This window comes from Cervus elaphus, chromosome 11, assembly GCF_910594005.1.
Source record: "Cervus elaphus chromosome 11, mCerEla1.1, whole genome shotgun sequence".
NCBI lineage: Eukaryota > Metazoa > Chordata > Mammalia > Artiodactyla > Cervidae > Cervus > Cervus elaphus.
The window spans coordinates 9,381,605-9,523,508 of NC_057825.1; the positions used below are offsets into that span (position 1 = coordinate 9,381,605).

Genomic DNA, 141,904 nt, shown 5'->3' on the forward strand with positions numbered 1-141,904 from the left:
TGACAAGATATAGCCTTGATGTACTCCTTTCCCAATTTGGAACCAGTCCATTTTTCCATGTCTGGTTCTAACTGCTTTCTTCTTGACCTGCATACAGATTTGTCAGGAGGCAGGTAAGGTGGTCTGGTATTCCCATCTCTTGAGGAATTTTCCACAGCTTGTTGTGGTCCAGATAGTCAAAGGATTTAGCATAGTCAATGAAGCAAAAGTATATGTTTTTCTGGAATTCTCTTGCTTTTTCTATGATCCAGTGGATGTTGGCAATTTGATCTCTGGTTCCTCTGCCTTTTCTGGATTTAGTTCAGGTTGAACATCTGAAAGTTCTTGGTTCACATACTATTGAAGGCTAGCTTGGAGAATTTTGAGCATTACTTTGCTAGAATATGAGATGAGTGCAGTTGTGTGGTAGTTTGAACATTCTTTGGCATTACCTTTCTTTGGGATTGCAATGAAAACTGACCTTTTTCTGTCCTGTGGCCACTGCTGAGTTTTCTAAATTTGCTGGCATATTCAGTGCAGCACTTTCACAGTATCATCTTTTAGGTTTTGAAATAGCTTAGCTGGAATTCCATCACCTCCACTAGCTTTGTTCGTAGTGATACTTCCTAAGGCCCATTTGACTTCGCACTACAGGGTATCTGGCTGTAGGTGAATGATCATACTATTGTGGTTATCTGGGTCATGAAGATCTTTTTTGTATAGCTCTTCTGTGTATTCTTGCCACCTCTTCTTAATATCTTCTGTTTCTGTTAGTTCCTTGCTGTTTCTGTCCTGTATTGTGCCCATCTTTACACGAAATGTTCCCTTGGTATCTCTCATTTTCTTGAAGAGACCTCTAGTCTTTCCCATTCTATTGTTTTCCTCTATTTCTTTGCATTGATCACTTGGAAGGCTTTCTTATCTCTCCTTGATATTCTTTGGAACTCTGCATTCAGATGGATATATTAAAGACCATCTATTCCATAATCAAAGAGCTTCTATTCCATAAGCTAGAAGAAGTTATTTGTAGCACATATAACTAGCAAACAATTTGTATCTAGAATAGAGTTTTTACAAACAACCTTAGAAATAAATACACCAAAGACAAACAACCCAAAAGAAAATTGAGCGAAAGACATAAACAGGTATATCCCCAAAAAAATACACAGATGTAGAATGCACACATGAAAAGATGCTCAACCTTGCTAATAGCAGATCCTTTGGGGCAGATCAAAATGGGTAAGTACTGTCAAGGATGTGGAGCAATAAGAACTCTTCTTAATTTCTGTTGGAAGTGTAAATAGTAAAATCACTGTGGAAAACACTGTCTGACAAAGCTGACCCCATGCATATCCTGGCAGCCCAGCAACTCCCCACCAGGTTATGCTCTTGAAAGACTCTAGTATGTGTGCATTAGGACTCATGTAGATGGACACTCATTGTAGCTCTGTTTATTTTAATGAAAGATTGGAAAAACCCAAATATCTGCAATAGGAGAATTAATAAGTGGAATATTGTATAGCAATGAATAATGGCCACATGCAGTAATATGGATGAATGTTGGCAGCAATATTGTATAAAAAATGGAACTAGTAGAAGACTGTGCATAGTATACTACTAGTATAAAACTCAAAAACATAGAAAACTGAAAAAAAAAACAATTTTATGGGATCAGGAATTAGTTTTTTTTTAAGCAAGGCAATGATAAACACAAAATACAAGATAGTGGTTTTCTTTGGGATGAGGTATGGAGAAAGTTGGCTGGAATACACAGGAAGGCTCAGTGGTTTTGGGTATGTCCCAGTTCCTGTGTTTGGTAATGCCCTAGTTGGGTTCATAGGTATTTATCTTATTACACTTCACAACTTATATCAGTTATAAGTTTTGTGTGTATATAAAATATAACAAAAAGAAAAATGAAATCCAATTATATATTTTAAAAAAATAAGGAATAACAATGACAAAAAAAACCCCACCAAATATTGTAAAATAAAGGGCTGGACAGAGACAAAGATATTAATAGAATGGGAAAGACTAGAGATCTCTTCAAGAAAATTAGAGATACCAAGGGAATATTTCATGCAAAGATGGGCTCAATAAAGGACAAAAATATCATGGACCTAACAGAAGCAGAAGATATTAAGAAGAGGTGGCAAGAATACACAGAAGAACTGTACAAAAAAGATCCTCACGACCCAGATAATCATGATGGTGTGATCACTCACACTCACCTAGAGCCAGACATCCTAGAATGTGAAGTCAAGTGGACCTTAGGAAACATCACTACAAACAAAGCTAGTGGAGGTGATAGAATTCCAGGTGAGCTATTTCAAATCCGAAAAGGTGATGCTGTGAAAGTGCTGCACTCAATATGCCAGCAAATTTGGAAAACTCAGCAGTGGCCACAGGACTGGAAAAGGTCAGTTTTCACTGCAATCCCATAGAAAGGCAATGCCAAAGAATGCTCAAATTACTGCACGATTGCACTCACCTCACATGCTAGTAAAGTAATACTGAAAGTTCTCCAAGCCAGGCTTCAGCAATACATGAACTGTGAACTTCCAGATGTTCAAGCTGGTTTTAGAAAAGGCAGAGGAAACAGAGATCAAATTGCCAACATCTGCTGGATCATTGAAAAAGCAAGAGAGTTCCAGAAAAACATCTATTTCTGCTTTATTGACTATGCCAAAGCCTTTGACTGGGTGGATCACAATAAACTATGGAAAATTCTGAAGGAGATGGGAATACCAGACCATGTGACCTGCCTCTTGAGAAACCTGTATGCAGGTCAGGAAGCAACGGTTAGAACTGGACATGGAGCAGCAGACTGGTTCCAAATAGGAAAAGGAGTACGTCAAGGCTGTCTATTGTCACCCTGCTTATGTAACTTATATACAGAGTACATCACGAGAAAGGCTGGGCTGGAGGAAGCACAAGCTGGAATCAAGACTGCTGGGAGAAATATCAATAACCTCAGATGTGCAGATGACACCACCCTTATGGCAGAAAGTGAAGAACTAAAGAGCCTCTTGATGAAAGTGAAAGAGGAGAGTGAAAAAGTTGGCTTAAAGCTCAACATTCAGAAAACTAAGATCATGGCATCTAGTCCCATCACTTCATGGCAAATAGATGGGAAAACAGTGGAAACAGTGGCTGACTTTATATTCTTGGGCTCAAAAATCACTGCATGTGGTGACTACAGCCATGAAATTAAAAGACTCTTACTCCTTGGAAGGAAAGTTATGACCAACCTAGACAGCATATTAAAAAGTAGAGACATTACTTTGTCAACAAAGGGCCGTCTAGTCAAGGCTATGGTTTTTCCAGTGGTCATGTATGGATGTGAGAGTTGGACTATAAAGAAAGCTGAGCGCCAAAGAATTGATACTTTTGAACTATGGTGTTGGAGAAGACTCTTGAGAGTCACTTGGACTGCAAGGAGATCCAACCAGTCCATCCTAAAGGAGATCAGTCCTGGGTGTTCATTGGAAGGACTGATGTTGAAGCTGAAACTTCAATACTTTGGCCGCCTGATGCGAAGCGCTGACTCATTTGAGAAGACCCTGAAGCTGGGAAAGATTGAGGGCAGGAGGAGTGGGGGACAAGAGAGGATGAGATGGTTGGATGGCATCACCGACTCAATGGACATGGGTTTGAGTAGACTCCAGCAGTTGGTGATGGACAGTGAGGCCTAGCGTGCTGCGGTTCATGTGGTCACAAAGAGTCGGACACGACTGAGTGACTGAACTGAAAGTACACACACACACACACACACACGTGTAGAATGTAGGGGTACCAACATTATAATCAATGCAGAATTCAAGACCAAAAGCATTAAACAGAACAAAGAGGAAATTAACTAATGAAGAAAGCTACATTTCCTGAGAAAGATAATCATAAACTTTATTGTATCAAGCAACACAGCAGCCAACTAATATAAAGTAAAAACTGCACGGGAAAAACCTCCGTAGTTTGTCTTAATGGTCTTCCTGCTCAGTGGGAGGAGAGTTCGCTCTGCCATGGTGCTGGCGGCCAGGCCCACTCCTGAGCAGGTGGCTCTGAGGAGTCACCACAGGTGCCCACCTTTCCGAGGGATTAGGAAAGGGTTCAGTGAGTATGGCCAGGCTCCCAGGGATCCTGGTCCAGCCTCCAGCTCAGCTCCTGTATCTGCTTCTCTATTGGCCTCCCCCATGGATGACCCCTACTTCTCCCTGCTTCTTCTCCTGACCTGCCTGATGTTCATCAAATTTCTAGGCCTCTAATCTAGACTGGCCGTGTGAATTTAGGAAGTGGCTGCACCACTCTGAGCTCTGCTGTTCCCTTCTGGATAGCACGAGGCAATGATGCACGAGACAGAGGTCCTGCCTGTGATAGACCGGCCAGCCATGAGAGGGACGGTGGCTTTCTGGCTGGCACTCTCCCTTTCTCCCTGCTTCTCTTGTCCTGGCCTGTCTCAGCCAACCTGCTGGCCAGCACCTGGGAGGCAGCTTAGGATGGGCCATACCTCACGGCCCTGCTGTTGAGTCCTCACTCCTGTTGTCCTGGGACACAGCCTCCACCTCTGTCTCTCTGGCCATTCCAAGGCACTCCTTGGCTTGGAGCCTGGTCTGGTGAAGTCCGCCCCACCCCCTCAGACGGGCAGAGTTGCATAATCTTTGAGCTTTTCCTGTCTGTCCTGGACTTCCTTGTAGGCAGAGTTGCTTGTTTACACTGCTGAGTTGCTCTCAGGATCTGCCGCTCACCAGCTCTGTGAAGTTGAACAGGCTCCACCTGTCAGAGTCTCAGCATGTTCATCTGTTGAATGGGGATGATAATACTTTGAGTGAAAATGCAATGAGATCATATCTAGAGGCACTGGCCTGTGATAAGTACTCAGGACTCAGCGGTTATCATTATTGTTCTGGTTATCATCACTGTTAGCATCATGACTTATTGTTGGCAGAGTATTTTTATAAGCAAAAAAGACCTGTTGCAGTTAAGTTGCTTTCTTCCAGAGTTGCAGCTTCACTTTGCTTTGCAGAGCAGGTTTCTGCTCATGTCACAGTCACTCTGTTTGTGGACATTTTTCTGATGGGTATAACTTGATTATTTGCTCATTAGTAACTCGGCACCAGTAATTCACTTTTTCAGTTGAACGCTGTTGCTTATGAAGTACCCCCACTGCCTGGCCCTGCGGCACAGCCTCCCGGTTCCAGCTGTGGGTAACCCGGAGAGGATTCCCTTCCGTGTGTGTGGGACCAGAGGGGACCAGGCAGGCACTCGTGGCCAAGAGCTCAGATGGCATAGCTACCAACATCCCTGTAATTTGTGCCTTGAGGCTCAGGCCTGGCTGACTGGCAGGGACAAGCTCCCACTGACTGTGCCCCAATGCCTCCTCTGGCATGGCCCTGGAGGCCATGGGAGGCCCAGGTGTCTGTCAGTCTCAGAGCATGGGGAAAGGAAAGCTGGTGTCACAGGAAGCCCAGCTCCTGGAAGCTTCCCTGTCATGCCAGGCCCCATGCGAGAGCTTTACACTGTAGCTTTAATGGGTAGATGGAGCCTTGCCATTGTCAGTGCCAAAGACTACCCCACATCCACCTCTTTCAAGGGCTTCCCTGGTGGTTCAGATGGTAAAGAATTTGCCTGCAATGTGGGAGATCTAAGTTCAGTCTCTGGGTTGGGAAGATCCCCTGGAGAAGGGAATGGCAACCCACTCCAGTATTCTGGCCTGGAGAATTCCATGGACAGAGGAGCCTGGTGGACTACACAGTCCATGGGGTCACAAAAAGTTGGGCTCAACTGAGCGACAAACACTTTGACTTTTCAAGGCCCTCAGGCCCCTCTTGGTTCCGAGTGTTCTGGGCTGAGTTAGCTTCTGGGCTAGGCAGAGGGAGGGGTATCCATGAATAGTCAGCCCCACTGTTTGAGCTTCTAGGGTGGGCTGAACACTGTGCCTGGTTCACTTGCTCATGTGACCCTCACGATGGTTTGTGTTCATCCCTCGGTTCACAAAGAAACCAAGGCTGGGGGGTGGTTAAGTGACTTGCCCAAGGTCACATGGCCAGCAAGTGGCAGAGCTGGGACTGGAACTTGACAACATTGCACTCACTTCCCATTCTCTGAAGCTGGACAGGGTGGGGTCCCCTCAAACACCAGAGCCCCAGGCACCCACCAGAACAGTTGCCCCTCATTGGTAGACGGCAGGGACTGAAATGATCAGAATGAAATACTGACCCTCACATCCGGGGCTCCCAACTGTGACTTGCATCCTATGTTCTGGAAGCATTCACAAGAGTCACTGCACACTGAGGGTGGAGCTGGATCTTGCCCTGGTGAGGGGGTCCCCTTCGAGTGCCTGTAAACGAGGCTTTCCTGGGTCCTGAAGGAGGGGTGCAGGGGGAGGGGCCCAGCAGGGCGGTGAGGTGCTTGGCAGTCCTCCCCTCACCCCTGTGCTCCTCCCTCTGGGCTCAGGGAGGGCTGATTCCCCAGGAGCCAGGGCACTGAGGATGCACAGCTCGCTGAGCCTCCGTTTCCTTATCAATAAAATGGGGGTAGTGCCAGTAGGTGCCTCGCAGGTGAGTGTGAGGAGTCAGACAAACAAGGCTGGGAATCTCTGAAGCAAGAAGATGCTGCTCTTTCCCCCTCCCTTTCCCCTCATTTTCCTCCTCCTTTGTCTTTGTCACTGCCCCAGCTCTGGTTCAAATCCCAGTTCTGCCATTTCCGAGTTGTGCTGGCCTCAGGAGTGTTCCTTAACATCTCTGAGCCTACTTTCTTGTTCTATAAAATTGGAATGCTTAAGAATGTGTGGTATCGTCCATGTAAAGCTCTCAAATGGGGCTTGGCATGCAGAGACGTCCCAGAAGGAGAGCTTCTTTCCTCCTGCCTTCTCTGGCCACGATCTGAAGCCTGCATCTTCTCTGGAGCCTAACCCATGTTTCAGCTCTCACCTGCCTGACTCCCGGCCGCCACCTCGTGGCCTGATGGATGACTGCAGGTTCAGAAGAAAAATTCAACTGAGCTTCCAGTATGTTTTGGGGATTTAGTATTCAATAGCAAAGTGCCCCCAAGGGACTTAAGGAATGAAAGCAGGGTGCTGCCCATAGAAAGGCGCCTGGATATGCTGTGCGGACAGGAGATCTGCATGAGGGACTCCTGCCCTTTCTTGCTGTTAATAGAATCTGTGCTAGGAACTTCCTGAGCTTCATTCCATGGTTGATTTGGCTTCGACTGGGATAAGAGTTTTTCAAATGAAGCAATAGGGGTTTCTGGAACAATGGTGGGGCACATCATGGTCTCCAAGGAATTGAAAGTTATATCTTCTTTATCGAAGGAATGGGTCCAGAGGTTTTTCGTTGTTATGATTCCTCTTTAGGCCACAAATAGGCTACTCCAGTGGCTCAGTGGAAAAGAATCTGCCTGCAATGCAGGAGACATGGGTTCGATACCTGAGTGAGGAAGATCCCCTGGAGGAGGGCATGGCAACCCACTCCAGTAGTCTTACCTGGAAAATCCCACGGAGAGAGGAGCCTGGCGGGCTACAGTCCATGGGATCGCAAAAGAGTCAGACACGACTGAAGTGACTGAGCATGCATGCCAGATACAGGTACTCCCCATATACCCTCTCCATTATTCAAGTTTGCTCACTTTATTCTCAGCTAAATCAAGAGCGTGGGATGTGTCAGGCATCCTCCCACTGCCAAGGGCCTGACTGCCCCTGGCATGCCCAGAGAGGGCATCTCACCTCCTGCCATCTCTGGCCTTAGGACCCTGGGTGTGCCCCGTCTCACTGGTCCCTCTGCGGTTCCCACCTCTGAGCACTTGTTCTGCTGTTCCCTCCTCCAGGAGGCTCCCCCTGATTTCCCAGGCACAGCTGATGAGCCCCCCTCCCCCAGTTTTGAGGCCTTGGTGCTTCTCTCCGAGCTCCTCCTTATCTTCTTCCCAGACGGGCATGGGTCCTGGGAGGGTCTGCCATGCAAAGGGTGAAGACCAAAAGGGGTGAGCAGTCTGGGGGCTGTCTCCAAGCCCCAGGGGCTGCCCTGCAGTCAAAGCCATACATAGAGCCCCCTGTCCATCCATCAGTGCCCAGGGTCAAGGTCTGCCTGGCATGGGGTCTGGGACACTCAGAGGCCAAAGAGGGCATCTGAGGAGAGCAGCGTTGGCCCGGCAGGGTGAGAGGAACTGCGGAGAGCAGAGACTTCACTGTCAAGTGGACACGGCGATTGTTCCCGCCCCACAGGGCTTCGAGGAGAACGTGGAACAAGACGAGTGAGGCTCAACACAGTGTGGGGTGCACGGCGAACACCCCCAAAGGCTGCACCCAGAGCTTTGAGTGGAGCCCCTCGGTCACCTAATTCTCTGCTTCAGTGCCCGTCCAACCTTTTAACAGGTCAGCCACGGGCAGGCAGGCCAACTGCATTGCCCGAGCCCAGGGGGCGCCCCTCTCATCCTGGTGGGGTGCTGCGGCCGCTCTCCTTCAGACCATCCTCCTAATGCCTGTTGGACCACGCGTCTCACCACCCACCTGTCCTGGTGGATTTGCATTCTACCAAGCTGTTGCCCAGACCTCACCCACTCCAGTCCAGGCCTCACACCCAAAGTTTTCTCAGGGAAAGTGGCAGTGGTGAGCTCCAGAGACAGGACCCGGACGGGCCTCACACCCTTGAGGACCAGCTTTGTAAGGTGTGTTCAGAATCACATTCCTCTCCTGGGACCACCCCTCTCCTCGATTCTAGACCCTCTCCAACCCCAGGTTCCTGGGAAGAATCACCCTGGAGCAAGTTACTGCGCTCCAAGCCTCAGTTTTCTCATCTGTACAATGGGATAAGAGCTGTTCTGGATTGTGAGGGTCGGTGGGCTGAAGTCTATGACTGGCAGTGGCACAGACTTGGCTAGTATTGGTCCTTTGGAAAGAGGGGCCAGGAGAGAGACCTTGTCTCACACCCTCTCTTGTCTCCAGACCAGGCCTACATTTCCTCCTTCTCCCCTGACTTCACGTTCTGGGCTGGGGGGAGAAGACAGGCAGGTGGTGGATTAGCACAGCCCCCTGTCCACCCCCCACCCAAACATTTTTTAGTGACAGGATTTTAAACGATTGCTGTCGGCAAGAGAGCTGTCAGCTCACTGCTGGGGGGTGGGATGGGGGAGGGGGGCTGGGAGGCGCCTCTCACAGAAGCCCAGGCCTGGGACTTGGATGGAAGACCCAAGTTAGTCCTGCCTCCATGCTGTCGCAGTCTAGACCAAGTGACTCGATTTCTCTGAGCCTCAGTGAGGCCATTCAGAAGGGAAGAGTTTCCTGGGTCCCTGGGCCTGACCTTGGAGGACCAGGTTGCAGGGCAAGAGTGTGGGCCTGGGGAGGCAGTCGGAGTGGTGTCCAGGCCATGGGTTTGCAGCCGAACCTGGTTTTGAGCCATTTCCGCTGCCCCTCGTTTGCTTTGTCGTACTGAGCTAGCTGGTCATCTCCTCCTTCTGAGCCTTGGGTTTCCCTTCTGAAAATAGGACCTTGGAGGAGGCAATGAACAAGCCCATAAGCCCATGGGGCTGCGGGTCGCCCGAGGCTGCAGGAGAAGGGGGGGTGCGGCCGTCCCCGGGGGCGCTGGTGCCCGTGGGCAGAGAGAGAGACGCTCCAGGTGCTCCTGGCTGCGGGAACGGGGAGGGGGCTGAGAAGGAGCAGCCAGATGGTGGGGGAAGGAGGAAAACATCAGGACTTCAGGTCTGCGGACTCGGGGCCTCCTGGATGCACAACCAGGCAGAGATGTACAATGATATACCCAGGAGTGGATGCGCAAATGTCTTCACCTCTGCACAGACACAGGTCTGAGACTCCTGACCCTGTAGGTAGATCTAGACAGCCAGTTGCACACCAGACACTGATCGTCTGCAGGTACCCGGCTTCCTGCACAACCTACCCAGGGAAACCGACCCGCGGAGCCAGCATCGGCACGTGCTTGCGCATGCGCACACGCTGGTCTTCCCCAAGGTACTCTAGGGAACCTCGAGTCCTCAAGGAATATAGTTTGAGAACCAAATTCCTTCAGTCTCTGCCATCTCCACACCCCACCCGACCCCACCCTAACCACCATCTCCCCTGGATCCCAGGGCCATGTGCAGCCCTCGTGATTCCTCAGGATTTGGCCTCAGCTTCATTCTCCCTGTCGCAGTCCCCTGAGCGATCTCACCCACCTTGTGCCTCAGTGACCATCTACCTGGTTGTTGAACACCCGGATGCTCAGGTCTGGCCCCTTTGAAGCTCGTGGATGCCCCAGAGACCCTCAGCTCCCCGTGCTCCAGATCAGAGTGCCCCAGGGACCCCTGTTCCAGCAATCCAGTAACCTCGATGTTGCCTTCACTCCCCTCTCTCACAGAATCTCCAGGATCTGCTTAGTTCTTTCTCCCGTTACCACCCTAGTCAGAACCGTCATCATCTGTCGCCTAGGTAACCCATTGACTCCCATCTTTGTCCAGTCCACCTGACCTACTTGGATCCATTCTCCACTTAGCAGCAAGACCCTGGATGGTCTGGCTTTGCCTCTGGCCTCATTTCTTCTCTCCAGGCTCCAAACTTAGCTATTCTTGCAGTTTAGGAGAGTCACAAGATTCTGCCGGCAGCTGAGGTGTTTGCATAAGCTTGAAGAACTTGCAGACACTCCTCCTCCTCCTCACCCAGTCCCCCTACACCAGCTAACTTCCCATCTCAGCTTAATATGCAGTTTCTTCCAGGAAGCCTTCCAAGATGCAACGCCCTTCCAGATGAGGTTGGGTACCCTGTAACAAGGCTGAGCTCATGTCACATCTTCTACCTCCGTGAGGCAGGGACTAATCCCCAGTTCTCAGCCTAGTGGCTGGCACTTAAGGGGCCCCTGTAGTGGTTGGTTGAGTGTCTTGGGGAAAGGGATGATTGAGACGGGAGAGAGGCATTTGTTTCAAGGATGGAGATGGGTCAGGGTTGGGACAGGACAAGGATGGGGAGGTGACGATTATAGGATGGAACAAGGGAATGTGTTGGGCAAGACCAGGTACCCCAGGCTCTCCCTGCCTGACCTGCTGACCCTGGCGCCCACTGAGAAATCTGCTGATGTCTCAGGCAGGACTGGCTCAGGCCCCACACAGCCCCTCCCCCCAAGGAGAGGCACCACAGGCGTGTACAGGTTGGTTTATTTACAAATATACTGATGTCTCATCTTTTTCTGTTGTTTCCATTTTCTGCTTTCGTGGGAAGAGGCAGAAGGTGAGAGTGGAGGGCAGGGTGGGGGTGGTGATGTGGTAAACGCTAATAAATAATTTAACAATGACAAGTTATTAAATAAAATGTGTCTGGGGATGGCGGGTGGACAGTGAGAGTCTGTACAAGGAGAACAGGAATGGCCGGCGGCCCGGTCCCCACACTTGGCTGGGCTGGGCTCCCGTGGGACGCCGGTGGGGCGGCCGCAGCAGAGAGGCCCACTGGCAGTGGCGCCGTCCAAGGGCCAAAGGTTCGAGGGTCCCTCCTGCTTCCCCAGCCCCCAGGCGGCGTGTCTGTGAATGTGGGTCTGTGAGCCTTCGTGTGTGTCTGGCTGTGTGTGTGTGTGTGTGCACGCATCTGTGAGTGTGGACCTCCCCCTTCCCCAAAGGGCAGAGTGAGCCCCAGAGCTGTAGGTTCTCCCAGACGGGAGGTGAGAGTCCCATCCCAGGTGGTGCCCAGAGCTCAGGATGGGGGCCTGGCAGAGCTCAGCCAATTCTCCTTTCCCCGAGCCTCACTGCTAGGGCCTGCTCATCTGGACATGGTGGACTCCCCACGTCACTGTCTCCAGGAAGCCTCCCGAGATGCCCAGCCCACCAGCACTGGCTCCTTCGCTATAGGCTCTGCTGGACCCGTGGTCTGACCCTTAGAACCAGTGTCCCTCTGTGCGGCCTCCCTGGTGGAGGTGGTAACACTCCTCGTGTTACCAGGGGCAGATTCCTTCCTCCCTTTGAGCCTCAGCTTCCCCACAGGGAAGCAGAATTCCGCTTTCCTCTGACACACCCCCCCACCCATCACTTTCTCCCTCTTCCTCCAGAGAACAGTCTGTCACATCCCCCTTCCCTTGGGCTTCCCACCCAGGCACCACGTGATGGTGGTCCCACATCACGGCAGGGGTGGGGGTGGTCAAGGCCACTCACCTCCCCCGCCCCAGGTCAAGGCTGTGCTTTCCTACACGAAGTGGACAGAACCCAGTCATCTCAACTCGCCCCAACCCCAGCAAGCCTGACTGGTCCCGTGTGCTTCTGCTGGGTAGCCTTCTCTGAGCCTCAGGTTCCTCATCTGAGAAATGGGTCCCCAACAGTGTCTGGAAAAGCTTGGGACAGAATGTGTATGTCTCTCCTCCCAGGAGAGAAGTCCTCAAAAGGGGCCCTACATCTTGCTCATCTGTGTCCCGACACCGAGTCGGGCAGAGTGGTCGTCAGAGCCTGGGGGCAGTAAGCTGCAGTAGAGCGAAGGAGTTAACCTAAACCAGCTGGTGGGGTGTCTCTGGCACAGGGAGCTGAGGGCCCTCTGGCTTTGACAACCCGCTGGTCATCAGCACGTGTCCTGTACCAGCTCCTGGCAGGGGGCAGTGTCATGGCAGAGGCAGAGCCCAGGCTGGACTTGGGGTTTCTGCGGACCCAGTGGGGGGCAAGTCTCCAAAGAGGAGTCACGTCCCCCAACCCGGAGGCCATTCACCAGGCACAGAGCATGAGCAGATGGTGTGGTGTCCCTATTCTCTGCTCCAGCTCTCCTTCTGACTAGCCGAAAGGCCTGTCCCTGCCCCTCTCCTGGCCCCATTTTCCAGCTGCAGGATAACGGGCAGACTAGTTGATCCATTCCTGAAGTTCCTTTCAACATAAAGAATCTGGGAGAGAAGGGCCAGGTCTACTGGGCAGGGAGCATCTACCCCAGACCTGTTCCAAGTGCCCCCAGCATGACTTGACTATATGGGCCCAAGAGGAGAAAGGGGACCAACCCTCAAAAGGACAGAGTGGCTGCCTACGGGACCAGTGGAGACCCAGGACCAAGGACGGCCCAGAACCTGGGCCGGCTGAGGCTGCAGAAGAACACGGGACGTCGGCTGAGACCCTGTGGAAGTTTGTGGAACAAGAAGAGCCCAGAGGGCCAGGCTGGCTGATGATAGTGGGGAGACTGGGTTATGTCTGTTCTACATGTTTAGAGGGAAAGCTGAGCCAGGCTGGGGGGTGGGGAGTAGGGGTGGGGGCTGGGGAGGTACAATTTTAAAAGGAAGAGCTGGAAAAGGAAGGGCTTTTAAAAGGAAGCCTGGCTTCGAGAAGTGAGGACAAAGGCTGAAAAGGGACAGAGGTGAGATCAGCCGAAAAGGCAGCTGAACTTGGGGCCCGATGAAGTAGTGAGCGCCTTGTCACTGGAGGTGTGCAAGGAGAGGCAGGAGCAGTTTGAGTGAGAGCCTAGCATCAGATGGAGTGCCAAGGGGGTGGCTTCTGAGACGCCTTCCCACCTGGAGGCTCTGCCAGGTGGCCTGATTCCGCCTGGTCCTGGGCCTCTGACCGCCCAGGCAGTCCCCATCTGGGCGGAGGCGAAGATATATCTGCATCCATGTGCTCTGAGCTCACCTCCTCTGCCCTTCCTCCCACCCCTCCTATTGCTGTCAGAGGGGCTCCCTGACCCCCCGCTGGCCTCCTTCCCCTTCCTGACGTGGGAGGGCTGACCCACAGAGGCCTCTCCGTCTCTCAGCATGTCTAGTTACCCGTGTGCACATCCGCATGGGTGTGCCTTGAAGCGTGTGCATCTGCATGTATGTCTCCATCCCTTTGAGTCGGCCTGGGCTCAACCTTCCCGCCCCCAGTGCTCCCGTGACTCCCCCTTCCCCAGGGGAGAGCCGTGGTGGGCTTGGCCCACCTGCCAGGCCCATCCCCACTCCTGCCCCAGGCTCCAGGTAGAAGGGGTGATCCTAGGCTGGTGGGCCTGCCCCCAGAGGTGGGGGGAGGTGGGCACAGTGCAGGGCACAGGATACATGGGCTTCTCACGCCATCATCTGGGGCATGCACGGGGCGGGGGGCTGCCTTGACCTAGGCCTGCGCCATGGAGGTGGCCTGGACACAGAGGGAACATTTAAAAAAATAGAGAGAATTTAAGCTTCCCATAAAAGAGATGGGGAGGGGGAGGGAGGCGATGGAGGCCAAGGTGCGGCTGGGAGGCGAGTGGCTGTCCGAGAGTTCTGGGTCCCTGGGGGTGACACGGTCTCTGGGGGCAGGACATAGTCCCTGCCCAGGTTGTGCCCATCTGCCTGTCTGGCTGCGCCCGGTGGGCACGTTAGCCAAGCCCGGTTGGCCGAGGGGAGGGCACCGTATGGCTGTCTGCAGAGTCTGTGCGGGCGGTGGGGCTGGGGGTGGTGAGGCAGCGTCTGCGGCCAGCGGTCCCCCCCTCCAGGACCCTTGCCCAAGCGTCCATGCCGCCCGGCTGGCTCTCAGGAGGCGAAGTAGGAACTCTGCATGGAGTAGAGCCTGTCGATGGGGTTCCCCACACGGGCCTGCAGGGAGCCCACGTCCGAGGAGCCGAGGAAGCAGTCGCTGAGGCTGGTTAAGGAGGTATCGCTGTCGATGTCGTGGAAGATGGAGTCGTTGCCTGGGGATGGGGTGGGGGTAGGCAGAGGGGGTGGGCGTCAGCACCGGGGGGTCCAGGCGGGGGACTCCTGGGGGCCCCACTGGCCCTACAGGCCATGTGGCTGGCGGTGAGGAAGGGACAGGATGACTGCCAGCCGGCGGGGGTTGTTCCGGGGCTGTGGGTGGGGGTCTCCAGGGTGCCCCCTTCCCGACAGGAGGAGGCAAGTGGGCTGTGTTGGAAGGGCCTGCCAGGTCAGGCTGTGGGGGCAGGGGCGGTGCTGGGCCGTGAGGGGTGGGGCAGCTTACCATAGGGGTTCATGTGGTCACCTGGCATTTGGGGCGGCGTGAGGCCCTGCTGGAAGGGGTCGCTGCTGCCATAGGGGCTCTGCTCCATGGCCACGATCTGCTGCTGCGGCGGGGCCAGCGGCGTGTAGGAGGCCATCATGCCCTCCATGCGACTGGACAGGACCTCTGGGGAGAGACCACGCCCTCACTGACCGCCCGGGTTGTCCTGGCCTAGAGGGCACCTCACAGATGTACCCCAGGAGTCCCCCATGGCTTCCTATCCCACACCACCCCCACCCCACTACCCAGTCCAGGCTGCCCACTGCCGTCCCTCTGACCACCTCCTTCCCAGCCCCTCCCCCTGCTGAGGTTGCCCATGACCGTCCAGGGTCACTGAGCCTCGATATCTGACCTGCCCCCACCAACCTTCCCCAGACACACACACACTCCAGCGCCTCTAGCAGAACTAGTTTATCCAAAGTCAGAAGATTCCGGTAACAGCCAGTAATGACTCATTACACGTGGGTGCACTGAGTGCCCTGCACCTGCCGCATCAAGGTGGAGCCTGCACCTTGGCCAACAAGGCTCAGGGAAGGAGGGCTTCCTGGAGGAAGGGGCCTTCCACCTCCATGTAACTTCAAGAACCAGCAGAGGGTTTGACCAGCCTAGCCAGGAGCAGGATGCCAGGCTGAATGGCACCAAAGGCAGAGAAGGGAGAAACTGCCCGGTGGGAGCAGGGAGCCCAGTCCACGGGGCTGGACATGAGGACAAGAGAAGGTCATGCCTGGGGAGAGAGATGGTTCCCTGGGGACCTGAGCTGAGTGGGGGGGCAGGGTGTCCCCCGAGGCTGTAGGAAGCCAGTGGAGGGTCTTGGCTGTGCAGGGACTGTGGAGAAAGGCTGGGAGGGTGGAGGACAGAGGCAGGGCCCATCAAGAGGAGACAGGTGGGGCGAGGGGCTTGGGTCCCTATTAAGGTAGATGCAGGAAAGTCTGAGAGGTACATGAGGGACCTGGGAGAAGAAATCACCACCCAACTGGGTGACTGAGCAGATGCAGTGCTCGCGTGACAGGACAGGTCAGCGGCGACTCCCGGGTTTCTGGTGTGGGTACTGGGTGGGTGGGTGGGGCATGGGTGGGGAGCGGCAGGGGGTGTTGTGTGCACGTGGCCTGGGAGCAAGGGCATGAAGTGCTGTGCGGGCTGTGATGAGCTCGAGGGGACCTGGAATGTTCTTGGGGAGGCTGCATCCAGGGGGCAGCTGGGACCCCTGGAGAGCGAGACACAGTGTAGGAGCAGGCTGAGACACCCGCGGCCATGGCGGCAGCCCCCGAAGGCTGGGCTGTCTCAGGAGAGGGGGCAGAGAGAAGACAGGGAGAGCTGGGCTCTGAGGACACCCGCGGCCCTGAAGCCCTGGGTCCAGCCTGGGACACTGGTCTGGCCTCAGAGTCTTGAGCTGCCCATCAGTGCCTTGGCATCTGCCTCAGGGCACTTGTCTCCCGTGAGAGCAGACAGCAGCGGCCCCCACCCCAGTCCAGCAGTCTCAGGGAACACCTGGGCCCCCCTCCAAGGCCTAGAAGGCTCCACCGGGGTCCCGCTGGGGTCCGGGAGGCCAGCCCCAGTCCAAGATGTGGAAACAGCATTTGGGCAAAGCTCAGTCTACCCTGGACTCCTCAACACCCTGCAGACTTTCTCTGGAGATTTCTCTGAAGGCTTCCGCTGAATTCTACGTGGGCAGGAGGGTGTGTGGTCATGTTAAAAGAACGGATTTAGGCGCCCAAAAGGAACTTCCCTGGTGGTCCAGTGGTGAAGAACCTGCCTGCCAATGCAGGAGACATAAGAGACTCAGGTTCGATCCCTGGGTTGGAAAGATGCCCTGGAGGAAGGCATGGCAACCCACTCCAGTATTCTTGCCTGGAGAATCCCATGGACAGAGGAGTCTGGAGGGCTACAGTCCATGCGGTTGAGCAACTGAGCATGCACGCAGGAGCCCTACACTCAGGGCCAAAGCCTAGCTTTGCCCCTTACTAGCTGAGTCCCTTAGTCTCCTGAACCTCAGTCTGCTCATCTGAGAGATGGGCGGTAACAATGCCCCTCCTCTCCAGGATCTGTGAGTTAAGTGAGACGGAAGCTGTTGAATGGTGAGGACCGTGCCTGGCACAGAGAGAGGGTGAGTATGGAAATTCTGTCCCCGCTCCGGGCCGCCTCGCCCGCATTTCTCCTCCTCCTGCGTCCCGCGGTCCCCACTGCCTGTCCGCTGACCTCAGCAGGTTCCCAGGCACTGGCTTCCTGAGATCTGACCCCCGGGGTGAGAGAAATTTCCTGGGAGTCTCGTGACAGACTGAGCCCCGCGCTGGGCCCTTGGCTCACCTTGGCCCAGCCGCTGGGAGTTCTGCTGCTCCTGCTGCTGCTGATGCCGCCGTGCCAACTTCTTCATCTGCAGGAGACACGGTGCGTGCCAGCCCCACCTTGGCCCCCATGCACTCCCGCCCCACCCCACCCTCATCAGGCCCCCAGTCTTCTGCCTGCGTGCCCCCTCCCTTGCCCAGCAGGGTGGCCGGTGGCCGGTCCTCACCTTTGCTCTTTGGTTCTGAAACCAGACCTGGACCACGCGCACGCTGAGGCCCGTCTCCGCCGCCAGCGTCTCTCGGACCTGCCCAGAGAGAGGGAGATGGGTCAGGCCCGGGGGGTGGGCAGGCGCCAGGAGCTGGCAGGTCAGGGGCGTTGGGCGGGGAGGTGCAGGGACCCCAGGTCACCACAGGAGTCTGGAAAGGCAGCGGGTGTGGGGGTGTCAGCCCCCGCCCCACCCCGGCCGCCCCTCACCTTCCGGCAGGGCTTGGAGGAGACCTCGAAGGAGGCCTTGAAGGCTCTTCGCTGCTGTGTCGTGAGGATGGTCCGGGGCCGCTTGGGCCTCCGCGGGTCCTTCCCGTCGTCCCCGCTGCCCTTGCTCTGGCTGCCCTGTCCCTTGGCCGGCTTCATGTCCCCGTCTTCATCCTCACTCTTCACTGTGGGGACACGATGCAGCAAGTCAGCCCGTCTCCTCGGGAACCCACGACCTGCTGGGGTCCCGTCACCTCCTGCCAACACCCTGCCCGGCTGGACCCGCCCCGCCCGGGCCCTCAGGGTAAAGACCGCCCCCTCCCCCTGGCCCACAGGCCGCGCCTCGTCTTATCTCTCATCCCTGCCCACCCACTGCCCTACCCGGCCCGACGTGTTCCCTGCCTCAGCAAACGGTCCTCGGTCCTTATCTCAGCCCCCTGGGGAGACCTGAACCAAAGCCACCACACCTGCCCTGCTGACCAGACAGGCAGAGGAAGGCACCCTGGTGAGCAGGCGTGCACACACGCTGCACACTCAGATGCACACGCATTCAGAAGGGCAGAGAGACAGGCCCACATGGAGACAGGTTCGGGCACTGCAGAAACACGCAGGTGCACACGTGTGGCTGGCACACGGAAGGGAGCACAGCTACGGTGACGCTCACAGGCGGCCGACCTGCCATCAGGCCCATGGCCCTCCTGATGAGGGATGCTGGCAGCTGTGCTCAGTCTGGCCCCGGGCTTCCCCTGACCCGACCTGCCTGGGCCCTGCCTCAGCCTGTGGCCTCTGATCCCTGGGGGACCCCAGCCCAGTATGCCGGCCTTCGGGAAAACCAGTTCCCACGGTACTAGACCAGCACCGGCTGGGCCTCGGGACTCAGAGAGGAGGCTCCAAGAAGCTTCCAAGGACTAAGGATTGATGAGCAAAGACACACACACTCCGGACGTTCTCACTCGGGCGTGCACACGTGCACGCAAGTGCACGCTCGCAGGCAGGGACATACAGGCATGCACACGTCTGGACACACACATACACCTGCATGCAGAAGCATGCGTCTTCACCCAGTGACACCCACTTGAATGCCCGAGTCATGGGTCTCAGAGATGCTGGCCCCAGGCAGACAGCAGAGCCTCCCCCACCCCAAGTCTCCTGCTGCCCCCAGCCCATCTTCCTCTGAGCATGAGTCCCTGTGGAGGGGGGCCTCCCTCCGAGAACCCCTTCCTAGGCCTGGCAGGAATGTGCCAATGGCACCTGGCTGGCCCCCATTCTCCCTCAGGAGCCCAGGCAGCCTAGCCATCACAGTGCCCTGCCCAGGGGCGGGCAGAGGGACAGAGGCATGGGCAGCTCTTGCCCCCCTCCAAGGGCTCTGGCAGGGACATGGCTCCTTTGTGCAGGCAGGTCCTCTGACCATGGGCTCCAGGTTCCGCACAAGGGCCTGGCAGACCAGGGCACCTCCTCCCCACGCCCCCTGCTCCAGTCTGTCTTTGCCACCCCCAGGAATGACCAGGTGCCAGCCTGCTTCCTGACTTTTTCCTCCTTATTAACTTGTCCCTGGTTGGCCCTGCCCTTCCTTTCAGGAGAGCTCCAGACTGGCAGTCTTTGGGGGGCTGGAGCAGGGTGGAGAGGGGCCTTCACCCCAGGAAATGGAGGCTTTCCCTCCACCACCAAGGACCCCAGTCCCCCCACTGCTGAAGACTTGGGGGGGTGTGATGGAGACAGGATGCAGCAGAGCAGATGCCTGCAGACTCAGTGCTGGGAGAGACCCCTGTGAGGTGGGGTCACAGCAAGGGAAAGAAGGGGGGTGCTGGGCCAGAGAGCAGGGGGCATGCGTTCACGTGTGTGCAAACCACAGTACATGTGAGCACATGGGTAAATGTGTAGCCAGATGCTTACTGCACGAGTGTGCTAGGGCATGTGTACACATGTATGTTTATATGGGTGTGGGCTTTGGCATGCTTGGGCATGCAAGCACATGTCTGCATGTGGACACGCGTCTGTGTTTTTACATTCCTGGGCGTGGGTATCCACACACACGTTTTATGTGCTTGTGTGTGTGCCTGTATGATCACATGCATCTATACCTGTGCGTGATCATGTCCAGGTGCGTTTGTGGGTCTGTGGGGCCGTGCACACGTGTCTGTGTGTACCCCACATGTGAACACCTCCACGCATGTATGCACTGCAGTGTCTGTCTGGGGTATGGGTCCCAGGGTCAGGAGCGGGTTTCTCCTGTGGGGCAACCCTCCGCGGCGTGCTTGCCAAGCCCCCCACCCACCACCAGCCGCCGCTCACCGGAGTCGGACTCGTCGGGGCTCACGGAGCTGAGCAGATCCTTCTCCTTCTCGTAGTCACCCTTGCACAGCAGCTGGCCCTCCTTGAGCACAAACTCATCACCCTTGCGTAGCTGCCGCTCACACACGCAGCAGCAGAAGCAGCCCAGGTGGTACACGCACTCTAGCGCCCGCATCACGAACTCGGTGGGGGCGATCTTCTCCATGCAGCCGCTGCACTTGGCCGCGAAGAGCCTGTGGGTGCACAGAGGAGGGGCATGTTGGCTGGGCTCAGGAGGCCCTCCCAGAGGCACTGCCCACAGAGCACCTCTTCCTCCTGCCACCCCGACCCCCCTGGCCCAAGCGGGAGAGGCCCTCTCTGGGCACAGAGCCAGACAGTGGGAGCCCTACCCCTTGGCTGGCAGGGCGCCCGACGACCCCAAGATGGGCACTGGGCATCCTGCCCAGAGATATCAGCTCAAGAGCCTGCCCGCTCGGAGACACAGCGGCCACTAGAGGGCAGAGTGCAGGGCCGGCCTTCACCTTCCCTGAGAGCCGGGTAGGCCCTGCCCTGAGCAGGAGGACCGGCAGCCCACAGGTCCCATCTGCCCTTTGTCCAGCACCTGTGTGTCTCCTCCCTGGCCCTGCCTCTCCCCCACATCCAAGTGATCCCCAGCCTTGCCCAAACCATCACCCAGCCTGGCTCCCTCCCCTCCTGCCTGAGGGGCTGCCCCAGTGTCCTCCCTGGTTCACAGCCTCTCCAACCCTTCGACTCACCCTCCAGGATGAGAACCAGAGGGGTCTGTCCAAAGCACATATGTGATCACACTGCCTCCCTGCCCCAGACTCATCCCTGGCTCCCTTGTACCCTCAGGAGAAACTCCAAATTCCTGAGTTTGGCCCTCAGGCCCTTCACAGTCCCGCCTCCCCTCTTAACCCCTGTACTCCCAGAAGCCGCAGCCCCACGGAACAGCCTGAAGCCCTCCAGGACACCATCACTGTGGCCCTCTGGCATGCTCTTCCTCTGGCCCTTGCCTCGGCCACACCTGCTTATTTCTCATTTCAGCCTAGGAATCTCCCCCATGAACAGATAGTCACAGAACATATGTGCAGTATCAGCCGCTCTTCTAAGCGCTCTGTGTACAGAAATGCATTTCATCCTTGCAACAACCCTACGAGGCTGGAAATATTAATCCCATTTTAGAGATAAGAAAACTGAGGTGCTGGGAGGCAGGCATGTGTTCAGGATCACGTGAGTAGTAAATGATGGAGCCGGCTCTGTGTCCAGGTCCTGATCTGGTCCCTCCGTGACAAAGAGGATCCATCTTTCATCTCGGGAGACAATGCTAGGGGTGGGGGTGGGGGTCTTTGCAACTCTGGCATTGCAGGTCTGAGCATGGCCCCGCCCCAGCCTGCACCTACTGACCACTCCTCCTGGCTCCCCATCCCTGTCACGTGCCCTGCTCTGTGGGAACTCAGCCTCAACAACACTTTGATGGAAAAATTTATGAAGAATCAAATTATTGCTGCTGGGAGGGAATTAAAACCATTTTTCATTCCCCGCGTCCCCGGGCCACGTCTACGGGCGCCACCTTGGGAGCACTGCGCGCATCCCATCCCTCTTTATGGCCCGCCATCACAGGCACAGATTACAGCTGCAATTCTCTACTAATCGGTTCTGGAACAGAAACGGCCATAAATGCGAGGCTCTCGGCCTGCCTCCCTTCCCGGGGCTGCCATCCACACCACCCACGGTGAGCGGGTGGGACACAGTGGGCAGGGCCAATCCCACCTCTGCCTGCTGCCCTGGCACCGGCCAGGGCACTCAAACTGCGGACGCCCCAGCAACCCCTGCCAGCCACCTCTAGTCTACCCAGCAGGCTCCTACTCATCCTGCAATGCCCAACTCCAACACCACCTCCTCTGGGAAGCCTTCTTTGATGCCCCAGTCTGGGGGAGGTGGCCTCCTCTGTGCTCACCTCCGGCCTCAGTTCCCTCTGCTGTGAAACAGGGATGTCAACAGGACTTTCCTCAAAGGCTGTTGTCAGGACTCAATGGGACTGAGCATGTAATTCAATGAATGAGTCCCGCATCAGAGTGATGGCACGTGGCCCTGTCAGCTCCCAGTTCCACAGAGGTCCACCTGATGCACCAGGAGGCCTCAGTGTCTGCAAAGCCTATAAGTGAAGGCTTGGCTCAGGCAGGCAGGACCCCCTTGGCCCACACAGCACATGGCTTCACCAGGGGAATATGAGCCAAAGTCAGCTCCAGTTTGGCCCTCTGGCTAGAGACCTTTGTTCAGGGTGCAACCCACCCAACTGTCCATGGCGCCCTAAGCAGAGGCCCCTAGGAACTGGGTTGGCCCTCCAGCTCTGCCAAGGGGCTAGGGAAGAAGCCAGGTTCGCAGAACCTGCTGCTCTGACATGGGGAACACTTCTGCCTTGCCCCTGTCACTGCCTGTCTCTTCCCCTCCCCATGCTCTACCTCCTGACCTAGGGGCCCAACAAGGGCTGCAGCCTGGCCTCTGTGGCCCACAGGCGGATAAGTGCGGGGGCATCTCTGGGTCCACCTGGGGCCCCAGGCCAGGTTGGCACGCCTTGGGTGGTTCCCAGAGAAGAAGCCCTCTGAGTCTGGGGGAGGGGGTGGCGGCAGCGGTGGGGGGGTGACCTGCATTTGCAGACGCTGCCACCACGCAGGCTTCGTTCAGAACAGCCGCGCTAATGCCTTGGCAGCAGGGGGTCGATTGCTACTTTCTCCAAACTCATCAACACAATCTATTATTAATACTTCTCCAAAGGCTCGGTGCCGCCATTACGGAGGCAGCGCCAGCCACTCGGGGCATCATCTGTTATCTAGATTGCAAAAACTCGGGAAATAAAACAAACCGTGCACACTTTATAAACGGAATGGGCCATCCGTTTGGTCTCCAAGCATCTCTCCACCCAATAAAACATCGGGGGGGATGCATGAAATACTTGCTCCCAATTATGGGGCTGCCTTTGTCTACCATGCCAGGGTGAGAGCTACAAACAGCATGTGTGGGAGGGGCTGGGGCGCCAGCGGGAGCCCCTCCTTTCTGTGAGCCCATACTCCCTCCCTGAATCCCTCCCACCACACAGGATCCGTGGAACCAGCCATTGAGAAGCAGCCCCAACCAGAGGCGGGTGGCAATGGAATCAGATGGACTCAGGTTCAATGCCTGTTTCTGCTGCTTGCTGGCTTGTGAGTAATTTCCTCCCTCTAAGCTCGCTTATCTGTATAATGGACTCAACAATGCTGCTGGTTTCTCAGTGTGAAAATGCAGAGTTGTCAGGTTAAAGCTGTGAGCACAAAGGGAATGATGGGGGACTGGGGAAGCCGCTCTGTGAACACTGCCTGGAAGCTGCAAATATTGACCGGAGACGCAGAATGGCTAGGGCTGAAAAGCTCCGCGCCTCCCCCCTCCCTTCCCCTCCTGCCCCAGAGGCTGGCATGAGGGGCCCCAAAAGCAACAAGGGCCGTGGGTTTGGAGCCCTGGATCTGCTCTTCCTCCCTCCCAGCTCTGGGACCCTGGGCAAGTCTGAATCTCACTCACGTCCCTCCTCGGTAGGAGCAGGGCTGGGGGCCCCAGATGGGTGCTTCTGCTTCCCGCACTGGCGCTGCAAAGCCTGGATACAGCAGGCTCTGGGGTCACAGATGGTGGGCGCTGTGGGGCGGCTCCAAAGCTCTGGCCACGGTAGAGTTACCTGTGACTTCCCCTCTAGCAGTCATGCCCTCTCGGTGCCAATCTGCCTGCCCTGGCCCCTCCCCCAATCCAGAAGCTCCAAAGCTAAACAAAGACTCGTGAAAGACTCGGGGCCACATCACTTGCTGCCAACCCACACAACCTCTTCCCCATTTTCCACGTAAACCACCTATGCTTTCCACACGCTCTCCCCACAACCTAGGCCATTCCCCCCACTCCCAACCTTTGGCTGGCAAACACCTGCTAATTTGGAAGGATTTAGCTTGGGCATCCCTTCCTCCCAAAGCCCCCTCCTCCTTTCTAGTCGCAGACACACTTCATGTATTTCCAGGTGCACCTTCCCCAGGGCCACCTCTGTGAGCCCAAGTCCCCGCACCCACTAAAGGTGAGCAGTGTATGTTTGCTGAATGACTGCTGAACCAGCCAATAGAGTGCTGTTTAGCCTGTGAGGCAGGGCAAGCTGGTCTGTGGGAGCCCCACCCACCTGTCCTGGGGAGACAGGGCCCCCTGGGAGGGGAGCTGGGTGGGGAGGTGGGGGTGCTGAACAGGGAACTTGGTGTTCCCTCCTGTCTCCATAACTTTTCCCTGTGTGACTTTAGGCAAAACATTTTAACCTCTCTGAGCTGCAGTTTACTCATCTGGAAAATGGGAATGATGGTACCCACCCATGGGGCTGCTGGGAGGGCCAAACCCATGTAAAGTTCTCAGCCCTCTGTTGGCACTAAAAGGCATTCCATAACAGCTGGTGTCTGCCTTTCTCCTATTCTGTGTGAGTCCAACGTGCTTTCCTGAATTACCCTCGCCAGGATCTCCTAGGAGTCCCTGGGAGCAGGCTGCCTGACACAGTTCCTAACCATGCTCCCTCTCATCTCCATCCTGGATTCTGGATCCATCCTTCTAGCTTCTGTCTGGAGGCTGGACAGAGCACTCCTGGCTCAATCCTCTGGCTGTCTCATTAGTATCATTGATCTCAATTAACATCTAGCTGCACCACCCCATTAAGTCCTTACAGGACCCTAGAAGGAAATCACTGTTTCCATCTCTGTTTCACAGATGAGCACGGGAAGGTGCAGAAGGCAGGCTCAAGGTCCCGTGGCAGCATCACTATACACTCCCTCTTCGCTCTGTGCATCCAAACGTTTCCGTTCATCAAGTACCCTGGCCCTTTGCCATGCCCACGTCTGTCTGCCCTCAAGGCTCTGAACACTCCAAGTTTTTACCACTTGACATAAGCCCAGCACCTAGTAGGTGTGGCTGGGTGTGTGTATGTGTGCATGCTAAGTCCCTTCAGTTCTGTCTGCCCTGCGCTACCATACAGACTGCAGCTCTCCAGGCTCCTCTGTCCATGGGATTCTCCAGGCAAGGTGGCTGGCTGGGTTTCCCTTAAACCAAATTGAATATCTCCCCCTGCAGCAAACATATCCCCTTCCCCCAGGATCATCTGTAATTGCAGAGTAAGAAATTGTAATTGTAAGAGTAAGGACACCCTTTTCAGGATGTCCTTCCCTTAAAGTGTCTCAGGCTAGGACAACACATCTCCACATCCTTTGAGTTTTCATAGGCTTATTTGTTTAATGCTCAATGTATTAAGGTCATAAAGCTAATGAACAAAACTCAAAAAAACATTTTTTTTTTTTTTTCGGGAGCATGTGAACACAGATTACAAATCTGATTGATTAATTTCTCTTAAATCCTTGATGGACTTTCCTGATGGCTCAGATGGCAAAGAATCTGCCTGCAATGCAGGAGACTGGGGTCTGATCCCTGGGTCAGGAAGATCCCCTGAAGAAGGGAATGGCAGCCCACTTCGATATTCTTGCCTAGAGAATCTCATGGACAGAGGAGCCTGGCGAGCTATGGTCCCTAGAGTCACAAAGAGTCGGACACGACTGAGTGACTAACACTTTCAAACCATTGATACCTGCAGAGATGCATGCAACACAGGTGATTGTTTTTACCTCTGATAAAACTGGTTTCCTAATGTCCCAGGGTCCCTCCGGGCTCTCCTCCTGGGTCTTCAACCCCAGATCTTGGAGGCCACACAGCATGCACTAGGCTTGGAATCCTGCTTCTGTCATTTCCTCGCACTGGAATCCCACACAAGTCCCTTCTCCTCTCTGAGCCTCAGTGACCCCATCTGTCCAGTGGGGTCACAGCTGGGCACACGAGAAAGGCTTGATAAGTGCAGATCATGATCACTGTCATCATCTATCCAAAGCTTTCCAGCACCAGCTCTCTCCTTGCTGAGGAGAAGGTCCTCTGCCTCCTCACTGTACTGCTATTCCCGGACTCCCGTCACTGAACTTTACAGTTTATGTAGCCCCTAGCTGGGTTCTCAGTCCAAAAGCTCCCAACAGTTTTAGAAGAAGCCCAAAGATCTAATCATGGCATTCAAGGCCCCACTCTACCCTGCCACACCTGGCCTTCGGTGTTCTGCCCTAGCTGCCACGCTTCTCGTTGTTCCCTGAACACAAGTCCCTTCTGGCCTCCTTAGCACCTAAAATTCCATCTGACTCTACTACCTGTTTTCTCAAACCCTTCCCTTTTTTTCTTGTTGAACTCATCTTCAGACTTCAAGACACAACTCAAAGCACCACCTCCTCTCTGAAGCCTTCCCTGATGCCTCCAGATCCAGATATTTGTGTGTCTGAACTCCCCACTGTTTTAGAAAGAGGGAACTAATCAATCCTCTACCCTTTGCTCTGGCATTGAGCTGGTGGTTAGTGACTATTTGTCGAGTGAATGAATAACTCTGGGAAAAATGAAATGGGCAGTCATTTCAAGGGAATAAGAGAAGGACAAGAGAATATTGGACACTCTGTGCTTTTGGGGGACTCTGAGAACACTACCAGGAAACAAGAGAAGTTAAACTTGCCCTCATGTGCCCCCTTCACAACCACACAACCTGGAGTCCAGTGTCCCAATTTTTTATTAACAAAGTCCCCTACATGCCTCCTGTTAGGCTGGGAGTCTTGCAGTAACACCTCCTACCCCTGCATGGCACCTTCATCCATGGTATGCAGGAAAAGCCCTATTGGTATAAAATGACTTCTCTGACCTTAAGTGATTGGGCCAAGCCTGGACATCTGACTCAAGGTGGGCCAATTGGACCCTCTGTCCCGTGTCTCATCCTTCTCCTGCTCATTCAAGGGCCCTTTTAATGTCCCCTCCCCTCAATCCTCAGCCTTGTCCTCAGAAGTGTGGCTTTCCATGACTCCAACACCAGTTATGTGGCTTTGAGTCATTTACGTTCCTTCTTTGAGCCTCAGTTTCCTCTTCTGTAAAATGGGGGTGTTAATCCCTCTGTCACCTGGTGATGTGAAAGGGCTGAGCCCAGAAGGCATCTCAGGAGGTGTGTGCCCTGTCTCTCTCCCCAGTCTACATCTCACGTGGTGCCCAAGGCAGCTCTGGAACGTTCTCTTCTGCCCTTCAACTTCAGTCTGAAGCCCCCATCACATAGTTGGGTCTGAGTTCTCCCTGAGGTATGTGCTTCTATGAGACCCTCACCCAGGTCACACTGGGGACCAGGCAGCATTTGAACCTGGTTTCCCTTAGAGCAGAGGTCCCCAACCTCCGGGATCTAATCTAATGCCTGATGATCTCAGGTGGAGCTGATGTAGCAATACTACAAATAAAGGGCACAATACACGTAAAGCACTTGAATCATCCTGAAACCTCCCCCCACATCCCGCCAACCCCTGCCTCGATCTGCAGAAAAATTGTCTTCCATGAAACCGGTTCTGGTGCCGAAAAGGTCGGGGACCACTGCCTTAAGGGCCTCTTCAGGCCCAAGTCCTACAGTCCCTGGAAGCAGTCCCTCCACAGGGACCAGGAGGCCTGGGCACTTGGAAATGAAGCCCCTCTGTCCCCCCTTCACGGAGTCACCCAGCACACACCCAAGCAGGCTGACTGTGCCAGGCTTGTGCAAGACGCTCTCCACCAGTGGGAGCTGGCAGAATGCGACATGTGCTTTGATGGGGTACACTCAGCAGGCAGGGGGCGGGACATAGAAAGGCATGCTACCCAATCTGGAGGAGAGCTGGGGGCTTCCTGGAAAAGGTGATATGACAGTTAAAAGTACCTGGTCCTAGAGGCAGAAGGAACGGTCTGAAGAGTCTCAGTCCTAGCTCTGCCTGACCTTGGGGCTCGCCACCTTTCCTGTCTGAAAACTGGGATCACAGCCCCCGCCTCACAGGTGATCATGACCCAGTGTTGACCCCTCTGTGCCACACCTCCACAGGCTGGGGTAGGACCCCAGGTGGACCCGCCACAAGGCGCCAGGACCCCAGATGCTGAGTGCTCAGTAGGTGACTCCTGTCAGAATGGCTCCTGGGACTGTGGCGTCCGTCTGGGGTGAGCTGGTGTTCACAGGAGCGGAAGGGACAAGACCCTGGACACTCTCGGGCTGGGCTGAGGATGCTGGAGGCTGCCTGGCCCTCGGAGGAGCTGATGGGGTGGGAGCAGGCAGGAGGAGTTGCCTGGCCGCCTCCCTCCCCGACTTGTTGACATCTCCCCCACGTGCCTGCCGCGTCCTTATCATTCCGGGCGTAGCTGTTTTTTATTTTGAGACAAAAAGGGGCCTGTTGATGGGGATCCAACTCAAACCAGCTGCAAACATCTGCTTTGATGCGGCGGCGGCGGCGGGCCAGGCGGGCGGCGGCGGGAGCCGCAGGCGGGGGCCCCGGTGCGCGCGTCAATCACGCGGCTGGAATGCTTGGCGGGGCCGGGAGCTGAGACCCGCGGTGGCGACGGCGGCGGCGGAGCGCGGGCCTCTCCGCAGCCTCGCCGCGCCAGGGCCGGGCCTGCCGCGAGGGCTGCCCCGGCGCTTCCTGCGGGCGCACAGACCCAGCTGTGCGGGGCCGCCGGCTCCACGGCCCTTTGATCCCGGCCCAGGGCGCTGTCGGGAGCCCGCAGCCCGGGGCTGGAGGTCAGGGGCCAGGGGCAGGGAGGGACAGGTCCAGCTGGGAGCGCAGGGTACCATCCGGGGGCCAACCCGAACGGGCCTGCACACATTCGGTGACTCCACACACATTTATTTGGCACCTACTACATGCCAGGCACTGTCTGGAGGCTGGGGTAGTGCAGTGAGTCAAAGGGACGGTCTCCCCCAACCATCCACCCTCCCCCACCCCGCCCCCAGCTTCCAATTTGAAGAGTGAGGGGACAGACAGGCGATACATCTCTAGCAGAGTATAACAAATAGTGACAATGATGAATCACAATGAAGCAAAGAAAAGTGAAGGTGGTGGCCAGGGGGGTTCTCAAGAACATTCTCAGGCCTTACTAACATATCTGGGGGAAAGAGTTCCCAGCAGAGGGAATAGCAAGTGCAAAGGTCCTGAGGCCTGAGTGTACCTGAGGTGCTGGAAAGAAGGCAAGGAGATGATGTGTCTGGACAGGTGAGCAAAAGGGCAAGGGCTAGGAGGTGCAGAAGCATTGGCCCGGGGCGGGGGAAGGGCAAGTCATCTGGTGTTTTGGAGAGAGGGTCTTGAGCAGAGAGGGGTTGTGATCTGATTTGCATTTTAACCAGGTTCCTCAGACAGCTGTGTGGGGGCCCAGAGATGCTTTGGGAGTTCATCGCAATAATCCAGGCAAAAGGTGGTGTTGGCTGAGACCAGGGAAGGTGCTGAGAAGTCACCCTTGCTGGGGTGCATTTTGAAGGGAGACAGGGACATGAGGGGACGTGAGAGAAAGGATAGAGGTGTGGGTGAGTCTGAGATCCGGAGGCCTGAGCAACCAGAAGGATGGAGTTGCCACTAAATGAAATGGAGACCGAGGCAGAGTCGGGGAGGGCAGCCTCAGGAGTGAGGTTCTGGACCTGTTACCCCGAGCTGCCTTCTGATGGCCACGTGGCCGTGTCCAGAGGGCAGAGGCCTGTGTGATTCTGGAGTTCAGACAGAGATCCGGGCTGGAGATGCCATGTGGAGCTGCCAGGATAGACACACACACACACTCAGCACCTGATAACTAGTCTCTCACCTCTGGGGCTCTGACCCCTGGGGGACTAGGGGCAAGCCCCAGGATTTTTTTTCCATTTGGGGACACTGGGGCTTTTCTGGGGACCAGATCTGTCTTGGTGACATCCGAGAGAGACAGTCAATGGTGCAGGGCAGGTGGAAGGTGAAGCGTCCTGTCCTTCTGACCATGCCCCCCCCATCCCCACCCCCACACACTTGCCCTCCAGCCAGCACCTAGTGCATCAGGGGTCGGTGTCCTCCAGGCCAGGCCCTTGGATTGATGATCTTTCCTCTCTTGTCTGCCCTTCACTGGCAAATCCCATTCATTTGATGGCTCATTTATTTAGTCATCCACCTAACATTCACTGAGCACCTACTACGAGCCAGGCCCGATGCCTTATTCTGCACCTGCTCATCAAAACCCTCTGAGCTGATCCCATGTTGCTTTCCCCCATTCTCACTGAGTCACCAGCTCCTGGCTGCCAAATCCAGCAGCCATTATTATTGTTATTATTCCTTGCTAAGATTTATTAAGTGTTTTCCTACATCCCAGGCCCTGTGCCTCATTTGCACACAGACTCCTCCCCCATAAGACCCCTGACGCACAGGCTCTGCCACTCTTTTCACAAGACAAGAAAGTGGTGCTTGGAGAGGGTGCCACCATCGCTCAAAACTGGCAGAACTGGGTTTGAAGCTGGGATGACGGGCTCTCTGCTTAATGCCTGGACCTCCCTGAACCTTCCTGTGCGTGAGGCCCTCTCTTGCCTCAGCCTCATCTTCCCTGCCTGCCACTGCACTTGCTCCATCAGCTCAGAGCTGTGAGCCCGTGACCTGGGCTGGGCCTGGGGGAGCCGAAGGTCCAGAGGTGAGGGGCTCACAATACAGGTGCAAGATGAGAAACCCCACCCCACGGGATGGAGAGGCCTTTTGGATTTCTCTCCAGGGTCCCATGTGGCCAGAACAGGCCGGGCCCAAGGCTGTGTGCCTGGGAAGGGCTGAATGATCCAGGACAGGGCCTGAGGAGGTATAAGGTCAGCAGGGTCGGGGGCAGGACTGGGGTGGGGCTGTCTTCCTGGAGAAGGGGGTTACAAAGAGTGCAAAAGGCTGAACGGGGCAAGTGCAGGCTGGGATGGCAACAGGACCGTGCCTGATTCCAGAGTCTGGGCTCTCTGTAGGCAGCGGCAGAGGAGCAGAGAGGCCATTCTGAGAGGGAGCGGCTGAATAAAAGCAAAGGCAAGAAGAAAACGGAGGCCATTTTCAGGGTTAGGGAGACAGTGGGTCAGAAAGGTTGAAGCGTAGGTGAGAAAGGAGAAGGGTCAAACCAGAGGCCTTAAATGTTGGGCTGAAGAAGAGAGAGAGGTCAGGTTTCTTTTGTTTCCATCTACTCGTCTTTCCATCTAGCCATCCACCCACCACTCACATAGCCTCTCAGCTAGTTATCCATCTATCCACCCATCCCCCACCCATCCACCCTCTCAACCATCCATCCCTCTGTCCACCCACACACATCCGTGCACCCATGCATACATGCACCCATCCATCCACCTGCTGGGCTATCTGCCCATTTCCCATCCATCCAACCATACAACATATACTCAGGCATTCACTCTGTGCCAAATCCTGTGTCATGATTCCTCCTCTTGAAAGCAGAAAGTGCCTTTTAAGGCTTTACTGTAAGGCTTGTTGATTCTGTAGTGAAAGTTGCTCAATCCTGTCTGACTCTCTGCAACCCCATGTACTATACAGCCCATGGAATTCTTCAGGCCAGAATACTGGAGTGGGCAGCCTTTCCCTTCTCCAGGGGATCTTCCCAACCCAGGGATCGAACCCAGGTCTCCCACATTGCAGGTGGATTCTTTACCAGCTGAGCCACAAGGGAGGCCAGTTGATTCTGTAAGCGTTTACCAAATACCCACTACGATGAAGCACCATGCTAGGGGATGAGAAATCCATGGGGATTTCACTTCCTCTCAGTGAGCTCCTGGTGTCATGGGGAACAAGGTTTTCCAGGGGAAAGGAGGCCTCGGAAGGAGAAATCCCGGGTACCACTGGAGAGCCTCACAGCTGGCCACGCTGACGGTCTGGCCCCATCGTTCAGACCCCAAGGATTTGGACTCTCTATAAACAGACCACAGCATTTTAATTAGGGTTATAACAACATTGATAAACTTCCTTTGAGCAAGTGTTTTCCGGAACAAATTCCATTAAGGCAATTTAATTTTTTGAACAATTTTCTTTCTAGTGCAGTTAAATAATTTACAACTTTTTCCATTTCCATTTTTATTTTACTAAAATTATTTTCATTGAGATAAATTATTTCCCATGAAAAATTTTCAATAATGGTTTGCTTCGTTGTCAACTTTGTGCTTGTATTATATCCTACTGATTATCAGGATTTGACTCTTCGGTTAATTTGTAGCCAATGACATATTTTTACCACGGGTTGTTTCACTGCTGTCAGTTGAATTTTGTACTGCTTAATTTACCAAGTTAAATTTCCCCCCAGGCTCAGGTAGGGTGGTTTTTAATGTTAACAACAAAATTTCCAAAGTTTATGACCACGGATTTTACCAGGCGGCCAATGAAAACCCGCTCAGGGTCAAAACCATGGGTCAAGACAGCCTGGTGGTGTCCTACAGGGAGGGCGAATCCCAGCTTCAGCTGGGATCCCACAGACCAAGTGTTCTCTTTCTCTCTCAAAGACCACGACCCCTCCCCGACACCTCCCTCTCCCACTTAAACTCCCAGCCTCTGGTGGCTGTCTCTCTACACTCCTGACATAAGTCTGAGTTTATCAAAAGAGCCCTTAGTCAAGCTGGTACCCAGTAGCCCACTGCTCAGCACAGGCCTCCAGGGGCAAGAAGAGCCATCGCCTCCCTTTTTCCCTACCCTATACTCCTTGATGCAGCCAGAGAGAACACTGTTAGTTCAATCACGGAGAGCCTCACTGCCCAGTCTCAGGAGACCTGGACCAAATCCCCTCCTACTCCTCTCTGTCTCTCACACACACCCGTGGGCTCCTGCTGTCCAGTTTCTGAACCACACCCTGGCATCCGTTCCCATTGTCACTTTCAGGAACCAGGGCACCCTGTGCTCAGAGCCGCATGCATAGGGGCCTCCTCAGTGCCTCCGGACCCGCCTCGGAGGTGGAAGTCCCTTCCTTAGGTGCCCCAGATGGTTGGGTAGAGCCAGGGCCCCATGCCAGGCAAGCCTGGCTAGTAATCACCCCTGCCCTCCTGGGAGCAAGGGTCCTAGCGTTTGGGAGCCTGAGACCTGCTCTCAGCCAGCGGCACGGCTCACTCTGCAGGGACACGGCCACAGTGCGGGGGCAGAACGGGTCCGGGGCTGAAGGGCTTCAGCGGCCTGAGAAGTGGCTGGAGGAGCAGACCCGGGAGGGGGAGCAGCTGGGGCAGGTCGGAGAGGATCTTTTCTGTGGGAGGCGGCCCTCGGGGGTGTGGGTGGCGTTCATCCCCTCTGCTCAGCCCGGGCCCCTCGCTAGGGAGGAAGAAGAGGCTCCGGGAGACCGCCTCCGCTCCCGGGGCTCCGCGCTTGCTTGGGCGCCGCGGGCCGGTCAGGGCTCCGGTCCCCGCCGCGCACCGCGCACCGCGCTCCGGCCCAGCCGCCCGGCCGCCCGTTTAGTGGGTAACTGATCGCCCCGCGCCCCGCCCCGGCCGCGCGCCGCCCGCCCCAGCCGCTTAATCACCGCCCGCCCGGCCGCATTAGCATAGTAATGGCCTTTAAATTGAGCCTCTTTGTTTTTTAATTAAGCTCCCAGCAGGTACAGAGAAGAGCGATTATTGAGGAAGCTGCCAGCGCTAATCGCCCGCAGTCATTTGACAATTAAAAAGCACCGGGCTTTAACCCTTTCCCCGCGCCCTCAGCCGTACCCTCGGCATTTATCGAGCGCCGACTGTGTGCACGCCTTGCCCTTGGGGGTCCGCGGGCTCCGCCCCTAGAACTGCAGACGGACCCCCGCCCACGTCTGGATGTAGCTAACGGCTAGTACACTGAGGCGCAGAGAGGGCAGGTTATCTGGGCCAACACACACAGCTCAGCTTGGGGACTGGCAAATCGGGTGCTGGAGAGAGAAATTCGGCTGCCTGGGCTTTGCGCCCAGCAATGAATGCCCTCTGCTTGGTGCACAGGCCCCTTGTCAGTCCGGTGGAAATCCTCCTGCTTTAAGGCCCAGGTGGGGCACCTACCAACTCCATGGCAACAGCCCTCCCTTTGGCACTTCTATTTTTTTGTTGGAGTATACTTGCTTTACAATGCTGTGTTAGTTTCTGCTGCACAAGGAAGGAAATTAGCTGTGTTAGTTGCTCTGTCGTTTCCGACTCTTTGCGACCCCATGGACTGCCAGGGCTCCTCTGTCCATGGGACTCTCCAGGCAAGAATGCTGGAGTGGGTGGCCATTCTCTTCTCCAGGGAATCTTCCTGATCCAGGGATCGAACCTGCGTGTCCCGCATTGCAGGCAGATTCTTTACTGTCTGAGCCAGCAGGGAAGCCCAAATCGGCTATACCTATACATATATCTTCTCGGTCTTAGACCTCCCTCTCACCCACCCACCTACCTCCTTGGAATTCCCAGAACACCCTCTCCTCCTGCTATTTCACCCATTCCCCAAATACCGATGTGGTACCTACTGCGTGCAAGACACAGTGCTGGGTGCTGCGGACAGCTGTGGACAAGCCAGAAGTGGGTTCTGCCCCACACGGACCTACAAGCCGAGAAGGGAGGCAAGTGAATAGGAAGACGGCAAGACGGTCCAAGAGCCAGCCCAGGCTGGGGGCGTGTCAGAGAAGACCCCTCTCTGGAAGACAGAGGTGTGAGCCAGGGAGGAAGGAGACTCAGCCAGGTGAGGACGGGGAGTGATGGACAGTTCTGGCAGCAGAGGAAACAGGGCATGCAAAGGCCTGAAGATAGCCCAGCATCAACCAGAATAAAAGTCGCGGAGGTGGAGAGGAGGTAGGAGGCTGCAGAGTAGCAGGAGCCAGTGTGCAGGGTCTTGGAGACCATCGACTTTTAAAATTGGGGGTATTTTTAAATAGTTGGACGTATTTTTGAATAGGTAGCGCATTGCATGGTTTCACGTTCAAATCTAAAAAGAGTGTTCACTGCGGTCTCCCCCGCTCTGACCCTAGTCCCTAGCGGTGCAGGTCCCCTCCCCAGAATCCAGCCCAGTCTTCTAGTCAAGCCCCCTTCCCAAGACATCCCACACAAGGAATACACAAGCCCCTGGAGGGTCCATCATTCCCCTCCCTCCACTTTCTTAAAAAATGAGGACTGGCTGGGGGTTTGGCTCAAATTTATATTTTTTACTACACACTGTAGCCCTGGTATCTGCGCCCCCCCCCCCACACACACACCCGCTGGAGAGAACGTCCAAGTCTTGGCTTGGAGCACCTCCTTTTACAGCTGCTGGATACTCTATTGTACGAGCAAACCCTGATTTATTTAACCCATGCCCCGTTGATGGCCTTGTGGGCCATTTAAAGGATTTTTGTCTTAATCTCAAGAGCCACAGGAAGCCATTGAAATGTGTTAAGTGGGGAGTGGCTGGAGCGATTTACATTTTTAAAAGATCATTTTGGCCCCTGAGCAGGGACCCAGGGTCGGGGGAGCACAGAGCAGGAGCAGGGAGACCAGCTAAGAGGATCACTGTGGGTTCCCCGCCAGTGAGAGGCGCAGGGGGCCTCCCAGGCCAGGGGGTGCAGGAGTGTGAGAAGGGAGTGGGTTATTCTGAGAGAGTGATGTAGGGCAGGAGACGGACTGGGCTCTGGGCTGGGTGGGAGGGGCCCGGGGTGGCCTCCTTGCCCCGATCCTGCCAGATGCCTCCTGGGTGCAAGAGATGGGGTTGGGGACACGTAGTGGTGGACAGGCGACAGCATAGAGACGGCAGGTCTGAAGGCACCCTCGTCTCGCAGTATGAAAAGCCGGCATGTCTGATTCATCATGGGGACTGGGATCTCCCTCCATGGCAGGCTTTGAGGACCCCCACGGCCAGCCTCACATCCCATCTCTGCCTGCTCTCACTTTAGACAGGCATGCTGCTGCTGGTGGCCCCGAACCCCACTTGCTCTGCACCAGGCTGAGGCTGTGTTTGTAGAAGCAGAGCAGCCCTGAGAACGCCCGGCAGCTGGCCCCTAGAGCAGGGGTGTGGGCGTGAGGCAGAGGGTTCTGGATAGCTTCTGCCCCTGGTCACCACTGTGGGGGGGCGGGGACACCCTTTTCCTCTGCCCTTGGCTTCCTGGTGGGAGTTGGTGGGTAGACTCCATGGCCTGGAGCCCGCTAACCTTTTCCATGACTCAGAAGACATGCTCCCAGAGGAGCTGAGGTCAGGGCAGCCAGAATCACCCTCTGCCACGCTTAAACCCCATGGAAGGAGGCAGTGAGCACTGCAGACAGCGAGGGGTTAACAGCCGGCCCACCCCCATCTATCAGCCAGCATCTCCCAAATAGACGGACAGACAAGGCAGCTGTCCAAACAGGCCTGTGTACCTGGCCACAGTCGCAGAGAGGACAGGGCAGTGGCTGTTTACTCTGCTTCCCTCCCCCAGTACAGTCACACACACACACACACACACACACACACACACACAGATGGCCCTCCACCCCTGCCCTCCCGCCACCCTGGAGAAGATTCCTAAATGCAACCGACCAGGAGAAAAGGATGTCCTTGATCTGGGTGGAGGGGCTCCAGGAGTCGGTGGCTGAAATGGTAGCCCAAGGCTCCACAGACGCCCGGGGCCCCACAGAACTCCGTCCCGGGCGCCCACTCTCTGCCCGGGAGGCTCCTGGCGATGCTCCCCAATGCCTACTTTCTCGCCCAGAGTGTTTCTCAGGATCCGGAGACTTGGAGAAGCTGGTGTGTCTGGGGAATCACCTCCTCAGATCGCCTACCTGGGGACACGTCTGCCCGGGGTGGGCTCCATAGGGTGGGCTCTCCAGGCATCTGGGCCCCACACCAGCCCTGCCCTCTGCCCTGCTCCTCACAGCTCCTGGGCAGCCCCAGCCCAGGGTCCCAACCCTGATTCCTCAGAGGCCTCAAGAGAAGCTGACTTCTCTTAACTGGCCTCCAGACGGGCGTCTCCAGCTCCCCGAGGCCACCCCCAGCCAGCCTGCCCCTCCACCTCAGCGACCCCTGGGTCCTCCCTCTCCCCTCACACCTGTCACCACTTCTGATTCATCATCAGGCTCCGTGTGGCTCTTGAGTGAACCCTCCCGACGGGGGGCCGGCGGGCGCTGAGTTGTTTAGGGGACTCGGGTGTGGCAGGTGCCCAGGGCGGGGGGTGGTGCTGGCCACCGGCATGCCATGCCCTCCTCTTACTCTTCTGGTGGCCTCACTCACTCCCTCAGGTCCCCTCAAATGCCCGTCCTCTTGGGAGGGGGCCCCGCAGGGTCAGGCTCTCCCCCTGCCTCGGCACCAAGAGCGCTGTGTGCAGAGCACCTGTGTGCATGCCTGACCCTGGGCCACATCCATGCATTCTCTCTCACTTCCCCTCAATCCTGTAAGGCGGGGGAGATGACGACCCATTTCACAGATGAGAAGACTGAGGCCCAGAGAGGCCATGTGCCTTGTGGCAAGCCTCACAGCTACAAAGTTGCAGAGCCGCAAATAAGAGAGAAGGTCTGTGTGTGACTTGGCAAAGGACAAGAAGAGCCGCGGGCTTGGGACGTGAGCAGAGCTCCTGGCACTGTGCCTGGCACAGGCGGGCAGTAAGATGTGCTCAACTCTGACAAGTCCCTATTGCAAGGTGCCCCAGGGAGAGGGGTCTGTGGATCTCATCCCATCAGGTCATCACTTGACACACAGCTGGCATTACTGGGGTGGAGGGGCGCGTGATAAACACACACTCCCGCTTACCCCGCATGTTCTGTGTCCTGCTTGACTGAGAGCTCAGACAGGAAGCTCTTGTCCGGGCTCATCTTGCCAAACACGGTGCTGCGGGGACTCTGTCCTAGGCTGTGTACCGCCACCCCACCCCTGGAGGCCAGGCCCCGGATCCCTCCTCGGCACCCCCACCCAATGTGACATCTTTACGGCACATGCCGGGCCTGTGAAGGCCTGGATGGGGTGAGGGGGGAAGGCAGGACACCTCTCAAGTAACGGATTGTAAATTCCTGGGCCCCGGCTTCCATCTCTAACAACCTCCTCCCGGGGCTCACAGCGCCTGTCCCTTCGCAGCCAATTTAAATGAGGGGTCCCAGACCTGGGCGTAAAGCATTCCAGACTCGGGAGAGGGGGCAACTATTGTTTCTCTAAGGAAAAAAATAAAATAAAATAAAATCAACTGGGTCTCTGCAGCTTCTAATGATTCTCACATGTGTTCCTGCAGAGGACAGCCCTCTACAGTGTGGGAGCCCCTCGGGGGCACAAACCCTGCTCCTCCCCAGAGTCTGGGAAGGAAGGGCCCTGATCCCCATTATATGGTGGAAGAGACTGAGGCTGGGGGAGGGAACAGAGATCCACTGGGCCCTGGCCACCCACTCACAGAGGGGACCAGGGGACAGCTCGCTCAAGGTCACCAGCCGGCGCATGGACGAGCCAGGCCCCCCTCAGGCCGACAGGCCCCCATGGGATTTGAACCGCCACCCTTCTGGCCTCAGAGCTGGAGACCTTTACCCTGCTCAGCGTGGCACCCCCCAAGACCAGGAGCGTCCGCTGCCCCCTTGGAAGGGGCCTGGTCCCCACAGCCCTGCCCCGGGCAGGTCCCCTTGCGGCCCAGAGCTGGGGCCTGAGAGCATCAAGGCTGGTTTTTAATAAGGAAGATGAATTTTCTTGGAAGCCCAGGTTTGGAAGGAGGGGGCAGCAAAGGCTGCAACCGAGGCTCTCCCGGCCCTTCTGGTGGGAGGGCAGTGGAGGCCTGGCCCGCTGGGGGCTTCGGCTGTGGGGGGCCGCTGCCCCGGGCCCGGAGGGAGCTGGCGCTGAGCGGCCTGAGCTCTCTCCTCGCGTAAGCCCACAGGATATTACACTGCCTTTGTGTGCCTGGTGACCCAGCTGCTGGTTATTGAAAAATTCCACCGCTCGGCGCAGGGCAGGCCCGCTGACCCTTCATCCCGGGACGCGCCTATCTTTCAAAAGATACGGGATTAGAGGAGCAGACCCGACCTGGAGCAAAGCCCCGTCTGGGGTGTCTGTGTTTTCGTGGCCTCTCGGGATACTGACTGGAGTGGGCTCTTGGCGCAGGATTTAATTAGTTGGAATCAGCCTGCGATTACTGCGGCGACTATTTACCCAGCCACTCTGCAGTCGGAGCCCTGCTCGGAACAAAGATGGGCCCCTCGGCCCCACTGGCCCGGCCAGGGGCCCCAGCTGAGCCCCGGCCCAGCTGCTGGGAGGGGAGGGCAGCGGGCCTGGCCAGGCCTTCCGCTGGCGCACCTCATTTAGCTGATATTTGTGGGTTTTCGCAATGCAAAGCATCTACGTGGGGCTTTTAAAAAATTAAAGCATCTCGAGAAATTTATGGTTGATTTCCGCGCGTGGTCCCCTCCCCCAGCTCATGGCTTGGCGGCGGTGGTGGAGCAGAGCTGGGTTTACCAGGATGGGGCTGAATCCTGCCAATTCGAGGGTGAGCTGGGTGTGGACGTGGGCCCGGGATGTCCGGCTCTGGGACTGTTGGGAAGGTGTCCCTCATCCCCAACTCTGCCACTGGGATGCCCCCCTGGTTACATGTCTGTCTGTCCTGCACTCCCCACCAGACAACCACTGTGGCAGCAGGGAGCTTGGTCAGGGAGAAGAGGTCTAAGTCCACACAAGTCTCCTGTGAGCTCAGCTGCCACCATGGAACACAGGACTCCACACATGTACACCCCTTCCTGTATACACGCTTGTGCGCATGCCTGGGTTGCATGTACCAATAGTCTACGGTGCCCCTCCCCCCATATCCATCTCCCTAAGCCTGACAACATGGATGTGTATGTTGGCACTACGTGGGCACATATCCGTACACGTGCACACACAGCCACTCACAGCACCTGAACATCTGTATCCGCCCCACTCTGCCCTTCACACACGACTTCACACACACATGAGTGTCTGTGCCCCGGTGCACACACATACTGTCTGCACAAATTTATATGCACACTAACATGTGCCTTCCTTTAGGCCTGCACACCACTACACCTACAGGCTGGTCTCGGAGCATGTTCACACGTTCCATTCTTGAGTACAGACGCGGATACACGTACATTCCCACAGAGGGGAGACATCATGTAGGTGTGTCTAGCTGTGGGAGGCGGTCGGGGCTGTTCCAGGAGTCTGCCCTGAGTGGGCTGTCACCAGATCGAGGGCCAGTTCTGCTGGCCTCCGTTCCAGGAGGTTGAGGCACAGGCCAGAGGTACTCTTGGGAATTCAGATCTGGGAGACCTTCCAGTGGCCAGTACCTGGAAGAGCCAGCAGGCTGGGGTCCCTGTCAGTCGGGTGGGTCCTGCCTGCAGCTGTCAGCAGTCTCGCGCCCAGGAGCCCGGCCCTCAGCCTCCTCTGCTGGCTTCCTCCCCCTCACCGGCCTCCCTCACCTCTGCCAACGTCTAGAAGGCCCTGGGGAGGTTGGAGGCTGTCATCCTGGGGGCAGAGAAGTGGGCTACCCAGTTTCCAAGGGACTCTGGGCTCCCTTTCTGCCCTACCCTACATATAGCTGAGCCCCAGCTCCAGCGCCACAAGACTTCACAAGTACATAGACACGCACAGAGACACACTCATAACCCATATACATACCTACAGATACATACATGTGGACACAGTCACACCTAAGGTGACTGAAATGCCATCTACTTGCACAGGGAACCCTGTGTGAACGCACAAAGGCATACACAGGCATGTGAAGACACAGAGTGTGCACAGACACACACACAGGACACAAAACCTCAGGCATACACTAACACACAGGAATACAAGAGATGCTGGACAAACAAGGACACAGACACATGAAAACAAAGACACACCAGCCCACACAGGCACCCAGCGACACACCCAGACATACTGGAATACACTTTTATACACACACATAAACACACACTGTAGGCCCAAGTGAAGCTCTTTTTTAGGAGAAAATGTCTAGGAAGCCTTGGCTCTCCTGAAAGTGGCTACAGGGGTAATGCTGGGTGGGACGGGGTGCCCGACAGCGTGGCTGGCCCGCAGGCCAGGCTGGTGGTGGGTCCAGGGCCTCAGCTTGCTGACTGCCTCCTCTCTGCCCAGGGTTCCAACCTTCCCCATCCTCATACCCTTGCAATTTCTGCCCTCATACCCATTTCTGCCCTCTCGGTCCAGCACTGGTCAGGCCTCCCTGCCCTCCATCCGTCACCCCTTGGCCCAGCCCCGTCGCAGGCACAGGAGGTCCCGGTCCTCACAGGAACCCTGCTGTGCTTTCCTACTGCTCCTTGCACACGCGGTCACTCTCCACCCTTCACTCCTGCCCGTCTGCTCCCTGGAGTGCCTGCCCACCTCCTCTGCTGTGCGGGCTGCACTCTTCCTCCCCACCCCTGCCCTCGGCCTGCGGGGCCAGGGCTGCCCAGTGCTCGAGGTGTCCAGAGGGCCCCTTGGCTGGACCAGACTCCAGGCCTGTCACCATCTCTGACTCCATTTCTCAATGGCAAACAAGACCAACTACATCTAGGTGTTTTACTCAACAAAGCATCCATAATGGTTTAAGAAAGGAAGAAAAATGCAATGTGGGTATAGGGAACTGGCTCCCTGAGAGCTCCTGGCTCCCCACTGGGGTATCACTCCCTGCTAAGCATCACCCCCGGAGGGCCAGAGACTGGGTGAGAGTTGGGGGCACAGAGGTGGGGGCTTCTTTGGAGCCCGTGGGTTGTGGATTCATCTTAGCTTTGTGACCCTGGACTCATGACTTTACCTCCAGAGACTCAGTTTCCTTCTCTGTAAAACGGGAGGTTGTAATCTGCCTTTGCAGGGTTCTGGTGAAGATACAAGGAGCGTGTGAGTGCTGAGAGCTCAGTGCTCAGGAAGGGACTACCACACCCAGTCCAAGACCCAGGCACCCCTAATACTGAGGTTCCTGTGGGTCCCTGGCCCCAAGAAGAGCCCTGTCCCCGAGCCCCAAACTTCCTCGGCTTCTCTTCCTCTCCCTCCCCGTCCTAACCTGCCAGGACACTCAGCCCTATCCCTCTGCCACCTCCTCAACCTACCCACCTCTCCCCACCCCTAGCCAACCAGGCTCCAAGGAGACTGTCCACACCCACTGTGTCTTTCCCCACATAGCCTGGTTTCAGCTTTCTCCACTTGTGCCAAACTACCACTCAGATAAAAACACACAACACCTTCTAGACTTAAGGGCCTCACTCATTCAGCACTCATTCATTCCTTTAACCAGCCAGTGTTTCATGAGCAGCTTCTATGTGCCAGGACTGTGCCAGGACTATACAAGGAGCTTGACAGCCCCCTCAGCCTTTTACGCTTAGCCATCCCTTTTTCCTGGGAACTATGAAGGCGCATGGTGTTGGTCCCCAGCGCCCTCCCACCCGCTCCCACATCTGCAGGCTTCTGGTTTTCCACCTGCTTTCTAATGCCAGGACCCCCAGGGCTCCGTCCCTTTCTGACTTCGATTGTCACTGATGCCAAATGCCCTCAAGCCACCACCTCCAGTTCTGTAGCACTGACCCCTCCTTCAGGCCCCCCTCCTCCTCCCCTGGGTTCCAGATCCCTTCACCCACCTGCTTCCTGGGCTGCTCGGAGTTGGTGCCCCCAGGGCAGCACCGCCCAATGTGTTTACACCCCAGTTCCCGTCATGTGGCACATGTGCACGAAGATCTATGTACCAGGATGTTTGCGGATGTATTGTCTGTGTGACAGCAAAGCACTGGCTGCAGCCCAAGGGGCTGTCAGTGGGGGAAATGGGTTAATAAATCAAAGCTCACCCATTCCCTGGACTGTTAAGTCGTGGTCACAAAGACAGAGGTAAATCCACACACACTGACACGGGCAGATGTCCTCAGCATGTTGCCAAGTGGTGCTGGCAAAGTGTGGAGCATGGTGGAGAAAATATGGATCCCGTAAAAATGAAAGCCAACCGCATGTGCATAGGACATGCTCGTGCACATGGAGGAAAGGTCTGGAATGTTCCCCATTAGTCACTGACCTCCTCTGAGAAAGGGGTGGGGGAAGGGGTGAGGACCATCCCACTTTGCTTGGCTTACCTGTGCTTGGTTGGGATTTACTGATCAAGCAAGAAAGCCTTTTATAATATAAATAAGAAAAAAAAAAATGCCCCAACTCCATTTGTCTTTCCCCCAAAGCTCATTTCATCTGACCAGCTCTCCTGGAGGTGACTACTGTGTTCCCAGGGCTCCCCATATACCCATATATGTCCCCATATACCCACCCTGCCGGGCCTTACACTGGCCTCCTGGCCCTCTCTGCCTCCTCTTGGCTCTTTGGGAATGAAAGTCAAAGGGTGTCATGATCCTCAGAAGTCCGTAGTCTGAGCATGCCACTGACATCCTCCTCAGCCAGCCCAAGCTCTCCGTCTTTTTTTTTTAAAAATATTTATTTATTTATTTGGCTGCATTGGGTCTTAGCTGCAGCATGCTAGATTTTTTGTTGCAGCATGTGGGATCTAGTTCGCCAACCAGAGATCAAACCCAGGCCCACTGCCTGCGGAGTCCTAGCCACTGCACCACCAGGAAAGTCCCTGCCCATGTTTTGAATACGTGAAGCACCCAGAGTGGTGCCAGCTCAGAGAAAAGGCCAGACACCTGAGCTAAGGTCCTCATGGTCGCGGCCACTTCAACAACTTCTCTTTCCCACTTCCAATCATCCTTTTGTCTTTTCTTTCTTTGCCCTCAGTCTTCTGCCCTCTCTCTCCCTCTCCTTTCTTTCTAGAAGTGGATCTGAGGCTCCAGCCGCACAAAGGCAAGCTCTCCCTGATCTGGCCCCGCTCGCTTGATCGGCTTCACTCTCACAGCTACTCCCTGCTCTGAAATCCCTGCCAGTCGGCCTCACTCACCGCCTGTGCTCCCCACATCCCTCTTCTTGGCCTGGCGGGACCCCTCCAGACTGTCAGTTGAATGCTTTCTGTCCTTCAGGACTATTCAATGGGCACTTCCTCTAGGGAGCCCACCCATGCCCCTGGCATCCTCCTGTGGGCTGTCATAACACCCTGGGCCCCTGGGAGGTGGGGAGCCAAGCAGCCCAACTGGGGTTCAGATCTGGTCTTGCAAACCTCAGTTTTCCCATCTGTAAAATAGGACAACTCTAGTAGCTACCTCACAGGTTGTCAGGAGGGTTAGTGAGCTCCGATGCAAACGCTGCCTCTCCTCCCATCTCTTTTTCACCAGCACACTGCAGCCTCTCAATGCATGGCTCCCTTTGGGTTTTGGTCAACACTTGCATTAACCCTGGAGACAATGGTGCTGCCCTCAGGGAGGGCCCACGCCCCCCTCATTGGGCATGTGGGGGTCTCTGTGCAGGGGACACAGCTGAGATGCCCCAGGCTGGCATAAGCTGGCCCCGAGAGGAGGCGGGCTGCCCAGGGGCGGGGCGGGGGCAGCTGGTGCCTGATCTGTTCAAAGGCCAGCGATTCTCCACGCTGGTGATGGGTGGTGGGGGGTGTCAGGCAGGCCCACTCCTGCTGAACACACACCACCTGGGGAGGGGGTGATGGGGACCAGAGACTTGGTGACCCCGCCCCTGCAGCCCAGCATGGGGGTGGGGGGTACACCGAAGGGGCCTTTGTTTCTCTGGAAAAGAGGGGCCGCCTTCCTTCTCCAGACAGCCCTCCTGGAGCAGCCCCACTGCCGGCTGCCGCACCGCCCGGAGCTGGGTGAGCCTTTTTTTTGCCAACACTCAGTAAATACTCAATACTGCATTAAAGCAATAAATAGTCTTTTTAAGGAAACCGAGACTCAATTTAGCCACCAGAGTCAGGAGCAGCGGTTAGCAGGGCTGCGGAATGTCAGCACACAGCTGGTAGCCCCGCCCCCGCCGACCCCCCCCCCCCCCCAGGTTGAGGGGACACTGAACAATGGGCTGTGCCAGGCTGTGCTGCCCCTCCCCCTTCAGGTTATGGGGGAGGGGCGACAGGGGCGGGGGGTGGGGGGTGGGGAGGGGGTGGTGGATGTGAGTAGGTGGGTAGGTGGGCTGGGCTCAGGCAGCCCCTGAGCTGGAGGAAGCCAGAGAGGCCAAAGGGCCTGGTGGGAATACCCCCTGCCCCCAACCTGGGGAAGATAATAATAATAATGGCATAGGAGCAACACCGGCTGCAAGGAAGCATCCTCATAGAGTGGGCCCTTGCTCAGTGACAAGCACCATGCTCAGCACTGAAGAGGCAACATTTTATTTTATGCTTCATCCCCTCTAATAAGATAGAGACCTTTATCCCCATTGCACAGGTAGAGAAATTGAGGCTCAGAAAGGCAAATTACTTTGGTCAAGGACCGGAATGATTCTGCACAACTTGTGCATTTATTAAGCACCTAGTATAGATCCCCTGGAGAAGGGAATGGCAACCCATTCTACTAGTCTTGCCTGGACAATCCCATGGACAGAGGAGTCTGGCAGGATACAGTCCATGGGGTCACAAAGAGTTGGACACGACTGAGCAACTAACACCATAGGCCATGTCACATGTTCTATCTCGTGACACATCCTCATTCTACAGACAGGGAAGTGAGCCTCCAAGTGGGGAAGGGACTAGAAGTGATGCAGCTCGGCTCCCCGATCCACAGGAGGAAGAATGTGCTACCCCTCACTCTGAGCTGGTCCGTCTGATCGGGTCGGGGAGCGTGCTGGGCTGAGTGGGGGACTTGGCGGGGGGGGCTGGGGCTGTGACATGGTCTCCAGAGTTATGCGGGCAAAACAAACAAGGCTCCTCTGTGAAGGGCTAGGGGATTTGTGTTCATTGCCGTGGAAACCACACAGAGCGTTGGGGGGAGGGGAGCCGGCGGGTGCTGTAAGACCCCCACAGCCTCAGACCTGGGGCCAGCTGTGGGTGGCCTGGAGGCCGCTGGAGGCCAATGAGAGGTGGCTGGACAGGTGTCTCTTCCACCTGGTGTCTCCTGGGCTGGGTGGGAGGCAAGACCCTGGCACAGGATTCAGACCCAGTTCTGTGGGTGCTGCTGGCACAGGTGGGTGGAGGAGCCCCGTTGGCCAGGACGTGCCAAAAATACCAGGATAGATAAGAGCAGCAACTTCTACTCACCAGGCTAAAAATAGGCCCACGCTGGGAGGCAGAGAGGCTGGGAGGGGAATTCCCCACAGACGGCCTGGCCCGCTGCCCCTGCGATGTGGGTGGCCTGGTCAGGGATGAGCCCATTTCATAGGCAGGACGACTGAGGCCAAGGCGAGGATCAGGGCCCTGGCATGTGGTCTCAGAGAAGGCTCTCTCAACGGTGAGGCCTGGCTCTGTGCCAGGCACTGCCTGGCAAGTGATCTGCAGGTCTGCTTTCATCCAAAACAAATCGGGGTGATGAGGATAACAGCACCTCAGTTGTTACCATTTACATTATCTGCCAGGCACCCTTCTCAACACCTCATGTGTTTCATCCCATTCTAGAAATGAGGAAAAAATTATTCCCACTTTACAGATGAGGAAACTGAGGCTCACAAAGGTCCCTTGCCAAAGGCAAAGTGACAGGTCTCTCTGACTTCAGAGTTGTTAAACCTTAGGTTGTTCCCTTGAGGTCACTGCGTCTCAGAGACTGGCCCCAGGTCACACAGCCACAAAGCCAGGATTGGAACCCAGGGTTTTCTGACTCCCAGGTCCAGAACCCTTCTTCAGGTCCCAAGCGGGTCACCACAGCAAGCACCATCCTCCTTGCCAGCAGTGTGTGAACTGTGCCTGTTTGTTTTTCCCATGTGGCAGCCCTGCCCGCACCCCAGCCTCCTCCATCCGTGTCTCTGAGCTGAGGATGCCAGCCTCACTGCTCGTCCCCTATGACACAGCCCCACCCAGAGGGAGGCCAGGCCAGGGCCTGGGGCTGCCCCCGTCTAGACACTTCTCGAAACTCTTGAGGGCCTGGCCTGGCCAGGCCCAGCAACAATGGGCCCTCTGTGCCCGGCGCAGGGCCTGCTCTAACAGGCCGCCCACCAGCTCCCGGCCCAGCCCCAGCCCCACACACTTCCGCAGTACCTCCCCAAGCCCCCGTGGTGCCCACCCTGGGAGCAGGCATCCTTCCCCCTGAGGGCAGGGCGTGGGAGTCGCACGGCAGCGAGACCAGGGAACTGGTTCTGCAGAATTCCCAGCGCTGTGCTCCCAGGCTGGGAGCCAGGAGGTCTCCAGGGACAGGAACCAGGCCAGACGCCATGTGCAGGCTGGGACATTTCAGTCCCTGCCACGATGCTCAAGCCAAGAGGCTCCTGGCCCCACTTCACAGCTGGGGAAAGTGAGGCTGAAGGGAATTCTCTGGCGTGGTCACTGGTAACTATAAATAAATGCACATTTCCTGGGCAGGTATGTTGCTGTTTTGCAGCTCAGTCATGTCTTTGTGACCCCCATGGACTGTAGCCCTCCAGGCTCCTCTGTCCGTGGGCAAGGATACTGGAGTGGGTTGCCATTTCCTCTTCCAGGGGATCTTCCCAACCCAGGTAGAGTAATTATTATTATTAGTATTATTAGGCTCCCACGCCCTGAGCCGTCACTCATGCCAGGCCCCCGCTAAGCCATCTCTCTCAATCATCACAGTCTCCCAACACAAGATACTATATGAACGCCATTCACCAAAACACAAACTTAGATAAAGTGACCCTCATAAGGCCATACAGTAGGCAAGGGATAGACTGGCAGTGGTACCCAGGTCTGTTTGACTCCGGACTTCTTTAACCCACAAGGTGCTGGGGGGAGGCGCCTGCGGATGGGGGAGGGGTGCAGGGAGCCTGCAGGTACCGTCCCTCCGCGCCCAGTGGGCCTGGTGCGGGGAGAGGCCTGTTTCCAGCCCTTCTGCCTCCACAATCCCCACATTGTTGATTCATTAGGTAATTTCCCTGGAAGCACCAGCTGTTCGGAGGGTGGGGAGATGAGTGATTGAGGTGGCTGGGGGCTGCGGGGCCACCGGGCCGGGCCGCGCTGCAGGCCTGCCTGGGGGAGGGCAAAGGTCGCGGCTGGCCAGGTGTCCTCCTCCCGGCTGGGACGGCCACACCTTGCAGGGACCCCTCCTAGGATACTGGGAAGGATGGGCCAGCCCCTCTCACCGGGGCCTGGCATTTCCAGGTGCCTGCTCAGGGCTGGGCCACAGCCCCACCGCAGGCTGGCGGGTGGGGTGGGGGGGGGCAGGGACCCCAACAGAGCCCCAGGCCCCGGCGGCCCAGCTGAGTTGGGGCAGGCGGGGCGGAGGGATGGGCATCCCAGGGCTGCCTCTCCATGGCCTGCGGGCTGGCCCATTAAACCTGCTCTGCTGCCCAATAAACAGACAGCAACCATGTGCTGCGGCTCAGCTTCAGCGCCTCCCACCCGCCAGCCCTCTGCCCACCCGCCGGAGCCGCTGCCCGGGAGACGACCAACTGACGAGCTCCTGGCGAGAAGCCAACGGAACTGCAAAGGGAGCTCAACTTGGGGTGTCCACACCCCCAGAGGTCACCCTGCTTGGGGGTGTCCACACTGGCCTCAGAGCTCACTCTGGGTGGGGTGTCCACATTGGTTGCAGAACCCGCTTTGGGTCAGGGTGTCTACACTGGCCTCAGAGATTGTCCTGCATGGAGAAGTTTTTTGACTCTTGGTTCCCTGGGCTATTTCCTTCCCAGGCTAGATCTTAGATCTTGGTTTTTCAGGGACATTGGTGGGGTCCCTTGACTGGTTCGGCTCTCCTGCTCTGACTCCACAGCACCTGTGTGTCCCCCGTGATGACACCCACCAAAGGCCCCAACACTGCCGGTTTCATTGCTTGTGTCCCCATCCCAACCCGAGAACCACAGAGGGCATGGACCACAGCTGGTTGGCTTGGTTGCAGCTGCAGCCCCGGCCCACGTGAGATGCTCAGACAAGATGAGCGTTAGATGAAGGAAGGAAGGCACAGGTAGATAGATCACCTGAATGCTCACAGAGCCAGGAGATCACTGTGACCTCTAGGATTTCAAGCCCTGCTATGGTGCTGACTGTGTTCTAGACTTTGGTACAAGCGCTTTACAAACACGAACTCAGTTAACCCTCAAAGGGCCCTGTGGAGGCGGGTCTTGCTACCACCTTGATTACAGACTTAAGTATAGATAAGAAATCAAGGACTTCCCTGATGGCTCAGACAGTAAAGAATCCGCCTGCAATGCAGGAGACTCAGGTTCAATCCCTGGGTCAGGAAGATCCTCTGGAGAAGGGAATGGCAACCCACTCCAGTATTCTTGCCTGGAGAATCCCATGGACAGAGGAGCCTGGAGGGCTACAGCCCATGGGGTCACAGAGAGTCAGACACGACTGAGTGGCTAACACTGCTCCTATAGATGAGACAACTGAGCCACAGAGAGGTTAAGTAACTTGCCCAAAGTCTCACAGTGGTCAAGCTGGGGTTTGACCCAGGATACCTGGCTCCAGAGTCTACGCTAATTGCTTTATTATTACACTGGCCTCAGAAATTCCTTCTTGGGCAGCTCCAAGAAGGTCTACACTGACCAGAGAAAGCTCATATTGCCTTGGCCACACCAAGACAACCTCTAAGGTTAGTGGAGGCATTCACAGAGAGGACAGCCTTTGAAGCCAGTGTAGACCACTCCACGTAAGACGACCTCTGAGGCCAGTGTAGACACCCACACACTGGACCATCTCTGAAGTCAGGCCAGTGTCTGCAGCCAGATGACTGAGCAGGCCCCTGCGCTGACCTGAACGTGGAGGAGGCCGACTGGGCCAGGGCCCGCACTGCTTTGGCGGGGAGGAGGGGCAGGTGCCCGCAGGCCTGACTGGTCGCTGGCCCAGCTGGGGCACAGGAGGGCCTGGGTAGGGGGGTTGGCGTGAAATTACCATTCGTCACTGAGGGGCTGCTGCTGGAGGGAGCCTTCCGGGCCCAGCTGGGAGGGGGTCAGTGGGCGCCCCTGGATATGTCCCGTCCGGACCCGGGTCCCTCCTCACCACCTGCCCAGCACTGGTGGCCAGGACAGGAACCAGACAGGCCTGGGGCATGAGTCGCCTGAAGCTGTCATGCTCTGCAGGGGCAGGGGGTCCATTCAGGCCTGTGACAAGGCCCTTCTGGGACCAGACAAAAGGCACCAACCAGCTCCCAGCAACAGAAAGGGAGGAGCGTGTGTGTGTGTGTGAGAGAGACAGCATGTGTTTGCACTCATCTGTGTGTATATATGTGTATATCTGGGTGAGTTCTGTGTGTATAGGGGAGAGGAGGCCCCAGCAGACCCTCTCTAACACCCTGGCTCCAGCCCCAGGAAGCACAGCCCCCCGGCCCCCTGAAAGGCTCCTGCCAGCCCCAGGTTGGGCTGGCCCAGCCCATGGTGACACATCTCTAGGTGTCTCCAGCCCCCAGTAGAGACTTTCCCACCCCCGCCAGGAAGCGCTCGCTCCCCATTCTCCAAACTAGGCTGGAGAGGGGCAGGGGGGCTCCCTGGATTGGGACGCCTGGCCTTTCCTGCTGCAATTAATGCAAATGACTTTCCAAGGTTTTGGCTTGATAATTTGATTATTTGTTCGGCATTTATCTTAAGCAAAGTGGATGACAAATAACTGCAAACTAATGTGATAAAAACCATTTATAAAGCTGCCTGGTTCGGGGGGCCTTCCCCTAACTATTTATGACAAGGTAATAACGCTGCCGCGTGCGTCCGCCTGGCTTTAAATTGGTTACTTAGAGGCATGATGGATGAGGGGCGAGGCCACCTTCTTCTGAGGAAAGCTCCTGATTTCTGATCTCATTTCTGGGGATAATGAATTATATCTAATTAGTCCTTCCCAAATCTAATCAGGAGGTGGGAACTTGGACCAGGGGGAGGGTGCTGGTGGGCGGCAGGGAGGGCAGAGGGTCAACAGGCAGGGTGCCCCCAGGCCCCTGGAGGCCTGGCTGCCTGTGGGAGGGGGGCAGGCCAAACTAGAGGCTGGCTTGCTTCCAGATCCTCACCTCCCCTCCCCGCCCCACTCCCCCCATGCCCCGGCCCAAAGGATCTCGAGCTGATAAGTCCTGCCCTGGCTGTAGACCCTTCCCCACTCTCCCTGGACTCCAAACCTGGCAGGCGGTGCGCTTTGCAGGCTCAGCACCTCCTGCCCCGGTTGGCCTCACTGCTCACCCCTCCCCCAACTCCTCCAACCCCTCCACCCTCTCCCTAGAGACAGTCTCCTTATTCAGGCCTCCCTGACCTTTGCACTCACGGGAGCTTTCCCTCTGTGCCCTCCACATCTAGGACTCTGCAAGGAGGCTATCATGTCCACATCAGGTCCCGTAGTCCCCTCTTCCGAGAAGACTTCTCCTGTCCCACCGTTCCTTCCCCCAAGCGAAGCTCCAAGGCCCCTTGTCCATCCCTCCTCTGGACTGCTGGCCCACGCTGGACCTTGACACTAGATGAAAGTGGCACCCCTTCTTCTGGCCCTGAACCCGGTGGAAAAGTGTGAGATACATGTCAGTCTCCTACTCACCCCCGTGCAGTGAAAACCACCTGTGCTAGCAGTTCATAAGCAGCCATGGGAGCTCTCACAGCACTCACAAAACAGCCTCGGGGCTCCCTGGGCTGTCTGACATCTCTGGGTGTTCCACGGCCTAACACGGAGGCTGGCACACAGCGTGTCCTCACTGATGTCTTGCTGAATGGATGGATGCATTAAGATCCTCCCACTTCCAGAGTTCTGGCTCCAGAGCTGCAGGGTGTCTGCGCCCCTGTGAAGTGAGAAGGGCTCCACAAGGGGGACACCCTGCTGCTCTGCCTCGAGAGGTTTCTGGGATCCAAAGCCCACGGCTCACTCCCTCTCCCATGTCCCCAGCCCTGCCCACTGCAGGCAGGCAGCCCCTGGTAACCAGTCCCAGCTGGGCAGCAGAGGTGAGCAGAGTTCTGTTTGCAGAGAACGGAAAGTATGGTCAGGTTTCCAAGCACGCTTTGCCTCTTCTGGGCCTTTTGTGTGTCATCAAATACCTGCCTAGTCTTTAAAAATGCCCTCCAGTGTTTCTTCGGCTCTACCCAACCGCGCCTGTGTTCTTGAACATCGCTATTATCCTTCACAATCAGACAGTCTCTTTTTTGGCTTGAGGGATCACCGACCTGGGAATGAACCTCAGCCCCAGGCAGTGAATGCACCAAGTGCTAACCACTAGACCACCAGGGACTTCCCACAATCAGACAGTTTTTGGTCCACTTAGTCAAACTGGTCATGCCTACCTTTGCGAGAAGGTTTCTTCCAACTAGTAGTAGTGCTTTTATTTCGACCATTTCCCACTTGTTTTACTTTGTGTTTGTTTATCTATCTTTTGGCTGTACTAAGTCTTCATTGCTGTGCAGGCTTTTTCCAGTTGTGGTGAGCAGGGGCTACTCTCTAGTTGCGGTGCGTGGGCTTCTCATTGCGGCGGCTTCTCTTGTTGCAGAGCACGTGCTCTAGAGCATGGACTCAGAAGTTGTGGGGCGAGGGCTCAGTTGCTCTGCGGCATGTGGGATCTTCCTGGATCAGGGATCGAACCCATGTCTCCTGCACTGGCAGGTGGATTCTTTACCACTGAGCCGTCAGGGAAGCCCTTGTTTTAAATTTTTTTTTTTTTTTTAAAGCTCAGGACAAAGTGTAATAAAGTAGTCCCTCCAAAACGCATACAAGCTGATTAAAAGGCGGCAGTGGGGCCAGGTGAGTGGCTGGGAAGTGACCAATGCCACTTCACAAGAGTGTGACTCCTTCTTCCATCAGGTGATGGGCAAGAGTTGGATCAAGGATGGAGGGTAGTTTTGGGTACCAGCATACCACATCTCCAAATGCGGCCACAACAAATGGGAAGGTCAGAAGGTCTGGCGTCCCTCTGTCTCAGTGGCCCAGTCAGGGGTGATTCTTCCTCCCCAGGGGACTTCAGCTATGTCTGGAGGCGTCTTGGATTGTCATGGCTGGGGAGTGGTGATACCGGCATCTCGTGGGTAGAGGCTAGGATGCTGCTGAACTTCCGGGACCATCCCCCACAGCACAGAGCAGCACTGCCCAGGCTAAGAAACAGCCTGGTGACCTGACCAGCCGAGGGCATGGAGGCCTCTACCCTCCTGTTGGGTCATATCCCTTCCTTCCCTGGCATATGACCCTCAGAAAGGCCTTCTCCAAGCAGCTTCCTTGCCATTTGTCCTTGTCTGTTTGACACTATGTGATGGGGGTGGTAGACAGCCTCCTCTGGAGGTCTTGGTCAGTATTTCACTTCATCAAAGGAGCCTCTGATGGGCAGGCACCAGGCAAGGGCTGAGGGCTTGACACCTGCCCATTTTTCATTCCTCATACAAGATACCTGCAAAAACCGAGTTTGTTAACAGGAAGAAAAAAAAAAAAAATCTCTCCCAATGAATTTATCAGCCTCTTGTGGTCAGACCTCAGGGATTCTCTACTCCATCCTGTTTCCCCTTCTATCTCAGCTGCCAGGATGCTCAGAGCTCAATGGAATCCTCTTCTAGGGAAAGTATAGGCTTGGGTGCTTAACTGACTTCCCCTGCATTCTCCAGGGAGCCGAGCCACTGCTTTTAAGAAGCTGGACGCCTTTGAGGAAGTAGCAGGTAAGCGTCATAAACAAAGAGGCACAGCCCTCTCCCTGAGCAGCCAAGCCAGTCACTCTGTGGATCACTCACCCCTCGGTATCACATTCAATGACTGGAATGGCAGCATCTGATCTTGTGACTCTGCTAAAACCCGTGGATTGCGCGCTTTGAAATGGTGGATTTTATGTCATGTGAATTATATGTCAGACAAAACAGCAGCAAAACCATTTCCCACTGAGGCTTAGAGAAGTGACGTGATTTGCCCAAGGTTGATTCAGTCATTCAACAAATAGCTTCTGAGCAGCTTCTGTTCTGGGAATGAGGGAACAGTGAACAAAACAGCAAAACCCAGGCTTTCCTGGTGGCTCAGCGGTAAAGGGTCTGCCTGTGAATGCAGGAGACACAGATTTGACCCCTGGTCCGGGAAGACCCCACATGCTGCCGGGGCAGCTAAGCCCGTGCGCCACGGCTGCTGAGCCCCAGTTCGGGAGCCTGGGAACCACAGCTCCTGAGCCGGGGCGTGGCAACTACTGCAGCACCCTCACCTAGAGCCCGTGCCCCCCAACAAGAGAAGCCACCACAGTGGGGGGTCCGCGCACCGCCACTGGAGAGCAACCCCCGCTCACAGCGAGAGGAGAGACCTGTGCAGCCACGAAGACTCAGCACAGCCAAAAATAAATCAATGTTTCTGTTGTTGTTCAGTCTCTACGTCGTGTCCGACTCTTTGCGACCCCATGGACTGCAGCACGCCAGGCTGCCCTGTCCGTCACTCTCTCTCAGAGTTTGCTCAAACTCACGTCCATTGAGTCGGTGATGCCATCCAACCATCTCATCGTCGGCTGTCCCCTTCTCCTTCTGTCTTCAATCTTTCCCCAAAAAACAAATAATTTTAAAAAAACCACACATAGCAAAACCCCTCCTTCCAAGCGGCTTCTGCTGCGCAGAGCTTCTCAGCTGGTCGGAGGCAAAGCCAGGATTCCTGTCTGGGACGTCAGTCATCCCTGGAGCCCCCCTTCCATCTGCCTGTCTTCTCTCCTGGGACGGAATTCCCTCGCACTGGGGAGGTGACCCACAACGACTGGCGCCCTCGGCAGCCCCTCAGCCCCACCCACCAGCACTCCATCTTGCTCGTCCCCTTCAAGAGAACCAGCTGGGTGTCCGGGGCAGTGAGGGCACTTAGACCTTCCTATCAATGGGGGCCACATGTGAGTGCTGGAGGGCAGGTCTGGCACGGGTCCTCAGGGCCGAGCTGGGGACACCCTCCAGGTTCTGACTCCAGGCCAGGGCATCTTTGGGAGCCTCCAAAAAGTTAACTATCCCACAACGAAAGCACAGCTTTAGCCCATTCGTGCCCACTGCTCCCCTGGTCCCTCCTGGGCCCTGCACAGAAGGTATTGTGACCCACCGTTTCACAGGGTGAAGGGACTTGTCCATGGTCACCCAGCAGGCAAAAACAGCCCCAGGGCTGTGGGTCACAACTGCCCCTACTCTTCCACTGGCCTGCTTCATTTCCTGGAGCATGCTCCCTGCTTGGCATCCAGAAGGCACTCAACAATTTATTAATCTTTATTTCCTTCTCCAGAGACAGCTGCTCAGGCCTTGGCCCTCAGATCCCAGGTGAAAGTGGTCACGGGGGAAGGCCCGCTTCTGGGACATGTGGCTACAGTCTGGCAAGAGCAACTTTCTCCCTTCCACTGGCTACCATCCCCGGCTGTCTGTCCCTACCTGGGCACCTACGACCACCCACCCACCCATCCACTGATCATTCACACGAGCTCGATTTGGGGGCCTGCCCCTAGCCATATAGACACCAGGCTCTCAGCACCAAACCAGACACCAGGTCTGCCTTCAAGTTATTTGCCGTCTCTGGGGAAGGCCAGTGAGTAAACAGATTGTGACAATACATAGGACGGGAGCCGAAGTCCCCCAGCCAAGGGACAGCAAACCCAGGCGGAGTGCCGGGGAAGGCCCCCTGGATGTGGCCCTCCAGCCGAAACCTGCAGGAGGGGCGTGGTTGCCCAAGAGAAGGAGGCAGCAGTGGGCGTGGGGTCCCAGCAGAGGGGAGGGCTTGGGAGGGTGGCATTTCGGGGGCCCGGCGAGTAGCTCAGAATGAACACAGAGTGCAAGAGAGTGGGAGCCGGGAGGGCAGGGCAGCAGGGCAGAGCCAGACTGTTTCATGTTCTGATGCTAACAGTGCGGCTGCGGGACCTCTGGGAAACGTGGTGATGGAGCTGGCGCTGTGGTGGAGAAGGAGGGCCTAGTTACAGCTGCCACTGTGGGTCGGTGGGCAGGCAGGGCCCAGCCCGGAGCAGGAGAGCCCAGCTACCACAGAGAGATGGGGCAGCGATGGGAGAGTGATGGGAGGTTGGAGAGAAGCAGTGTGTGTGTCAATCACTCAGTTGTGTCCGACTCCTTGAGACCCCATGGACTGTTACCCACAGGGCTCCTCTGCCCATGGGATTCTCCAGGCAAGAATACTGGAGTGGGTTGCCATGCCCTCCTCCAGGGGATCTTCCTGACCCAGGGAACAGACCCAGGTCTCCTGCATTGCACGCAGATTCTTTACCGTTGGAGCTACCCGGGAGGGAGAGTTCTAGAAACGACTGGGGTCAGGTGAATGTCCAGGCCTTGATGACTGGATGCACAGGATGAGGAGTGGAGATGAGGGGTACCAAGACAATACGCTGACTTTTCAGTGCGGGAGCCTGGTGGACAGAGGGGCCATTTTTTTTAAGAGAAAACAATGAACCCCGGGGGGTTAGGGGGTGGGGGTAGGAGGGAGACTGACGTGGCTACAGAAGGAGGGTGGGAGGCATCCTTGTGATAGAATCGGTCTGTGCTTCATCTGAGGTGGTGGATTCGGAATCCGTGCTAGTGATCAGACTGCCGCAAGCTCAGTCGAGTGCAGGTAACACGGGGGAAATGGGAATGGTACTGCTGTCCATCTCCAAGGCTGTACTTCAGTGGTGCACAACGTCACCATTGGGAGGAACTGAGTAAAGGGTACAAGGGATCGCTCTATGTTATTTCTTACAACTGCCTGTGATTCTACGATTATCTCAAAATAAAAAATTAATTTAAAATCATCTACTTAAAAAAAATAAAACCAAAACCAGGGGATCAGGGGCTTGGGATGCGGGATGGGTCTCAAGCTAAGTCAACTTCCAGCACAAAAGGACCCAGGCCCCACGACACCCTTGGGCCCCCTGCTCTGCCCCAGCCTTCAGGCAACCTGGCCCTGCAGCTGGTTTCGCTCTTCAGTCTTCCCTGGCCCGGGGCTGGACAGTCTCCCGCACCTGATTTGGCCTCTCCCTGGGGTTCTTTCTTCTCCATAAATGTGTCCAGGGCCACACCTCAGCATCGTGTGCCTCCTCGCTCCCCCTGTCCTTGCTGTACCCATGTGAGCTGGGACGCCACCTACCTACCCACCCCCTGAGTCCCACGGGAGGGTGCAGATGGGCGACAGCATCACCAGGGAAGCCGGGTCCCAGGCACAGACCGGAGCCGCTTCCTTCTGTGGTCTTTGCAGAGCAGGTCCGCACCGTGCCCACCCGCGTGCACAAAGTCACACACGGGCGGGAGACGTGCACAGAACCACGCACAGCCGTGTGCGCGCACACACAGAGACACGGAGACACACAGGGCACATCGACCTGTGCACACAGAGACAGCAGAGGTGCGGAGAGATGCGTGCACACAAACGGAGGAGCAGTGCGGACCCGCGCAACCCTGGAGCCCAGACCCGCCCAGGCTTCCTCCCCCCGCCCCCTCCCCACCTCACCTGCAGGACGGCTTCCCTGCCAGGTGCAGTATCACGCCCCAAACAAATCCCAGCTGATAAGGACACTGCCTTTGAACCGGAGCCCTCCCCTGGGCTGTGATCAGATAAGCGTATGGGGAAGAAAGAGAAAACCCCCTGCTCTTTCCTCAGACTCCTGCTGCGCCACTGCTCCCCGCAGAGGAGCTGCCTGCGGGCCTGCAGCCCCTGCCCCCCCTCTCAATCATGTGAGGATCACAGGCAGGTGACAGGCCGCTCCTCCGGTTTGGGTTTCAATCCGGGGGAGCTGCAGCCTTGGGCAGCCTAGCTGGGGCCCCTTACACCTGGGTCTGATGGGCCACTGGGGGGGTCTCTGTGGTGAGGACCCTGCCTCAAGGGTCCTGGCTCTCAGGGACCCCCAAGCTTCAGGCACCCTGGCTTGTGGCTTTGTTTTTTTTATTTTTTGTCTCAAGGGCCCTGGTTTATAGGATTCCCCTATTTTGTGGGGTCCCCTAAGCTCACGCCTTGGCTTGTGCAGTTTCCCGTTCAAACTACATTGTGGCATCCATCTGAGACTCTGGCTTGTAGGTCCCTGCCCCACCCCGAGGGGGCTGGTCTGCGGGACTTGTGGGTGTGCACCTGGCCTTGTTAAACCCTCAGCTCAGGGCCTGGCTTTGTGGGTCCTCATCTCCGAGACCTGGGTAACTCGGTCCTGTTCTCTGAGGCTCTAATCTCTGAGCCTTCATCTTTCAGGAGCGAGGTCTTCAGGATCCCGTCCCCCACTGCACCCCCCCCCACCCCGCCCCGCACAGCCAGGCGCTGAGACCCAGGAGGGGCCGGGGGGAGAGGGGTCAGGCGAGCAGGTTAAGGGGGCAGTGTTCCCACGGCCTGCCTGGGGCTGCAGCATAATTAGAGGTCTCAGGTGTGTGTGTGTTGCGGGGCGGGGCTGGGCTGGAAGGCCCTTCGTTTTGTTTATCTTTCACAAAGACCCCCACCAGGGGGCCACTGTCCCCCTTGAGACAGCTCTGCCGCTCAGCTCTGGGTTGCTCCCAGTTCCCTGCGCCCCCTCCTCACACCTGCCAGCTGCCGGCAGGACAGTAGCCCTCGGGGGTCCAGGGACCTGCATGGGGTCTGTGGCCAACAGGCCGGGGCTGCCCTGGAGCCCAGGGCGGGTCCGAAGCCTCTCCTGATCCTCCCAGCCCTCCTTCCAGGTGCCTCCCCCGCTCAGCTGACTCAACAGAAAACCCCATGATTTATTTCTGCCCAGGAGCAGCCTCTGCCCAGGATACAGATGGAGGAGGATCCATCCATTCAGGCCCCGGGAGGAGAGGGAGAAAGGAGAGTGGAGAGGGGGAGACAGAGAGACACGCACAGATACATTGAGAGGGGAGCAGGCCTGTCTCCACCTTGGAGCCCCATCCGGGCCCCTGTCCCCATGTCCCCACATCCGAGTGCATCTTCCCCACCCCCGCCTCATCTGGGCCTTAGCAGACCCAATTACTTATAATAAACAATTCCGTTTATCTTTATCAGAATCATTATCTAAATTGGCTACATGACACATACTGTTCTCTAAGTGCGCCCCGGGGAGGAGGGGCCATAAAAGCCGGGTTCTGCACTCCGTAATTATCCCTCGATGGGCCATAAACCATCACACTGGTGTTTAAAATAGGTATGGCGAGCAGTTTCCCCGCCCTGCAGAGGGCCGCCCAGGGCACCCATGGAAAAGGATGCGCTGGAAGTTTTGCTGCAGCCACAACTTCCAACTGCATGGTGGCTCCCCACGGGGCCCCCCCAAGAGGCCGGCAACCACACTGTCCTGGGGACCCCCCGGGCGTGCCAGGCCAGGCCTGAGCGCTGGGCAACCGAGCAGCCAGCCAGGAGGCTGCGCCACAGGGCCGTGTAGGGGCTTTCCCGCTGCCTTCCTGGCATAAAGAATGTTCTCTTTTCAGGACCGCTGGCCCTCTCTCCCCCGCCGATGCTGACTTGGGTTTTCCTCACTGTTTGCAGAAGCGCCTCCACGGCTGGCGGGGCTGGTCTCCCCCTCACTGTCCCCCGGGGAGGCCCACGTCAGCATCTTGCTCGTGATTAAAACAAAACACTGGGCTGTCCCCCTGGAGCCCCGCCTGCCTTTCAGCTGACCATCCGAGTTGCGGTTCTGGCCTTGTCTTCCCAGAGGCCTCTGTTCCCTCTGGGTTCCAGGAAGGCTGACCAGGGTCTGCGTCCCCCAACACACAGCCTGTCCCCCTGGAAGCCAGGTTCTGTGCTTGACCTGCTAGTACAAGCTGCTCTGATGCTTGAGCAGGGCAGAAAGCCCATTATCTGAGGCCTGGCCCTCCTGGAGACTCAAAAGTGGTCAGACAAGAGCTCCCGCTGTGTGGACCAACACGGATAAAGGCCACTGTGAAAGAGGGGCTCCTGGTGGACCTCTGTCTGGGGACATGGAGAGAGGATGGACTGGGGCTCACCAGGCTGAGAAGAGAAAGAAAAAACACTCTTATTGGCAGACATGGCAGGTGCAGAGCTTTGGAGTCGAGAATGAACCTGATGTTTGAGAACAAGTGAAAAAAAAAAGTGTGCCTAGAACAGTGGTTCTCAGGGTGAAGTTTCCAGAACAGTGACCGCAGCCTGGAGGCCTGGAACCTTATTAGAAATGCAAAATTCTCAGGTCCCACCCCCGATGTATTGGATCAGAACCCCTGGGGAAGTGTTTTAACACACTAGCTTGTTGGTAGTTTGTACAAACTATGGTTTGTGGTTATTTTAACAAGTCCTGGGAGGGGTGGTGGGAGGTGGAGGGGTGGTTCTGACACCTGCTCTGGTTTGAGAACCCTGGTGCCAGAGTATACACAGGAGGGGAGCTGGGGGGACGCAGGGAGGTATAGCAGGTGAATGCCTCTAGGGGATTCCCAGAAGGTCTCGAGTCCCTGGAAGGGTCTTGGAGAGCATGGAAGGGTTTCAAGCGAGGGAGTGATAAAGTCAGATGACATTTTAAAAAGCGTGCTTCGGGGCGGAGGGAGCAGCTGGCAGGCAGGGGGCTGAGGCAGCTGTCTGGGGTGGGAAAAAAGAAGGCAGGCCTCGGCCAGGGATGGCCAAGGGGACAGAGAGAAAGGCAGAGGTCTGAGTGTCAGGAGGTCAGACGGCCAGGATGTAGGAGGTGAGGGAGAAGGAGGCATCATGGAGTGCCTCTCGCCGAGGCAGGAAAGAGGGGTCGATGGGTCGGGGCAGGGACCACGACTTCAAAATCAGTGGTGTCTCAGGGCCCTGCAGACCCTCCTGTGAGGAAGTCAAGAAGTCTGACACTCTGTCTTGCGGGGGAGCTCTGGGTTGGGAAGTTGCTGATGTGCAGAGGGGCCTGGAAGTCACGGCCCCCCTCCAGCCGATTACTCCCCATCCCTGTGGTTGCAGCCTCCTCATGGTCCTGGGCAACCTGCTGGCTCCCTCCAGGGCCTCCGCTGGCCGCTCAGCATCTCTCCACCCAGTCGAGCATCATCTTTAGCTGGACAGTCATCCCCTTCCGCCTCTGAGCCCCTGGCTGGCTGAGCCACCACCCTGCCCGTCCCTGAGCTCCCGGCTTCACATTCATTCACACTCCCTAAGCGAGGGATGATGAACACCATTTTACAGATGAGAAGAAACTTAAGACTGACAGAGGTCAAGTCACCGGCCCAAGGAAGCACAGCAAACAGGCGCGAGGCGTTCAGATCTGAACCCAAGCCCAGCCCCCCACCACCCCACCCAGATGACACCTGTGTTGCTCCTCAACAGAGAGTCGCAGACCTGTCCAGTCCTCCCAGGGCAGAAAGGAGCTAGTGCCCACGGCGGTGGGCAGAACCGAGGCGGGCTGGGACCTGCCTTCGAGGGAGGCATGGGAGCCTTGAGGCCTCCTTAATGTGCCCATAACTCATTCCCTGGGTTCACTAATGTTCCCGGCTATTAGTGCTGAGCACAGCTAAGCAAACTACAAAATATTCCTCTGACTCAACAATCAATTTCCATATTGTTACAAATGGAGTCCATGCCTGCCACGGTTCATTTTTCTTCAAGGGCCCTTTTTTTTTTTTCCTTTCCCTTTCCTTTTCTTTACCCAGTACAGTGAGGAAGTCATTACCGGGTGTTATGAATTTCACAACATGCTGAAAAAATAGAAATGCATACGGCATCGCGTCAGGGCCACGCGCTGGAAAGCTGCCTTTCCCATCACCCAAGGAGGTGTCAGGGTCAGGAGAGCAGGCAGGGGAGGATGGGGATGACAGCTCCCTGGGGACAGCAGGATGGAGAGGGGGAGATAGCTACTGGCTCTCTGGGGAGAGAAGTCTGTGTCCCCAGGAACTCAGCCAGTCCGTTCCCAAGACTGCCTGGACTGGCCACTCTGAAGGACAGAGCATGGGCTTGTGAGGCTAGGCCTGACGTATGAGATCTCTGGACTTCCCTGAAAGCCTGGCATCCCTATGCAGGGGCAGAGGCTGGAGAGTCCCAAGCAGGTGCCCCAAGCTCTGAGCCTCCTCCCAGTGCAGTTTCCTGAGTGGATCAGTCAGGTCAGGGATCCTCCCCTACTAGGCAACCCCCCGAGCCACTGACCAGTCCTCGGACCAGGCAGAAGCCTCTCCACATCTATGGGTGTTTGCCTTTCCCCTCCGGTCCACCTGGTGGTCCCCTACTCTCCCAACTCACAGCCAAATTCACTCATGCAACTGTGCAAAGCTGTTGTGCAGGGATGTTCACCATGGCAGTGTTTGTAATAGTGAAAACCAGATGCAAACCGCTTGTTAATCATTAGGGGCTGGTTAAAGGGACTCTGGGAGCTTTCCCAATGGCTCAGTGGGCAAAGAATCTATCTGGAATGCAGGAGACACAGGAGACGTAGGTTTGATCCCTGAATCAGGAAGATCCCCAACCCCAGAGGAGAAAATGGCAACCCACTCCAGTATTCTTGCCTGAAAAATCCCATGGACAGAGGAGCCTGGTGGGCTACAGTCCATGGGGTCGCAAGAGTCAGACATGCGGAGTGACTAAGCATGCATGCACGCAAAGGGACCCTGGGCCAGCGCGCAGTGACAGGGGGTACCGATAGGAAAGGAACTGCCCAGTAAGTGACAAATGCAAGTTGCCAAAGAGTATGCGCAGCATGATTCCACCCTGTCCCAGTCCTGCATGCAGAACTGAATGGAACTGTGGAGCAGTGTCCGGAGGAATTGGTCCCACCTCTAAAGGAGTTGATCTCCAGGGGGAGCGGGCAGAGGGTGGGGAGAGAGCTTTCACTTCTTTGTTTAGACATTCTATATTTGACTTTTTCCTAGCATGTATCACTTTGATGATGATAATACTGCTTCGATGATGATGATGATGATAAAGCTAAAAGGATAAGAGGATATTTGTTCAAAAGAGTATGTTCATTTGTTTCCTCTTACCTAGACCCTCTCTGATCCAGCAAAGAAAGACGTGCTCGTCCTCTTAGCAGACCCCAAACCTTGATTTGGAGCCATCAGGGCTGTCTGTCTGTCTGTGTCCCCCTGTAGACTGTGACTTTGTTCAGTTCAGCAGTTGCAGAGCCTGCACAAGGTGTGAGCATGTCCCCCCCATGGGCAGGGACCATGCCTGCAGCGTCCTGGCACTAGGGCAAGATCTGGCACAGGGGAGGAGCTCAAGAATTATGCGTGGACTGGACCAAGATTTGATTCTGGGGACACTGGCTCTAAGAGCTGGACTCTGCTCACCTCCCAGAAATGGAACCCAGCAGCCAAGAGCCTTGTCTTACCAGATGTCCATACTGGCCCTGGCCTCACGGGACTGGAGATTGCTGCACCAAGTCACCTGACAACTCGTCTGTGTCCTCCCTGGACTATGAGTCCATGCGGGCAGGCTATGCATGCAGATTTCACTCCCATGTCTTTATTTGTCTAACATGGAATCTGGTATAGAGTGGACTCTCAGTAAAGAATACATGGATGGATAGGTGAGTGGGTACATGGATGGATGGATGGAAGGATGGACAGATGGGTAGATGGATAGGTAGACGGTTGGCTGATTTGATGGATGGATGAACAAGTGGATGGATGGGCAGATGGGTAGACGGTTAAATGGACAGTGGGTGAGTGGCTGGGAGGATGGATAAATGAGATAAGAGGGGTCAGTATACCTTTCTGCTTTTCTAGGCACTCAGACATTCCTCTTGACACCCACATTCGACTCTGGGGGCTCACCTCATATCACAGGGGAGCAAACTGAGGGTGTCTTCTATTCAACAGGAGACGAGAATTCAGCCCCATGGTTTGCCCTGGTAGCACTCCCAAGAAGCCAGGAATCTTTGGCCTCAAATGACATGAACTGAGCCAAGATTCTAACGCTCTCTTCTGGGTCAAAAATTCTCTCAGAAAATACTTAGCAAGTGCCTATTGGCCAGGGACAGTATTATGTGCAGAACAAGCCAGGGCAAACCTTGCCCTCGTGGGACTCCCATCCCAACGCTAGTGTTTTCCTAACTCTCCTCCCTCATCAGCACACCCTCCTTGAAGCAGCTGGGGCGCTACTGCTCCCTGCTCAAACCCCCTCTGGACCCTAGAGTCAAATCCAACGCTTCACCATGGAATCTGAGGATTCCAAGGACAAGCCCACTTCCCCTCCAGGTCCCCTTGGAGCCATTCTCCACCAACATCACCCCCTGCCTTCCCCTCTGTGGGTTCAAGGGCCCTGGGAAGCACAACTCTTCCACCTTTCAGCCTTGGGAGCACCATCTTTGACTCAAAGAGTCTATGTAATTGCCTTGCCCATGGAATTTGCCTCCATGGATCACCCAGGCTGCTCTGTACACTAGTGTAGGTTGTTCACTGAACAAGATGCTCCTCAGAGCGGTGGGTGGGTTGAAATTCAGTCTCCATATACCTGTGTGGGCGGGCTGGGTTGGAAGGGGTTTTGCTCCCTGCAGGGCCTCAGGACATCCCTCAAGCACAGCAGGGATTACCCTGCATTTGGTGTCACCAGTGTCCATCTCTCTCCCCAGTCAGACAAGGACTCCCTGAGGACAGCACCCAGGTCCAAGGTCCTCCCTGTGTTCCTCCACAAGGCCAACGGGGCCCAGAGGCGGTGCCAGGGAGGGGTCTGCCTGGGGTTAGGTGCCAAGTTCTGGATAAAGGTGCCCACTGGTTGTTGTGGGGGGGGGAGGTCTGTTTGACGGGTGGGCTCCCTGGTCTGAGGAAGGCTCTTCAGCAGGACCTCCAGTGGGGTGGGGAGCGACCCAACCACATGAACACAAATATGGAGCGGGTTGGAAGAATGCAACGAGGGCGGATGCTTGCTGCCACCGGTGGCAGGTGGGAGAGGGGGGCAGAGTGCCTCTTTGGGGGGTGACTGACAGCAGGTGGGCTGGCGGGGGGCAGGAGAAGCCTCTGGGTCCCCGTCCTTGTCAGCTCTTGGCAGGGATTCCGAGGAACTCAACTGCTGAAAGGGCCTCTCTTGCTCCAGAGAATCCCAAGTGAAACTCCCCACCCGGGATCCACCTGACTCAGGAAGATGCGCCGGGAACCGCCCTCCACATTGAGCCCAGCCAAGCATGCATCTGAGTCACCTGCATGGCGGGTCATGGTCCCATTTTACAGAAAAGGAAGCTGAGACTCGGGGAGGGGCAGGGTAGGATTCTCACTCAGTTCAGCTGGAGGGCAAAGCCACTCTCTCTCCTGCCCTGTCTCAGCGAGGGCCCTACCCTGCCCAGGTCAAGTGCTGTCCCGTGATGTAGGCGATGGAAACAGGGAGCCTCCTGTGTAGGGAACAACTGATCCCCAAAGACAGCTGCACTAAGGCTGCAGAGGCATCCCCACCCCAAGGAACCCAAGCAAGTTACCCAACCCTAGGGGTAGGGGGAAATTACCATCTCCCTCCCCACTCTCTGCACCTGACCCAGCTGACCCACCATCCTCTGTCACCCATTAAGTTTAAATGGTGACTTGGGAGGAGGCTTCCTTCCAGTCAATCAATAGCTCGCCCAACAAACAGGTTTTTCAAAACCGCAGTTTATAGATTTCTCTCCCCATCTCATTCTTTAATCCTGACAGCTGCTGAGCTGACAAGGGAGACCCTCCAGCCGGGAAACCAGCTCTGCAGATGCCCTGCTGGCAGGACACTGAGGGCCTAGGGAGGCCCGTGCAGGCCCAAGAGCTGGCAGCCCAGTTACCTGGCAGGGCGAGATGGCTCCCACCTGGCCTCCAGATGGCCCTTTATCAGCCCAACCTCCGCTCCTCTCGGCTGCTCGGGCAGACCTCGTGGGAACATGGGCAGTGCAGTCCAGTGGTTACATTTTCACCTTGGGAGTCAACCAGACCTCCTTGCGGGCCCTGGTTCTGCTCCTTCTTGGCCGTGAGACCTTGGTAAGTCACTTGACCCCTCTGAGCCTCAGTTTCCTCATCTGTAAAGTGGGCATAAAAGTGGTACTGATCTCATCAGGTTATTGCAACAATCTCACGAGAAAACATGGTGACAGACATGCAGTAAGTGCTCCATCAATGTTACACAGTATTGTTTTTAGCTAATCCCAGGAGCCCTTTGCCAATAAGCACTAGGGAACGATATGGGGGCCTAATGGCACAGTTTGAGATACCGTGGCCCTGATCCCTGAAAAGAGCTTTACTGATGCTGTGCTGTGCTGTGCTGTGCCTAGTCGCTCAGTTGTGTCCGACTCTTCATGATCCCATGGTCTGTAGCCCGCCAGGCTCCTCTGTCCATGGGGATTCTCCAGGCAAGGATACTGGAGTGGGTTGCCATGCCCTCCTCCGGGGGAGATTCCCAACCCAGGGATCAAACCTGGGTCTCCTGCATTGCAGGCGGATTCTTTACCATCTGAGCCACGAGGGAAGCGCAAGGATACTGGAGTGGGTAGTCTATCCCTTCTCCAGCAGATCTTCTCGACCCAGGAATCAAACCAGAGTCTCCTGTATTGCAGGCGGATTCTTTACCAGCTGAGCTACCAGGGAAGCCCATTTTACTGATGGGTGACCATATATCCTAGGATGCCTGGGAGGGTCCTGGTGTATACCTGTGGTTCCAGCATAATTATTAACAACATCCCCTTTCACTCTGCAAGTGGCCTGATTTGGCCAGTGAGTGGCTTGGTCACCTACATTTTGATTTGTTTAGCTGTGGCAGGGTTAAACAAGATGTCACTAAGTCTGGTCCACAACCCAGGAGTAGGAATTGTACTCCCCAGTTACAAAGTAGCAACTGAGGTTCAGAAAGGGTGTGTGATTTTCTCAACAGCAGGGCACTGGAGAGTGACTGAGCTAGGCTCACACTGACCCCACCGAACCACACTGCGGGCATTCACCCCTTCTCCCGGGCTCTGTTATGAGATGCAGTTGAAGGCTCAAGGATCAAAAGTGGGGCTTCTGGGGGCAGACAGAACCCTTGGGACCCAGTTTCTCTTGCAGCTGTCTCCACATGTACACACAGCCCCTGCAGCCCTCCTCAGGTGGGTTATGTACAGAGAACAGATCCAGCTACCTGGAGAGCTACCCCCAGCCAAGCACACAGGCAGCCTGACCCAGGATAACAAGCTGTGAAGATCTTATCAGGCCCCTGATGGCCAACACTGATGCTAGCAGGCTATCCTCCACTGGGTACCAGGCCTCAGCCTCCTCCCCGCCTGGGGAATCCTGTTTTCTTTCCTAAGTGGAACATCAGATTACTCAGGTCTGATTTCACTACTGATTGGGGCTGGGAAGGGGGGAACCTACTTAACACTCAGCTCTAAGGACAGGGTGAGGCCAAAGCGCAGCTGCTTATCCATCACTGACTGATAATGTCCTGTCCACACTTGAGGCCAACAGAGTTTCAATCCATTTTCCCTTCCATCGGGCAAGCAGGGGGCCAATATGTTGTCAGCCTCCAGCATGGGCAGGGCAGTTACCTGAGATGACCCACAGAAGAAGTGCTCCTTCTCCTTGTTTCCCTGTTTTATTCATTGATTCAACAGACCCTCCCCCATGGCTGTGCGGTCATGGGAGACTCTCCCTGCAAGCAATGCCAGGGCAGCAGGGGACCGTGGCAGAGCCATGTGATGAGGGCTGGGGCAGCAGGGGTGCCCAGTGTAGGCAGGGCAGCCTTGCAGGGCACTGCAGAGACCGTCAGGCAGGGGGGCTGACCCCGGAGCTGGGTGGTGCAGAATGAGGATGAGTGATGTCTGCCTGGCGAGGTGGGGGGGAAGCTATTTGATGGAGAGGACAGTGTGGCCCCGGACACAGAGGCACAATGGAGAGGTGGGTGTCTGGGGAAAGTGAGGCTTGGAGGTGAAAACTGGGCATCTGGACTGGGGCTGAGGGGCTGGCAGTGGGACCTGAGGGGTAGGGAAACCATGACACCTGGCACCCAGACTGGAATCTCTCCTGAAGGTGCCAGGAGATCTTAAAAAGCCTGTAAGGAGAGGTCAGGAGTACGGGCTCTGGGCCTTCACTTGTTCATGCATTTGTTCAACAAGCTTTCTGGCATCTGGGGGGTACCAGGCCCTGTTATAGCAATAGACAGACTATGAACAGGACAGACCCCACATAGGCCTATTGGGCCTTCTAGGCCGGCTGGAGGCATACGCGTGCTAAGGCACTTCGGTCGTGTCCAACTCTTTGCGACCGCACCAGGCTCCTCCGTGGGACTTCCCAGGCAAGAATACTGGAGTGGGTTGCCATGTCCTCCTCCAGGGGATCGTCCAGACCCAGGGATCAAACCTGCGTCTCTTAGGTGTCCTGCACTAGTGCCACAAGAACACAAACTGCCATGGCTTTAGGTGGCATGAGACACACAAGAAAGCAATGGGGTGATATGATTAATTGTTCTAATTGTGGGGGGTGTTGGAGGGGGAAGCTTTGAGTTATACTAGTCCCCTAGCAGGAATGTGTCCTCTCTAATCCTCAGTTTTCCTCATCTGTAAAATGGGGATAACCATGGTCCCTGCCTCATGGAGTTGTGCGAGAATGTGTGAGAAGTGCTCACCCAGGACCTGGTCGGAGTAGGGGTTCATGAGTGTGAACTCTTACTGTGATGGCTTACATTTAAGAGGCCAAGAGGCTGACAGGGCTGGTATTGTGAACAGCAGCTGTGCAGAAGATGGACTGGACACAGCAGAAACCTGGGAGAGGTGGCGGGGTTAGAATCCCCCAGGAGGAGGGAAGGACAGCCATTCCTTTCCAGAAGGTACAAAACTCCCCCCCAAGACAGAACCCACTCACTGTGCCTGAGCCAGCAGTCCTGTGGGTTATGGGGGTAGCCTGGCCCAGGGACAGAAACTAGGGTCAGCTCTGCTGAAGAGGATGAGCAGGAGGAAGACGGGGACCCCAGCTAGGGGATGACATCTCTCCCCATGCAGGCATGCCCAGCCTGGCCCTGGGAAGAACATATTACAGGGGTCCCCAACCTCTGGGTGCAGACCGGTACCTTCTATCAGATCAGTGGTGGTGTTCAATTAGAAATAAAAGTGCACGATAAATGTAATGCTCTTATGCATGCATGCGTGCTTAGTCACTTCAGTCATATCTCTTTGCGACCTTGCCTAAGAACTGTAGCCCGCCAGGCTCCTCTGTCCATGGGATTCTCCAGGCAAGAATACTGGAGTGGGTCGCCATGCTCTTCTCCAGGGGATCTTTCTGACCCAGGGATCGAACCTGCATCTCCTGTGTTTTCTGCATTTGCAGGAGGATTCTTTACTGCTGAGCCACCAGGAAAGCCCGTTATGATCTTGAAACATCCCCAAACATCTCCCCCCACCACTCCTGGTCCATGGAAAAAATTGTCTCCCATGAAATTGGTCCCTGGTGCCCAAATGATTGGGGACCGCTGTACTATCAGACACATGGTCAAGAGCAGCACCTCTGAAGCTACCCACATTTGGGTTCCTGTTCTGGCCCTGCCATTACTATGGCCTCAGGCAGGTGTTGTGAAACTCCTAGCGCCTCAGTCTCTGTCTCTGTGAAATGGTACCTGCATTTCCTGGGGCTGTGACAAGCCGACATACGCCAAGTGCTCAGCACTCTGCTCAGCACACAGTGGGTGTCCGGTAAAAGGCAGCCAGATTCACTCTGCATCCCCAGCAACTGGAATCCAGGCGTACTTGTGCCAGGAAAGGGCACCTTCCAAACCAGAACATGGGGTCTGCAGGCCACAGAAATACCAGACAGACCCTCCTGGAAGGCCTGAGGCTGAGTTTCCTCACTGCTCCCCGGGCAGGGCTGCCCAGGACAGAGGAACTCGGTTCACCTGCTGAGGACCATTTCCTCGCTCACTTCCTTGCAGACCACTTGGAAGAAATTCCTGAGCCTTTCTGGACCCTTCTTCCCCAGAAGATGTTTTAGGAAATCGAGAGCAATTGCTGGTAGACTGGCCTGAGCTGTCCTCCATGGGTTGGGGGGCACAGCGTCCCAGTGTCCTCCACGGCCGTACCCTGCTAATCAAGGGCAGAAGGTCCCTCATGGCCAGAGCCTGGCCTATGGACTCACTGTCAGGAAACAGAGTGGCTCCGCTCAGGGAGGCTGCCCCAAGGTGGTGGGGGTCCTCCACCTGGCTCTGTGGACCTCGGCTTCCTCTCTGATCTAGTCCAGCCTAGGAAAGAACCAGCACAGCCTCCAGAAACCCAGGTCTGGGACACGGAGCAGCCGGGGCCCAGCCTGGCCACACCCCCACACTTAGCCTTCCTGAGCAGGCCAGGAAGGACAGGTGCATGGGGGCAGAAGTGGGGTCCGCCCTGACCCGGGACTTGGAAGTGGACACACTTGGTGCCTGTGACTGAGGCCCCATGAGGACGTGTCACACCAATGACAGGCAGGTCACGAAATCACCCCTGGTCTCAAAGGCCCACGACTGGGTGTATCCCCTGCCCTCAGATGTGGGCCACAAAAACTGGTGGCAGTGGGAGGGCTGGCCTCTCTGACTCTGCAGCTGCTCAGAACTGAACAGGGCAATGACCTGAAAGCCACTTGGAGAGGTCTTGGGACAAGGCCAGCAGACCATGGGGCTCAGGACAGAGGGAGCAAGGAACTGCGTGTTGGAGCAAGGAATCACACCAGCTTCCCCGCATCTCAGTCCCAGCTCCCTACACCAGCCAACAGAGGTCCCCACCCCAAGGCAGGTAGGCAGGTGGGCCCTACTGCTCAAAGGGAGCACATCCTTCAATGGACACATCCTTAAGTGTATACAGGGTGTGATCTTCTTTTTTTCTCTCTTCTTTCTATACATTGGGCTGTAAAAATCTGGGCCAACCCGCCACCCGCATTAACTGCGTTAAGGAGGAATTATAAAAAGAAATCAAATTTCCCATAGCATTTGAACGCCATTAAAATGCCAAACAATAAACTACCAGGCTGCAAATTAGATCAGTGGAAATATCAAACACATTGAGGTATAAAATCCATAATTGCATTTAGTGGCAGCCGTCCCTGGAGAGGCCCTGCTAAAGATCATTACAGCCCCACATATGAGAAGCTATTGACAGAAGAATAAAAATCGACAGGCCAACCAAATAAACCGCGCTGGGCTTCATTAAATATTCAGCAATGGAAATTTGACTATCCCAGGCCTCTCCCTTTGGTCCCATCCTGAACCCTTCCCTGCTCAGCTGGGGGCTCAGCCCCTGGCCTGCCCCCAGACACTACCAGCTTGGGCAGGCAGGACGGCGGGGTGGGAGGGGGTCAGGTGGGGTGGTGGGAAGGGGGGCTGAAGCTACAGCAATAACGGGGTGGGGGAGGGGGCTCCACCAGGATTATTATTGTTGGGAGGGTGTTATTAGCTTTCACCCTGGAGTAGGTGGCCCTGAAGTCTTTAATTAGGTCATTACAGGGGTAATTTCCAGGGAGGTTTTTAACTCCTTAGGAGCTGAAGAGCCTCCAGCTTGAGCCCAGATGCCCACCGGGGTTTACCCACCTTGGCCCTCGGGTGGGTAAGGAAGTGGGGAATGGTCCCCGAATCGGGGGACAGGCTTTGTTGGGGATCCCTGGGGGGGAATCGGGTTCACCTGCCCACCCACCCCCTCCCCCGACACAACAGAGGAGCCTCGCCTTCCCGACTCTGGCGGGCGCGCTCCGGATTCAGTGGGACCCTCATAAGGCAAAGCAAAGCGGGACCCCAGCCCCACTGGCCTCCAGCCCACCGGGACCCCGCCCCCTGCAGGGTGTGGCTTGTGGCTCTGGCCCCCGCCCCGCCCAGCCGGCCCCCGGCTCTCCCGCTGGTTCCCTGCCTTCCACTTCTTTCCCAAGGCTCTCGCCCTTCCCCTCCTCTCCTCCCGGCCCCTCCCAGTCCCTTCCTCTCCTCTCCGACGACCCTCCCCTCCTCTCTCTCCCCTCCCCTCCGCACCTAGGGGCCCCCCTGCCATGTATAATGCATGCAGTGGAAGCACCCAATAGGATTAGGCACCTCCGCCCGTCTTCGCGGAGAGAAAGTTTATGTAAATGACTGATGACAGCGCTATTGTGTGAGGAATATCAATGGAGTAATTACAGTTACATCGGGCGCCCGCGCCGCCGGCCCGTGTTAATTTTTCACCGGCTCCCCCGGGAGAGATCGGAGCGCGCTCCGAAGAGCACAGCTAATAATGGGAGCTCGGAGCCGCCGCTGCGCCACGCGCCCCGAGGTCTTTCTGAGCAGACTGCTAAGCACTGGCTGTCTCCCCGGAGAGCCGAGAACAGAGATAAAATGATTAAAAACTGCCAAGCGGGCCTGGCAATCACTCGCTCCGCTGTCAGCCCCAGACAAGACAAATCTCTGCGATTTTTCTCTTCTCTCCTCTCCCTTTGTGAGCCCCCGAGCTGGGATGTGGGGGGCCGGGTGGGGTCGGGGTCAGCTCCCTGGGGTGGCCAGGCCGCCGCCGGCGGGGGTGGGGGGAGCAGCAGCAGCGGCGGGAGGGTCCTGGCCTCCCCGCCGGAGTGGGTAGGGAGGGGGTGACACCGGGAGCCCTGGAGGCTCAGCCACTCGCCCTTGCAGGCCCAGCAGCCAGCTCCTCTGGCTCCTCCCAGGGAAACTGGGGGCAGGGCACACCTGTTGGGGAACCATGGGCTGGAACACACCTGTGAGGACACACCAAGCGGACACACGCGCTGGTGCACACCTGCCGTGCCCCACCTGCCAGGAACACCTGCAGAGGCCCGCCCGCCCCCTGCCTGGGCACGGGGCCGTGTGACCCCTTCTCTGTGTCCTTCCAGGCCCTGCGGCGCCAGCCTGGGCACCCTGGTGAAAGTCCTTGACCACAGGCCCAAAGCAGACCCCCGGTCAGGGCCATGGGAGAGGGGCAGGGAGTGTTTGTCTCCTCCCAGGGTCTGGGTCTGACCTCTCCCCAAATCCACACCTTTTGGCTTGGAGCTAAGCCTGGGCTCAGTACCTGAGAAGAGAGGAGGGAGATGAGAGGAGGAGGGGCAGGGGAGGAGGAAGGGGAGGAGCTGCTGACTGTTCCCACCTGGGAAGGGAGTCGGGAGGGCGCTTGCCTGCCCGCTGCGTGAGGCCCCAGAGTCGCATCCTTCATCACACCCCGCCCTCCACCCTCCTGACCATGATGAAGGTGAGAGGAAATTCTTGCCCACACCTGGGCTGGGCTCTCCGAGCCATGGCCATGGACGTCACAGACCAGGAGGGGCCATCTGCTTCTCTACCCATCACACCCATTCCCTGTGTCCAGACACATGTGCACACAGGCATGCACACACACCAGTGCCCTCACTGACACGTGTGTCCACCCTCCCCATGCCCTGCCGTATCAGCCTACAGGGGCCAACACTCACACCCACACACGGCCTCCCCACATGTGACATGTGCACACACCCTTCCGTCATGGAAGTACTCGTGTCCACACACACTCGCAGCAGCACACCCTCCCACGCTGACACACATAGACACAGGCAGACAGGTACAAATGTGCGTGTGCATCCTGACACCGGCGCTCACTGACATGGTGACAGGCAGGCACACTCGGTCACGGGCACGGGGGATTGATGTCAGGCGCACACACACCTGCAGCGCGGCATGCCCAGGCACACAGCAGCCCGTGCAGGGACACACACGTGCACACACACGTGCACACACACTGACACACACACCGACACAGGCACTGTCCCTCCCTGCTGCCCGCCCTCCATATGCACTGGCATTCAGATGTGGGAGAATCAGCCAGGGTCCCCGAGGAGGCTCGGGGCTTGCCTCTCCAGATGCTGTCTGTTCCAGAGCGCTGCCCCCGCCACCCGCCTGCCATCAGCTCAGCTGCAGGGAGCCAGGCAGGTACTTTGGTGGTGATTAAACTGTTCGGGGACGATTTACAGCAGCGATAACCCCCTCAGATGACAACGCTCTAAAGCTCAGTGGAGGCGGAGCTGATAGCCGCCGGCCAGGGTGTCGAGACTGGGTGGTATCCACGCAGGCTGGGCCGGCCCAAGGCGGGAGGGGCCTCTCCCGGACAGCAAGGTTGGACAGAGCTGCCACCTCACAACCTGCCATGTGTGCACACACACAAACACCCTTGGAAACACACAGGGACACACCACCGTCACTGCTGGACTCACACAGATGGATGCCAGGTACATGCACACACACGGCGATGTGTGCGGTGCCTACTGACATACTCACTGAGTCCCCACCAAGAGCCAGGCCCTCATGGAGCTCGAGTCCCGTGACAAGGACACAGATGCCGGCACCCACCTGTGCTTACAGCCATGTGCATTCAGGTGTGCACACCTGAACAATGCCTTGCAGGGCCCCCTCCGCATGTGTACAACTTCCTCTCTGCCCTCCCTCTGCTCCCCCTGCAATCCATGGTCATCAGAGTGAATTTCATCACTCAAATATGACCAGGACACTGCCCTGCCTTGAATCCTTCCAAGGCTTCCAGTGGCCCCCAGAGTAAAGGCCAGACTTCCAGCATGGCCTTCAAAACCCTATTTGATCTGATCTCTCCCTGCACCCCTACCACGGCCTGCCTCCAGATACACCTCTCTGCCCCAAAGCTGCTCCCCTCCTCTCTTTAGCTTGATAATCCCTCAGCTCTCAGTGTGGACAGCTCTTCCTCCAGGAAGTCCTCCTCCGCGCCCCCTAGTCTGGTAGAGGAGCCCTTTCCCCAGGGTCCACAATGTCCCACGCTTCCTCCATCAGTCTTCCAAACTCCTCATCTCTTGCACCTGTTCCTGGGCCATAGGAGTGAAATGCCTCCCCCGGTCCACCACCGAGAGACTGGCAGCCCACAGGGCAGGTACTGGCTCAGACTGCCTGGGTTCAAATCAGGCCTTGGGCTCGCCTCCCCTCCCTTCCCTAGGGAAGCAGCAGCCCACAGCACCAAGAGGTACAGCCCTCAGACCCGAGTCCAAACCACCCACTTCCTTAGCTGGGTGACCTCAGAGCAGCTACTTAACCTCTCTGAGCTCCAATTTCCTCAGCTGTAATGTTCTGAGACTTTCATTACTATTATTATCATTATTGTTATTACTGTTATTATTACTACTTTAAAAATAGCAGCTACCATTTCTTCATTTGCTGAAAATCCTGACTTGGGGTTTTAGATTGTCCCATTCCTAGGCGAAGGAATTTGATTTAAATGGCAGAAAGGGATGAGACCAAGATAGGGAGCACCAGGCTCTGAAACACACTCACTCCTTTGAACCTCCAAGGTCAGGGCGCTTGGGTGGTGTCATCAGCCACGTGAACAGAATTATTGGTATGGCCGGGGCTTGCCAGCCTCTCTGCCTCTGCCCAAGCAGTCCCCTCACCCTGAAGCACACTTACTCTAGCATCTCTTCTGCCTGCAAGTGGGTTTTCGGACACACACTTCCTGTGTGTCCACTTCTGCCATACCTGCTCCCAATCTCCCCAGTCCCAAGGGTCCATACCCTTCCTGTGTGAGCCCCAGGTGACATGAGGGTGTGGGCAATGAGCAAGTGGATGACAAGCAGTTCACTAAAAGGGGAGTGGGAGGGGTAAGGGAGGGGCTGCAGTCATATCTGGTTGTGATGCAGCTGTGTGACCTTGGGCAAGCTGCCCACCACATCTGGGCCTCAGTCTCTTTATCTGTAAAATGGCCATGATAATCACACTGACCTCTCAGGCGTGTCAGAGGGCTTCACAGGTGTATGTGACAAGCTCAGCCAGAGCCTGGCATGTAGTGGGTGCTAGACCTTGAATTGAATCTGCCAGACCACACTGATATCTAAAGGAAGGGCAGCCAGGGACACAGCGGGAAGGGAAGCGGAAGGAGGGGACACTGCTTCTCCTAACAGGCCACAGTCTTCCACGCATCCAGACCTTCGCTCTCACCATTCCCCAAGCCTGGAAAGCACCCCCACCTGCCTCTCCCAGTTCTGTCCAAATGTTCCCCGCTTAGTAAAGCTTCCCACCTCCCCAGGCAGCGTTTCCCACCCCTTCCTCCAGATGCCCCTTCCCTAAGGACCCTCCCCTTGTCACAGCCCTCCACCCACAGGATTAAATTATGCCCACCATCCCCACCTTCCCCCACCCCCCACTCTGTCCCCTGAGAGGCTGGAGCAGCAGCAAGGTGGGGACCAGCTGAGTCACTTCGGCTCCCTGTGCGGGGCTAGGGGTAGGGGTGGAGACAGAAACGGGGGACTGGGCTGGCCCTGAGAAGGTGGGAGGGAGGAGAGAAAGGGAGGTAAGTCAGTCCCTGGAGGGTTCAGAGGGGGTGGACTGGCCTTCCTGTGATTTATTAGAATTCTTATTGATAACAAAAATAACAATGACCACCACAAAAGTTGTAAAAGAAACATTTCTTTGTTCTATTTTTTTTTTAACGTTTATATCTTGGTTTTTTTTTTTTTAATATTTATTTATTTGGCTGTGCCGGGTCTTAGCTGTGGCACCTGGGGTCTTTGCTGTGGCACCTGGGGTCTTTGCTGTGGCATGCAGGTTTTTTAGTTGCAGCATGTGAACTCTTAGTTGTGGCTTGTGGGATCTAGTTCCCTGATCAGGAACTGAACCCGGGCGCCCTGCATGGGGAGCTCAAAGTCTTAGCCACTGGACCACCAGGGAAGTCCCTCTATTTTTGAGTGATGAGCTTTGTGCTAAAAGCTTCACGTCCTCCTATGGTTAATCTTTCCAATGACCTGGAGAGGAGGAATAGTTGTACCCATTTTACAGGTAAGGAAACTGAGGTTCAGAAAGATCAAAGGACTCATCCAGGACAGCAGCTCATAGTCATGGCATTAGTGAGGGCCTGGAGCCTGGCCCTCTCAGGTACTGATTAAGGCGGCTGTTGCAGTAGGTGGACAACAGAAATGTCATGGGAAAGGTCCCTGAGCATCTACTAGGTGTCAGGCCTGCTCCTGGCACCTGTCTTCTCTTGGCTGGAACCCACCCAACTTAGTTCCTCAGGGCCTGTCTGGCTGGATCTTCTTCATGCTGTCTGCTTCCTGGATCATGAACCCCCGCCAAGGGCAAGACTTGCATCTGTCTTGCTCCTCAGACCTTCCCAACCCTACACGGGCCTGGCATCAAGGAGGCTCCACTCAAGATTCTGGGATGCCATTTTTGTTTTTTTCAGACTTTTGATTTTTGTATTGGGGTATAACTGATTAACAATGTTGTGATAATTTCAAGTAGAACGCAAAGGGACTCAGCCATATGTATACATATATCCATTCTCCCCCAAACTCCCCTCCCATCCAGTCTGTTACATAACACTGAGCAGAATTCCATGTGCTACACAGTAGGTCCTTGTTGGGGGACTACGGGGGACTCCTGTCCCCCTTACGCTCCTTGGTTTTTCCTTTTACCACATTTATTTGCATTTTCTATCAGAATTCAAACTCCATGGAAGCAGAGACTTGAAAGCTTTACTTCCTGCCACCCCTCTATTGATCCATTTTAAATATAGCTGTGTATACATATCCATCCTGAACTCCCTATCTCTTCCCACCATCTGTCCCCCTGGCAACCCATAAATTCATTCTCTAAGTCTGTGAGACTCTTTCTGTTTTGTAAGTAAGTTCACTTGTATCATTTCTTTTTAGAGTCCACATAAAAGGGATGTCATACGATACTTCTCCTTCTCTGTCTGACTTACTTCACTCAGTATGACACTCTCTAGGTCCATCCATGTTGCTGCAAATGGCATTTCATTCCTTTTTAATGGGTGAGTAATATTCCACCATATATAGGTACCACATCTTCTTTATCCATGGAATGCCATCTTTGGAACAGATTCATCCAGGCCCCTTTGACAGAGCCCTGTCACCACTGGGAAAGGAGGCTTGCCGGGTCTTGGTCCTCTACCACAGAGCTTTCTGAATGCACCCACACTGCCTGTCCTGCCCGTCAGCTCTGAGTTCCTCCTGCTCTCCATCCCCAGACACACCAGGTTGCAATGCTTCAGCTCACCTTGGGTTCCAGCCCTGCCTGGAGCAGGAGTCTTTCCAGTTAGATAAGGGCGGGGAGGCTTGGCTGAGCTTCCTTCTACTCTCCCTCCCTTTCCCAAATACTCACTGAACACTTGCTTTCCTGGGACATCATGAACAGGAGCCACAGGGAGATCAGACGTCTCAGAGGCCAAATGGTGGAAAGGCTGAGCTAAGCTGTATGGCCTTGGACAGCTGACTTTCCCTTTCTGTGCCTCAGTTTCCACATCTCTGAAATGGGATAATAACAGACCCTGCTTCATGCACTTCTATGGGTTTAATGAAATAGTGCAAGTCCTTAACTCAGTGCCTATGCAGTATAAAGAAACAAAGTGATTATGTGCAGAGGGAACCACACTGGGAACAGATGGCCCTCTAAGAGGAGGGGGAGGGGAAGGGCTCTGCCTACCTCCTGTCGCCTAGAGGGCATATGCGACACCCAGAAGGCTTCAGGGAGAGGGGAAGAACCCTGGCCCAGCCACAGTCCCCAGGATGGGTCAGCTGATCTCTCAACCCTCCTCAGACCCACACTTGCTCCATCCTACCACCATCTAGAGCCACCCACTAATGCCATTCCATGCAGGCTCAAGGGAAGCTGTGCACAACAAGAGGACAAGACAACCACAGCTCATTCACTCAGTACACAGAGCATCTAGCCATTACCAGGCCCTGTGCTTGGCTTGGGGGTACCTGGGGCAGAGATTCTCACACCTCAGTGTGTATAGGCAGCCCTGGGGACCAGCTGGGACAGCAGATTTAGAGGCTTCACCCTGAGGGTTAGAATAGGAATCTGCATGTTTTTGAAGCACTGCAAGACTGACCCAAGCCTCAGTGGGGAGGAGGATGGGGTGGAGGGCCAGGGACACTGTGTGGCATTGGTGACTCCTATGCCAGGCCTTCAGAGGACTTTTCCTGGAGAAGACAGAATGAGAGAAGCCAGGGGACAGAGCCTGCAATCACCAGGACAGACTAAGACCTGGACTCGGACAAGGGTCTGTGTGGGGAACAGCAGGTGAGCTGGTAGCTGAGCTCAGAGGAGATGAAAAGAGGTAGGGTGATGGCAGAGCATTAAACTGACCTAGGAAGGCTCTGAAGGCCAAGCTGGGAGGAAGAAGCCGCCTTAGGACAAGCCTTGGCTCTGTGGTAGAGAGGGAGGCCTCCTTAATTCCTGCAGGCCTGGTTCCAGCTTGAGCTCTCCCAGGCCTCCATTCTAAGAGCCCAGAACCTGAGACTCAGGGACTGGGATCAGCTACATAATTTTGCAGGGCCCAGCACAAAATGCAAACACAGGGCACTTGTTCAAAACACATTAAGAATTTCAAGAGGGTGATGGCAGAGCATTAAACTGAGTACAAGAGCTCTTCTAAGGGGAGGGCCCAGTGTGACTGAACAGTCCACCTGCCCATTAAGCTGGATCTGGACAGCACCCAGCCAAGTGGCTCATCCTTGCTGTGTCCAGCCCAGAGTACTCAGAACCTGGGGTTTGCAGTCACCCCAGCTCCAAGACCCAGGCCCCCATGACTCTCCCTTTGCCCTACCCCCTCCCCTCAGCCCTCAGTGCTGCCTCAAGTTGGCATGAACCTGTCCCGTCTCTAGTCCCCGCCACTGCCCTCGCCTCCTCCTGCCTGTCTCCAGTCTCCAATCCTGTGCATACGCCGCCAATGTCATCTCCATAAAGTGCCTCTCCAGCCCTGTCACTCCCCCATCCAATAACCTTCAATGGCTCCCTCCTGCCCACAGGATAAATCCACACCCTGTTGCATAGCTACTGGCCCTACCCCGCTCTGCAGCCCCATGTCCCAGCAGTCCCCAGGCAGTCCCTCCAGCCAGACTTACTGTCTCAGCCCACTCTTCTCAGCCCATCACTTTAACCCCTACTATTCCTGCTACTAGTGCCCCTACCTGGAATGCCGTAGATAATCCTGCACACAGACTCTGTTTTGAGTGATTAACCAGACCCCTGCTCACGGCCCTTTCTCAGCAACAAAAAGAGCTCACATCTACCAGTATGGTTCTCTGCGTGCATCATCTCATTTAACACAACAACCCGAGAAGCTAGCCTTTTTGATTATCCCTGTTTTAGCAACAAGGGAACAGAGGCTCAGGGGAGCTGAGGAACTCGCCAAAGGTCACACCTAGAAAGAGGCTAGAAAGAGGCTGAGCCTGAAATCCAGGTGAGTCAGCCTAGCCACAAGCTATCCCTTCATACATTCTTTCAGTACTAACTGGACGCCTATTTTATTATATGCACCATGCCCTGTTCTAGCCGAGGCAAGAAAAACACAAAGAAGTCTGGCAAAGAGCCTGCCTGATACATATACCCAGAGCCAGGTGCCCATTCAGACCCAATGCAAAGGACTGTGGGAGCATCAGTAACAATATCAGCAAGAGCCATACACATAGCCTTGACCCTTTCACCCACTTTTGCCTTTGAATTTCATCATTACCCTGAGGCAAGTGTTTGGGTCTCAACAGACTTTGAGGGAGCTGAGGCATGCGTGCCTGTGTGCTAAGTCACTTCAGTCATGTCCGAATCTTTGCAACCTTGTGGACTATAGCCCTCTAGGCTCCTCTGTCCACAGAATTCTCCAGGCAAGAATACTGGAGTGGGTTGCCATTTCCTTTTCCAGGGGAATCTTCCCAACCCAGGGATCGAAGCCAGGTCTCCTGCATGCGTAGACAAGTCCTTTGCCACTAGTGCCACCTGGGAAGCCCTGGGGGAACCAAGGCACAGACAGGTAAAGCGCCTAACCCAAGGTCACAAAGCCAGGAAGAAGCAGAGCCTAGATTGAACTCCAAACCCTGCAGCTCCAAAGCACTGGCATCTTTTCTTCTATCTACCTAAGAATCTGGAGAAGTTCTCGGCCTCCCATGGAATCAGTTCTGGGGTCACAAAATCAGAGAAGAGGCCAGCATTTCCAGGCACAAGGACTGTGCTAGCATGATTTCTGCTGAACTCTGTCCCACCCCCACCATACCAATTTATCCAGGAGCTCTCAGAGGGTAGGATGGTTCTGCCCCATCCCGGCCCAGTTTAGCCAGGACCTGGCTGAACAACTAAAAGGCCCCCAGCTGCGTTCCTGGTAACAAGCTGCCCAAGTGCACCCGCCTCTTACCTACCAGCCCTCCTGACTTCCTGCTGCTGAGCAGGCTCCAAACAGAGCACGTGGCTGACGCCATGATACTCCCTGTGCCCCAGGGCGAAAGGTTTCCTTTTATAAGTTATCATTATTATTACGATCATTACTGTTATTTTAATTTAAATCTTTGATGTTTGGGGAGATGTTTCTCTGCAGTCACCAGGGCCTGTCTGTGGAGGATGCCACCTCGGTGACCGGCTTGAACTCTCACAATGTGGGATGGTTGGACCAGTGGGCGGCCTGCTCCATCTTCCTCCAGGGGTCTGCCGCTACTCACTTATCAGGCTGACATCCCACAGGGGGGCCGCCGCCCTGCCCGCCCCTCCGGCTCCAGGCCTGCCGACTGGAACCAGACCTGGAGGGGTGGGCGGGCGGGGGCACGCGGGAGGGGGCCGGGCCCTCACCGCAGGCCCCTCTGCAGTTCAAAGTGACAGGCTCAGGAGGCTGTCCCCCTTCAAAGGGCAGACAGCCTGCCCGGAGCTGCCGTACTGGCAGCCGGAGCCCGGAAGGCAGGGCAGGAGTCAAGGCAGCCCTGGGAGAGCTGGCAGGGCTCCCATCCACCTCTCTCATCCACCGGGGAGCGGCTGGCCCCTGCTCCCCTGGCCCCTGGCCCAGAGTAGATACACCCTGGCCGGCTGTATCTTGCAGGGTGACGCTGGGAAAAGCACCCTCCCTCTGGGAACTACCCTGCTGTCTCTGTGTGTTTGCGAAGCACTCAGAAGGCACTCAGGGATGGTCACGCATGATGTCAATGATAGAAGTGATGAGTCAGAATGTCTCTCTGAGAAACACAGCCCCAAAGCCAGAACACTGGAGCGGGACTCTCATTAGCCGCTCACTAGCTGTGTGATCCAGGGCGAGTCACTTAACTTCTCTGTGCCCTGCTTTCCCCATCTGCAAGGGGAGGCTAGGACGGGATGATGCCGTGCCCACTTGGCACGAGGCTGGACACAGACATGCTCCTCCCGTCAGTTCCAAAATATGTCCTGCTTCCTGCCAGGACAGTTACTCATCCCAAGTGAGACCCACCATGAAGGCTGGTCCCAGTGCTCCCCCAACCCCGAGCCCCTCAAGGCTGAGGAGTGGTCCAGTCTTGGCACCTACAGATGCTGGTGCAGCTCTGTGCTGGCTCTGTGACTCTGGGAATGTGTCTTCACCTCTCTGAGTCCCAGTTCTGTCACCTGGAAATCTGGGTCAACAACTGAGCTTTTCAGAACCCTTCCTACGATGTGGGGTGCCGAGGTCTTAGCCCTGAGCCTGGACATAACAGATGCCCAGAATATATGGTAGCTCTTATAGCTGCCACCTGAAGCTGCATGGGAAAATCACTGCACCTCTCAGGTCAAAGTTGCAAAATGGGAGATGACAATCCCTGCCCCAGGGTGGTGAAAAGATTCAATGAGCTAATCCCCATGAAACCCTTACCACAGGCAGCACACAGTGAACACTGACCTTTAATTACGAAGTGTTCATTCAACAAATAATGTTAAGTTTGGTGCCAGGCCACCACTAGGGTACAGAGCCCAAGGGGCTGGAATTTGCCTCCTATGGGATCGCTGAAAGTTTTCTCCTGACAGAATGCCTGGGCTCCAATCCCAATTCCACTTACTATCTGTGTGATCTTGGGTAAGTCACTCAACTCCTCGGTGCCTCTTGCCTTATCTGAAAATGAAAATAATAAGAGCACTCCTTGGAGCATGCATTCGTGCTCAGTCGCTCAAGTGTCTGACTCTTCGTGACCCATGGACTGTAGCCCACCAGGCTCCTCTGTCCATGGGATTGTCCAGGCAGGAATATTGGAGTGGGCTGCTGTTTCCTCCACCAGGCGATCTTCATGACCCAGGGATAGAACTCACATCTCCTGCATTTGCAGGCAGATTCTTTACAACTGAGCCACCTGGGACACCCACCCTTTAGAGCAGCACCTGACAAACCCCGGCCCCTCAGTAAGCATCGGCTGTGATTAGTACTGTTGCTGCTGAGGTTGTGTGCTGCTGACCTAGGTCTGCCCATCAGCAAGCCCCCTGCAGCCAGACCCCCTTCTGCAGCTCCCAAACTTGGGAAGTGTTAGCCCCTGAGAGGCGCAACGAGTACCCTGCAGAACAGAGGCTTCTGTGGGCTTCCTCCCTGTCTGTTTCCCCAGGAGCTGGAACACTTAGGGGAAAAAAGCTCCAAGCCCGCTGGGCTTGTCAAAGCAGGGCCAGATTTACTAAAACCAGGTTTGGACGGTAATTTTGCGGTCATAACAGCTATTTTCTTTACATACTGCTATAGAAAGGGGAACCCCCGGCTTAAAAAAAAAAAACAACCCTAATTGAAGACACCATTGAGCGTAAATATGCTGGAGTTTTTAATAAAAACATGATGGAGGAAAACATTCAAAGCTCAATAATCAGAAGCAATTTGCGTTGTGAGTGGAGATGTGTCATCCCCACCCCCCACCCCCTTGGCTGGGCTCAGTGCGGGACCGGCAACATTAGACCTATGGCAGAAATAATGAACAGCAGCGAGGTTCAGAGATAGCCTGAAAAATATCCTGGAAAAGAAAAACATATGCCAAAGAGTGTGGTGCAAAAGTCATATTTCATGCCTGACTTTAGAGAATGTTAATAAGGATTAGAACCATACTCCAACAGAACAACTATCAGTCAAGGCGGGTAATTAATTTTGCTTCAGATCTCTGCTTGGGAAAATGAAAGCGGGAAGTGTTACTTCACAGCACAGAGATCCCACCGCACTAGAACAACTCAGAGAACTTCCAAAGCCGTGTCCTGTGCCCAGCTGAAAGAAACCTGACTGATGCTGGCGGGTTCCCCTGATCTGTTGCCATGTAGATTTGGTGATCTTTTCTCAATCGTAACAATATCAAACATTTTTACATTTCAGGATTGGTTAATAAATATGATTAAGATAACACGTCCCAAACCACATGTCCTCTGCTCGGCCTCCAACATGTGGAAGACAGATGTGTCTTCTGTGCACAGATGACCCAGCCGGCTGCTCCCCCGAGGCAGGGACCTTGGGAGACAGAGCCCCGAGAGGTCCTGGCAGCCCAGTGGCCCTCTGTGGCCCTGACCAGGCGGCTGGCCTCCCTGTGACCTGCTGTAGAGAGGAAGGGCCAAGCCCAGGGGGTCTTGGAGTCTGACACTTGGGGGACAGAGAGAGAATGGGATGTGGCACTGTGCCACCTGGCTCTTGTCCTTTGGTGTCCCTATTTAGAAGATAAAATTCCCAAACCCACTCAACCCCATGCTATCCAGAAAGCTTGCAAAATCATTTCATCATAGAAGCCTGTTACCCCCTCTAAGAACTGGAATTGTAGGACCTTTCCTCAGTGGTCTGCCTGAGGTCACCGCCCCGCACCCCCCCCCCCGGCCTCAGTGGCCTCAGCCCAGGGGAACAGACAAGGTCACTGATAAAGCCAGAGCCTGGAAGAGGGTTCTAGAAAGAACTGTGGAGTTGGCACATAGATCCCTAACTGGGCAGCGGAATGAGGTTCCTGACTCTGTTCTGCTGCCACTGATGCTGGGCTACACCTGGCTACACCTGGGCCTAATTTTCCCATTTCTACAAGGATCTTAAAGAGGCCCTCAGCTGGGATACTCTAAACCAGCCCAAGGTCCCAGTGGCAAGTGTGGTCCTGGTCCTCTGAGGTCCTTGGAGGCCAAGGAGAAAGCCAGGTCCTGAAGACCAGGGCAGGGAAGCCTGGGAATGCCACTGCCTACGGCAGGACTCCACTTCTGGGGTGCGGATGCAGCAGGTTCAGAGCCAAGGCTGGTGTGGGTAAGGACCTCTCACACCCCAACCAACCAAGGCCCCGCCCCCAAAGCTAGTTTATGGGCCAACCTGAGAGCGAGCCTCTGTCTTAGGTTTCCCCAAGAGCTAGAAGGGAGGAAGGAGTTTGCCCAGATCAGGCAGAAGGGCTAAGTCCGCAGAGAGGAAGGGCCTTCTACCTTAGTGGTAGAATGAATGAACCCATCACAGCAGGGCACCTCCTGGAGAGGAAAAAGGCCACTCGCGGTCCCCAGAGAAGGGGCACTATGACCTGGATGAGCCCAGCTGCCATAGGGCAGGGGAGGGTAAGTCCAGGCCTCCTGGCCGCTTTGGGAGGGTCTCCTTTGGGCATCACTCAGCTCTCGGAGGCTACCCTGGAGGTCAGGCCCCACCTTAGCTGGATGCAGTCAGGACTGCCTGGTGGAAAAACCCTGTCACCGGCTGCCTCGCCTTCTTTCAGCTGTGACCCGCTGGTCACTGCTGCGTTGCTGGCCCCCTATCACCAGCTGGGGCCTTGGCCTCCCTGGAACACCCCAGGCCTCTCCCCAGCCGGAGGAGTCCAGGCTAGCGGGCAGACACTGCGAGCCCAAGGCTGGCCCGGCTGGGCTGATATGAACCATCTGCGTTGTCTTAGGCCGCCCCTCTGCCCACTGTCCCTCTGAACTCGGCCGGTTCCCGCGGGCCGTTTGATGCCTCGCAGGGTCACAGACCCCCGCGCACAAATCACCGCCGCGGGGCTGGGGGTGGGGCGGAGGCGCTGAAACCTAATCCGCAAAGTTTGCTCTGCCGCCGGCGGCTCGCTCCTTCCCCCGCTCTCTCGACCACCAACCCCCCTTTCCAAACAAGGCTTATTTTTCTTGCCAAAAAAACAAAGTTGGTATCAAGTGTTTCGAGGGAGAAAGTCTCTCCCCCACCCCCGGCCTGGGAGGAAGGGCCGGGGCTGCTGGCTTCAGCAGGCGCTGCAGAGGGGGCGCCGGCGGAGCGCGAGCGGGAGGTGAGCTCCGAATTCCCAGATCCGCTGGTCCCCTTCCGAGTTCCGGCCGGTCCCCATGCCCTTCTTCACAGCCGCAGGCCCGGCTGTTTTTCTGACCCTGCCTGGTTGTCCCCTGCTCAGATGGGGCTCCCTCCTTGGGGCTCTCTGTCCTAGAGTGACCAGAGATGGAAGCATCACTTCCTGCCCCTTCTCCCTCCCCATAAAACAGCCCTTGCCTGTCGCTTTTACGAGGTGACACTCTGCTCTCAGCCCGATCCTCCCCACGCCCCGGAGCCTGGGCTCGAGAGGGAGGAGACTGCGTGCAGTCAGGCGTCTCAAGAGCGCTCCCAGGGCGCAATGGGATCCCCGGGAGGCTGCCCCGGAGCACAGCCTAAGAGTTTTAAAAGGAGGCCAAGGAGCCGGGTATAGGAGAGACAAATTCCTTCGAAGTACCCTCCCCGCCCCCCCCCGCCCCCCCGCCCCCAGCTCCGCTGACTCTGGGGCTTTGGGTCTGAGAACCTAGAAGCCAGGCGGGCGGTCGCCGGCCTGGTCTCCTGGAGGGGCGCTGGGAGGAGCCCTGGGGGGCGCGGGGGTTTCCTTTGCTGGGTGTTGGTTTTGCTTTTGGTGTTTTTCAGCCTGTGCAGCGACCCGGAGCCGTGTGCCTGCCGCGACTTCTCGGAAGTCCGCGGCTTCCCACTGCGCCCCGGGGCGAACGCCAGCGGCTCAAGTCCGCAGCCGAGCCCCGAGTGTTGGGCTGGAGATCTAGCTGGTGGCCAGGGCTCAGGCAGGGTGGCGACGTCGAGGGCCCGGTCAGTCGGTGGACCTGGCTGGATCTGGGCGGCCCGAGCGCCGCTGAAAAGATCTGCATACTGTGGGACAGGGTTGGCGGCGGCAGTGGCGAGGATAAAGGCGCCACTGGCCCAGCGGAGAAGCAGGTTTCCGCAGGGGTTGAACAAAGGAATTCGCCCTCGAAGAAAGGGGCCCAGCGAGTAGGCTGCGAACGGTCAACCCTGAGACTCTCAGGGGTATCAGCTTGGCGACATCAGTCCCAGGGATCCAACGAAATCCTCCCCGCGGAGGGCCCCAGCCTGATTATCTCCCTCCGGCCTCTCCCGGTTTCTCAATCCTGCTTTACAGGGGATGGTGGACGTGCACTGCCCAATGCCACTTCTCCTGGGAAAAGACAGACGGGGCCTGTGTCCTCTGTCAACGGAGGCAAAAAAAAAAAAAAAAAAAATCCCACCAACGTGTATCCTCTGGTCCTGGGGCCTTTGCCCCCATTTTGCAGAAGCTGACAATTGAGGCTCCAGAAAAGCATCCCCTTCCCCCACCTTTGCTGGAATGCCTGGCGGGCTCCGGAGACCCAAGCGCAATGGGAAACGAAAGGCGCCTGGGGGTGGGGTGGGGGGCACAGGGCTGGAGCCCCCCTCCTCTCTCCGCCCTCGGAAGGGGTGGAGGGGACACGGTTGTAAGGTGCTCGGCTTCTTTTCTCTGCCTGACATGAATAAGGGGATTAGGACGGCAAGTTTCCGTCGTTCACTCCGTCGGACAAAGGGCCCCGCGGTTTGAGCGGCGCAGCCTCTGATTAAACGACAGAGCCCTGTCACTCAGCACCATCCTAGGTACTTGTGTTCGTGACATAATCTTATTAGAAGATAAAACCGGCGAAATCCTTTTCATAATGAAAAGTTACATTTAATGGCTGGACTCGCCCCCCACTCCCTCCCCGGACCCTGCTCGCCTCCCCCCCGTTGCTGTTGGATATGGCTCGCCTGTAATTGGCATTTAAAGCACCAAGTCCGGGAGAAAAACGGGGTTTAGGGTTTTTGTAATCCCCCTAAACTGTCTTTGTTCGAAATCTCCACAGATACAAGTCTGTTAAGAGTAAATATTTGTGGATTGATACAACCCCATTTCCCCCCTGAAAACCAAATCTGAAAAAAAAAAAAAAAAATACGCTCTCCCGCCGTGCTTCGGCCGGGGGCACGGGAGGGAGAGCGCTGGGTCGGCCCCGCGTGGGCCCGCGGGGAACTCGGCTACGGGGCGCCTCGCTGCCTCCGGGAGCTGAGGGACTTCGCACGTTTCTGCGGCGGGAAAAAACGGTCTTAGACGCTTTCTTTTTTTTTTTTTTTTCAATTTTCTATTCCCTCGATAAACAAACCTCCCGATCTCGCTGCTTTAGGGGCTGCCCGAGGGGGTCGATCGGAGGGCTTGGGGAGGGGCGAGGGCTTTGCTCAATTCCGAATGAAAACGCGAACTCTCTCCACCCGCCTCGCTCCCTTCCAGGGGGTTTCAGTGGCTCGGAGGGAAGTCCTGGGCCGCGGAAAGCCCCGCCCGGCAGGGCTCCTTGAGTCCAGCCCAGGAGAACGCCCGGAGCCGCCAAGGGTCCCGGCTAGGAGAAAGAGCCCGAAGGCTGCCGCGCGGGCCCCGGGCTCCCGGCTCCAGCCCAGCCCGTCCCAGGATCGGGTTCCTTCATAAATCAGCGGCTGGGTGAAAGGGCTGCGCTTTAGAAAGGGCAGGACCGTGTGCGCGTATTAGAGCGCGCGGTTCCCAAATCCGGGCTAAACCCCTGGTGACACCGAAATTCATCAACCGCCGCTGGCGCCCCGTGGCTCGGCCAAGGAGCCCGGGAACCGAGGAGCCGGGGAACCGAGGAGCCCGTGCACCGCGCTGCCCCCACTCGGGGGTAAAGGAGAACGAGGAGCAGGAACTCTCCGAGAGGGGGGCCTGAAGGAGAAGGCGGACGGAGACCTCTGAGAGCCGCCCCGCCTGCGCGCCGAAGGGGGGCGCTGAAGGCAGCTCTGCCGCCCCGAGAAAGGCAGTTATTCTAACCTTTTTCCTTCTCTGGCCAGGACTGGCCTTATTGGGGCATTCCGGTGGAAGAGAGCAGTGATCCACCCAATTCCACCCCTTCTAATCCTCCAGCGGTGACACTGTTCCCCCACCTCCCGCTGGGTGCTCTAGGGAGAGTCACAACGGTTCAGGGTGGGAACCTAAAGCTTCCAGAACGTCAGGAGTGAAGGGGTGCAGGGTCCCTACCGCTTTGGGAGTTAGCCCTATCTGGGGAAGAATCTGCTAGAGTCACTCCGGACTTGGGCGAAGTTATTAACTCTCCCAGCCTGGGTTTTCTCACCAATACACAGCTGCAGCAAAAAAGGTGAGTGTCCATCCAGACATTCAAAAAACACCCGTCGCTTTCCTTCCAGATGCACTACTGTGGCCTGATGCTCTGGGGTTAGTACGGCTAACCTACCTTACTAGGTGTTAGTAACACCTACCCTGGCAACTGCCAGGGTCTGCTGGGAAAAACTGGGAACTTATGTGCTTCACCCACAGTAATGAGAGCCCATCCACAGGCTGCTGACTGCTTGCCTCCAAGGACCAGCTTCTGATGGCCAGCCCTGTGCCAGCTTTGGGTTTCTGCAAGGGGAAAACCCCCAAACACCAGTCCAGACCCGGGTGAGAAGTAAGAGGGTGGGCAGGGCTGCTCTAGGAGGTCGGTTTAGGAGGCTGCTCTCCTTGGGCCTCCCACTCAGGCAGACAATGCAGCCCTGCCAGGCAGGGCCCCTCGGGGGCTTCCATCCCAGGCAGGCAGGCAGGAAACATACATTGACTGGATGCCGAAGGTAGGCTGGCATCTTTGGGTTTGTTTCACTTTTCCTCTGAGCGACCCAGTGAGATTGGAAAGATCACCCCTATTACAGAGAAAGAAAAACTGAAGCTCCGGAAGAGGCATCAGCTTTCCTCGATGCCCTTGGCCTGTGTTACTGGGAGCCGGAGACATTCTCGAGCCCTGATCTGTAACTGCGGTCTTGCTCTTTCCTTTGAGAAACTGTGTCTCAGTCGGAGGGCCCGCCTTTTGGAGGAGGTGGCCCCAGAGCACCCTGGTTTTCTTTCCGTCTCCACAGGCTTGGGCAACTCCAGGCCTGGGCGGGTGCCCACACCCCGGCAGCCCAGTAACTATGGCAATCCAGGAGTCACATGACAACAGTTACTGAGTCCCCCTTGAAAGCCGGAGATGGGAGAGCAGAAGGGCGGTCACACCCAGCTTATCCAGACCGGTGGTGATGTTGCGCCTCCCCTCTCACCATCAGAGCTGGGCATCATCAGCAGAGGCATCTGGAGTTGGGGGGCGCCCTGGCAGCTCGATGTTCCAGCATGCTCACTCATCTTCCTGCACCTAGCGCGGTGCTCAGTGGTCTCCATACCCCGGCCCCAGTGGGCACCTCTGTCGCTCTGGACAGCCGTCAGCACCCTCCCTGGCTGGTACCCACCTCACAGTTCCTGAGGAAGCCTCTGACAGCACGGCCGGCCAGGAAGCAAACATCTTTGTTTCTCCTGGAACCCGATTCCAGGAACCGGGTCCCCACCCCACCTCCACCACCGCCCCCAGTTCACCAAGCGCCAGGCCAGCCAGGTGCTCTGCCTTCAGCCGGCACACTTGGTCCTGGGCTGGGCCTGGCTCCCGATTGAAACAAAGCACCCCTCCTCCCCAGTGTGCGCACACGCGTCCCCTGGACCCTGAGACCCCCCCTACCTCTTTTCAGGGCCCCAGGGTCCACCAGGCAGATCCAGCGGCTGCCAATCAAAAAGCTGAACAGAAATGGATACAATATTGCCCTGGGAATTACAAAGCAAGGGCCTCCGCAGAAATTTATTTATACTGATCAGGCGACCCAAAGGTAAAGGGCAGCGAGGAAGTGCTGTCAGCCAGGCCTGAAACTCAAGAAAGTTGCCATTCGGAGCACAGTGGCCCCTTATACCCCTCCACTCCCAACACCGCAGTAGTTAAAGCAAACACAGGCCCTTCACTGCCCTGTCAGTTACACCTTCCCCCCAAAATTACACAAACTTTGAAAGATTTTTCTGAGAGGAGATGGATGCTTCAGGAGACTTGAGGTCAAGGCTAGGCTGTTTAAAGTATATCATTAACAAATAAACATTTACTGCAAAAAAAAGAAAATGGAGAAAAACCCTATAGGCCACCGGGGAACCAAATCATGTTGCTTTTGGCTTCAAATGACAGGAGACATTTATGACATGAATGGAGAACACCAGCCGGCCGATGAAATGGCAAACGTCTGCCACTTTGCTTCCTCTGCCTTCGTGAATCAACTTTTTCAAATATGGTTTTCAGCCTTGCCCTCCCCTCCGTACCACCACCTCCCCACTTCTGACTGCAGTGGCAATAAATACATATAATTTTGGTTTTGCTCTCTGCTGCCATCAGCACAGAATCTGGAGGTTGGAGAAGGCTGGGTCAGCCACAGAGCCAAGGGCCTTGGGTCCTCCAGCACCCTCCGCTGACTGACAGTTCACAGGAACTCCTTGGATGAGTGGACCATCCCTCCTTCTTCCCTCCCCTAAACCTGAGGCTTGATTGTGGTGTCCAACAAATTGGAAGTTATAACTCATGTCACTGGGAGTATCCTCCATTCTTCCACCTAACTAATGCCAAAGTAGGACTGGGTGGTTGTGAGTGAGTGGTGTGTGTGTTTTCCCTTTTCTGTTTTAAAAACCTCATTAGCTGCAGGATAGAGGAAGTTCCCTGGGGAAGCACTGCCAGCTCTTTATGGACCAAAAAACCTCCCTGGGCTGGAAGAGCCTCCTGACTGCCTGGGCTGGTATTTCTCACCTGAAAAATGTACAGTCCCTAGATCTCTCCCGCACATACCCTCTCTTCGGAATCCCCCCTGCAGCCTGGGAGAAGTCGGTTGAGCTTTATTTTCTGTCATTTGAATCACAAGAGCAAATGAACATGAACAGCTCTCCAAACACTAAATTATATTATTGAGTGTGCTTTTCCAAGTTATATGTAGACCCTGGAGATTCCAATGGAAAGATCTTTGATTTAGCCCAACCTCCACGCGCTGCCCACCCCCTCCCCCCACAAGAAGGAATAGGCCAGGCCCACCCTGCTGCCCCCCTGCCCTTCTTGACAATGCACAGTTGGCATTTGTTTTCACTCATGTAATCAGAAGCTTTTCTGCCTCTATGGAGGCTCAGGAGAGGATACTGGATCCCATGAAGTATGGAACATTTACTGAAGCTTCCCCACCCCCACTGGGGTACCCGGTGTAATCCTCACAGCCTCCGTTGTTCTGTGGATGGAGAACCTCTGGCTCAGAGATGGGCAGCCACTTGGCTAAGATCACACAGCTGCTGAGTGCTGAGGCTGGGAGGTGAACCCAGGTCTGCCTCAGTGTCCCACTCAGGCAAAGGGAATGGTTTTCCCAGGGGTGTCCCTCATCTTTCCTTATGGCAAGCCTAGCATGCCAGCTGCCCTCTCTTTGGCATGGAATCCATGGGTGGTATGGTGCATGGCCTCAGAGACAAGGCATTCCTTGCCATGCTGATGGTGATAAAGCAACAATAATAATTTTCAGAGTATTAACAATGTGCCAGGCAAGATGCCAGGTCCTCTGGGGCACGTTATCTCCAATCCTCATAAAAATACTTCTCCCTTCCCAGGTGGGTATGTCCCCCATTTTACAGAAGAGGCTCAGGTAGGTGTCGGGACTCTAAGGTCCTAAGCCTGGCTCCAAAGGACACACACAGGAGGGAGCTGAAGGTCACCAATCACATACCCCAGGGGAGATTCTCATAGCCTGCTTTCCCCACTCGGGAAAAGCCCAGCAAACAAATTAGGCTACACCAGCCCAGAGCCTGGGGAATACAGGGTGAGCCAGGAGTCAGCTGTGAATAATGCATCCGTTCAGCAGTGGAAGACTGCAGCCTCAGGAAGGCCCTTGCTTACCCTTCCGCCTGCAGCCAAGTTGCTGGGGTTAATCGAGGAGGTGCCCTCCCGGGGGCCAGAGGGTCCCTAGATTTGGGCTGGCAGAGGGAGCCCCTCGGCCCTTCCATGTCCAGGGAGAGCACTCGAGAAGTCTTTCAAATAAGGCAAAGCGCTGGCTCTTCCTTCTAAGGAAATCCGTTTCCAGGACAGGCCCACTACTCTACCCTAGGCTGTAGGCAGGGATGTCACAGCTTGAAACTAGTCTGCTGGGAGCCATGCCAACTGGGGTACCCACTGGTGCAGGGGATGCTCCTGGTGTAACTGGCACCCTCCTAAAGGAGGCCTCCCAAGCAGGGAGAAGCAGCCGCCAGCAAAGGCTGGGGCCTGACTTTGCTCTCCCCATGCGCCACACCCGGTGCTCAGAGGTGAGGTGAATCTCCCAGGAAGGCCCTTCCCGGTGTAAACACTTCCCAGGAAAGGAATGCGCTGGGGAAGACTGGGGTTGGGCCACTGGAGCCACAGTCAGCTGGGGTAAATTAAAAAAAAAAGAAGAAAGAAAATCACCCCAGGACTCAGACAGCTTTTTTGTGAAACTCAAGCAAAGCCTTCCTGCCCCACTCTTGCCGCTGTGGGGGCATCCTACCTGGGCAGGCGAGGCCCAGGGGCCCCGCGCGGGCTCCACGGCGGAGAGATAAGGCCGCCCAGGCAGGCCCGGCAGCCGAAGGGCGCCGCGAGCCCTGGACGCCGAGGTGGGCACACAGCTCACGCAGGCTCCCGCTAGCCGCACACCGACAAGGCTCGAGTGGCCAGATCTGGGAGCTGTCTTCCAAGCGATTAGGCTCCATTTTGTGACAGATTTTTGGATTCTGCCAAGCACCCTCCCCCCTTCCGGAGCCTCCTCCCGGAATTCGCCATCTCCTCGGGATAGAAAGATAGAAACCCTTTCCAGACTAGCGACAGACGGCAGAAAAAGAGAGTTACATAATTCTATTTGGCTAAGCGGCAAAAGAAAAAAACAAAATGAGGAGGTGGGTAATGTCATTTTTTAAATGTGTTCTGGGGTGGAGGAAGGAGGGGGTGTTTGTGTTTGGAGGTTGTGGGTCTTCCCGGTTTCTAACCCTATTTTCTACCCGAAACGGAGCTCGCGCTGCAGAGGGGCCAAAGCCTGGGGCACAGCTGAACGATCCAATGCTTTTTTTCTCCCCTGAAGGAGACCCCCCCAAAACACGTAAGTGAGAAAAAGAAGACTTCGAGTGATGCGTGAAAATGCCCAAATGCCCGTGGCCCGCTCTTCACTTTGCAGGATGAGGACGTGCGGGTGGATTTTTATCAAACATTATTAAATGCGCCCGAACGTCAATTAATCACCCCCGTGGTGCATAAAATAACGTTGTGCCTCTGAGTGTCCCGGACCTTTAAAATAAATCGGAAGGAGGAAGAGATGCTTAATAAAAATAGGAACCTCTTTCTAAGGATCGAGCCCTGCAGCTCCTCTCAAGGCGAAGAAACAGTTTTCAAAAGTTCTTTTTTTGGAGGGGGGCGTATGTTAATTTCCCGATACCGCTGACGCACAGACTACAAAATCAAGAAGGCACGTTTCTGTGTCCACTTGCCTGCATTCTCGTCTGAAAAGCATTTACGCACAGATGCAATAAATATGCATCTGCGATCCTCAAAGAAAAAAATAAATCGTGAAATACATTTTTATTGTGCAAAGAACATCTCTTCCCAGTGAGCCCCTGCTTGCCTCTCTGCCCTTGCTCTCCCAGAGAAAAGCGGATGCAAGATCCACCGGAGGATTTGTCCCCAGAAGTGTCTTGATAACAACCCCTCCTTCTGCCCCCTCCTCCGCCGGCCAGTCTAGTATAGATACCTAATTGGCATTATTGGAAGAAAGAGGGGGCAGGGAAGGAGGAGGACACCATGAGAGGTATGAATAATGCCCGCCTGCTGCCCACAGGACCTAGACTCTGCGCAGGAGATTCACCCTGACCCAAAATTCACTTGCAAATACACCCCTACTGCACTGAGGAAGAAAGCTCTTAGGTACTTTTTTTCTATTTTAAACAAATATACTTTCAGCAAAGCAATAGTTGTCTAACGCTTAATTGTTTTGTAAAATGAGGGAGTTGGCCTTTCAGCTTTAAAGGATCATCCAGCTCAAATTGTGTGACTTTACAATTCCCTGCTCTGAAGAACCAGGGGGGCACCCTCTCCTGGTTTAAAGAAAATTGCTATGAATGACTGGGGTGTGGGGAGGAGAGGATGGGCAGATGGGTACAAGAGGCTGGAAAGAGTCTTTACAAAACGTAAAAGAAAAAAAATTTTTTTTTTTTCAAAAACTTGCACAAATGATTTGAAGGCCCATTTCCAGTTTTCTGGGCCTCCGGCCCCCACGTGTTGAGTTGTCCAGGCTGAGCTGCCCTGGGCAGTGGCACCGCCAGAGCCGTGCTTGGGCGGGCAGAGACCCCAGGATGTATGTGGGCTGGAGGCTGGTGAGCCCCGCAGAGGGGCCAGTCCCTGGGGCCAGCCCAAAGCCTCTGACCGCACCTAGCTCCCACTACTTTCCTCCTTTTCTTTATACTGCTCTATGCCTGCCTGTGGCTGAGCTGACTGGTGGCCTCAGCTTCTTCTGGAACTAGAATCATATCAGTCCGGAGCACAGCACAAGCCCCATGAATGGCAGTGTGCCTAACCCGGGGTGCTCCAGAGAGACGGGCAGTCTTTGGGGACCACAGAAGAGCCGGCTCAGGACAGGGCCCCAGTTCCTGCCTGCAGAGCCCCCCAGCTGGCAGGAAGAGCCAGGCACAAAAAGCAGCTCCTGCTGGGTCCCTGGACCAGGGGAGCTCAGAGTAGGCGCTAGCGGAGGGCTCAGCCGGGGTCTAGAACCTGATGCCCTCTCCAGGGCTCTGGCCTGCAGTCCCACCTATTTCCAGGTCTCAGTCAAGCTGCTCCCCTTCCCATCAAGGCGTGGATTTAAGGACAGTCCCTGAGCAGAGCAGGTAGGCTGCCCTTGCTGTCGATACCAAGCACTGGCCGCAGTGTCTTTTCTCAGAGACTTGGGCACACACAGCCCCTTCTGAGCGCCACACCACCTGAGCAGCCTACCCACCCCATAGCCCTATTGGAAATGGTTTTCTGGGCGTCACTGCAAAGTTTTCACGGGCACCCACTAGTCGCTGCCCTGGGCATCCCCATGCCCTTCTTCCTGCTGCTGCTCCCCTCTGCCTCCCTCTTAATCACACCACCAGGCACAAAACCCAGAGGATCAAAAGAAATGAAACAAAACAAAAACCTGGATCTACTCTTATCTACCCCACGCCCCCTGCCAAACAAATCCATAGTCTCAGCTAAAAACAAAAGCCAAGCAGGTAGGGCTCAGCCCAGTCTCTGGCCCCAACCCTGAGAGGCTTGGCCTGCAGGAGGTCAGAGCAGGCCAGCCCTCCCCAACATACACACATTGCAAGAAAGAGGGCCTGCTGGGGAAGGCTGACTTGGTCAGCTCCTCACCCATGGGGAGCCCAGATTGTGGTTTGCCACCTCTTAAGGTCCTCTTCCTAGACAGCCTCTCCAGCCAACAATAATTATGTGTGCAGGATTCCCGCATGGAACGGCCTGGGGAGGGTGCACACCCTTTTCTCTCCATCAGGGACTGAAAAGGCAGCAGGGAGCCTGGCACAAAGGGGGCATGCCCCACAGCTCCAGCGCTTCAGCACCCTGGCACTCCACCCCCTTGCTTCAGCAATCCCCAACCGACACAAACCCTGCCTTGGGGCTGGGGAAGCACACCGCCAGGGCCCGGCTCCCTAAAGCACTGCTTTCGTTTAAAAAGCAATTCTCGGTCCCCAGTGCAGGCCTCCGTGAAGCCAGGCCCTGGTCCCGCGACCGCAGCATCGTATCCCCGACTCCGCTCAGGGCCTTGTCCCGCGCACCCCAACGGGAGCAGCCCAGCGCAGGTTTCCCGAACAAAAAAGATGGCATCTAGGGGCTGCCGGAGGGTCCCGGCCACCCCACCGGGGTTAGCCGGGCCGGGATGGTTCTGCCCTGCAGGGAGACGCGCAACCCGCGGAGTTCTCTCTGGAGTTGACGGGCCCAGCGGCGCGCGGGGCCGGCTGTAGGGCGTACGCGGGCCCCGGCCGGGCAGAGGGCGGCCAGGCTCGAGTGCCGGGCGGCGGCGGGGAAGGAGGAAGACGCGAGGCGCTTACTGTTGGTAGTCTTGTTTGCAGTACAGTTTCCGATCCCGGAAGTAGCAGCTGGTGGTGAGGGCTTGCTGACACGCCGCGCACTGCAAACATTCCTCGTGCCAGGACGACTCGTTGACTCGCATCAGGAAGCGGTCGGAGATGGGCCGCTGGCAGCCCTCGCACACGGCGGGATGCGGGCAGTCGGAGCCTGCAGCGCACAGGGCGAGAGCCGGGCCGTCAGTGCCGACCAGCCCGGCCCAGCGTCCCGATCGCGCTGTGCCCGCGGCCCCCGGCCCCAAAGGCGAGGGCAGCCCGGGAGCGCCGCCCGCCGCCTGCGCCTCCCCGGCCGCCGCGCCGGGGGCCGGGCAGCCTCAGTGAGCTCATCCCGGTCGGCGGACTCCGGCGCCGAGAGGCCGCGCGGGCCTGGAGCCTCAGCTCGGCGCTGCGCGCTCCTTCTCCGGAGATCCAGCGCTCGGTAGTAATACAAGAGAGGAGGAACGAACACGGCGCGGGGCAGCCGGCCGGGACCGAGACAGGCGAGGTGAGGTCTTAGGCGCACGCCCCACGGTGGCGTTCCTTGTCTTCTCTCCCACATCTCCCCCCATATCTGTAATCTGGGTGACCCGGGGAACATTTCTCTCTTAGACACGGCCCCTCCCCAAGTGACCCGGCACCACTCCCAAGCTTGCCAAGGTGACTTCTTGTCTTCTCCATCACCCCTGCCACCGCCTCCTACCTCTCGTCTCCCGAGTAGCAGCTCTAGAACTGCAGCCCGGTGAGGATGGGAGGTGGCGGCTGGAGCTGTGCCTTGTCCTCGCTCCTCCTAGGGGGTGTCCCTGCGTACCTCTGTCCCCTCAGGATGCCTGTCTAGGCGTGCCTCTCGTCCCTCTTGTGATCACTCCAGGAGTCTTCTCTCTGTGTCCCCGACACCCCCACGTTCTGCAACACCATTGCCTTTATCCGTTGGCCTGGACCCCCCCGTGTCCATCTACAGGGGCCGAGGCCCCTGTCCCCTGCCAATAGACCACTCGGGGCGTCCCGACCCCGCACTCACCCAGCAGCACCCCCAGAGTGGCGGGCCCGGGGCGCAGGGTGTGCTCCTCCATCTTGATGCCGTCCAACATCTTCGCGCAGTCCGTCTGCCCGCGGGGGAAGCACCTCTCCAGCGACTCGGGACCTGTTGCTATATCCATGGGACGCGGGGCGCGCTGCGGGCCCCGCCGGCCAGGGTGCTTGCCCGCCCGCTTGCCGGCCGGCTCGCCTCCCGCCGCAGCCGCCGCCGCCGGGGAGCCGGGGAGCCGGGGAGGCGCGGCCCCCGCGGGGTTGGAGCTGCGGCTGGGGCCGCCGGCTGCCCCCGGCGAGTGCGGAGCGGCCACTCGCTGGCCCCGGGCCCCGGCGTCGTGCGGGAGGGCCGGGGCGGCTGCAGCCCGCGCCGCGCTCTCTCCCGGGGCACTCGTGGGTACGCGCGCCGGCTCCTCTGTCTGTCACCTGCCTGTCAGCCCCGGAGCCGGGCTGCAGGGGCGGCGGCGGCGGACGGAGCCGCGCGGGGAGGAGGAGACGGCGGCGGCGGTGCTGGTGGTGCTGGCGGCGGCGGCGGCGGCGGGCGGGGGAGGGGGTGGGGGTGCAGGGGCGGCCCCGCGGGCTGAGGGGGGGGGGCGCGCGGGCGGCGCAGCGGGGTCCCGGGCGGGGCGCAGCGGGCCGCGGGCTTCCAAGCGCGCTCCCCGCGCTACCCCAGTGCCATGGTGCGCCCGAGGAGCCGCTCGGTTTAGAGCTGCGGGGCCGGCGGCGGAGGGATACTCCGGCCGGGAGCCGCCTCACCGCTCCTCAAACTTCCTGACATTTGAACTCATTGGTGAGACTCGTATCCCTGCGCCGGGATGAGCCGGCGGCTCCACGTCAAATAGTGCCGTCGCTGCCCACCCCCCCTCTCCAACCCTTCCCGCCCCCCGGCGGGAGGGTTCCCCGCGGCCCCCCGGCTTGAGCTCCCTGCGCCGCGTTGGGCCCCCGAGTGCGGACCCGGGCGCCCCGGGCCAGGCCGAGCGCCCCGCGGGTCCCTCGCTGAAGTTTGGGTCGCCTTCGAAACAAATCCTTCTGCCCCACCCCCTTGAAAAATTGATTTGGGAGTTGGGGAATGAAAGCTTTCCTTTCTTTCTTTTTTCCCCCCCTCCCCTCTTCTTGCCTTCTTTATTATTAATATTTTGTAAGGCTTCAGCGCTAAGAGGAGTGGCCCTGAGCGAGGACAGACTCTTCACGGACGGCGGGGAGAGCAGCGGCTGCACTAGGGGACGGCGCCGACCCGCAGTGGCCGCCCGGGGGAGACCCCGAGCGTCGGCAGAGGTAGGTCGCACCGGGCTGAGTTGGCGTCCCCCCGCCTCCCCCCACCCCAAACCCCCAGCCACCCCGGGTGCCGACGCCTTCCCGGAGCCGGTTTGCTCGGCGGAGAGGGCTGGCTGCCGGGATCCAAGCTCGGGTACCGGCAGGCAGGAGGGAAGGGCTGCTGGTCCAGGACTTGTGAAAGTCCTGACCCGGTGGGGGGAGTGGAATTTGGCTCCAGATTTGGGGTGGGGGTACGGGAAAGCTTCAGACGTGGCAGAGAGTGGGTGGAAGGGTGAGCGAAGATCCGAGAAGGGCCCCCGGCATGAAGAATGGGAACACTGGGGCAGGCCAGAAAGGTGAGGCCGGGCTGCAGGCGACATAGAGTTTAGAGGATGGTTAGGAGTGAGAAAGTGATCGCGGCTAGGGGTGGGGGCAATTCCTGGCCTCGCAGGATTGGCAATGAGGGGCAGGGGTAGAGGGTGGTGGCCCCAGGGTCGCGGAGGACGTGCGTTGGAGCGCGCGAAGGAAACCGGATTGATCGCTGGAATATAAGCTACCTTGGGTGGCTGAGGGACCCTGCCCGGGGTCAGTAGGCCATGCCCGGCAGGGACAGGGCCCTGGCCAATCTGGGCAGAGTGGGCCTCGGCACCGGGAAAGGAAAAGCCGGCGAGAATGAGCGGCCGACTCGGGCGCTTGTCCGGCCTGGCCACATTGGGACTGGCACCCGCACTCCGCACGCAGGCCGCTGCGTCCGGCTGCTGCGCACCGCGCCCGGGCAGGCTTGTGTCTTCGGCTCCCGGGGTCCCCAAGGAGGCACGGCTCGCCCGGGAGCAGGGGGGCCGAAGCGGCCCGGGGGCAGGCACAGGTTGACCCTGCGCGCCGCTGGGGGCAGCCCGGGCCCCTCCCGGAGCGGAGCAGCGGCGCGGAGCGGGGCGGGGGCGGAGGGCAAGGGAGGCGGGTCCCCTGACCCCGCTGGAGGCGAGAGGGCGGATCGGATTTGAAGCCTGCGGGAGGCTTGGTAAGAAGTGGCCCCCTGTGCCGCGGGGCCCCGCGGAGGAGCTCGACTTTGTGGAGGATTAGAAAGCTCCCTCCCTACCCCAGTACCTGCGTGTCTGTCGGTGGGTATCTGCGCGCGCGCGTGTGTGTGTGTCTGTGTTTCGATGCTCCCTTCTTTGAGGTTCTTCCATGCCTGTGCACCCGTGTCTCTCTGCACCTAGGATTTCTCTGCGTCCCTACAACTGTCTGGGCTCCGAGTATGTGACTCTGAATCCGTGTCTGATTCCCCCGCATCCGTGTGTGTTTGGATGTGAGTCTGCTGGGCCTTCCATGTCTCCATATCGTTAGCGTTTTTGTAGGTCTTTGTGTGTGCCCCTGCGGGTCCCAAGGTCTTTGAACGCCTCTCACCCTCCGTATTGTGTATGGGATCCTTTTATCTTGGTGTCACCTTTGCGTGTCTGTGTGTACCTCCGAGTTTCCGAACCATTCTGTGTGCTCGTGAGTCTCCGAGTTGTGTATGTCTTTGTGTCTCCGTGTTTTTCTTGATTTCTTGGCGTCTTTGTGTGTCTGTATCCAGGACAGCGGATAAGTGGATGTGGAGTTTCTCCCATAAGCCCTTGGTCCCCTGTCCTTGGGCAACCTGGAAACCCCAGGCCTTGAGCTGCCGAAGCCGGGCCTGCGACTGGGCCTGGACCGTCCTCGCCGGGTGACTGGGACCGGGGCGAGGCAGCGGCGGGTGAAGCCGGGCGGACGAGGCTCGGGCGCGCAAAGCCCGGGGCGCAGAGCCGGGCTCAGGGCTGGCGGACCGATCGGGCACATTCTGCCCTCTGCTGGCAGCGCTGCGTTTTTGCACCCGCTGTCGGGCGACTGCCTGTAGGCGAGAGGGTCCTTGTTCCAGGCCCAGACCCTCTCCTCCTTCAGAGTGCACTTAGGAAATTCTCTTCCATCACTTAGGAATCCTCTTCCATCACAGGTCCTGCAAACCCACCCCAGACTCCAAATTTCGGGAACAGCAGGTCATCCCCTTCTCCCTGTTTCCCACTCCCCGCCTTCCTTGTGCCAAACCTCTTCTCCACACCTTTCACCTCCCCTTTGTCAGGATGGAGACCTCTGAGCTTCTGGGACTCTCCGGCTGGCGTTCAGAGTTGAGTCGGGACTGTGCCCAGGGCCGCATTCCCGGGGCGGCTCAAAGGCCACGTCTCCAAGCAGAAGGGTGAGCCGGGGGCCCACCTTTGGGTGCATGGCTCACCTGGCCCCCGGGGCGCACAGAATCCTGGCAAGTCACCCGGTGCTCCTGCCGGCATCACAGCCCACACCACCAGGGCCAAGGCGGGTGCCCAGAGCTGTCCGCAGCTGCTGAGATTTGGGCTTGGACCCAGGCCGCAGGCTGCACTCTCTGATCTGGGAGCAGGGTTGCTCAGGCCACGAACCTGGTTTCCCATCTCCTCCTCCTCCTTCTCCTGGTTTGCTGCACATTAATTCCCCACCCCACCCCCACCCTCTGGATCAACCCATGGGTCCTGTCCTTGCCTTTTGTCTCTGCTCCCCCTCTACCCCAGCTGAGTCGGCGGCGTCCCGGCTCCTTCGCACTGTGCGCAGAGGCCCCAGGTCTCTTTCAAGCCCAGTCATGGCTTCTGCTCTCCCGACGGGCTTCCCATGCTGAAACCTTGGCGGACTGCACGGTAGAAATGGGGCCTCGGCCTGAAGTTGGGTACTACGGGTAGCCGGCGAGTGCTGTCTTGCTCAGAGCAGCCGACAGAAGACGCCGATTCCTCCCCAGGGCGACCCCGGCCCCTCGGCAATCAGGGATTCTCCTGGGCTCGGACTAAGGTGTCAGAAACAGCTTTGGGTTTTCTCCACCTAAGGGAAGACTCAGTCGACTGTGTGGAATCGCCTGGGGAGAAGTAAGAACTGAGACGGAAGCAGTAGGGCGGGAGTCTTAGCTCCCCAATTCTACTGACGCGTCATTTCCACGGAGCCCTTCTCTCTACCAAAGGAGCAAGGATGCTCCTTTCCTTAGGGCTTAGTGCTCCCGGCGCCTGCCAGCGCTACCAGTGGCCCACAAGCAGGGCCCTAGGACCCCCACCCTCCCGGCAGTGGAGCCCTGTCTGTTCCCCCCAGCCGTGCTTCTGACCAGAGCCAGCCGTGGGTCCCCTCACAGTTTACAGCCCCAGCTGGAAGCCAGAATCCTGGGCAGGGGGGGAGGACAGGGTGCGGCCCAGCCCGGTGCCGCGCAGCTTGGAGGCACGGGCTCAGAGCTGTGCGGATCGGCGATTCCACTCTGCCAGCCAGGGGGAGAGTCAGGGCTGCCAGAGCACCCAGACCCCTCCTGCATTGCTTGCCCGCCACTGGCCCCTGCGATCCTCAGATGTGTGGGGGCAGGGAGGTGGGGGGAGCCAGCCTGGACCAGAGCTGCGGCCCCCAGCCGAGACCTGGGCTGGGGGCTGCTCATCCCAGGACCTAGCCTGGGCTCTGAAGACCTGGGTCCTCAGGAAGTGAAGCGGGCAGGCACTGAAGGGCTCGAGTGTACCGGCCTCTGGAGCCAGATGTGACCACCCTTGACTCCTTGGATCACCAGCTGTACTTGACCCCCGGGACACAGGGGTCAAAGGCTCAGGTCTCTTCTCAGCTAGCAGAGAGATGCATGTGTGTGATAAGTAATCCGGTCATGTTCCCACAGCCCAGGGAAGAGGGTCTGTGGTCTTCCCGTCTGCGGAGAGCTCAGAAACCCTGAGTCCCGTGGAGGTACCCAGAGGAATGACTGGGGGAGGGGGTGGGTTCCAAGTGTGTGTGGGGGTCCCTCTGACTCAGGACTGGGAGCCGGCCTCACTCTCCCATCTGGGGTTTTCTAGAGTCAGAACTTGCTGGTGAGGCACAGTGTGTGTGGCTCCGAGGCTGTATGCTGGTGTGTGTCCGTGTGCAACGTGGGGACCGTCCAGCCCCAGCAGAGTCCTTCAGCCCTCTATGCGGCCCAGCCCCCACCCTCAACCAGCTGGTGGGGGTCTCTGGCCACAGACTCATGACTTTTCAGCACAAGGTCTGGGTCATTAGTCATGAGATTTCTCCTTGGTGGGTCAGGTCCTGACCCAGGATCGCAGATCGAAAGGCTGCTTTGAGCTCTCAGGGCTGGAGAGGGACAATGCCCCGGCCAGGTGGCCCAGGGCTGAGATCTCTCACTGGCCAGGCAGTGGGTTAGAAGCGGGGTGAAGAGCAGGTCTCAGGGAGTCCCCCAGATCTGGTTCAGGACCTCCAGAAGGCCCTGCCCTCACTCTGTACTGCAACTTCCTCATCTGTAAAGTGGGCGTAATCGCCTGCATTCCCGCAGGGCCGTTGGGAGAACGGACTACAAGCGCTCACCACAGTGCCTGGCACATAATGAGTCTCCACTCAGATGTCTGGAGGAAAGAGAGTCCCCGGGACTTAGGGGAACTGCAGCTGCCTCCTTCCCGTCCAACCTGGGCCTGAGGGGAACCGGACCTCAGCTCAACAATCTATCTTCCTTTAGGGCAGGTGAAACTCAGGTCCAGGCAGCTGTGGGCCGGGCCCAGGAGACCCCACGCCCCCCCGCCCAGGCTGTGCCCAGACAGCCCAGCACAGTCTCAGCCTTCACTCCTCACTTTGGCTGTGGAGCCCAGGCTGAGGGGTTTTTCAGATGGCAACAGAATTAGGGGCTTCAGCCCAATGCGTTGAAGCTGTCCGTGTGGGACTCCCAAGGTGCCATTTATATTTATTTCCTAAAAGGCACTTTCCTCAAGAATCTTTGCATTTCTTGCCAAATGGACGGGCTGGGGTATTTCAGCGGCTCCTATAGAACCAGGGGCTTCCCGGACGGAGGACCTGAGCCAGAACAAAGAAAAGGCCCAGGACCATATTTCGAGCCATAAAACCCCCATTAGGACACTTAAGAATAAGTCGCAGAAAGACATTTTATATGAATTGGACACAAATTCACAAAAGCAAGAAAGTTCATGGGTCTCCACCCTGAGGGTCCGTGACTGGGGAAGGGGGGCTGGGTGTGATGCGGGTTCCAGCACCCAGCCTATTTGATCTTTATCTTAAATCCACTTCAAAAGCGGGGGATCGGCAGAGCTGGAGGTTTGCCTCTTCCTGTAATTATTTGGTGTCTAGTAAAGTTTTTATGAGTGTCTGTGCAAATAAATGCATTTGATGTGCATTTGTTTTGGCTAGTGCCGCTTTATATAGGAGGCGTGTGCGTCTTCTGTTGGCCCTCAGAAAAGAACGAGAGTGAAAATAAAAATAAAACCGAGATATCCGGTGCAGGCAGAGGGGTGGAGCCAAGACCGTCCCCCTGCAGACCACCACCCCTCTGCTGAGGGCTCATAGGAACTGGGGATGCCGCCAAATGAGTTTGCAGCCTTTGGGTTTGCTGCATGGAGTTGCCCTGGGCTAGGAGGCGGGCTGGGTGAAGCACAGATTCTAGGAAGGCTTTTTTTGGAAACAGAACTCTGCCTGCCTTTTGATTACTGTCCTCTGGGTATTCTTGGTGAAGAAAAATGAATAATAAATAAGGGTGAGTTTTGCGGGTGTCATATTATCATCTAAGTGGCAGGGTAGACCTACTTCTCTGGAATTTGAGCTCAGCAGAATCTGGTGGAGGGGCAGGTTGAATGGACATGTGGCTCCCCAGCCTTCTCCGGACAAGGTGACCAGGGTGACGCAGAATGGGCATTCCTCCTGTGTGGCTCGGGGAAGCAGGGGTGCTCCCTAAAGACCGGGAGCCAGTTCAGGGGGTCAGGGGCTAGGAGCATCTGTGTCCCTGTCTCAGGTGTCCGCCAGGTGCCCGAGATGCCTGCAGGTGCTCTCATGTTGTTCATGCTGGCTGTCTCTCCTCCCAGCACTGTCGTCTGGATTTATTTGTTCTCAAATTATTTTAGCATTTTTTACTGGAGTATAATATGGCTCAGTGGTGAAGAATCCGCCAGCCAAGCAGGAGATTTGGGTTTGATCCGTGGGTCAGGAAGATCCACTGGAGAAGGAAGTGACAACCCACTCCAGTATTCTTGCCTGGAAAATCCCATGGATAGAGGATCCTGGTGGGCTACAGTCCATGGGGTCTCAAAAGAGTCAGACATGACTTATGACTAAACAACAACAACAAATACATATAGAGAAATGCACAATGCATAAAATTACGAACGGGACACACTTATGCCCCCAAGACCCTAATCAAGAGAGGAAATGTTCTGGCTACTCAGAATGTCTCCGCAGCCCCGCTCCCAGGCACTGCCCATCCCCTTCTTGAAGGAAACTGCTATCTGGTTTCTATCACCATACATGAGTTTTGTCTGGTTTTGAATTTTATATGTGCAGAGTCGTAGAGTATGTACATCTTAACCATACTTTAATCTGAGGTTTTGCATGAAAATAGGGATTTTTCTCCTGAAAATCCAGAGGTCTGCTTATCTTGGATCCTTATTCCAGTGGGGTGTTGATAATCTGGAGTGGAATTGTGCCCTCCCCCGACCCCTAATTAACCCCTACACACCCACCCGCCTTCCGTTTGTCAGGGAGTGTATGAATTGGTGACTCCTGCTATAAAACCTGTGGCTTCTCCCCTGCTCCTCAGCCCCTTCCCCCAAAGGAAGTACTGTGTATACACTGGGGAAGTGGATCCAGAGTCTTAGCCTAGTCCCTCCATCCATATCCAGTATCCTCTGAGATAGAAATCATGAGACCTTTTAACAGGTGAGGAAATCAGCGCCTCAGAGAGGTGAAGTCACTTGCCCGGGGTCACACAGCATTCTAAGTGTCAGATCTTGGATTCAAACCCGGACTGGCCATACCCCAAACCTCAGGCTCTTGTCGCCTCCCCACACGGCTCCCCTGGGCATCCAGGCCCAGGCGTGAACAATTCCCCTCTGCCTCCTTCCAGCAGGGAGGAAGCTGGACTTTTTCCAAAGGAAACGCTGGGAAACACAAAACCCAAAACAGAAAACAGGGCAGGGATGGTTCCCAGGCCCCAGCAGCCTAACCTCGGGGGATGCAAGTCTAGTCTGGGAAGGGCTGGTCTGGACTGGCGCAGCCTCCCAGATGCAGCCAGGGAGGGCGGCATTGTGCCAGTCACTGAGTATCCACCACACGCCAGGCACTTCCTGTGTGTTGTTCCCGAAGGGTCACAAGGTACCTATGACGTACATATTGCTATTTAGCCCCACTTTATAGACGAGAAAACTGAGGTTCAACGAGGTCACATGTCTTGCCTTGAACTACGAATGTGTGAGTGGTATGCCTCTGCACCACATTGGCTCAACCCTCTTATCTGATACCCCCCCACTCTCCTGTTATGATGGAGGTGCACCCAGGTACATCCCCTTGGGTGCACAAAGATTCCTGGAGTTTGCCTGACTTAATCTGAGGCTTAGTTTCAGGAGCCATGTGATAGTTCATTGGACCTCAGTTTCTTCATCTAGGAAGTGGGGATAGTTTGACTACTTTTCATTTGGAGGTTCAACAAGACCCATGGGCTTGTTTGGAGGTTCAACAAGACCTATGGGCTTTTGAGTCTGGAAGAATTGGAGGTGGCCCTGTTGGGCGGGGGGGGGGGGGGGGGGCGGGGGGTGGTGGTGAGCAAGAGTGTCACTGGATATGCAAAGGTCCTGAGGTGGGAAAGAACTCGATCCATTGGACGCCTGAATGGCTGGGTCAAAGGAAGGCCATGGCTGCTGGTGTGGACAGGAGCCTGACCACAGGACATCCTAGGTCATGACGAGGAGTGTGGACTTGAACCCAAGGGCAGCAGGGAGCCATGGGAGGGTTTGAACAACATCGTGCCACAGTCAAGTTTGTTTTTTAGGAAGATCTTTCTGGCTGTGATGAGGAGTGAGACCATAGGCGGGAGGCCAAGTGACGAGGCCTTTGGGTTTCAATATCCCTTTTGTATGGAATGAGGTTGGGCGGTCCGCAGAGCAGACCTTATCCTCTAATTTCCCATAGAGGTTGTGTTTCCAGATTCAGGGTTTCATGTTACACAGAGTTATTCTTTCTGGAATGTGTCCCCCGAGCAACCCCGCTGGACCCTCTGTGGAAGGAGGGGCTCTTCTGAATGCAAAATGCACTTTTATGCAAAAAAAAGTAGAGCATTGCAGTGCTGGGGCTTGGCGGTGGTGTCTGTCCCTGAAACCATCCAGCAACCAACAGATGGAACATTGTTTTAAGAGTTGGGACGGGCTGCAAACACCAATAATAACAATAATAGTAATGATGATAACAACTAACCTGTATTGATGACCATTCCAGGCTTTTGTGAAGTCTCTAGCATCTGTGATCTTGTGTGTGCCTGCGTGCATGCTAAGTCGCTTCAGTCATGTCTGACTCTTTGCGACCCTATGGACCGTAGTTCACCAGGCTCCCCTGTCCATGGGATTCTCCAGGCAAGAATACTGGAATGGGTTGCCATGCCCTCCTTCAGGGGATCTTCCTGACCCAGGGATCAAACCCACATCTCCTATGTCTCCTGCATTGGCAGGCGGGTTCTTTACCACTAGCGCCACCTGGGAAGGCCCTGTGATCTCATGACATCCTAAAATAAGCCTGTGAGGTAGCTGGCACTGATACCCATTATACAGATGAGGAAAGTGAGGCCCAGGGCAGGGAAATGCCTTGCTCATGGTTACTGAGTGGTAGAACCAGGGCAGTAGCCACTGCCCTTACACTGCCACCTGTGGGTGCTAGGCTGCCCCAGAAGGGTGGCAGGCTGGGGTGTTGTTGAACTTTGTGGAGTCCAGGCAGCCCTGAGACTGTTCCCAGTGTGCAGAAAAGCCGGAGAATTGCATCCTGGCACCCTGGCCTCCACCTCCACTTCAGCCCACATAATCTGCCCGGCGAAGTTATTCTCCCCGGAAGAGCTTGGCAAGTCAGGCTTTCCAAACTCAGGAAAAGCCTCCAAGTCTAGAATCCTCCCACTGGGCTCTAAGGCTTCTTGGCCTGTGTCCACCCCCTGGCCTCAGCCCTACCTCCTTCCCCTCACTCTGCATTACTCACCAAACATGTTGGCCTTATTTCAGCTTCTCAGACAGCTCTACTCTCTCCTGCCTGCAGGCTCTGAACAGGCTGTTCCCTTTGCCTGGCAGGCTTTCTCCATTCCATTTTCCTAGCTTACTCCTATTCATCCTTTTGGACTCAGTGTAAACGTCACCACCTCCCAGAAGCCTTCCTTCACTTCTTGGACTAGCTTAGGTCTTCCTCTTATATGTTTTCAGCAATGTGTATTTCTTCATCGTGGGGCGATGGGTTATCTGTCTTCCCCACTCTTCAACAGTCCCTCGGTCTCAGGAAGGAGCGATGGGGAGGACTTCCTCAATGGATGGGGGTGGAAGGGGATCTGTAAGGTGAAGTGAAGTGAAGTGAAGTCGCTCAGTCGTGTCTGACTCTGCGACCCCATGGACTGTAGCCTACCAGGCTCCTCCCTCCATAGGATTCTCCAGGCAAGAGTACTGGAATTGGTTGCCATTTCCTTCTCCAGGGGATCTTCCCAACTCAGGGATCGAACCGGGGTCTCCTTCGTTCCAGGCAGATGCTTTAACCTCTGAGCCACCTGGGAAGCAAAGTGAAAGTTTCTCAGTCGTGTCCAACTCTTTGGGACCCATGGACTATACAGTCTGTGGAATTCTCTAGGCCAGAGTACTGGTATAGGTAGTCTTTCCCTTCTCCAGGGGATCTTTCAAACCCAGAGGTCGAACCCAGGTCTCCCGCATTGCGGGAGGATTCTTTACCAGCTGAGCCACAAGGGAAGCCCAAGAATACTGGAGTAGGTAGCCTATCCCTTCTCCAGGGGATCTTCCCAACCCAGGGATTGAACCCAGGTCTCCTGCAATACAGGTGAATTCTTACCCAACTGAGCTATCAGGGAAGCCCAAAGGCTCTTGAAATATAACACGGGCCATATTGTGCTTGCTCGGTGGTTGAAGATACATGTCTCCCACATAGACCAGCTGAGGACTCAAGACAAGCAATCACTTCTCATGGCATAAGATGAGGATGATTGCACTGAATAATTGCCCCATTTTGCCCCTTTTCACTGCCCTTCCCTCTGCCAGGGAGTCCTAAGGATGGAGGGGAAGAAAACTTGGACTCACAACCCAGGTTGGAAAAAATGCAAATGGAGACCCAGGCTTGCTAGATTCTAGGGGAGGGTGGAATGGTCTGGGGAAACTGAGGCAGCAGAGTTGGGGGTGGGGAGGAGCTTAAAGGCCTGAGGATGGGGGATGGAAGACGGTGAGGTAAGGATAGGCTGTTCTCTGTTTGTAGGAATTCTTTTTTTTTTCTTTTTTAAATTAAAAAGTATTTTTAAGATTGAGGTATAGTTGATATGGGGCTTCCCTCATAGCTCAGTTGGTAAAGAATCCACTTGTAATGCAGGAGACCCTGGTTCAATTCCTGGGTCAGGAAGATCCCCTGGAGGAGGGAAAGGCTACCCACTACAGTATTCTGGCCTGGAGAATTCCATGGATTAAGTCCATGGGGTCGCAAAGAGTCGGACACAGCTGAGCGACTTTCACTTCACTATAGTTGATATGGGCTTCCTAGGTGGCGCTAGTGGTAAAGAACCCGCCTGCCGCCGAAGGAGACATAAGAGACTCAGGTTCGATCCCTGGATCGGGAAGATTACCTGAAGGAGGGCTTTGCCACCCACTCTAGCATTCTTGCCTGGAGAATCCCATGGGCAGAGGAGCCTGACGGGCTACAGTCCATGGGGTCACAAAGACTCGGACATGACGGAAGCAACTTAGTACACATAGTTGATATATCTGGGGACTCTTTTATTTTTATTTTTCCAAGTAGAGTTTGTTTAGTGAGATCTTTTGGTTACATAGGTTAGATATTGGTTTTGTTTTTGTTCTCTGGCCATATAGCATGCAGGCTCTTCATTCCACAACCTGGGATCGAATCCATCACCCTTGAAGTGGAAGCACAGAGTCCTAACCACTGAACTGGTGGGGAACGTCCCTACCTAAGGCTTCTTGATGGCAACCACAGTGGCAACTCCTAGGGGTGCACTGGTGTCTCACGCAGTGCAAGGGGACGAGAAGAGGGAGCCAGGAGCCTGTTCCCCTTCATAAGCACCCAGAGCATGGTGATGACCATCAGGATTTCAGCCTTGGGGCCTCAGGCCTTTGTCTGCCAGCGCTGAGCAGAGGCCAGATTCCCATGGAAGGAGCTCATTGTGGGGGCAATTGGAGGGTGACAGCCCAGAGGGGACCCCCCCCAAAAGGAAAACTGTATTTTCAGGGTGTTAGGGCACAAGAGCAATTTAAAAAATCTGTTTTCAACCGTTTCTTTCAGAAACTCATTTCTTTTTAATAAAGGAACATTAAGAAGCATAACACAAACAAGAGCATTTTAGACAATAAATGTTCTCTGTGTTGAGGAAGCTCCCCATGGGGGAGACAGAAGGCTTTGTGGGAGTCTTGGGGCCCTGAGCTCCAGGTTCTAGTCTATGTGGGAGCCCAGAACAGTCCAGGCTGCTCAAGGAGAACCAGGCTGAGGGGATGGCGGTGATGGGAGGTGGTTCCATTGTGCCCTGAACACGTGAGAGGAATGGAGAGCACCCTTGTTGTTGTTCAGTTGCTCCTTCATGTCCGAACTTTGCAACCCCATGGACTGCAGCACGCCAGGCTTCCCTATCCTTCACTATCTCCCTGAGTTTGCTTAGATTTATGTCCGTTGAGTCGGTGATCATCCTCTGTTGTCCCCTTCTCCTCCTGCCCTCAATCTTTCCCAGCATCAAGGTCTTTTCTAATGAGTCAGCCCTTTGCCTCAGATGGCCAAAGTATTGGAGTTTCAGCTTCAGCATCAGTCCTTCCAATGAATATTCAGGGTTGATTTCCTTTAGGATTGACTGGTTGGATCTCCTTGCTGTCCAAGGGGCTCTCAAGAGTCTTCTCCAGTACCACAATTCGAAAGTATCAATTCTTCAGTGCTCAGCCTTCTTAAAGGTCCGACTCTCACATCTGTACATGACTACTGGAAAAACCATAGCTTTGACTATATGGACTTTGGGCAAAGTAATGTCTCTGCTTTTTAATATGCTGTCTATGTTTGTCATAGATTTTCTTCCAAGGAGCAAGCATCTTTTAATTTCATGGCTGCAGTCACCATCTGCAGTGATTTTAGAGCCCAAGAAAATAAAATTCATCACTGCTTCCACTTCTTCCACATTTGCCTAATGAGAAGATTACCCTCCAATGTTTTTGGCCAATTTAAGTATAGGAGCTCAAGACAATGAAACTTTCAAATGGCTACTTAAAATATTAATATTATGAGTTTGGTATTATCTGTAAAATTATAATCAAAATTTTTATTATAATTTTGGATGTTTATAGCAGTAGCCTAGTAAATGGGTTAAGAAGCAATAATAAATATAAATATTGCTTTTTCTTACAGTTTGTGAGATAGTGTAATTTGAGACTCTTCACTTGACTTTCTTCCTTTTTTATTATTATTTTTAATTGTGTGAAAATTTACTGTCTTAACTATTTTTGTGTACAGTGGCCTTAAGTATATTCAGTTGGTTGTGCCACCATCACCCTTTTCCAGAAATCTTTTCATCTTGCAGAACTGAAACTCTGTCCCCATCAAACAACAATTTCTTCTTCTCTCCTTCTCTGACTCCCTTGGTAACCAGCATTCAACGTTCTGTCTCTTATGAATTTGACTCCTCTAGGTATCTCATTGGCACCCCACTCCAGTACTCTTGCCTGGAAAATCCCATGGATGGAGGAGCCTGGTAGGCTGCAGTTCATGGGGCTGCTAAGAGTCGGACACGACTGAGCGACTTCCCTTTCACTTTCACTTTCATGCATTGGAGAAGGAAATGGCAACCCACTCCAGTGTTCTTGCCTGGAGAACCCCAGGGATGGGGGAGCCTGGTGGGCTACCGTCTATGGGGTTGCACAGGGTCGGACACGACTGAAGTGACTTAGCAGCAGCAGCAGCAGGTGTCTCATTAGGTGGAATCATATGTATTTGTCCACTTACAAATGGCTTATTCCACTTAACATAATGCCCTTGAGGTTCATCTGTGTTATAGCATGTGTCAGAAATCCCTTCCTAAGACTGAATGATATTCCATTGTACATGTATGTGCCACATTTTGTTTATCCATTTCTCATCTGTCTTGAGTTCCTTCCACGTCTTCGCTAAGGTGAATGATGTGGCTACGAACATGAGTATACAAATATCTCTTCAAATTCCTGCTTTCAATTCTTTTGGGTATAGACCCAGAATTGGAATTGCTGTATCATATGGTGATTCTATTATTATTATTTTTAGGAACTGCCATACTGTTTTTCACAGTGGCTTCACCGTTTTACATTTCCACCAGCAGTGCACCAGGGTTCCGATTTCTCCATGTTGTCTGTTTTTGATAGTAGCATCCTAATGGGTGTGAGGTGGTATCATGGTACTTTTGATTTATATGTCCCTAATGGATAGTGTGACTGAACAGTGATAACAATGAATAGCAATGCTAAGCATTTTTTCATGTGCTCATTGGTCATTTGTATATCTGCTTTGGAGAAATGGCTATCAAGTCTCTTCCTCTTGTTTGGTAGGGGTTGCTGAGTTATTGTTGTTGTTGTTCAGTTGCTCGGTTGTGTCCGAGTCTTCGTGACCCCATGGACTGCAGCATGCCAGGCTCCTCTGTCCTCTACTATATCCTTGAGCTTGCTGTCCGTTGAGTCAGTGATGCCATCCAACCACCTCATCCTCTGTCTCCCCCTTCTCCTCCTAATATTATCTGGATATTAACCCCTTATCAAATATATGATTTGCAAAATATTTCTCACATCCAGTGGATTGCATTTTCACTGTTGATCAAGTCCTTTGATACACAGAAATTTTCAATTTTGAGGTTCAATGTATCTATTTTTGCTTTTGTTGCCTGTGCTACACCTGCATTTTTGAGTCTGTGACCTTTGTCATTACAAAGCCACCTTTGAAAATGTCCAGCATCACTTTCCAGAGCACCTCTCTCTACTTCTCTAAGTTGCTTGACAGACAAATTCATGCTTGGTGTGGTAATTATGCCAGGCACAAATACTGATTGGCCACATATTATGGCTCTAGGTTATACTTACTCTCCTTGTAGGTACAAATTCATAATCTGCAGAGCTGCTATATTGCATCTTAAAGTGAATTGTAAAAGGCTTGTTTGCAACAGTATCCAACCCCTATGTATGCCAGGCCACACTCCTGGGAGAAATTCTAAAGCTACACGAAATTACTTTATCTCTTTTAACCCATTTGTCAGCTTACTGCGATTAACATCCAAAATGAGCACCCAGTGAGGTGATTTCAGGCCAATGTGTCTTCTCCAAACAACACACTGTTGGTAAAATGAAATACTTGAGAGAATGACCCGTAATACACCATGCTTTGGAAAGAGGCAAATATAAGGAATAATTTGGTGGGGGGAGCCTTACTTTATATTCTAGCTATAGAATAATTAATATAAAATAGTGGCAATAATAGGCAGCAGGAATAACCACCATTTGTCATGAGTCACTCCAGCCTAGCACTGAATTCATTGCTTTAGACACATTCTTACATGGAATCCACACACCAGCCTTGCGAGGAAGAGGCTCATATTGTTCCCCATCTACAGATGGAGAAATTGAGGCTCAGGCAGGTGAAGACACATGCTGGGAGGGCTGGGATTTGAACCTATGTTTCAGAACCTGAGCTCTTAATCACTACATGATTCTGCTTTTATTCATCCTGTGCCAGGCTGTGAGTGCCCAGCACTGTAGGTGACCCAGAGAGGAACCTGTTCAGGCGCTGGTGGTGGTTAAAATCCTCCTATCTCACTTATGCAGAGTTGGCTGCAGGGCTGGGACCCACACTTGGCTTGGTTCCCTCTGCCTGCTGGTTGGTGGTCCACCCCCAGGGTGCAGGCTGATACGGGAAGGGGGCATCACAGGAGGTTCCTCCTCACTTCTGCTCAGGCAGGTTAGAACCAACTCACCATCAGACACTTGGAAGATAAAAGGGAAGAAAGTTACCACTCAGGTCAGTTTCACACAAAGAGGTGACAACATAAAAAACATCAGAGGCACAGGAGACTCTGGATTACCTCTTGTTTTGTTAAAAGAAGCTAATATTTTTATTTTTGGTAAGCTTGTTTTTTTATTATGGAAAATTTCAAGCATACATAAAAGTCGAGAGAATAATATACCTATCACCCAGCTTCGACAATTATAACTCATGCCCAGTCTGTTTTATCTATTTTCTACCCCAGTTCCTCTATCCCAGTGGGCTATTTTGAAGACACTCCCAGACCCTTTAACATCTCAACCATAGCAATTTGGTTATATCCTTCTAAAAGATAAGAAAAATTTTCTTTGACAGAGGAATGGAGAAGGAAGATGTGGTTCTTACATATAATGGACTGTTACTCGGCCATTAAAAAGAATGAAATAATACCATTTACAGCAACACGGATGGGCCTAGATACAGTCATACTGAGTGAAATAGGTCAGACAGAGAAAGAGAAATATCCTATGATATCCCTTATATGCAGAATCTGAAAAAGAAATGATAAAAATGAACTTATTTTCAGAACAGAAACAGACTCACAGACTCAGAGAATGAATTTATTGTTATGGGGGGGAAGGGTGGTGGGAAGAGATGGGGAGTTTGGGATGGACATGTATACACTGCCATATTTAAAAGGATAACCAACAAGGACCTACCATATAGCACATGGACCTACTGTTTAGCACAGGAAACTCTGCTCCATGTTATGTGGCAGCCTGGATGGGAGGCGGGTTTGGCGGAGAATGGTTACATGTATGTGTATGGCTGAGTCCCTTCACTGTTCACCTGAAGCTATCACAACATCACAACATTGTTTTTTTAATTTAATTTTTATTTATTTTAATTGGAGGCTAATTACTTTAAAATGCTGTAGTGGTTTTTGCCATCCATTGACATGAATCAGCCATGAGTGTACAAATTGGCTATGTGTGCATGCTCAGTCATGCCTGACTCTTTGTGACCCCATGGACTGTAGCCCACCAGGCTCCTCTCTCCATGGGATTCTCCTGGCAAGAATACTGGAGTGGGTTGCCATGCCTTCCTCCAGGGGATCTTCCCGACCCAAGGATCGAACCTGGGTCTCCTGGATCGAACCTGGGTCTCCTGCATCTCCTGCATTGCAGACGGGCTCTTTACCACTGAACCCCCAGGGAAGCCTGCTAATCAGCTATACCCCAAGACAAAATAAAAAGTTTAAAAAAATGGATAACCAACAAGGACCTACTGTATAGCACAGGAAACTCTGCTCCGTATTATGTGGCAGCCTGGGATGGGAGAGGAGTATGGGGGAGAATGGATACGTATATCTTTGCATGTGCAACACATGTGTATGGTGGGCACTCTGCTGTGCATCTGAAGCTATCACAACATTGTTAATCAGCTACACTCCAACATAAAATGTCTAAAAATAAAAAAAATCTTTTTTAAAAAAAGAGATTATAGCCATAATACCACTATCACAGCTAGAGAAATTATTATCATCACACATACCTAGTCATTGTTTACATTTCCTTGACTGTCTCACGAATGCTTTTTTGCACCTAGTGAAAAAGACCATAGGTGTCTCTTAAGTCCCTTTTAATCTATAGTCCCCTCCCCATCCCCCTTCCCTCCCTCTCTGCCCTTGTCGTTTATTTGTTGAAGGAACCTGGTTGTCCTGTAGAGTTTCCTTCAATCTGAATTGTATTCCTGTGGGGTCCTTTAACATGTTCCTCTGTCCTCTGTATTTCCTGTAATTAGATCTAAGGCTTGATCAGATTCAGGTTCGATTTTTGGCCACAATACCTCACAGGAGGTATTGCATCCTTTCATCAGGTGGCCCATAATATCTTGTGATCTCTGTTTCTGTGAAGTTAGCAGTTCATGGATGTTCACCGCCCAAGTTCATTCTTTCATTAGCGATTGCCAAAGGATGATATTCTAATTCTGTCTTCCTTCTTCATTTATTAGCTAGAAGCCTTATAAAAGAGAAACTTTCTTCTTCAACTCTTTAGTTACCCCAAGGTACAATACAATATCCTTCATACATATAATGCAGATGGTACAAAGTACTTGACTCTTTAACAGTGCTCAAATAATAAGTTGGTTTCCTGACATCCTTGAAGTTATTTTTTAATGGAGTTTTTTTTTAGAATCATTATGAACATAGAAATTTAATGTTACTTGGTGTGTTTTAATCCTCTGCAATGATTATTCTTAAGATACTCAAATGATTCCCCCTCGGCCAGAGTGAAGCTCTTTAGGTTCGCTCCTGCAGTCTTTTAACCTTAGTAGACTCTGATACTTTCTTGCTTTCTGGAACAGCAAGATACCCTAGTTTCCCGGATTTGCCTTGGACATTTTCTGCCCAGACCAGAAATCAACCATTTCTCCAAGGAACCCTGGTTTCTTTGAGTGGGGAGTGGCATTTAGAGACTACAGCTAAGGTTTAAGTAATACTTAGCACCATTGGACTGGTCATTGTTTCTGGGCATTTTCAGTAGACAGAGCTAGAAAATACATTTGTTTTTTAAAGGTAGTATACACTGTGAGTCATAACTGCCAAAACTTGGAAGCAACAAAGGTGTCCTTTAGAAGGTGAATGGATAAACAAACTGTAGAACATCCACACAATGGAATGCTATTCAGCGCAAAAAAAAATAATAATAATAATAAGGTATCAAGCCATGGAAAGACATAAAGGAACCTTAAATGCATATTGCTAGGTGACAGTAGTCAATCTGAAAAGGCTACACACCATATGATTCCAACTATATGATATTTTGGGAAAGGCAAAACCGTGGAGACAACTAGATCTGTGGTTGCCAGGAGCTGGTGGGGGAGAAGGAAGAATGGGAAGAACACAGGGCATTTTTAGGGCACTGAAACTATTCTGAATGATTCTACAATGATGGATATGTGTCATTATACATTTGTCAAAATCCTTAAAATATGCAGCACCTAGGGACTTCCCTGGTGGTCCAGTGGTTAAGAATCTACCTGCCAATGCAGGAGACACGTATTCGATCTCCGGTCCAGGAAGATCCCATGTGCCTTGGGGCAACTAAACCCATATGCTGCAACTACTGAGCCCATGCACTGCGACAAGAGAAGCCCCCGCAGTGAGAAGCCCCTGGACCACAACCAGAGAAAAGCCACATGGCGACAAAGACTCAGCACAGCCATAAATAAACAAATGAAATACTTCTGATTAAAAGACAATAAATGGTTCTTAAAAAAAAAAAAAAAAGTGCAGCACCTAGAGTGAACCCTAATATCAGCTATGAACCTTGGGTCATAATTATGTATCAATATTGGCGCATCAACTGTAGCAAGTGTACCCCACTCATGCCCGATGTTAATAATGGGGGACATTGAGAGGAGGGAGAGATGCAGCGGTATATGGGAAGTCTTGTACTTTCTGCTCAATTTTTCTGTAAACCTAAAATTGCTAAAAAAAATAAATAAAATCCATTCATTTATTTTCAAAATATGAATTCATATTGACACTTCTCATTCGAAGTCAGGGGGCAGTGTTTTTACTTAGCCTCATTCATTTTACATCTACATATCCTTTTTCCCATGCTGTGTGTCCTTTCTTCCCAGTTCCCAGTGAAAGATGCACTCGTTTACTGAGTCCTATTTCACATAATGGACTTTCCTGGTGGCACTAGTGGTAAAGAGTCTGCCTGCCAATGCAGGAGATACAAGAGAGTGTAGGTTCGATCCCTGGGTCAGGTAGATCCCCTGGAGTAGGAAACGACAGCCCACTCCAGTATTCTTGCCTGGAAAATTCCATGGACAGAGAGGCCTGGTGGGCTACAGTCCATGAGGTCTCAAACAGTCAAACACAACTGGGCACACATGAGCTTTCCAGATAACACTCTCAGATGAGAATACCAGTACCACCCACAATGCAATTACTGTGTTTTTGTCTTTTGCAGTTTATTTTTGCTTTGCCTTCAGGGAATATCTTATTAGGGATGGACAGTCCAAAGTACTGTGTTTTAGTCATTTGGAAGAATTCCTGTCCATGGCTTCATCACCAACTTGCCATAAGTTAGCTTTTTGTTTCTTTGTTTTGCTTTTGTTATTTGGAATTCCTTTTCCAAACATTGAACACATGATTATGTAAAATATTTGCCTGGTTTCCAAGTCAGGTTCACAAATCATGCAATGTTACACGTAGTCTACCTTCTGCCTCTGCTTCTCTATGCTGTTCCTCTCCTGTTTGGTAACTTTTGCTGCTTCAAGATTTTAGTTTATCCTTTCATTTAAAAATACAATGCCTCCTCTTTGCTTAGATAGATAAGAGTATAGTCTACACACTCTTCTCCAAATTTTAAACCCAATTTCTTCTAGTCAAGTTCCAGATACTTGCTGACCCAAGACTTCGTGTTGTTATTGTTGGTGTTCAGTCGCCAAGTTGTATCTGACTCTTCACTACCCCATGAACTGCAGCATGCTAGGCTTCCCTGTGCCTCCCTGTCTCCTGGAGTTTGCCCAAGTTCAGGGCCCTTGAATCGGTGATGCCGTCCGACCATCTCATCCTTTTGTCGCCCTCTTCTCCTCCTGCCCTCAGTCTTTCGCAGCCTTGGGGTCTTTTCCAGTGAGTCGGCTTTTTGCAGACTTTGTACACTGTCAGAATCCATCTACCTAGAAATATATTATTTCTGTTCTTTGTTGAGGGCCCACTGTTATTTCCAGTTTTGTATAAAAAGATGCCTGCATGTTAGTGGAGCCTTCAAATAATCCCAGGAAGTAGTTGTTATCCCCCAATTTTGCAGAAGTGGAAACTGGAACTTAATGAACTAGGATTTGAACTCCTGTCTCCCTGACTTCACCCATTTGTTCGTAAGAATTTACAAAGCTCCTTACTCTGTTTCAGACTCCATCCCAGGTACTGAGATGCAGAGATGACCCAGGCAGATTCCTGTCCTCACAGGGCTCACATCTAGGGTATCATTCGTGTCTGAGCATTTGTTTGTCTGTCTTTCCACCCACTGCACAGGAAGCGCCTCAAGGGCCTCTGTCTGCTCCACTCAAAGCGAGAGCCCCACACAGCAGAAGCCAGTGATGATTGTTGAATGAATAAATAAATAAACAAAGGAGGCTGAAAGAACAAAGCTTGAGGTTGTTATGGAAGTCTTATGTCTCTTCTACTCAGAAACCTTTGTTAAAAATTTAATAACTTTTAAATTATGGATATAATATACTTTATTACTATTAGAAAATTATAGAAAATTTAGAAACTATAGAAAAGCACAAATGAGAATATAAAAATAATCCATAATACTAGCCCCCGGAGTTAGTCTTTCTGTTTATTCCTTTGGTCTTTTTTATGTATGGATATCTTTGTTTAAGAAACAGCATTTGGATCTTTTCTATATATGTAAATAGCTCTGTAGTTTGCATTAAAAAATCACTAACAATGTACCATGAACATTTCCTTAATTGAACATCTTTTCAGACTTAAGTGTCTACTTAGAGGTTCGATTTATTTTCACCAGTGATGACTTGCTTTACCACATAAAATAATTATAAACTCAAGAGTAAGGTGGATATCATAATGGGAAGACTATTAAGCAGGTGTCTAAGCAGGGTACCGGGCCTCAGCCTTGACTGCACAACCTTTCCCCCACAAAGGCCCAGGGAAATGCCTCGAGAAATCAGCTGGAGGCATCAGCCTTGCTTGGCTCCTACATGGCTCAGGGTTGTTATCAACACATTCACTCTCTACAGTTCTGATCTCTGTAGGTACCACTAAAATTCTCTCCTGGCTGGTGAGGAGCTGTGATGCTGGCATCCAAGTGTGTGGTTAGGGGCTGGCTCTGGAGTCAGACTCACTCTCAGCCGGCTCCTCCTGAGATGGCTGTGTGATCTCAGCAAAGAGCTTCTCCTCTCTGTGCTTCCGTTCCCTCATCTGTAACCCAGGGCAGCACCTGCTCCCGCATCCACCGGGGGTCAGGAGGACACAAGAGCACAATGCCTGGCCCAGGATAAGCCATCAATAAATAGCAGATATTATTATTATAACTTGTGTTTGGAGGGTCTTCTCTTTTTTTCCAACCTGCACTGGCCATTCTCTGGTGTCAGGGTTGCCCTTGACAGCTCATCTTGATGGAAGGATGCGAAGCAACTGGATGATCACCATCTTGGAAGGAAGCATTGGGCACGTGTGTCTCAGGTGCACTCTGACACCACCCTGACCTTAAGCAGCCAGGCACCCTGAACCCACTGATGGGGGAATTATGACTTTCTTTTGTTTCTAAGTTCATCAAAAAACTACACAAGTAATCCTGGAAGGCAATATCGCATAGTAACTAAGTTTCCAGTCTTTGGAACTAGACAATGAGCCCTGCCTCCTTACTTACTATCTGTGTCATTTTGAGATTTTTTTTTTTTTTTTTTTTGGCCATGTGGGTGGCTTGTGGGCTTGGGGTATCTTAGTTTCTAGACCTGTGCCTCCTGTAGTGGAAAAGTAGAGTCCTAACCACTGGGCCGCCAGGGGATTACCCTATCTGTACCATTTTGAACAAACTATTTCCGATCTCTGAGCTGCAGTTTCTTTAGTAAGTTGGAGATGATAATTGCAGTGGAAAGCTTTTCCCCCTCCCATCCACCATCTACTACTCTGTGCTTTTGCTTTGAGAGAACCAATTCTGTTCTACTCTGAACTGTGATTTCACTCCCTGGGGCACATGACCTGGGCTTAAGCCACCCAGTGCACCCATCACCTGACCACAGAGACGGGTTGGTGGGTGGTCATGTGGATCCATGCCATTCCAATGGAGTATTCCTTAGGGTTTTGGTCAACCACTTCTTTTGCATAAAGCCTTGCAGTTGTGAGGGTGTGACTGGCCCCTGCTACGAAGCCATCTTGCTCCCAAATGGGAGTATGCTTCAGGGGAGCAGAGCCAAGAGACACCAGTTGTGGGCAACTTTTGAGTCCCTGCTTGAAGTCAATCATGATTTTTCCATTGACACTTGACAATTCCAAGTGAATTGATCCTCTTTCTTGGCTTAAACCAGTTTGAGTTGGGTGTGCATATGTGCCCCATCACTCAGTTGTGTCCTACTTTTTTCAACACTATGGACTATAGCTTGCCAGGCTCCTCTGTCCTTGGAATTTTCCAGGCAGGAATACTGGAGTCGGTTGCCATTTCCTGCTCCAGGGGATCTTCCCAACCCAGGGATTGAACACACATCTCCTGGGTCTCCTGCATGGGCAGGTGGACTCTTCACCCACTGAGCCACCTGGGAAGCCCTTTTGAGTTGGGTATTTTGTCACTTTCAATTGAAAGAACACTTCCTAGTAAAGATTAGTACCTGTCTCGCAGAATTGTTGTTGAGGATTAAGTAAGGAAACATATAGAAAGCCCTCAGTGCAGTGTGGAACAAAGTACATGCTTAATAAATGGTAGTCGTTTATATTGTTGTCATTATAACTTTGTAGAAAAGCAAGAAAATTCAGAAAAAGCAAAAAATGTCAGAGAAAAAAGCGTACATTATTCCATTATTCCTAATTTCACCTCTTAGGAATAATCAGCTAAATATTTTTCTTCCGGACATTTCCTATATATATATGTATATGTATATACATATATAAAGTATGTGGGGTTGCAAAGAGTCAGATATGACTGAGTGACTGAATTGAAACTGAGAGACATATATAAAGTCTTCCCAGGTGGCACTAGTGGTAAAGAATCCGCCTGCCAATGAAGGAGACGGAAGAGACACGGGTTCGATCCCTGGGTCGGGAAGATCCCCTGGAGAAGGGAATGACTACCCACTCCAGTTTTCTTGCCTGGAGAATCTCATGGACAGAGTAGCCTGGCAGGCTGTGGTTCATAGCGTCACAAAGAGTTGGACACAACTGAAGTGACTTAGCATGCACATACATAAAGCAAAATGAGATTTTTCTCTAAAACTGTATTGTAACCTATTGCACTCAGAAATCAAACACATCACAAAAGTATATCTCAGCAGCACAGCTGCATAGCATTCTATATTGTTGTTGAATATTCAGATTATCTCCAAGTTATTTTTGTAGAAATTGACATTGTGATAGCATTTTTCATCATCTGTCAATTAGTTAACCTGTATTTTTTTACATTTCATAATTTTCTCATGATCAGTTTCTAAGACTAAGATCGCACAATCAAAAGTTTTGCAGATTTAAAAACCTACCTTGTAATTTTTATTGGAATGTTTAGTTTTTGATTAAAACATGGCTTAGTGTTTTCAGGCTGCTATAACAGAGTCTGGGTGGCTTATAAACAACAGAAATTTATTTCTTATAGTTCTGGAGGCTGAGCAGTCCAAGATCAGTGGATTTGGTGTCTGGGGATGGGATTCTCTTCCTGATTTATAGCCAAACCTGTGTCCTCACATGGTGGCAGGGGTGAAGGAACTCTCTGGGGTCTCTCTTTCGTGGACACTAATCCCGTTTGGAAGGGTGGAGCCCTCATGATCTAATCACCTCCCTGAAAAGTTCCAACTTCAAATACCATCATGTTGGGGATTGGGCTTTAACATAGAATCTGGGTGGGGATACAAACACTGAGCCCACAGTAATGTTATCAAACACGTGACTTTCTTTTCCAGATGGCAAGGATCCCAGTTCTGTGGGCTCCCAGTCTTCCCTGCATCAGACGCTTTTACAGCTCTGACGTCATGACTTCTCATGATACCCCTAGAGGGCAGAGAACGTGATCTCGGAGAGTCTGATTTCATCGGCCTAGGATGGCACTAACCAGGATCTTGCTAGTTCTCAGCATCAGTCTCTTCACTCAGGAGACCTTGCACCTTGCAGGGCCCTATCCTTCGAGGTATTTCAGGGAGACCCCGAGGGGTGTGGAACGTGCACCCACAGGTAAGTCCTGGTTGTCATTTTATTTTGAAAAGAAAACATAGCATTGATTTGCTTGCAGATGACATGATCATCTATGTAGAAAAATCCAGTGTCATCTACAAAAAATGCTGCTAGAACTAATAAGTGAGTTTAGTAAGGTTGCAAGATACTACATCAAAATACAAAAGTTAGGACTTCCCTGGTGGGCCAGTGGTTAAGAATCCACCTGCCAATGTGGGGGACATGGTTTGATCCCTGGTCCCAGAAGATCCCACATGCCGAGGGGCAACTAAGACCATGAGCCATGACTACTGAGCCCATGCTCTGCAACAACTGAAGGACATACACAGCAGATGGAGAAAGCCCACTCGGCGCAACGAAGACCCAGTGCAGTCAAAAATAAACGAATAAATGTATATTAAAAAAAAAAACCCAAATCACCTGTCTTTCTATAAACTATAAAAAATTGTGAGCAATCACAATTATGTTTTTTCCAACAGCATTATTGAGACACAATGCATGCAAGTCCTGGTTGTCATTTGACAGCTCCCCGCCCTCCCTCACCTATGTCATAGCCCTGCTGAGCAAAGTTCGCCCCCGTGGCCCCTGACCACGCAGACATGCTGCTCCCTGCCTTCTCGCGCCCTGATGACCTGGGAAGGGAAGGGGAGGTTGTTCCTCCGGCTTTTGTTTGGCTAGAGGGCCCTGCAGCAGCGCTGCCTGGGCCCAGGAAGGAGCAGAGTGAGTGAAGTGAAGCTTCCTTCCACACAGTTCTTCCCCCGCCTCGGGGAGCAATCCCATTGTTAGGAGAGCTGTGTCCACGTGGGTGTTAGGATTGCCACACGGAGACTCACAGCAGCCATATCCTGTCCAAGCCACCCTCTGCTCCTCCAGCCCTGGGTTGAGTCTGGCTCTTTTCCTCTCTCTGGGGCCCTCTGCTCCTCCCGGCATCCCACTCCCATGTTCCCCCAGGCTGTCGCATGTCACACGTCTGAACCCCCAGTGGGTGAGCTCCACATCCACCCCACGACACTGCCTGGTCCCCGGTGGGCACAGCAGCTGCTGAGCAGAGGCGTGTTGCTGAACTTGGATGCGGCTGCCGCTCGGCCCCAGTCCATTCTGTGATGCAGAGGCAGAGACGGGGGTTCAGAGAGCACCGTCCCCACCCAAGGTCTCACCGCAGGTTAGGATGGAGCCAGAATCTGTGCCATCTCTCCCTGATGCCAAGTTCTGTGCTGGTTCGGCCGGGTCCTCCAGGACTGGCCATTTCCCCTGGTTGGAGAGGCTCTGAGCTGGGAGGCTGGGGTGGGGGGCAAAGGGCTGTGAGAGGCACGGACCGGATGGTGCTCGGTGCAAGAGTAACTGGGCAGGCTTGCAGGGGTGCAGCTTCTCCCACCTGCATCCCTGGACTCTACAGTGTCACACATTCTGTCCCCAGGACCACCCCTGGGAACCTTCTCTTCCTCAAATCCTCCACCAGACCCAGCTTTCTGCCCCTAGGGCTCCTGAGTTTGGGGACCCTTCACCTACCTGAGCCCCCCCGGGGGGGTGTGCTGGGATGGGCTTGGGCGGGGGAGGGAGGCTGGGTTTTGACAGGCAGCTGGGCTCTCGGGCTGCTCTTGGCCGGGCCCCCTCCCCCCGCCCGTCCTGCTATCCCAGCTGGCTCCAGAAGGGAAGCGGGGGTGGGGGCAACTTCACAGGGAAACTTTTGTTCTTGCCCAGAACAGACCCAGGCTGGGGACCGAGCTTCCCCTTGGCTGCCACGGAGACCGGGGCCACTTGAGTTCATGTTTATTTTCACAGTGTGGATTCCATGGACATGATCGGCCCTGACAGGGAAGCCCTGGAAGAGGGCTCGGGCCTCTGTGGAGCGCCTACTATGTGCTGGGCCCAAGGCAGGCGGGATCCAGGGAGACCTTCACCCCCACCCCCCACCAAGACAGGACGCCAAGTCAGCCTGGGCTGAGGAGGAGGCCGCCAAGGTTCAGAGAGGGAAGGCACTTGCCCAAGGTCACACAGCAGGCTAGCAGGGTGCTGGAAGGGGAGGCCACCCGCTTCCCTGGGCTCTTTCTACTTTGTGCCTGAGTGACTGGCAGAGAAAAAAATAGCCTCCCTGGGGCTTCACACAGGCCGGGGTCCCTGGAGCAGGATGGAAAAGAGGGTGGGCGTCTCCTCCAAGGGGCTCAAATCCAGTCCCAGGCCTCTGGCAAACAGCATTCCCCGAGCCCCCATCTCCTCCGTGTCATGGGACAGATAACAGCATCCGTCTCATCAGAGAGCCGTGCGGCCGGATGACAAGTGAGAACGCAATAACAGCCGCTGTGAATGCTGTTGTTATTGCTACGTCTCACCCAGTTCTAACCCCCCGGGGCTCAGCGTGGGCCCAGGAGTCTCCTACAAGATGGGTCCATGCTGTTCCTAAATGGAAGCTTTTCCTGACGAGGCTGTGAGGGGTGTGAGGGCAGCTAACCCGTGTGAATCCTGGATGCCGACCAGGAATTTCACGAGGAGTCACCTTCCCAGCCTCTTCCCGGCTGGGCCGGCACCCCTCACCCTGCCACGGCATCCTCTGAATGGGGGGGACCACCGAGCTCCCCCTCCCCCAAACCCACCCTCCCTGTTATTTATTTTTCTGTATTTACTTTTCCTGCCCCTTCATTTCATCCCTGAAATACAACTCAGAGCCCCAGATAGACCCAACTCAGCAGCCCCGCCAGTAAGACCGGCATCTGACGTGTGAGGATCCGAGGAAGCAGCCGAATCAAAAACCAAACATGGAACCAATAAAATCCTTAACCTGACACTACAAACTTCCCACAGACTTCAGAGAAATACCTCGAGAAGTGCACGACCTTTTAGTTTCTCCCCAAGGCTACCTCCTCCTCCAGCGGGGTCTTTCTAAAATACAGATTTGACCTTGTCACTTCCCGGCTTCAAAACCCCTCGATGGCTCCGCATTATTTATTATTCTTATTCGCTCACATTTATCCAGGTCCTCTGCTCGCCGGGTCCCGTGGCTGAATGCCTTTCGTGCATGTGTTCCTGTGGGGCTGCTACCCGGGTCTCAGGGAAGAGGGAGCAGCAGTGTGTGTTGGGGGGGGTTGTACCGTGGGGTTGCATTGCTGGTGGGTGACAGGACTGGGAAGCCCAACCCAGATCAGGCTGCGTCCAGAAGCCCCGGACTCTCCAGCCCTGCTGGAGTCCTCGGCCTGCCCTTGATGAGCACCCTCAGCCTGGTGTCACGCCTCTTCTCTCTCTGCCTGCTCCAGGTTGACCCTCCAGCTTATCACTTCTGTCCCTCAGTCTCAAGTCAGGACCCCCCTCCCCTACCAAGGCCTCCAGACCTCAACCCTGGTCTTCTCCGCAGGGACCCCCTTGCCTCCAGTAACCCGTCAGCAGTGACTCAAACTCCAGCAGCTCTTCAACTGGCCCGTTTTGAAATAAAAACCCTCCCTTGACCTGGAGGCTCCTGCTAGCTAGACCACCTTTGGTCTCAGTTTCCATCTCCGGCCAAGCTTTTGCAAGACCAGTGTATGGCCTCCTGTATGTCTGCCTCTTCACCCCCATCCACCCCTTAGCTCTCGGCACTCTGCTCCCATGTCTCCCCTGAAATGGCTCTGGGTGAGACTGCCTCTGACCCCTTGGTCATCCGGTCCACTTGTCCAGGTTTTCGTCTTCGTCTTACACCCTTAACCTCTCTCTCCTCTGGTTCACCACTGCCTCTTCTCCAGCTACTTCTTGGCATCTCTCCCTTTGCTCCCTCTCCTGCATGTTGGTGCACCCACAGCTTTCCCAGCATGGCCCACCCTCACTGGGGGACCTCAGCTCCCAGGACCACTGAGATGCTGTCCAAACCCCCAGTTCCAGCTTCGCTCCTACCCACAGAGCCAACTGCCTCCTGGTGCCCTGCTGTCTTCGCTGGGACATCCCGCTGGCCCTGCAGACTCAGCACATCCCCACTAGAACACCTAGTGGGCTTTCCCCGGGGCTGCCCATTTCAACAGGGGGCCTCACCGTCAGCCTCCACCCAGGTGTGAAATCGGAGCATCCTGTAGATCCTTCCGTCTTCTCCTCTAGTCACTCCTGCTCCAGGTTGGGTAACAGGTCCTGTCATTTCCATCTCCTGTACATCCTCTTTCCCCATCTTCCTTCACATCCCCGGCCCACTGCCCTCATTCAGGCTGCCGTATTCTCTTGCCTCCTCACTGCTCTCCCATCTCCAGCCCTGCTCCTCCGAACTCGTCTCCCCACTGCTGTTGTTTAGTCACTGAGTTGTGTCCGACTGTTTGAGACCCCATGGACTGTAGCCCACCAGGCTCCTCTGTCCATGGGATTTCCCAGACAAGAACACTAAAGTGGGTTGCCATTTCCTTCTTCAGGGGATCTTCCTGACCTAGGGATCGAACCTACGTGTCCTGCATTGGCAGTAGATTCTTTACCACTGAGTCACCAGGGAAGCCTTCTCCCCACTGTACACAGAGTCATTTTTCTCCAATGAAAATTTGATCTGGTTATGTCCCTTCAATGGCTCCTTGTTGTTCTTGAAATAAAATCCACCTCAATAAAACTTCCCATGACATGGCCCCTGACAGCCTCCCCACCCTGCTTTCTTTTTGGGGCATCTTGGATCAGCTTACTACCCTTTCTTGCCAGTCTCCACACTCGGTATCAACACGGACTGCGTGCCAATCCCCATCTCTTGAGGCTTTGCTGGACCCACAATTTTACATGCGCTATTCTCTCTGTCTTGAAAACTCTTCCTCTCTGATTCTCCAGGCAAACTACTGTTCCTTTTCAAGTCTTCTCTCAGATGCCACTTCCCTTTGACCCTCCTAGATGTCTCAGGTGCCCCTTCTCTACGGTCCTATTAAGGGTTATACAGTCACCATGAAAGTGAGTACTTAGTATATACTGTAATAGTCTTGTTACATCTGTCTGTCTCCCTCACCCCACCCCACCCCTACTCGATGGGGAGTTTCTCAAGGGATGGGCTCAGGGAGAATTTAACTCTGGGTCCTTAGTGCTCAGTCCAGGGTCTGGCATAGAGAAAGAGCTCAATGAATATTTGTCAGATTGCTTCCAATTCAGAAAAGCAAATAAAAAGAAAAGCTAGACTGAATGTTTAGAAGATCACCTGGGTGGGGCTTGGAGGACCAATAGGCAGAGGCTGATGAATTGAGGTTTCAATCCAGAGCCAAACTTAGCGGGGGAGGGTCTCTTGGGCAGTAAAATCCAACACCCCACAACATACATCCTGGGGTGCAGAGAGTTCCACAAATTCTGGGGCTAGAACTGGGCCTTTCAGCTTCATGGTTGAGCCCTGCCTGGGTTCTTGGAGCCAAGCGGATCTGGCTTGAAATTTCAACACCTCTTCCCAGCTGTGTGACTTTGGTTAAGTCCCTTCACCTCTTCAAACCTGTTCTGCCTCTTGCAGCTTGATGGTCATCTCCACATGGGGATTACTGCATGGATTCAGTGAGTGATTGCCGTAGGGCTGCTTCAGTGGTGCTGGCACCTACTAGGTGGTCAGGACATGGTTTTTCATGCCACCTTGGGGGTCTCCCTGGTGACAACTTCAGGAGACACTTGGCCTGCTAGAGGGTAATGACCATAAAATGCCATCCTTGGTGCCCTACTGCATGATCCCATGCCATCCTCTCCATTTGCCAAAGAGGAACCTCAGGTTCAGAGAGGTCAGGCTACTTGCCCAATATCACACAGCCAGCGAGGGACACCGGGACTTGGAATCAGGATGACTTCTTAATGGCTGGTCTGGTCTGTGTGTCCCCTCAGGCCAGGCTCGCCCAGACAGCTCCTGGTCCTGGAGAGACCCTGTTTCCCTCGCAGCTCCTAGCCAGCCCGGCTCTCCCCCGCCTCCCCTCTGCCCACCGCTAGATCTGTTTAAACTAGCTGAGCAGGGTGAGGTGGGGAGGCCGCGGAGAAGGTACAGAGATGTTTGTTTTCCTTGGGGGTTTATATCAACATTGGTCTTGACATTTCGCCTGTTATTATGTGTGGTTCTTTAGAGGGTGAAATAATATTTTCTTTTGCTTGAGAAAAGGACAAAGTTCAGACAGAGCTCTTGGCCCCAAATGGATTTTCCTCCTTCTCTGCTTTCCATGTGCCATAGCTACTCTGAGTTCCTCGGAGCCATCTCCACGGGCAGACATCCTCCCATGCCACGGGTAGCCACGGCTGGCTGCGCATGCGCCTGGGTGCCTCAGACCTGTCCTGTGTCCTCAAGATGGTTGGTGTGTGGGGGACGCAGTGGGTGGGCCGCACCTGGTATTCCCGCCGTGTGCGCACACGAGTGTGCCATGGGCTCTGTCTGCATCCTCCAAATTTGTCCGCCTTTCCTTGGACACACGTGGCGAGCTGTGCTGATACACACATCACGCCAGGGCCAGCCATCACCACCTTGTATGTCCACCCTGGGTTGGCGCACACAGGTGACACCGATGGTATACACTGAGGACCACCAGTGACTCCCAGACATGACTGGATGTCTAGAGATACACTCTCCCCATCCGTGGAGAAAACCTTCCCACTCCAGACTCAGCCTGGGCCTTCCAGCTGCATACAGGTGCGTGCCCTCAGGGGGGTGAGACATCTGTGTGCACTGAAGCTGCCCCTCCAGGTAACGTCGGTCACAGCCGCAGGATGGCTGCAGCCCCGGATGAACCTTCTGGAGCTGCTGTAAAATAGAGCCACACACTTAGGGGCTTAAGGTAGCCGAAATTTATTCTCTCACAGTTTCAGGAAGCCCGAGGTCTGAAGTCAAGGTGCCAGTGGGGTTCGTTCCTCCCACAGCCCCAGCGACACCTGCTCCAGGCTCTCTCCTGGAGTGAGGGGCAGCCACGACCCTCGGTGCTCCGTGGCTTATAGCTGCATCACTCCAATCTCCACCTCTGTCTCCATCTGGTCTCTCTCCGAAGGGGTCTCCCTAGTGCCCACATGTCTGAATGTGTCCTCCTTTCTTTTACAAGGACATCAGTCATTGGATTCTGGCCCCACCCTAATTCAGCGTGACCTCATCGTAGTTTAACTAATTACATCTGCAAAGACCTTTGCAGTCGCTGCTCAGTCATGTGGAACTGTTTGTGAGCCCACGGACTATAACCCAAGAGGCTCCTCTGTTCTTGGGATTTCCCAGGCCAGAATACTGGAGGGGGTTGCCATTTCCTTCTCCAGGGGAATCTTCCTGATTCAGGGATCAAACCTGAGTCTCTTGAGTCTCCTGCATTGGCAGGTGGGTTCTTTACTACTGTGACACTTGGGAAGCCTTATTTTCAAATAAAGTCACGGGTTGAGATTCTGGTTGGACGTGAATGGGGGTGAGGTGGGGACTATTCAACCCAGCACAGCCCCCATTCCACGAGCTCTTTTCACAAAGAACTGAGTTGACCCCTTCTAAATATTATCTCATTTAATCTTTCTGCAACTTATAGCGATGGGTGTTGTCTTCCCCATTTTCTAGTCAAGGTGGCTGAGGCTCAGAGGGGAAGCTTCACTTGCCCAAGGATGCACAGGCACTCAGAGAGGATCCAGGCCTCAGACCCAGTCGGCTGGGGTCCCGTTGCCACACCGTCCCATGCAGCAGGAGGCTCAGGGCATGTTTCATACACACCCTGCATCCTCCAACTCAGGGTTTCTCAACTGAGCTCTACTGACATTTGGGACTGATTAATTTTTCATGCGAGGGGCTGTCCATGCTCTGGAGGATCAAGCTTCCTAGCTTCTACCGACTAGCTGCCAGCGCATCCTCCCTCCAGCTCTGACCACCCAAAATGCCTCTGGACGTGGCCAAACATGCCCTGGGGGTGGGGCGGCTAACACTGCCCTTGTAGAGGACCCCTGCTCTAGACACACTTTCTTGGAGTGGACATGGTCTGTGTGAGAGGAACAGGGCTTGTGTCTTAGGTCTGACAATGAGGTTCAGTATCATAAGTGGAAAGAATAAAGAACATGAAGACAGTGCATATATCAGGTGCTCCTCACTTGTTCCCCACCCCGCTCCCTGTGAGGCTGGTGAATGAGACAGGACCTTTGCCATTTTGCCAAAGGAAGTCCATGTCATCAGCTTCCCCGGGCTGCTCTCTGGACCTTGGAGAAACTTCCTAATATCCTAGGTGACTTAGAAGCTCAAGGCCATCAAGTCTCCAGGGGAGGATTATGTGTCCCCAGAACTGTTCCAAACGCTGTCTAACTGGTGGATTTCAACATGTGCTTCTTTGTTGACTGCCATCACCTTCAAGGGCAAGGTCCCCTCTGGGTGGATCCAGAAGGTAAGATCCTGTTTCTCAGAGGAGCAGCATCATCTGTCCCTAGGATGAAGACCTACCAGCTTACTAGGTGTTCTGTTCTCAACATGCCTGACCCATCGGATACACACAGAGTCTGGGCTTCCCAGTCTAACGAGCTCAAAGAGGACAGTCAGGCTTGGTCAGGGCCATTCCTTTCAATCAAGCACCAAGTATGCCCTTGGTCCAGTTTCAGATGTTGGGGATGGAACCCCCATGGAGCCTTCAGTCTAGTTGGGCAGAGAGGAAAACACAAGTCAAGCAAATGAAATGAACATGATCATCAGGAGCGTAAAAGATGTGATTTGGGAGAAACAGGGGCTTGGAACAGGCAGCCAGGGGGCCCTCCATCTTAGCCTGGGCTCCCCAGCAAGCTGGGACCAAGATGAAGTCATAAGTACAAGTATTGTGTTGCCCAAAAAGTTCTTTTGGGTTTTTAAGCTCTTTGGGAAAAACCCAAAGTTTTTGGCCAACTCAATACTTTACGGGGAGTGCGATCCCAGGGAGGGGTGAGGGTTGCAGAGTGAATCAGGGAGGAGGGAGAGCCAGTGTGAGGGTCTGTCATCAAGCTGACCTCTGCCATCTGGGGACAATGTCTGCTCAGTTCTATAGGACCAGTGGCAAGAAGGGGAAAGGTTTGCCCACCACACCAGTCCCTCATTGCTCAAAGGTTTACCCCATTTGCTGGTTACTGGTTCACCCCACCAGGCATTCTCTCTCCCTGGAAGTTTGGGTTGCAAATATGTGGGCTCTGAGTGGATTTCCACTGTGCAGTGTGTGGAGAGAAATCCCACAGCAGGTGAGCCGAGGTTTGCCCAACCTGAGTGAGGCATTGTTCCACTGGCCCTGGGCATCCAAAGTGCCCAAGGGTGTCCAGATAGCATCTCCAAGGAGGTGACATTGGGGCTGCAACCTGGGATGAGAATGACTCAGCCTTGAGCCTGACCCTCTGGGTCTCCTGTGAGGGAACCTTACAGAAAGAATGTGTGGTTGTGGCTTTTATGGGTTGTTTTTTGACCTTTGGGGAGACCTTGGGTCAAGCCTCAGAGCCTGGCTGGTTTCTGATGCCTACACAGAACCAACTCTGGGTCCTGCACAGTTAGAGCCAGTGGGGAGGGCCCCCCTGGGAAGTCAGAAAAGACACCCAGAGACGTAAACCAGAGCTTGGAACTTTTGTGATTTGATGATAATTGTGGCTAGTTCGGTTGCTCTGGAGCAGTGCTGTCCAGTAGAAATAAATAAAATACAGGCAACAAATTTTTCTAAGAGTTGTATTAAAACAGAAATAGGTGAAGTTAATTTTAACAAAATATTCTTTACGTATTTCCTTGGTGGTCCAGTAGTTAAGAAGCCACCTTCCAATGCAGGAGACATGGGTTTGATCCCTGGCTGGGGAAATAAGATTCCACATGCTATAGGGCAACTGAGCCCGAGCACCACAATTTTTGAGCCCACGCGCTCTGGAGCCTGGGTACCACAACTAGAGAGAGAGAAGCCACTCACAGCAACAAAGCCTGCGTGCCACAGAGAAGAGCTGATGCACCCAAAAGTAAACAAATATTAAAGAAATTATTTAATCTGATATATCCAAAATGTTCAACCCACAGTCAATATAAAAATTAATGAGCTAGTTTATGTCTTTCATTCATATATGTATTTGTAATCTGGTGTGTATTTTATACTGGTCACTTGGGTCATTATTCCTGGCTGGACGTCAAGTGCTCAGTGGCTATATGTGGCTATTGGTTAGCGCTGGGCAGCGTAGCTCTGGAGGTTAGAAGTTTACTTTTTGTGTGTATTCTGATGATGTTTCTATTATCACAAACTAGAAGACTCTGAGTGGCCAACTGCCCCTTGGCAATCACTGGCCCAGGAGTCAACTGGCAAAGGTTAAGATTAGGATAGAGATTAAATTAAACCAGATTATTCATGGCAAGTGTTTAGCAGAATGACTGATGAGGAATATGTGCCTGAAAGACATTAGCCAAGGTAAAGTTATTTACAAAAGTGAATTTGGGTTTCCTCTCAGAGGTTAAAGTGTCTGCCTGCAATGCGGGAGACCTGGGTTCGATCCCTGTGTCGGGAAGATCCCCTGGAGAAGGAAATGGCAACCCACTCCAGTATTCTTGCCTGGAGAATCCCATGGATGGAGGAGCCTGGTGGGCTACAGTCCACGGGGTCACAGAGAGTTGGACACGACTGAGCGACTTCACTTTCTACTTTCTAATGTACAGAAAGGGGAGGATGTAAACCTCCAAGTTCAATATCACTAGACATTTTTACCCAGAGATGTCTCCAACTGGGTTGCCCACTGGGAAGTTGGGGGGCTGGATTCAAACTTGGACCTGTCTGATTCCAGGTTCCTAATGTTGCTTCATGTGCCCGGATGTCAGAGGCTGCAGACAGACCACCCACATTGGCCTGAGGGGTCCTAGGACTTTTAAGGGAGCACTTGGAGCCCATCCCTTGGTTCCTCCCCACCCCCACGCCTACCTGCTGGCACTGCCCACCTGGCCCAGCCTTGGCTTTGCACCTTTCACTTCTGCCCCTCTGGGCAATCAGATCCCAACCCCTGTGGTACAGGGCTGCTCTCCCCGACCTGTGCAGGAGCGAAGGGGTGACAGCCCCTCTGCGGTGAGACCCCCGAGCTGTCCTCACTCCGTGGCATTTTGCAGCCACTGGAGATCGTCACCCACCATGCAGCCCCATCCTCTGCTGCACCTGCCTGCTGCCCTCAGTGCAAGAAGTGAAAGGTCAGCCTCCACCCACCCAGCCCCGTCTCTACACAGGGGAGTCCCTCCTGCCTCTTGCTTTCTCATCGCCTCCCAATCCACTCCATCAGGAAACCTCCTTGGCTCTCCCTTCTGCCCTGGCTTCTGAAGCTGCCTCCTGCCCCTGGGCAATGCCTCTGGGATGCCCCCAGGTCTTACCCTCCAGTTGGGTCCTTCAGACGCCATCACTCCTATTAGAGTCATGGAGATGGCAGGGCATCATATGCCAAGGCAACAAGGTTGTACTGTGTGCCACGCCCTCCCTGGCTCCTAAAACTGACCATGGGATGCAAGTTCCTCCATTGACCCATTCATACCTGAGAGCCGAATGACTTGCCGAGGGCCCCCAGCAGGGCCAGGTGGAGCTAGGTGTCAACCTGGCTGCCAGGTGCCAACACCTGTGGTGCAGAGTGGTCAGGGGGACACTTTGGGCTGATATCTGCAGGTCAGGGGCTACTGCAGGATCTCCATGCCTCTGTGTCCCCAGAGCCACCTGCAGGCCACCTTGGCCAAGGTGTAAACAGGAGGCGGGAGGGGGGGCAGGGTGTGGAGATACGTTCAGCTCATCCAGGTTCTTCTAGGTGCTCCAGGGACTCAGCTCTGTACGGGTTTCTCCAGTGCTCTTTCAGACCCCCACTTTGGGGTCCATCTGATTCTGAAATGTGGGGGCTGCAGGAGTCCCCACATTGTGGGCTGCCCAGGGAGTCTGGGGCCTGGATTTGTCTTCCCACCACACAGGGACCCACCTGGAGCTTGGGTGCTGTCCCCAGGCAAGGGCGTGGCCGGGGCTACAGGGATTCCGACAGGGATGGGGCTGGGATCAGACCGTGGCCGGGGATGCTGGCAACAGTGGGTACCAAGCTCGCCCCTGAACAGTGTGTGTGTCACATAGACAGTCCAGGACGCAGCGGCTAGTGGTGGAGACACAGGTGACGGTCCTGGGAGACACAGCGGTGTGGACACGGCTCCGGGGGAGCCTGGTCCTCCGCTCCCCTCCTCGGGTCCCTCAGCCCCCCCGCCCACCCTACCCCAGCCCTCCCCGGTCCAGGCACTGCTGCTTATATTCCGCCCCTGCCACTGTCTGACGCGCCTTTGAAATCTTATCTTTCATCTTGTTCTCCGCTTCCTCCCTGTCCAGGCCTCATCTGTCTCCTGCCTCCCACCCGCTGCCCCCCACCTGCTTCCCATCTGTGGTCCCTCCCCCTTCCCAGCCTGGGGGCCTCCGTCCTGTCCTGACAGCCCATCTCTGCCCCTCCAGGGGGGGATTTCAGCACTGTGGATTGGGCCCCTCGGGCTTTCTGGTCAACCCTTCCAGCTTCCTGTTCCCCAGCTCCCAGGGTTCCCTCATTCCTCTGAGGTTGTTTTTTTTTTTTTTTAATATTTATTTGGCTGCACTGGGGATCTTCGATCATTGTGTTGGCATTCAGGATCTAATTCCCTGATCAGGGATCAAACTCGGGCCCCCTGTATTGGGAGCTCAGAGTCTTAGCCACTGGACCACCAGGGAAGTCCCTCCTCTGAGCTTTACCTGGACCCCAGGAGTCAGAGCTGCCTGGGGTTCTGCTACACTTTAGTTTCTGCAAGGGCAGCAGCAGCTCCACCCTTCGTCCTTTATGGATGGGGAAACTGAGGCTGGCTTGGCGAGCAGCTGTGCTGTCTCCAGTTCTTCACAAGACTAGCCTGTTCCAACCTCCAGGACTCAGTACCAGCGGCACCTCTTCAGCGAGGTTGACCTGGCAACTCGATCTACCGTGGTTCCTTCCCCATCCCCACCCACCCATTCTCCATCCCCACACCCTGATTTCATTTCTTCTGGGGCTTCGCCTCCTACTTTACAGAGGAGACAGATCGGAAGCGAGGGGACATAACAGTGGGCCAACATAACTGGCTGCCCACGGTGCCCTGGGGACCCCGGCAGAGCTCTCTGGCTTCCTGCTCCCCACCAAAGCCAGGCGTCCCCAGCCCTGGCCCTGTCCAGAGGTCCCAGCTACCTTTGGGAGCCTCCATCCTGTGGAAGCAAACTCGGAGTGTAGACCCAGTTTGCCTGAATTCAAACCCCATCCCCACCACCTAGCAGCTGAAGGTCCTTTGCTCTGGTCTGCATTCTCGTACCTAAAGCGGCCGAGGAGGAGGAGGTGCCCATCTCAGGATTGCTCTACATAAGGATTAGCCCCCTTTCCGGGTGTTGTGGACACAGGCAGCAAAAGTACAGGAGAAAATTGTGTATTTGAGCCCAAAGAGCCCCTTCATTGGAGATCAGTGATAACCACAACTGTCAATTATTTCATTGCCATGATCTCAGTCCTTCCCGAGTGCCCTGCAAACCAAATCTTTCTGAGTCTTCTCAACACACTAGGAGGTATGGACTTTTACTCCCAGCTTCCAGGTGAGCCAACCAGGACACAGAGGGCAGAGATACCCGGGGCAGACAGGAGGTGGGACATGCAGGCCAACTATGGGGCTTGGGGGGGGCGGTCGAATCCTGGGTGTGATCTGGCTCCGGCACTTCCCACTGGGTGACCTGGGGCAAGGCATGGTCCCTCTCAGCCTTTACTTATCCATCTGTAAAATGGGGATAATAACACAGCTAGAGTTCAGAGACTTGTACGGGCTTACTCAGTGACCACTCAGTAAACGGCAACTGACAACAGAACTCAGACTTGGGGTTTGCCCGGCTGTCAACCCTGAGCCCAAGCTTTCCCACTCCAAGGCCTGGCCTTCCAGGAACGCACGCAGCCCCTTCCTATTCTGCCCGGGATCCTCAGGCGTCTGAAACCATGTGTGCTTGACCACGGGTTCTGGGAGATGAATCTTCAGGCCCATTTGGAAGCAATTGGGGCCCGAGTCTCTTGGGCCTGGAGTCCATGTTGAACTTATTTGAGGCATTTGTGTCTTCAAAGTCGAAACCTAAACATGGAAGGGAGGGTAACAGGGTGTTTTGCTGTTCATTCAGATTGTCCTCCTCTGAAGTGTATCGCTGGTTGACATCTCAATGGCTGCATGGCCCAGGACTGTCTGGGTGGGCTGTGAGCTCTCAAGCATGTGCCTGCCACTGCCCTGAACCTTCCATGGCTCCCACTGTCCACGAGGACCAGCCAGACACCTCAGCCAGAGGACAGCTCTGGAGCCCACAGACCCGGGCCCCTTTCTGGTTGTGGGACCCCGGGCTGCGGTGCTGTGCTGTGCTTAGTCGCATCCGACTCTTTGCGACCCCATAGACTGAAGCCCACCAGGCTCCTCTGTCCATGGGGATTCTCCAGGCCAGAATACTGGAGTGGGTTGTGCCAAGCCCTCCTCCAAGGGATCTTCCCAACCCAGGGATCGAACCCAGGTATCCCACATAGCAAGCAGATTCTTTACCGTCTGAGCCACAAGGGAAGCCTAAGAATACTGGAGTGGGTAACCTATCCCTTCTCCAGGGGATCTTCCTGACCCAGGGATTGAAGAGGGGTCTCTTGCATTGCAGGCGGATTCTTTATCAGCTGAGCTATAGGGAAGCCCGAGGGCCCAGGACTCTGAGTTTCAGTTTCCTCCCCTGGAAAATGGAGACAACGTTCTCCACCTTACAGGTTTGCTCAAAGCTGAGTGCTTCTTGGGATGCAGGTCATTCAGTGCTCGAGCCTGGAAAATTCCAGGCAAACCAGGATGATGAGTTGGTCACTTATAGACTTGCTGTGAGAATGAAAAGAGAAAAATGCATGAAAAGTCCTGAACATGGGGGCTTGGAGAAGAGCAGCGATGGCTGGGGCCCTGTGTGCACTGCACTTCACAGTTTACACAACACTTCCACTCTGTTATTTCATGAACCTCCCAAGGACCCTACTTATTCTTCCTACTATAAGGGTGAGAAAACGGAGGCCAGAGAGAAATAGGCAGCATATCTGGGGTCAGACAGGGTGCAGACAGGACCTGCTTAGGGTGAACGACTAAGTTCCATGGTTACAGGAACGCCTGTGTCTGCATGGCATGGGAGACTTGTGGTCATTAGATAATGTTTTCCTGGAGAGTGGAATCAGGAGCCCAGGGTCTGCTGGCCACCGCCATGGCTGTGGTCACGAGAGAAGCCCTTCCCTCTACTCTTACCATCTCTCCTCAGGTAGGTGAGAACTGGAAGGATGGACAGAGGTGACTTTGAGTGGGAGGGAGCTGTGAGTCTTGAAAAGAGCAAGACCCTCAGCCTTCCTGCTGATACGTGCTGGTCCCCAAACCTTCACTTATCCGAGCCCCTCAGCTGCTACTGTACTCTGTGTCTTTGAACAAGCTGCTTTATCTCCTGGGCCGCGATTTTCTCATCTGTAAATGGGGAGTAATCACAGTATCTACCGAGCAGGGTTTTTCTAAGGATTCAAAGGACGATTTATGAAGGGGCTCTGAAAAATGCTGAGCAAATATTAACTAACAATAAGACTATAATGAAACAAAATAATACAGTTCAAACTGTATTTCCCCTCCAGGATCTCACCGACTCCTCACAACAGCACTATTTTGAGGCACGCCTGTGATTCCCCCCATTTTCCAGATCGGTAAACTAGGGCCTGGGTCAAGGGCGGAAGTTGCCCAAAGTTACAGCGGAAGTGGGGGGAGTGGGGATGGGAAGCCCGGCTGACCAGACAAACAGCCCCCAGACAGTTTTTTAGCCTGCGGCCCTTCTGACCCGGCCTCCAGATGGACTTTGTTCTCCGGGCTCCACGAGAGCGCACCCGCTCCATTCCCCGGCCTCTGTTTTTGTTTATCCTTTTTGTTGTAATTCTCACCGGTGGAAATCAAATGATTGTTTTTCTTGCTTGTTATCCATCTCTCCCACAAGAATATCAGTTCCAGGAGGACAAGGTCCTTGTCTTTTATGTTCATCAGAAAATTTAAGGCAGGTCTTCAGTGAAGAGCTAGAGAAGGAGTCGATTATCTTCCAATTATTAATCAAATGAAGCTTGGAGTCCAGCGGCGCCACCTGTGATGCAGTGCCCTATTCAAGCCAGCAGATGGCAGCAGAGAACAAGGTACCTAATGGGTGGAGCCCAGGTGAAACTGTTTGACCTTAGAGGGGAGCCTCTGGCTGTGTGTGGGTGTGGGTGTGTGGGGGTGTGTATGTGTGTGTGTATGTGTGCAAAGCAGTTTGTGCCAGGTGCTGCCTATGCAAGCTCTCATTGAATTCTCATTTTTCTAATTATAGTCTTATTATTAACTTCATTCTCAGACAAAGAAACTGAGGCTCATTAACATGCCCCAGGTCATAGCCAGGGGTTTCCAGGACCGGGAGACTAGGAGCCTTTCCTCAACAACAGTGATGTAAGACCTCTGAATTTTAGCTGCCTCTCAGCAGACTTAGTGGGCCGCCCCATCAGGAGGAAGTGAGTTCCCCATCGTTGGAGGTGTGCAAGTTGTGCTGGGTAAGCACCCACCAGAGAGGGTGTGCGGCACCAGGTGCCCAAAGCTGCTCCTGGACAGGCAGAACCAGTTATATAATTTTCATGGCCCGCTGCAACGTGAAAATGTGGAACCCTTTGCTCAAAAATTAAGAATTTCAAGATAGAGCAGATCAGCAAGCCAATTACAGGGCCCTTCTAAGTACGAGATTCTGTGTCACTGCACAAATTGAATGCCCAGGAAGCCCAACCCTTTGGGTCTGGGGAAGGCCTATGGGGGACAGGTCTCAGGAGCCCCTGGGATGTCACCAGCCCAGCTCTGCAGGAGTCCGGGGAATAGTCCCCCCTGCATGTTTTTTCTCATAAGACGGGACCCTGCGATCCTGTACCTTTTATCTTCCTCCTCTGGCTGTGATTTATCTCCAGGGGAAGGGCTGGGGCGACCTGGGAGGCACAAGACCCATTTGATGGCCCATGAATCTTTCCTGTGTGGATCCTCCGGCCACTCTCCACACGGCTGGGTGGACCCACGACTTCCTTTCTGCCAAGTGCGGATTAGGAAGCCATAAAACAAGGAACCCAAACCCCTGGCTGGGAGAGCACACACATGGGTCTCAGATGTGCCAGCCGGCTGGCAGGAGATGGATAGGGGCTGCGGGCCTCGAGCCCCAGAGGCCACCATTTCCAGCCCCCTGCCCCATGGGGAGGGGACTTCCCAGCCGTGCCTGGGGCCAGAGCTGGTCAGGGCCACCCCAGGGAAAGAGATGACCCTGGCTAAAGCCACTGTTAGGGTGGTAAGGTGAGGCGGGGAGTAAGGGAACCCAGGCTGAGCTCTGGTGGGAAGAGCTGAGCACCCATTATGCACTGGGCGCCTTGATACGTGTCGTTCTCATGTCTCACAAGGTTGCTGTCCTCTGAATAGTGTGAATGAGGAGCCCCAGGTGCCAAGAGATGAGCTCACTTGCTAAGGTCACACAGTCAGGAAGTGATGGGGTGAGGATTTGAACCCAGGTAAATAGATAAGGAATCTCTAGCCCAAAGAGAAATTTAAAAACTGTAATATTTGAAAGGCATATTATTTATTTCTTGAATGTTATCTATTTTTCAGTGATGAAAGGCATGTGGAACAAAATTCAAAATTTGTATTAAATAGGATTATGACTTTGTCTCCCCTCCATAGCCACCTTGCTTTAAATTCCTTTGAGTATTTACCCAAAAGTAGAATTACTGAATCATTTGGTAATTCTACTTTTAATTTTTTGAGGTACTACCATACTATTTTCCACTGTGGCTGAACCCAACAACAGTGCATATGGGTTCCGATTTTGTCACATACTCACCAACACCTATTATTTATTTTCATAATAGTCATCTTAATGATATGAAATGATATCTCATTGTAGTTTTGATTTGCATTTCCCTGTTGATCAATAATGTTGAGCATCTTTTCATGTGCTTATTGACCATTTATATATCTTCTTTAAGTCTTATCTATTAAGTTTTATCTATCTTTAAGTCTTATCTACCTATATCTACTTAAGTCTTTTGCCCACTTTTGAATTGGATTATTTGTTGAATTTTGTCATTGTTAAGTTTTAGGAGTTTTCTTTTTTTTTTTTTTCCACATATATGTGTGCTTTTAATAGTCATACATAGAACGGCTTTATATATACAAATAGGATGTAGAAGGATACACAAGAAACTACTACAAAGGTTACCTCTGGGAAATGGAAATGGGTGGTAGGGTCAATGAAATTTACCTTTTTTCCAATCTTCTGCACTACTACAAATTTTTCAGTAAGAAGCAGTTTACACATAATGGTTAATTTAAAGTTTGACTATGGAGATAGACAGCCAGTGTTTAAGACTTGGACCTTACATTTACTGGATGTATCATCTTGGTAATCACTTAACTTCTCTGTCTCAGTTTCCTCATCTATAAAATAAGGGTGATAGTAGTATGCATCTCAGATTGTTTTGTACAGTTCTTAGAAAAGTGCCTGGTACACAGTAAACACTAAGTATGTTACATGAACATGAGCATGTATATTACATAAAAGATAGCAGGTTTCTGAATCCTATGACTAGCATGACCTAAATTCATCTTAATTAAAAAAGAAAACCATACGCAGTATTTCCCCATAAGTTATCCAGCAACTAAATCCAAATATTAACAGTTCTGATTTGGGGTAGTGGCATTATGAATGACTTTTCTGTAGTTTAAAATTTTCAACAACCAACATAATGAATTTGTAATCAGAATTCTTTTTGGGGGCGGGTTGGGGGGGGGTTGGTGGTCATGCCACACAGCATGTAGGATCCTAGTTTTCCCAACCAGGGATTGAACCCATGCCCTCTGCATTGGAAGTGCAGTCTTTTTTTTTTTTTTTGGAAGTGCAGTCTTAACCACTGGACTGCCAGGGAAGGCCTCAGAAAATATTTTTATCAAAAATAATCAAATCTTTGATGTCTGAGTATGTGGAAAGCAACCTGGGAATTTCCTCTATCACAGAACATCTGGTTGAGAAAAACCACTGGTTTTATCCAATGAGGATTTGATAGTCAAGTATTATACCATGAATTTCAGAGCAGTGTAAGATCAGAATTTAAACAACAAACTGACAGGATCAAAGAGTAATAAACAAGTTTTCAATTCTACTTATTATTTTTCAAGTTTATTTCAGTTATTAAAGCATCTTAGAACATAAAATTTCAAAGAGGGACCTGCTGAAGAGACACTGCTCTTGAGAGAATAAACCTGATAGAGTAGAAAGACCTTGGGCAAAGTTAAGGTATTGCCAACTCCTCAATGTTTCTTTCCCATCTACATGAATGGCATCTGGGAGTTGGGCGATGCTCAGAGATTTGAATTGTAAAATCAGAAAGACAGAGGTTTAATTCTCAGTTCTGATACTTGTGGACAACTATAACCTCAACCTCATAGAGACTGAGTTTCCCCATCTCTAAAAGTGATAACTAACATATCTTATGGTTCCAATGAAATGAAATACTGTGTGCATACTTAATAAGTATTGCTTCCCTTCTCTTTTGGCTCCCTCCCACCCATCCAACTATATACCCTTCCAGTATTTCGGCTTGGTCTCTGCTCCGTGTTGCTTGAGAGTCTTTCTTCTATGTCCATATTGCTGTTAGTGTCTTTGTCAGATAAGAAGTCATTGTGTTGAGATAAAGAATCACTTTCTGAATG

General features: G+C 54.3%; 1 protein-coding gene and 1 long non-coding RNA gene across 3 annotated transcripts; one reads left to right on the forward strand and one right to left on the reverse strand.

Annotated features, from left to right (window-relative positions):
* Window positions 1-11,091: 11,091 nt before the first annotated feature.
* On the reverse strand, window positions 11,092-97,575 carry LMX1B (LIM homeobox transcription factor 1 beta). 2 transcript variants are annotated; one of them, XM_043917252.1, is made up of 8 exons: window positions 97,117-97,575; window positions 96,084-96,270; window positions 19,915-20,147; window positions 17,626-17,807; window positions 17,378-17,455; window positions 17,173-17,239; window positions 14,830-14,994; window positions 11,092-14,545 (listed from the first exon to the last, which is right to left on the reverse strand). In XM_043917252.1, the coding sequence occupies exons 1-8, from the start codon at window positions 97,253-97,255 to the stop codon at window positions 14,388-14,390; spliced, it is 1,209 nt and encodes a 402-aa protein (XP_043773187.1). In that variant the 5' UTR covers window positions 97,256-97,575; the 3' UTR covers window positions 11,092-14,387. The 2 variants fall into 2 exon arrangements, with proteins under 2 accessions (XP_043773187.1, XP_043773188.1); XM_043917253.1 differs by having other exon boundaries at window positions 14,851-14,994; window positions 97,117-97,574.
* On the forward strand, window positions 96,358-103,644 carry LOC122703185. Its single transcript, XR_006343411.1, has 3 exons — window positions 96,358-96,603; window positions 98,268-98,399; window positions 100,474-103,644. It is a non-coding gene; the product is annotated as an uncharacterized LOC122703185 (long non-coding RNA).
* The last annotated feature ends 38,260 nt before the right edge of the window (window positions 103,645-141,904 follow it).

Excerpts from the sequence above, each read along its gene's own strand:
- LMX1B (XM_043917252.1), bottom strand. The coding sequence starts at position 97,255 with ATGGATATAGCAACAGGTCCCGAGTCGCTGGAGAGGTGCTTCCCCCGC. Across the intron at positions 17,808-19,914 it reads CCCCGACGAGTCCGACTCCG|TGAAGAGTGAGGATGAAGAC; the intron begins GTGAGCGGCGGC and ends GTGTCCCCACAG. Across the intron at positions 14,546-14,829 it reads TGACCACATGAACCCCTATG|GCAACGACTCCATCTTCCAC; the intron begins GTAAGCTGCCCC and ends CCCCATCCCCAG.